Source organism: Lonchura striata, chromosome 3, assembly GCF_050655825.1.
Source record: "Lonchura striata isolate lonStrDom1 chromosome 3, ASM5065582v1, whole genome shotgun sequence".
Lineage (NCBI taxonomy): Eukaryota > Metazoa > Chordata > Aves > Passeriformes > Estrildidae > Lonchura > Lonchura striata.
In genome coordinates, this window is record NC_140705.1 from 107,289,968 (window position 1) to 107,414,198 (window position 124,231).

Here is a 124,231-nt window from a genome sequence, read left to right on the forward strand (position 1 = left end):
CCAGGGCAGATGTTGCTCAGGGCTCCTGCTGAGAGCAGTTCCTGGGTAGTTGATTTGCCTGTGTGCTTGAGACTCTGATTTGTGAAACAGAAATGCCTGATTGCTAAGACAACTTTGGAAGAAGTTCTTGGAGACATCAAGACTTAGAAATTATTTAAAATACGTATTGAATAATTTCTGTTGCCAAATAAATTCCACAGTATGACTGTGGAATTGTATTATTGTCATGGGGAAAACACAGACATTATGCCTCATCAAGACCAGTCTTTATCTTTGTATTCCCATCCCACATTCATCCACAAGGAAGTCTTCTCTCCATGGTCATGCAATTTGCTTGACCGGGCTGTAGCAGACCTTTTTGTTTCTCCAAGAGGCCTTGCAATTCCTTAATTGTTAGATACTGCTGTGTTAAAAACACTATTTTCTGAGAACTAGAGGGCAGATTTCTGGCCCATATCAGAGACTTGTGACTCACATTTTGGGAAGGGAAGATTTGAGTTGTGAGTCACCATGCTGGTCCCTTTCTGTAATTTTTTTCCTTTTTAGATGTGGAATTCATAGACAGCTGTATATTTTAAAAATGCTTAAGGCCACATCTACAGAAGAATAATCTTGACAATTTTGGAGGCTGTAAATCAGAAGCTGGTCGAGCTTTGAGATCGTCTGATTTGTCCCATCAAGATCTAATACTGTTTCTAAAAATTTCTCAAGAAGGGCTAAGATTTTGGAAAACAAAGATTATACTTCTTACTGCAGGATTAATCTATTCAAGATGTAGTAAAAATGCATTTTAAAGAAACCCAAAAATATCTGTGGAACTCCCTGGGTATCTTTCTATTGATGAAGCTGGGTCAGAAATTGGATTGCTTTAAATGTAAGAGGCCTATTTGGTTGTCTCTGCACTTTTTGTTCTCCTCTTGTTTTCCCTGTTTTTTAAGCCCTTTTGTTATTTTCTGACTCATGGTTGCTGGTTTTCTTTAGTAAGTTGTGTAAGACTTATGCTCCCCAGTTCCTCCAGCATGCAACCATCCACGTATTTCTTAGGTTCACATCTCAGATGAATCATGAAAGCCAAAACATCCATTAACCAGTCACCAAACTACAGACTGTGTTTATTTCTCATAAGTCTGGAAGAAAAAAACAGTCAAAGATATTTTTCCCATCCTCTTCAAAGTCAGTGGGTATCAGGCAGGTGGGCTGCAACCTTTATCCCCTACAATGACTTCTCAGTGGGTAGACTGAAACATGCAGAGCAGTCACAAAAGCCAAGTGGGAGCTGGGCAGGAGGGATTAGATCTTGAGGAATTTTATTTAATTAATCTTTCTGCTAAAGTAATCACATCTCACTTCTCAGACTCTTACCCTTCTAGGTCATGTTTTCTGTATCAAACTGTGAAGTAACACACAGAATTATATAGCCTTCTTGGTATCTTTGATTTAAAATAAAAACATAAATAATTCTGAAGTGACGTGAAAGTATAAATAGATGGGGTAAGAAAATATTTACTGCTGTGTAAACAGCTATCAGTCTGTCAGAGACTCATGCAGCTGCTGGATCTCGGTGGGAGGCAGCCCGAGCCTTGCACCTTGAGCCACTTGTGACAAAGGTTTGCATTGATCCCAGATGCTCCTTTGAAAACTGAGGCTCGATACATCTCCAGCCTTTGCAGGAAGTCAGACTGAACCAGCAGCTCCTGTCTGCAATCTGGGCTGGTTTTGCTGTGGAGGGTGTAGCAGCTCCAAGTGAAGATTCTGGCTCCAGACTCACATTCCACAGCAGAGCGATATTTTGCAATGCCCCATCTCAGTGACTTAGGCCCCCAACACATCCTGGGGTAGCTCATCAGGCATTGTCAATGCATGCATCCTGGAGCTCTGGAGGTGAGGTCTGGCCTCAGGTTCATGGGTTCAGGCAGGATGTGCTGCTTTGTCATGCCAATGAAACACAGTCAACAGGATATGGGGAGATCTCCAACCTCAGTAAGGGCTACCAAAGGGTCACTGGAAGAAAAGCTGCTTCTTCTCTATGTGAAGTATGAGTGAATCCCTTCAGAGTGTCTCCTGCTAAGCTTCTCCTTCAAACCAAGGTCAGGGAGCAGTGAGTTATTGATTTAAAAACTCTGGATTCTGAGGCTATCTGGGAAGTCTACAGCATGGCAGTAGGAGAGGTGAGGCTTTGCTGAGGAGAGCTGCTGTTGTGCTGCTCTTGATGCAGGTCTGTTCAGTGAATTTCATCACCCATTGCTGTGTCTCATGAATGTGAAGCAAGAGCCAGTTTCTGGATAAATGTCTTACTCCCATGGGAGAACTGACATCTGAGAAATACATTTCTCTGAAAATTCAGAAGGCAGAACAGCTCAGCCATAATGATTACTTGCAGCAACCTACTTTGTAAACTATTTTGTCTCCAGAAATTCCTGATGGTCCCTAATTTATAGTGTCAGACCTCTTTCCTAAGGGCTTGCAAATACTGAGTACATGCAAACCTGAGGTGAGTAATGGATCCTTCCTAAATCTTGGACCCTGCAAGGAGCCCATGGAGTGGCAGAAATGATTGTTTACTGGTAAGAGTGTCCCTGGTGCAGCTCTCTGAGGACAGTCAGTGGACAGATTAAAAAGGGTGCATGTTTGGTGCCACTGGCAGCTCCCAAGTATGTTGGAGCTCTGTAGAAAACTGCAGTTATTGTTTTTATTCCTCAGGCTTGATACAACTGGGCAGCCCTTTTATCTCCCAGTGATTTTAGAGACTGTAACATGTACGTCAGCCTAGTGGAGTTGTGCAGAGGAGGTGTCAGGCTTCACAGCTGTGTGCACCTATAGTGCTGTAACATGAACAAGAATAGTTTAGTTCTGTCCCTTCAGCTAACTCCAAACTGTGTTACAGCCCATCCTCAGGTAGGACAAACTTCCCTGTGTGCCCTTCCTCCTTGCAGGGCACAGATGTGTCCCCTGTGTGTGCACTGTGGTTGGCCACCTGCCTGCCTCTCTCCTTGGGGTCAGGCTCTTGGCTGACTGGGTCAGTCCTCCCCAAATCATTTACTACAGCCACTCTTAAGCATTTTATAGTCCTTCCTCTTTATTGCTCAGCTTGCAGGTAGCTTGTTGCTCTCTCTCGAGGCGTACGCTCCGTGTTCTGACAGCACACGTGGCCTGGTGTGGAAACAGTCACGGTGCCAAATCCTCTAAATATTGTAAAATTCCAAGACCCAGTCCAGGTCTCCTAAAATAGCATGTCTGTGCAAACTTCCTGGGGCTTTTTAAACGGCCTTATGATGTGTGTGCTGGGGTATGAATGGAACTGCGGATTTCTGAAGTGTCAAGGGGGCGAATGTGTGTGCACCCAAATGAGAATATTATGAATGAGTCTCTTCAGAGAAGAACACTGATGAAAAGGACACTGTTGGCAAAAAATGACCACAGAAGTATGAGCAAACACTCGAAAGGAAGAACACCCAGGGGGAGTGGGTTCCCACTTGCTAGTGAACTACATTATTTTCTTTTCAGAAGTCATGCTAAATAGGAAATATTTTCCAGTTTTAGCAAAAACACTGAAATAATGCCTGTCTTTAGTGTAAGTCCTCATGAGTGTGAAGACAAGTCCCAGTGTACTTCCATGCCCATAGGATAAGCCTATGGATTTGTCTCTTAGGAGGAGTTAAGTTAAAATAGGCTAAACTCTTACCTGTATCCTGTGTTTACATTGCTTCGTCAGCGTGCTGTTTAATTGTCTCTCAGTTTTAATATCTTTACAATTACAGCACCCTCACCATACAGTGTTTCTGCTGTCTTCTCACAAAAAAAGATGAAAAAGTGAGACATAAAGAAGGTGGTTTACATAGGGTTCTTTAAATGTTGAATTTGTCTCCATTATTTCAGGTTATTTGCCTCTCATACCATTCTTTGTCTTCCATTTGGACAGTGAGCTGACAGGGACAATGCCCTCTGTAGTAGTGCAGCTCCTCTTCACACTGAAAACTTCTGTGGGCTTCAAATATAATTTTCCTGCAGCTGTTGTTGGTAGTTCTGCTTCTCTGCATTCTTCAACTCTTTCAAATCAGACTAAAGATCTTTCCTAACCTGTCTTGAGTGATTTTTTTCTATGTCCTTCAAGGAGAATGACACAAAAATGGAAAACAGGGCAGAAAACTGCATGGGCTTTTCTAAAACATGTCTCAAGTTTAGGAACAAAAATTAAGATATTCCCCCTTTATTTAAACTAACCAAGCTCTGTCATTCCCAGCTCGGGTCTGTTCTCCATCAAGTCACATTCCAGAATTGTTCCTGATAAAGAATTCTAAAGACAGAACTGAATGAAATACCACTGGCTTTGTACTAACCAACAATTTTTCCTCTTGCTGGATGTGGCTCTGAAAGGTATCAAGGGATTTGCAAAGGTGGAGTGTGTTCTGGATTTCTCTTTGTTCCACACCAGCCTGTGTTTTCCCTCGTGCCATGAGGATTGTCAAGAGCACCACTGGCTGCTGCAGCTGAAAACTGAGCTGACATCTTTATAAAAGGTCCTGCCTCTGGCAAGAAGAGTGCAGCTCAGACTTCAGAGACATGAAGAAGGGCTGTGATTAATCTATGGCTTTTCTCTGAAGCCCTGGTAGAATATGGTGGAAATACGTGGGTAAATGGCTTGCAGATCTTTCCTAACTTGTATTGAATCACACAGACATTCATGGTATTTAGCTGCTCTCAGTCCTCCCTTGCAGCACAGGATGGGCTTTTCCCAGGTGGCTGCAAATCTATTTATGGCAAAAGATGGTGCAGGGATGTTTGATGGTGCAGAACAAGGGAGGTTACAAAAAGGAGTTGCAAAGCAGTTAAAGCTTGAAATTAAGGAAGCTGACACTGAAAATGGCAAGATTGCTTCCAACAGGCAGTTGGAATGCAGCTTGAAGGCTGTTCTCCCTAGGAAAAGAGTGAGAAATTCAAGGCCTGCATTTTGGGAGCGCTGAATGTTTATGTCAGGAGGGCTGCAGGTGCTAGCACTCTTATACAAACTAAGTGATTCACCCTGGCATTTCTCACCATCCCAGAGGGAAAACTGGGTGTATGGGCCTGCGGTTTTCCTTTCTGATGAGTTAAAGTGGACAAATTCCAGAACACCAGATCTTTGGATAAAAGGAGGTTATAGTTAGGATAGTTTTGTTCATTTCTCATGCTCTGTACAACTTATTGTTTCACCTTATTTTTTTCTTATTGACATTAATTTCTTAGGAGTCATTGTTTTGAAGCAACATATCCAAATGGCCCACTCCAAAGATTTTTCATGATTACTGATGAATTTTAGTATCTGAGAGTTCTCAAAATAGACTTCATGCATTTTTAATTATCTTGCCTTCTCCTTATTCTTCCTACTCCATTGATCACTTTCCCACGGGTCCATCTTCATGAGGACAATGTCCTTATTGGGGTAATATGTTTTTTGTGTTTTTTCCTATCATTCTTAATTTGCAAGCCCTCATCACAAATACCAGACCATGTGGGTACCTGAAAAGTGTCAGCACCTTCCAGTGAAATGCCCAGTGGATTCTGGCTCCCATCCTGAATAGGCTCAGATCAAGTTGGTGACATTGATTACTCTTCAGCCACCTTCTCCTCCCTGTAAAACCACTTTTTATCCACATGGGCAGACTGGTAGCAATTAAGTGCAGTCCTTACACTGTTAATTAGTTCTGCTGCTAAATAGAAGACTTGAGTTTAAAGGTAATAAAAATGCCCATTGTAAAACTCCTGCTACACTGAGCAAACAGACTTAAGAGCTTTGACAAAGCTGAGCTCTCTTCCTAGTGCTGCCCATGCCCAAAGGTACATAACTTGATCCTCTCTGCCTCAATTCCTCCATCTTTATAGAGGAGATAATACCATGCACTCATCTTTATAAAACACTTCCAGGTTTACTGCTACAAAGTCCCACATGTGCCAAATATGTTTTGATACTGCACCTGATATCAATGCTGAAATTACCTTGCCAATCCAATTTTTAGGAAGAGTGTCAACAGACCTCACGATTTGAAGTACTTGGCTTTAGGTAGCAGCATGAACAGCCTGGTAGGTATAATCCTGATTCAACACTCTCCCCCACATCTGCAATTTTGATATCTTAGACTGTTGTTTTGCATGAGGATTCCCCATTTGCTCCACTCCTGTCCATCACTGCCCTCCATGCAGGCTTGAGGCAGCCTGATTTTTTATACTGTGGAATCTTGTATATGATGATCAACCCAGTGCAATGACTGCTTATAAATGCAGTTTTTCAAGAGATTGGTGAACTGGTAAAAATACTCTAAACAGCATTTGGGACACACTAAATAAAGATTGAAGCCTTCTTTGATACTTACTGATGTTTACATACCATGTAATTATTATTATCATTGAAAATCCCAACTTCCTCTCTTTGAACATAATGTCTAAACAGGAAAAAAGCTAACCTTCCTGTTTGGAGGATTGTTAGTTTCAGAAGAAATATATTTTTTTCTCTTTTGCTTGCAGTCTCAAAGATTTTATTTTTAATACAAATGAAAAAGACAAACAATAGACTATCTAAAAGGAAGGAAAACCACATGTCTGAAACAAACAGAGTCTGCTATGAATAGATAATCTTTGCACTATGAAATAACTCATGTCATACCTACATTTTGACTTTTGCATATTGGGAAAGGAAATGCAGACTTATTTTTGGCACCCACTGCACTGTATATACATAATACAGAAAGCAAAGCTAAAGTTAGAGAGGGAAGAGAAGCCTCCTGTCAATCTGTACAGAGCAGGAATCATGTAGGCAGTTGGTCTGGCCCAATAGTAATTTCTAGATGTGATACAAGGCTGACTTTAAAACTTCAGGTACGTGCTTGGCATACAGTGTTCTCTGGTTCAAGTCAGTGCTGGCATGGCTTTTTGGGTAAATCTCACCTCCTAAACTCTGCTTTTGCAGCTTTTGTTTAGTTAAAGGAAATACTGGTGGAGCAGCACCTGCAGCTCTGTTCCAGGTGTGTGTGGAATTTCTGATGGCTGCCAGGAGCAGCACAGTGAGACTGAAGACCGAGACACTCCGCTCATCTTTGGGAGGCAGGAATTCAGAAAACAGGTAACTGAAAGCTGACTATGAAAAAGGCTTCCTACCAAAGGCAGAATGAGCTGTTTGGCATTCCAAAAATGTTTCATACCTTCCCAGAGTCTGACAGGCAGCCTAATGGAATAACCACCAGGAGAGGCCTTGTGAGGACTGCTGTTGTCAATTTGTCAGTATGGGAAGTGTTCATATTGTCACTTCTCCTTCATGTTATTTTCATCACAGGCAAGGCTGTAGTCTTGCTGATCCTATTTAACAGCAACTGCTGAAACATCTGGCATGAATGGAAGAGGATATATATAAGATCGCTGCCCACAGAGGGCTGGGAAGCTGGAAAGACCTGTCTTTTCTCCACCATCTTCCTAAAGTTCTGTATTCCAGGCCTGACTAATTTAGATGTTCTTAACAGCTAAGCAGAAGTCCCAAAATACTTGGGCAAATTCTTGGCTCTTGTATTTACAGACTGTATGAGTATCTACCATCTTTTGATCACGTAGAAAGTGTGAAAATGTGGTCTTACAGGGTCAAATACCAGACATTTTAAATTGCTTTCCATTCCTTGGGGTTTTTTTACACCAGCCTATGATTTTGGAAGCCTTATTTTAGAGAACTGCCAGCGTACTGTTGGCAGTACTTTGTAAGTTGAAAGAAACCCTGCCAATATTTTCTCGGGCTATTCCAGGTGGATCTTCTTAGTCCATTAGGGCATTATGCTTGCTCATGTCTGTAGAGTCAGACCCTAAAGACATATCTTGTTTCTCATCTATCTTTGCTTGTTTCATGTTTGCACTTCTCATGGAATCCAGTGCACCCTTCCCAACTTTGTGCTTTTCCAGAGATTCACAGGTGAAGCTTCAGCTCCATTTGCAGCCCCTCACTCTGCCACTCAGTTGTGTCCTGCTCTTCGCCTGTATCTTCCCAGGTATGGGATTTAACTGGACTGCAGCTCCAGCAGGAGGAGAACATGTTAAAGCCATTGTAAAATAATGGGCACCACATGAAAGCGAGAAGGTGGGGTCCAATGATCTGAACTGCAGATGGTCACTGGCAGGGGGAAGGAGAGCTGTCATGCTGAAAAGAAGAGCCAGAAGTCAGCAAATGAGCGAGTTAATGATGTGACACAAGAAAATTAAGGGCAGAGTGTATGTAGGATTGTCCCTCTTGAGACTGAGCTCTCTGGAGTTTTATCTGTGCTTGTGCAGGTATTGGGGTAGGAGCAGTGCTGGATACTAACTGTCAGTAGTTAGATCTATCACCTCATTAATTAACAAGGTGATACTCTACCAGCATGTGGAACAGTCTTTCTGACTGGGATTAAAAAGTTCAATTAGACTTCACTGAGAATACTATGTGTGTCAGATGGAAGTGGATGCCTGATTTCATGGTGTGGGAAATAGCAATGATAATGTCAAATGTGAAATAATATGTGGCCATACAATTGTTTCCTTGTGTTAGTCCCCATAGGGATGTCTATAGAATCTGGATTCTGGTCCTGAGTGCCTGGATTTCAAGGAGGAGCCCATCCAATCCTTGGACTCTGAGAGGATGGCTAGGTGTCACTGCTGAACAACAATGCCCATTTGATCAGTTATTGCTTATATGTATTGCAATGGCAGGACTGGGCTTTGCTATTGAATATCTGAGCTGATACCATGGGTCACTGAGTCACTGTCCTCCCCTGTGCTGCTACTGCAACTAAATTCACCAGCTTCCATCTTAATAGCTTGCTTTAGAGCCAGTGCCACTCTTCACACTCTATTCTGGACTCTCTCCAACAAATTAATGTTTTTTACTGAGGAAGGTGAGTAAAAATGATGAGAGTATCCTTAACTAAGGAGCCATAAAATTCTGATAGAGCAGTAATGTTCCCAGTGAGCCTGAAGGAAATCCGATCAATAGTTATGAGGCTGAGGCTCAATTTATGGCCTGAATTCATCAAGCATAGTCATTCTCCATTTTTGTACAGGATGCTTTTGTGGTTCCTGCTGAGCAGAGGAATATCAAGTCAGCACAAGCTCTTTCTCAACAATTCCCCAGGCTTTGTCATTTAAGATAGCTGACTCTACAGAGGTGATGACAGGGTCCTGTGATCTATTCAAAGGCAATTTTTCATCATATAGGACAGGCTGTACCAACTGTATGTGTTCTGAGAGTCTCAGGCTTGGAGTGGTTTCACAAAGAGTAAAAAATAAAGTTATTTTGGATCTCTTTAAAATTTGACACTGCAGTTATTAATTTGTCTGCAAACCACTCCACAGTCAGGAATGGTTCAGTAGCATGTTCTCCAAAAATCCTTTTACTGCTTTTTGTAGACCCCTTTCAATAGAATTTTCTAGATGAAGGCTGGACTAATTCTGCATTTCTAAGCTCCCTCTGTGGAAGTTTTCCCATCGGCTTCCAGCACAGGTGAGATCTCCTTAAGTTTTGAAATTGTTTTTTAAGGACAAAGGCAGACAATGAAATTTCATTCAAAGGCTTTATTAAAACCTCCATGTAAAAAGTCAGACCTTTCCAAAGTCTGAAGTAAATGCAATAGACAGAAGCTTTTCAGATGAAATGGAAAAGCCTTGGTTTAAGCCATCTCCTGCATCTACTTGTCATTCCTGCAGGTTAGCAGTGAAGTGACAGGAGTATATCTTGTAAATATACAGTTATGTCCTAAGTAGAGAGGGCTCTAAATTAACACTTGACCAAAAATATTTTGTGATACTCATTCAAATATCATTTCTTAAGGGTGCTTTTAAATCCCCAGCTCTTACACCATGCACAGAACCATAGGCTAAGCACCTAGACACGCAGATGATCTTCACTGTACAGGTTCCTTCTTGCTTTGGCTATCTGCCACTGGGTTTTATGTGAAATACTCCCTGGTATAGCCTCTGAATTGAAAGGATGCCTATAAATATCTACACTGGCTGATGGGACAAAAGGAGAAAGAGTTGTGTTTTTTTAGAGAAATGTAAGATGTACAGGGAACTGAAATGCCCGTGATGGCTTTTCTGACGGCTCCGGGGGGCTCTGGGAAGCCAGGGCTGCTGGTGCTTTCCCAGCCTCTCCCTGCAGCAGGATTTTCCCCTCCTGCCAGCAGCTGCAGGGGCAGGAGGGGCTCAGGAAAGCCGGGCTGTTACCTGAGCCAACAGCGACACCCAGAGCTCCAGCAGCACTGTCAGTCCTTACATCTGCAGCCCCGTGTCCATGCCGCCTGGAAAATATTCCAAGGTTTAGCCCTTTTTGCCTTCCTGAATGACTACACTTATTGAGAAGGAAGAGATATTTTGCTGTAGTAATTTTATCAATAGCAATCGTGTATAGTGCGCTGAGAGTAAATTAGATCAGCCACAGGCACATCTATATTCCAGCACCTGCATTCACACGAAGTGGATTATGCTCTTTCATCTCTATCAAAACAGTTAAGATGATGTTATTTATTTGCAGCTAAGGTTGAGGCAGACATCTTATAAAACCTCCCATTCCTGCTTCCTCACTACTGCAAGAAGTCTCACTGAGACCACACTGAAATTATTTTGGTAAGTTTTGGTTGAATGAATGCACAAACAGATGTGAACAGTACATGCAAGGACTATGTCAAATCTAAATAATAGGTGCAGGTCCCATAACAGTGAACACTGAGTTAGAATTTTATTAAACTGACCCTAAACAACCCCTTGAAGACATAGACAGAGCATACAGTGGTAAAATATAGAAGTTAGAGAGAGCTAGGCATTAATGTCTCTAGAAAAACATTTCAACAGAAGCAAGAAAACACCTTAGAATTAATCAGCACACCGGGTGTGCTGAGGACAGCCCAAATTAAACCAGACAATTACAAAGTGTACAAGTGAATTTCCCACTCCCAGAATGCAAAAGCCCTGCCACCAGGGTACAGCCTGCATAGCTGCTGAGGTAGTTTCTTGTTTCCTTTCCAAGCTCAGGCTTGCTTCAGTACTATTCCAAAGGGAATAGTGGCTCCTCTCTGCAGGGCAGGAGGCGGGTCGAGTGAAAAAGCACCAAAGCTGAGCAAGTAGCAAATGTTCTTGACCAACGATTGTAGTTTGACCACCAAGTGGAGAAGTTGGTGGAGGGGAAAGGCATGAATGGAGTCCAAAGTTTCTATGTTCCAGCTGAGCTAAGGTTAACTGAGAAGAAAACAAATTAAATCTGTGTTACACCAATATAAAGCATAAAGGTGCAAAACTATTTGAAACAGAGCATGAAAAGTTACCAGTGCAACAAGCAGAGAATTAAGTAGTCCAGGAATCACAACGATCAGCCTTGGCAGTGCCTGAGGGCACTTTTGGGTCACTCCTGGACAGTACCATGGGTTCTCTTTAAAAAAACAACCATGAGCATGCTTCTCTAGCTGAAACAGACCATTAAGTAGTACTCCAAAAATTAGGACTAAAGTGCCTGAAGATGCATCCAAAATGTGAAGCATCTGTGATTCATTCAATTCCTCTGAAAATGCATGTTGTAGTCTATTGGCACTTTCATAAATCTGCTGGTTGCTTTGTCTCTGTGTTCTGAAGGATTTATACTGAAACAGTTACCATTCTGCATGTCTTTTCAAGGAAAGATGAAGCCATCTTCTGTTTATTCCTGCTGCAACACAGTTGGAAATGGGATATTTGCCAGGAACTCACATAGTCAATGTGAGACAGTTGCTACAGGCTGCAGCTCTATACCACTGGTTTTCCTTTGCACTTTTTTTTCCTTTAGAATTTGGCAAGAAAGGTTATCTAAAAACCAGTCTACATCTTGATAATCTTCAGGCCACCGCAAATACTGACTCCTTTGTAAGAAGTTTCGAATTGGTTTGTGTTTCTTCAGTTGATACTGAGAAAGTGACCCAACCACTACCATAATGAGGACATCCTTCAGATCACAGAAGTACCTGCTCTGGGCAAAATTAAAGGCTTCCACACACCACCCATCTGTGAGAAAATGCCTGGTCACAATGCAAATTGTTTTCCTGCTGTTCCAAATGGCATCACGAATATTGTTGATATGTTCTTCCCCAGGCAAGAAATCTCTTTCCTCAAAACACAAGGTAAATCTGTTTTTATCAAAATACTGTGAATCCAAGTGCTTTAGCAAAGAATTCTGGACCCATTCAAAGTCATTTTTGCTGTAGCAGAGATAAGCATCATATTTGTATTCACTTTTATCTGCTGCTCGTGGTTGGTTGTCTATCAGTCTTTTTGTGGTGGTTTTATACCAGATGAAACAAATCCCCCGGCAGCGAGTAAAAATGATGACTGCCACCAGAAACACGAGAAGAATGACCGAGAAGAAGATAAATAGTGAGAATCTGAGTGTCTGCTGGAGTTCATCTTCATCACAGCCATCGTATATTATATGTGACAGGGGTATCCCTGCAAAGGCAGGGGGGTACACACAGTACCTGTCAGACTGGGAGCCAGCCAGGGTTACATTGGTTTCATTCAACCACACTAGCAGGCTCTTTAAAGCACAATCACAGACATAATTATTATGTGTTATATCCAGAATATTCAAAGTCATAAAGACTTCAGGCTCAGGGGAAAATAGCTGGTTTCCAGATAAGTTTAGGTTTGTTAGGCTTTGTGGGAAAAGCCCAGGAGAAAGATGAGACAACAGGTTGGAAGCCAGGTTAAGTTTTTTAAGAGATGTTAGACCTCTAAAAATCTTCTGTGGAAGAGCACTAAGGTAGTTGTTATTCAGATGTAGAACCTGAAGTTTGGGCAATGCCCCAAACACATCCAAACATAAATCTCTCTCCCACACCAACTGTAACATATTTTCACCTAGATCCAAATATACTAACTGATTGTTCTCTATAACATTAGCACTCTTCTCACAGTAAGAGAACCGGTTCTGTTTTAAGAAGATATATTGCAGATCTGGAATTTGGAAAAGAAAATACAGGTCACCTAGGTTTGCCAACCAATTTCTTTCTAATTCAAGGTGTGTTGCAACTATTGCTACGTTGTCTATAGACATTAGCTTATTGTCACCTAAAAAGGCAGAGGTCAGATGTGGAAAGGAAGGGAGTCTTTTAATGGCATTGTCTCGGAGATCAATTATTTTCAGATTTACTAAATTCCTGAATGAATTGCCACCAATCATCCCAATATGATTTTGCTGTAAATCAATATACATTACACTATGTAGACCCTCAAAAGTATAATCATACAATTCACCCAAAAGGTTACTTGAGAGATTGAGAATTTTTAGGTTGCCCAAGCCAAAAAATGCTTGCTTTTGGATTTGATTTATCTTGTTTTTGAAAAGGTTCAGTGATTCCAGATTGCCAAGACTTTGAAAGACTAAAGAATTGAGAGAAAAAACATAACCCTGTGAAATGTCAAAGAACCTAAGATTAGTTCTTCCTAGGCCTGCAAAAGTAGAATCATCTGGATTTTTAAAGTTATTAAAGCCAAATCCTGAACCCATTATAGTAGAACTAAGTATTAAAGAACTTATTTGAGTCCCTTCAATGGCTGTGCAGAAATACTGGACTGTCTCTGTGCTCCAGCCACTGTCACTAAGGTCTAGTGAGCTAAATGTAATATTTTTGAAAGGATTGGGGCACTTGGCCCAGGCCACGTCTTCTGTCTTGTACAGATGATTAGAACCGAGATTAAAAAATAAAAAGTGCTTTCCTTGGAAGCTAGTAAGATTGGTTTGACAGAAGTTGGATATCTTGTTGTGTTTCAGGTTCACACTTTTCAAGGCTGTTAGGTTATAAAATAAGGGATGGGGATGAAGTTTTGTGATTTCATTCGCTGAAAGATCCAATTCTTCCAATGACCTCAAATCTTGAAAGTAACATTCTTCCAGGATGGAATCTCCAAGGTAGTTGTGAAACAGACGGAGGACAGTCAGGTTTGGCAAGCCCACAAAAGCATCAAGATCCAGTTGAAGAATCTTATTGTCTCCCAGGTCTAAGATACGAAGGTTTGGCAGGTTCCTGAACGCTCCTTTTCCTATGGCAACAGGATGGACTAACTGGGTTCCGATTTCCAACAGCCACAAGTGCTCCAGCACTGGAAACCAAGTCACTTGTCTGATGTAGTTGTAAGTCAGGAAAAGCTTCATTGTGTCCTTTGGCACAGGTGGAACATCTGTGAGGCCACAGAAAAAATATATGGAGACCTGGGCTTCTGAGTAGCACTTTCTAGATGCACACACACCACTAGCTAGCGACAGCCCCAAGACAAGGAGGACCTGATGGCACAACATCATCAACCTATGTGAAAAAAAGTGACAACAGTGAGAATTAGATCTGCAGTTGGCTGTCTCTGCAGTGAGTTTCAGAGCACATTTTTAACAGCTGTGAAATAGAGGACTAATGTCACCCTAAAAATGACTTGAGATTTGGGGTTTATCCTTTCTCTGAAGTCTAACAAGCATCACCTGGATAGGCTGTTTGGTCAGAACATGCATCCCAAAAAGATGTGAGGACCTCCTATGACCTAAAGAGTAACTTTCCTTTATGTTCCTTAATACCCCACCAGGTAAGAGTAAAAATCTTGGCCTAGCTATTTAATCTGCACCGTGGAACTGGTAATGCTGGTGCATTAACTTAACTCCTTAATTAGTTTTTTCCAAAAAGGCAAAAACAGTTTGGATTGTACAAGTAAAGTGCAGCCACCCAGTCATCTCAACAGAGTAGGCAAATGCTGCTCTTTCCCTGAGTGCTCTCCTTGTCACCTGTTTGGAATTCAGATTGTTATCACACAGAGGTGCCTAAAAGCCATGAGTTCTTAAGAAGGGGAACCTCTCTTTGGGCTCCTCAAGCCTCAGATTAACCTGACAATGTGAGATTGTTCTAGAAATGGCTGTAAAATAGTTTAGAAAGTATAGGCAGGAGCAAGACTAACAGTAATGGAACAAAACAAAACAAAAAGCAGTAGCCTGAAATTGTGCTGAAAGATTTCATGTTTTATGAAAAACTACATTTCCCAAAATGTAAATTCATAAATTATACAAAAAGGTGCATAGCACAATTTATGCAGCTTACTGATGAATCCTTTTATTCCCACTCTCTGTTTTTCTTGCATTATGCCCTCTGTCTGCCTGTCACCCTTTTTATCCGAGACAAAAACATCTTCAGAGCAAGGAAGGTCTTTTTTTATTGAGCATGGTAAAAAACAGAGCAAATTATTGGCCCTAAAGTGGTTATTTGTGTAGTGTAGTTTAAAAAAAAACTCCTAACCTTCTAACTAAGATTGCAACCATCTGCTTCTGCTTTTAGCCAAGCATTTATTGAAATGAAATGACAACTCAATGGAGAATACAAGAGAGGACAACACTGGGGCTTTGAACGATTACTGTTCTGATTTGAGCATGCCTCCCTCTTTAAAGGACAAGTACAAAACTCTATCCAGAATACTGCACTATTAAATTAAATTAAAATATGCTTATTGTTGCCATACAATGGGATCCCTGGGAAATCAGAAAGTATGTCAGTGGAAGCCACTACGACATTCCCACCACAAAAAACAAAGGAAAGGTCCAGCCAATTTTTAGAGACTATCTGCTCCATAGAAAGTACAATCCAGTCCCATAACTGACATGACCCCACTGTATCAAACACTTTTGGGGATGTTCTCCAAGTCACCCGATTATATTAAAACCTTCCCTTGTAGCAGCTTTGATTGCTGGAATGAGACAGTGAATTTTCATCCTAGAGGCTCAAACACTAAGTGGAAAACCCACATAGCTCACAACTTAAAATAGTGATCTTGTAATTTTTAAGACAATCTCATGTGCTTGAGACAAGCTCTGATCCTTGAAAGTAAAAGAGATTAGGGATATATGATAAGAGTTGATGTCTGAAGTCCTGGCATTCAAACTTCATTCATGTTTTGTCTCACTAAGGAATTTAGAATGTGCCGCAAAGGAAATCAAATTGCAGGCAGTGAGCATCAAAATTCTCTTTTATTGAGCATAGTAAAGAACAGAGCAATTTATTAGCCCTAAAGGGGTTGTCTGTGTACTGCACTTTAAAATAACCATGAAGAAATTTTATCTTCTTCTATGGGGAATAATTCCAAGTACTAAAAAATAATTGTACCTACTAACCTCTTTTTTTGACCTAGCGTGCACTTTTAAAAAGGACTTTATAGGCAGTAAACTATATAATGTTTGTTGTGACTACAAAATATAGTAGGTTATTAAAAAAAGACACAGCTAAACATACAGCAGGTCATTCAAGATCTTGTTTACTTTTTTACTTTTCTCTTTGCTTGAACCATGAAAACAACAAAACACCAAGTTACCCTATTAATATTTGATAACTATTATATTGTTTCTTCTCGACACCTTGATATACGGTGTTTAGCACAAATAGTTTTAAATTACATTTATCTTTCAGACATTTACATTTTCATCCCAGCTTAGATGGATGCTTTTAAAGTTTGGGCAGAATCACAGCATCATCAAAAGCAGTGACAAAGAGAAAGTACTTTAAAAGTCAATATTTAACAGGTAAGTGTACAATAGACAGCTAGATAAAGCTCAGAATGTTTAGAGTGCAAGAACTAGAAAATTTTAGTTTTAAATTCTAAAATGTAGTTTAATTTTTATTATGAGAATACAAGAAAATGAGGAAATATTTTTAAAGATCTTTTCTTTTACATTGACCTACTTCTCCACATTTTTGTGAGCTAAAGAAACATCTAACAATCTTTTAGCTGTTGTTACACTCCAACTTTGCTCTGGTTTAGTGTCAAGCAAGATTTCACTTGTAAACTGTTTGCTCCCTTTCTGCCTAAGTTATTACTTTCTTCCCTGAATCCGTGAGCAGCAGAGGGATGCTGGCAGTAAGAAATGCCTCTTACTGCTCTCATGAAGACAACAAAGATTTGTAATTTATCAGAATCCCATCATTTAGCATTTATGCAACCCTTCACCACTGTTCATTAGCATATAAAACCTTTTGAGAAGAATATTTGAGAAGAATATTCTCCCAAAATAAGGATCACCCCATTCAATTACCTGTCGTTGCAGGGACATGGAGATGAAGGGATGTGTAAACGCTCAATTAATAGAATCATAGAGGCACAGAATCTTTAAGGCTGGAAAAGACCACCAAGATCACGAGTCCAACATTTGGCCAAACACCACCATGCCAAATAAACCATAGCAATAATTGCCAGGTCCTTTTGTTTCTTGAACACTTCCAGGGATGGTGACTCCCCCACCTCCCTGGGCTGCCTCTTCCAATGTTTAAACATCCTTTCAGTGAAAAGATTCTTACTGATGTCCAACCTGAACCTCCCTAGTGGAGCTTGAGTCTATATCCTCTTGTCCTGACAATTACTGAAAATTTCCATCATTGAAAACTGGAGTACTGAAGTTCAGAGAACCAGAGTCCTGCATGTGAGATTCTGTTTCCTTCTACTGCACTGATGTCAGAAAGGGTAAGTAGTAAAGGGAAGGGCAAAAGTGGGAAGGCTTTGAGTCACCTGGAACTGATCCTCCCTATTGTACTCAATGTTTTAAAACCTGATTTTGCTAACCTGGTTTCAAACCACAGTGAAGGAGGATGGGAATTGGCAGTACCTGAGAGTGGCTTCTGTAGCAGGGTCTGTCTATCTCAGCACAGCTGTGTTGGCCTGAGGACACCCAGAGGAACTGTCAGTAAGCAGGGCCTGGAGTAAAGCTAAAAAGGAGAGTTCAGACTGTCTCTTTTTGTCATTCATGGCAGAGCAGCAACTCTCTTATGGAAATTTAGAAAGCACTTATTGCTCCTCTTTCTACACCCCCAGCAAAAATGTGCTGGAAAAGTTGCTGTGCAATTGCTGTCTAAACCCCATGAAAATTCACCTGAATAGATAAAGATGTCTCAATCTCCTTCTTCAGATCTTGTGCACCTTCCAGCCCTCCAAAGGAGTCTCCCTTGTGCAGTCTTCTCTTTCTATTCCCAGGTCACAATTATGTAGGGAAATGAGAATCATTCCTATTTCTTGGAGAAAGCATAGAACAAAAGATCATTGCCTGATGCCTTAGTATCATTCATATTTTCCTCACTCATGGCAAAAATAATGATTATCTTTCCCAGAGGCTGGTGATGTTCACTGACTGTGAAGGACTATTTTTATTTGGTGGTTGGTAAAGTGTCTCAGAAAAAAACCCCACAAAGACCTTCAAAGAGCATCCTTTTTCTTTTAATCTAACAGAAAGCCTACTGACAATGAGTTTGCAATATTTATTTAGGTCATAAAAGGTATCTTGAAAGATATATTGCAAAACAAGAAGCCTTTGTTCTTAAACTGGTCAGATAAAGACCAACTGCTATTGTGTGAAAATTTGTATTGCTGCAGTTATCTGATTAGATAAAATCTACTTACTGAAACAAAAATAAAGCTTCAAGCTTTTGACTGGGCTTTAGGCCATCACAATATATGCATTTGTGCTCATAAAAAGTTGTGCAGTGTAAACACTTTTTGTCATGGGGCCCCTCTAGCCAATTAAGATCTAAAATAGAAACTATTTCATTCATCAGACGATGGATGGATGTGCCCCATTCCACCCCTTCAGTTTCTCCCTTAAGTTGCCAGGACGCTTAAATCAAATATAGCATATTTCCTTTTAAAATGAGGAAGCATCTTACAAGGTAATTGAGCACTGTGACAGCTCCTACCATTGATGGAGAAAAGCATAAGGCAGTAAGGCATTTAATGGCCTGGCAGAGCAGAAGGACCATAAAAGCAGTACTGGTTTGGGTGTAATGATCTACTTCCTATTTGTATTATTTGTTTGTTTTGATGTCCCATCAGATTATATGATGAGATGCAAACACACAGACAGATGTGATTCCACTAATTATAGTATTACAGTTCTTTACAGGGGAGCAGTCCCCAGGATAGGAAAATAAACTTGAAAACAGAGACTAAAACATGCTCTGGGCTATTCTGTGGAGGACAGGAATAAATTGGATATGCAGAGAAAGAGTCCTAGACCCAGACCTCAGCTTTTGGCCCTAGCTTAGCTGCTTTTAGCCTCTAGCACAGTTTTGAGTGTGTCCCTGGTGAGCAGGACCAGCCTGCTCGTTTCCCTGCCCAGCAGCCAGCTGGGCTGTTTGTCCCAGAATGGCCCCAGCACTGGGCACTGGTCCATGAGCCAGCCCCAGGCAGCCCAGCTCTGCCCTGTGTGCCACAGGACAGCATGAAGGCAGAAAGAGCCTCAGCTGGGCCTCAAAGAGGACCAGCAATCTGTCTTCCAGCCCCTAAGGAAATAGGGCTTCAGTGAGGATAGCAAAGATTCATTTCGATGTTTGGGGGTTTTTCGTTTGGTAGGGTTTTTTGTTTTTCCAAAGTTTTTACTACTGTTGTTTGCCATGAGTGACATCTCTGGAAGTCACAGTCACCACTCAGGGATTCTTACCTCACATCTCGAGCCCATGTTTTCCTTGTTCTTTGAAAGCTGTCATGTGAGAACTGCCTGGTCTACACCAGAAGCCACTCTGTGAGAAAAAAAGTCTCCTTCCTGTTAGTGTCCCTTCTCTCTTTGCTATAACTTTGTTTTTCAGAAACTGGATTTAGCCCAGGGACACAATGTTCCTTTTTTGTGCTTAGAGGATAATTAGAAGCAGCCAGGATTTAAGCTCTCACCTGGAAAAGATCAAAGTGATAATAGGAAAGGAGTCTTAGGAATGACAGTCAAGTTTTTAAGTTACAGGAAGCCAGCTTTCACAGATGAGAGAGAAATCCTTCACCAAGCAGTGAATTCTTGACAAAGTGGAGAAGCAGCATTCAGACTGTAACTCCTGGGGTCACAAGCAGACTTCTGTACAGTTCTGTACAGAGTTCTGTACAGTTCACCTTTTTATAAAGCTCATCAGTGCTGCTTTGTCTGTGAAACAGCTGTGAGGCATAAAACCAGTGGTAATGGTTTGGTAGCCTGAAGTCAGCAAAGATGAGTATCAGTGATCAGCTAGAGGGGTAATGGTTACCACTCCTGCACTTCTGGGACCAAACCTGGGCACATTTTTTATTAGAAAACTATTTAAAAAGTATGGAAACTGATTCCTGAATATGTGGAGCCAAATGGAACTAATTATAAAAGAGATGTTTGCTTTTGCAAGTATTCTTTTTGCACACGGACTTTAAAAAAAGCAATCAAAAGATACCAAGCTGCAAATGTCCAGTGACAAAAGGGCCATAAGTATAATATAAAGAGAGATGAAATCTGCCCAGCTTTTAGGTGAAATTAGAAACCTGCTCCAGACTTTCCTGAAATCGAGATGTTTGAAATTATTTTAAATGGGATTTAGATCTGAATGAATTTGGGTTTGCTCTTGGTGGTGGAGGGGAAAAGCATGAAAATTTCACTCATTACTATGGCTGACAAAACTGTACTGTTGAACCTGTGATGCAATGAAGATGTGTAACCTTCCTGAAACCATTCCTGTGGGAGGCTCTTGGTGAGGGAGCTGTTCCATCAATTCCCACCATGGCAGGAGCATCCTAGGGCTCACCTGCATATGTATCCCAGATCAATTGCTTATCCACTGATTATCCTTACACAAGCTAGTCCCAACACAACCAGGAAGAACAGCTGTCACACAGGCTAAGCAGATGAAAGGTGTGTAGAGTGGAAGCAGGAGATTGAATGACACACTCCATGCAGTGCATCTAGAAGAACATGCACCTGATTTCTGAATCCATAAAGACCTGCAGTCAGACACCAAGGGACTGCCAAAGCAGAAATCTCCATGCAGGTTATATTTTAAATTTTCTCCCTGTTCAGCTCTTTCCAGAGAGAAAGCCAGCTATGTCTTTATTTAACATATTAATTCAAGTAAAACGGCTACAAGTCAGCATTCTCTTCACAATGCAACACCAAGCCCTTTTCTCATACCCATACCCACTAACTGTGGAAGCATTGGTTATTTTGGACAGGAGGAACTCTCCTCTTCTGTTACAGTTCTTCCAACTAAGTGAATAATGTTCAAGATTCTCTAAATCAAATACATGTTTCAGACTAATGAGGGGTTGGGGATTCTTTCTATGGGGCCAAGGGAGGGAAGGGAGAAGATCTGCTCTGGGCTGCTTCCATGTTCTCATTGTGCATGTGTTCAACCCAGAAACCATCCTTAGAGAACACTGTGGGGGTCCTTCTAGCCCTGTCCTCTAGTTCCTGTCTTTCACCACTTTACTCAGCTTCCGAAAGTTCTTGCATAACGGCACAGCTTCACAAGGAAGCTGGAGACGGCCAAAATTAGCCTGTTGCCAATTAAGAGGAAGACACATGTCTCATTCACCCTCGGGCAGAGATCTGATGGGCTGAACTCTCCTATGACCCGGGTGAATGGTCCCAGCTGTAAGTCATGGAATTAAAGAAATACAGCAATAGCTCACTGCTCCATTTTACAAGGCTGCTGTGCTTTATGCTAGGTCGGAGCTAGGAGCCTGCCTGACAACACCTATGCCATGTGCTAGCCATGTTAGACCCTCGCCACTCAGCCCTGCCAGACTGGGGCACTGCTGCGTGTCTGCAAAAGCAAAACACTTCGTGCTCAAATTCCCAGGTACTAAAGTCCAGGGTAGAACTGCAGAAATCCCATAAACTGGACTCTTCAAAGGCCAGGCGCAGGTGCAGCGCTGTCTTATTAAGCAACACCTTCCTGCCTCGAGGCGGGAAAGCGAATGAGTGCTAAGTTAACATAATGCTCTGAAAAATGCAAATCGAAACCCTGCTGCCAAAACATTCTCCTAGGTGTGGAAAACCTTATTTCTTGGCGGCTTAAAGGGACAGTGGAAAGGGGCGGTGGAAAGCGCTGGCGGCGCCGGGCTGCGGGAGAGAGCGGAGCCCGGCGCCGGCAGCGCTGCGGGGCGGAGCGGCCGCGCTCGGAAAGCCGGCCGGGAAGAGCCGCCTCGTTCCCTGCCTCCTTCCCTGCCCTGTGCCCCGTTCCCCGCGCTGTTCCCGCATACACACCGGGCGGCTGGAGCGGGAGAGCCTCCTCCACATGCCGGGAATGCCGCCGCGGGGAGCGGGAAGGAGCGTGGCTGAGCTGCTCCCTCACGCAGGGCAGAGCCCGGGAGCCGCGGGGGTAGGGACTGGAGGGAAGTGGTGATTATGTGGATATGGAGCGGGAGAAAAAAAATCTTTTAAAAGGCAGAATCATCAGGAAGGTAAATTCCCCAGCAGAATGGAAATCCTGCCTGGCTTTCCAAGATCGGCCGCAGGATAGCGAACGCTAGGGCCGCAAGAAAAGAAGGAAGTGAAGTGTTGGAGCAGCTCCAGAGAGGGTCACAAAGGTTCTTAGAGGTGCGGAGCATCTCTCTTGTGCAGACAGCTGAGACAGCTGGGGTTGTTCAGCCTGGAGAAGAGAAGGCTGCAGGGAGACCTCAGAGTGCTTAAAGGGAGCCCACAAGACGGCGGGAGAAGGACTTTCCACAAAGGATGTAGCGATAGGACGAGGGTTATAATGGCTTTAAACGGACAGAATTTAGGTTAGGTTTGGATTAGATGTTGGGAAGAAATTCTTCACTGTGAGGGTGGTGAGGCAGTGGAGCAGGTTTCCCAGAGAAGCTGTGGATGCCTCTTCAAGGCCAGGATGGATGGGGCTTTAAACAGCCTGGTCTTGTGGAAGGTGTCTCTGCCCGTGGCAGAGGGGGTGAAACTGGATGATCTTTACAGTCCCTTGCAACCCAAACCATTCCGTGATTCCATCGGAGAGGGTCAGGCCAGGGAAAGCCAGACTGCGGGGTGCAGCCAGAGACAGGAGGCAGCTTTTAAGGCCTTTGCTGCATTTTAATCCATAGGAGATGATCAGACTGACTCGTCTCAGTCAAAGAAACACGAGCATTTCTGTTTGCTAGCTGCTTGGTACTTGAGCTGCTTCTTTTGCTCTTTTTTTTCAGGTGGAAAGAGTCAGCACATCTCTGTCTCTTACCTCCAGTACAGCTGGCTCTCTGATCTGCACTTAATCTGACCCAAGATAGCTGTAAGCAGGTGATCCTCCACTCATATTATTATCCTGTTTCTAATGGCCATTACATTTCATTTCCTACATTACCTTATACTAAGTGGAATACTTAGGCTTCCTAAAGAAGTTAGGACTGAATGATAGATCTGTAACTGAAGTGATTTATTTGCCTGTTACTGTAATTCTTAGAGAGCAATCCAGACATGAAAAGGAGAGGTAAAAGAGAGGACAGGGTAACTTTTATTAAAAAAAAAATATAGTAATTTAGGTTTTCATGTTACATTTAGATAAAATTTCTGGAAATTGATGCTATTTGAAAAAATGACCATCTATGAGCTAACTCTTGAGCTCACTTTTGCACAGTCATATCCACAGGAGAGAACTGGGGATTCAGAAACATTGTATGGGAGACATGGATAAAGTGCTGGATCTACACCTTGTTAACCAAAGCATCACCTAATCTGGACAGCTGGAAATGCAGCACTGAGGGCTATGTTTTAAGATTATTAAATAAAATGAGTCTCAAGTCTTTTGGGGTTGCATAAGTCTCAACCTGTTTTGGAATTAAGTGCCTAAGGCAGCTTTTGCTCACAAGTCACACCAAGTTGTGGATCCTTCTCCTATCCAGATTGCTTCTTCTGGAGCCCTCCTCTTTGTAAACTCTGCTTCTGTCCCTGATGTCCCCTGGTCTCCCACCAGAGAATGAAAATATCTAGACAGGAAATTCTTATTCTTTCTTGTTTAAGCTGTTCTGCTTTCTATGGAATAACTGGGCCAGAGATGACACCCAAGTACTTATTTTCATACTAATCTGTGTTATGTACCTTTAATTACTTATATTTATATCACTCCTCTAATAAGTACTTATACATGATTGCACACCATAAAGCCTAGGCCTCCAGGGACATTGCAACCACAAAAGGCATGCAAAGGGGAGCACTTCCTGTAATCTCATTGCATTGGATTACAATCACTTAGTTCAGTATTTGCTTTTATTTCTTGAAACTGAATTTCACTTCATTATAAGTTCACCCCAGTCTGTTTGTTTCACTTTGTTCTCTGGCTTGGAGATTGTATTTCCTTTCATATAAGGTAATCTTTCATTTCATGAAAGGAAATGAAATCTTGCTATTTCAGTGAGAATCCATTTGGCAACATTTGGTCCACTTTCCTGCACTTGAGATCTTGAAATGAGAGAAGAAAGTGTACCAAACACTTGGGAAAGGAGATAGGATGAAATAAAATGCAATTGAAAAAAAAAAAAAAGAAGAAAATTTGAAATCAGAGCGACTAAAACCAAATGGATTGCAGTGAAATGATGTGCAGTGAAAAGAACCAAAAATTGGCAGAATTATACTTACTGAAATCCTGAAATTAAATCAAACAAAAAGACAAAAGATTAAATAAATGAAATAAAACTTATAGCAAAGGAAAATATTGCAACAAAGCAAAAACAATAAAAGCCAATAGGATTATATGAGCAACAGACAGTGGCCCAAAGTGTGCTGCTGCCTTCTAAAATAATGAACATGGTAGGACTTCTCCCAGCTCAAAGCTGTCAATACCTAAATTCTGGCTGCCACTGAAGAATCAAACACCACATCTGAGCTGACCCTGAGACACTGGAGGAATGAGGTTTTTCCCCATGGAAAATGGCCACTGTTTGCATCTAGTCACACTGGCAGACAGTGGGGTGCTGCCTCCAAAATTCACAAATGACACAGCATTTCTACAGAAAGCTGCCACCAGCTAGGAATCTGGCTGCCCTTAGAGCCCCAAATGCCACCTTTGAGCTGACTCTGAGACACTGGGGGCTGAGTATTGTTTTCCTTTGAAAAGGGACCAGTTCCCATCCAGACATTGGAAATCCAGGGAGATGGACTGAACCTTGCCAAATTAATCCTCATTTAATTCTCAAATATTCATTTCCTCTCATTAAATGACTATTTTTTTTCAATTAAATGTAAAAATATCTTGAATTCAGAAAAGAAAGTGTAACAAACTCTGTTCAAAGGAGATATGTTATTACAAAATGCAGTTGAAAGAAGGAAAAATAAAATTTGTAAATGGAATGACTACAACCTAATGTATTGGGATGAAATAATGACCTGCAGTGAAAATGACTGAAACTGTTTAAAATTATACTTTATGTAATCCCGAAATCACAGAATGAAGTCAAATGAAGAGACAGGAGAAGAAATTGAGGAAATTAAATTTTTAAAAAAGAGAGAAAATTGTAAATCAACAATAGAATGGAATAGGATGATTGATAGCAAGTGTAGATAAGTGGACCAAACCTTGCCAGATTTATCCTGATTGAACTCACAAGATTGTGTTTCCTTTCATGAAATGAAATGTTTCCTTCCATGAAATTAAGAACTTTTAATGAATGGAAATGAAATTTTGAAATCATAAGAAAGTGTAACACTCTGGAACGATGACATGGTAAAATAAAATGCAATTGAAATTAAAAAAAGATGTATTTCAAAACAATACAATTTTGTTAATTCCCCAAGCAGGGACTCATTTGCCCTCCCTTTCATCTACTAAGTCTCTTCCTTCTGCCTGGTGGTAAGAGACATGGGAGTCCTCTGACTCCTGGGGGGCTTCTTGCAGGAATGAAAGGGTGAAAATCCACCAGTCTATTTCCCTTTAACTTTCCCTAGTACTCCTAAGTCTTTCTACTTTCTCCTTAAGCTTGGCCACCAGTCAGAGGAGATCATTCACCTGCTTGCACCACATGTGGGCATCTTTTGCATTGTCTCCTGGTTCTACTGACAGCCTCAAACACTCCTCACAGCCAGGGGTCTGGACAGACACATCCTTCTGGTTGGTACATTTTTACTAGCCATAACTTTTCATCATTTGGAGACCATTGCTGGAAAAAAAACCAAACAAAAACAAACAAACAAAATCCCAACACAAAATAAAAACCCCACAACCAGGAGAATGACTGCCACCCAACCTGCTTACCTTGCCCGTGTACACCACTGTGCCATGCCCCTGTTTGCCCACTCCTGGCTGCTGCCCTCCTTACAGCTTTCTTTAAAACACCTCCAATGGCTTGAGGAAACCCCTTCCTGAACCTGAGTGGCCATCAAGAAGGAAAAGGGACCACCGGGTCAGGTTCCTTTTGAAAGCACCTCAGATGACATGGATTGGAATGAAATGAGGTGCAGAGAAAAGGAAATAAGGAAATGAAGTAGATTGAAGAGACAGGAGCAGTAATTGATGAAATTGTATTACTGCACCTCTCTGGTTGCCTGGGGTATATTATACTTACATTAAAACAGGTGACAGATCTGGCACTGAAACAGTCCTAAGGCCACAGAAAATGGGACCTCAAAGAAAGGTAATTCTGCTAAATTTGGAATGATAAAACATAGGGAATTGAAGAAAGCCAAATACAGGAAAAGTCCTATACAATTCTTTGAGGACACATGGGATATTAGAGAAGTATCTGGAAGCAAATTGTTTTGTGCAAATTTATGGTGTGAGGAAACAGTTGTGATACTTATTCTCAAAAATATGACTTATTTTCGTTTTGGTCTTGCTTCTCCCTTTTATAATTGAATAGAAGACACTTTAAGTTCTGAATGTTTTCACAATTACCCTTAGCTGTAAAAATAGGAAAAGACAGTAAGCCTGTAGTAAATCTCTTTTCTACTGAGTCTACCACCATGGCACCTCTTTTTATGTGGTGACAGTACAAAGCAGCATCATGATTTAACCATGCTTGCCCCCAGTTCACAGGCCACAAACATCTGTCTGATGTAGATACTTCACTTATAATCCTGTTGTTGCAGGTGGGAAGCACGTCAGGTTTTGTAGATCCTGTCAGCTTGGACCTCCTACTGTTTGCACATATATCTAAAATGCTGAGATGTTTTATACTGACATTACTAAAACAAGATCTGAAATGCTGTGATAGTTCAGGTGCCAGCTAAGCCAGTCTCAGTTTGTGAAAACTTCAGAAGTGGCTGAAGCAGCAGGTAAGCAGGACTGTTATCCTTTTATGGCCATAGTTTTTGAGAATCTTTTTGTTTAATACATAATGTACATTTCAGTATAGAAGCAATGTATTAACTGCTGCATGTTGTACGGTCACCTGCTGCCAACAAATGGTCATGAATTTACACAAGTGTTTCTTTGCAAAAGTTCTTTCTAAGTTATGGTTGAAAATCCAACTTGGAACTTTTTTGGGGTGGGTGCATTGGCTGATTTGTCTCTGAACAAGGCTTGCACACCATTATTACAACTGAAGACTTGCTTCTGGATTAAATCCTTTTGGTCCACTTATTAAAAACCTCCAGGCCTCATGTGCATAAATCCCAGGACTCTATAATAAAGATGCCAAAATATTCAACTACTGTGTTTGTTCTCTCTCTCAGAGAGAAAAGAAACAGCCAAGTTGTTTGTTAATGCAGCTGTATTTTCTGTAGCATATGCTGACACCTTTCAGTGCCTTCTAGCACACAGGAAGAAATGCAATTCCAAATGATGCAGATGAGCATGTCCTGCATGTTATATTTTGATCACAAAAGGCACACCTACACAGCCCTCTCATGCTGTTTTGTCACTTGAAAGAAATGATGGAAACAAAAACAAAAGCTGTCTTCCTGCCAAGGTGTTTCTGTTAGGCACAGACACATTTCTTGCTCCTCCCTTGTCTTATGCAAGTCACATACACACAGTGAGCTAGACACCTAGCAGGCACCAAAAGGGATTAGGATGGGGGGGGGGGGGGGGGGTGTAAAAATTTCCTCTCTAATATGCATGGGAAAAAAACCCAAAAATCAGGAACAATTGCTTACAGAATTTTACTGTCTCCTATATTTATGTAGCTTCTTGAAATTAAGCGCTGAGAAACGTAATTTTAATCACATTACTAATTTCAAGAAAATACCATATATAAAGGTTCATTTATAAAAGATCAGTAAATGCTGTAACAGGTTTTATAGTTATTTGTCTCACATTTTGATAAAGACTGCAACAGGTTCATAGGTCGTTTATTGCCAGGGTTTATCACCGGCTGTGGTGTCTTCTGCTGATGTGCTCATAACATTTCCAGTGTATCCCACCCCATTTTAAACATGTTAATAAAATACATGAATAGCATGCAATCTTTATAAGCTCCCTTAAAATGCAGCCAGGATATAGTCTTTATTGAAATAAGACCCAAAGAGGTGCTCTCTCTTGTATTTAATGAAGTGGATTTAATACAGAAAAAAAATGTGCTTCCAGCCAAAACCAGCCCATTGTGTGTGTACTGGTTGTGCAAATGATATTTGCCAGTTGTAATGTACTCAGCCTATTAAATTCTAATAGCCACAGAAGGTTATCTATGGCAAGTGACTAATACCTTCTAAATTAAGGCCTGTAATTGCACTCCACTGATTAATGCATTAAATTGCCTGTTTCTTACCTGTAGGACACTTTCAAATGTGTATCTTATTGTACCTCTGAGCTCACCTATAATGTACAATAGGCAGGTGAAATACATGAGCATTTCCCCCAGGCTCCCTCTACACCAGACTTCCACCCACACAAGATCAACGCTGTAATAAGGTCATTATTTCTGGAGATGCACATTCTCAGATCTTGCATAGGTAATGACATTAAGTTCCTTTACCTTTTGAATCCCAGTTAAGATTATCATAATAAATGCCAAGAATGATTTGATTTTTTTCCCATATGGATTTCACAACTAACATTAGAAAAATCTATGATCTCTTTAATAAACCTCTAACTTAAAAAAAAAAAAAAAGGGACAGGGGAAAAAAGTGGTATTTTGGGAATAATTAAAGTCTTCTAGAAAGATTTTTATCAAGGCAGTGAATTCAACAGTTTGTCCACATAATGGAGAGAATAAGAAAAGATAAAATGCTACATGTACAAACTTAATGATTCTCTCTTTATGTATACAGAAGAATCCAAAATGAACTCCGGCAAATTATTTTTTCCTGGGCTAGGTAGCACTGATTTTGATCTCAATCTCCTTCTGTGAGCTTTTTTGCTTAGTGAGATTAAAGACTTTGGAGAGGCAGGTTTTTGCATTTATCTGCCTTTAGAGCCTTGGCTACCACTGACTTCAGTTACAAATATGACTGTGTTAATTTGAGCAAAGAAGAGAAAAGCAAGTTCAGTAAAGGCTAACTGAGCAAAGCTTGATCAATTGAATAAAGTGCTCTGTCTCAAGGATAATTCAATATATTACATTTTAGCTTGAAAATGATAATATTTTCGTACACACTGAAACCAAAGTTTCTCTGTTGAAATTAACATGGTCAGACCATGGCAAAAAGAAACCCTCAGAGCTGTGTTTACCCTGTTTTAGATTCTTGAACCCAAGGTAAAAATATGCAAAAGGATAGTGATGGAGGAACTGGTATAGCTTGCTCTGCTTCTCTCCCGGATCTGGGTAGGTTGTAGTAGAAAAATGTACTCCCACATTTTATTATGGGCAAAACAGAGCCCTGGATTGTCTGACCTCCACAGCTGTACAGGATAAATTCCTCTTTTGGATCCTGCTGTCAGACCAGCCAGACACAGCAGCAGCAGCAGCAGCTGCCCCTCGAGGCCACTCAGAGTAGAAGGAGACCTTTGTTCGTGCAACATCCACCAGCCAGCTGTTCTCTGCATCCTGAGAAAAAAGGCTGACTGGAGCTGAAATCTGGTTTTACTATAACCTAAATACCTTTCAAACACTGGGGCTGTAGCAAAATGACCTGTGACAACTTTTGTGTTACTCAGTTGTCTGGCATCGGGATGTGAGAGTCCATGTGAAGCACTTGTGTGAGCTCAGGTTCTGCCATGGAATCACACAGTGCATGTGGATTGAGAAAGACAGGAAAGAGCATCAAGACATGAGTTTCTGCTGTGTTAACAGAAAGAGGAAATGAAGGTAAAACAAAGTCCTCTGGTAACCCCAGAAGAAATGTCCCATGAAACTGAAAACTGTACATGCTGACAAGATGCCAGGGCTGTGCATGCAGCTGGGATTTAAAGGCCAGCACCTTGACAACAGCCTTGTATCCTTGTGACTCCTGTGGCACTCAAGACATGTGTCAGTTAACAGCAGCATACTCAGCTAGGATGGCTGGCCTGGTCCATGCTGGCCACTTCTCCAAGTGTAAAAACGACACATGAATTGTGACATGTCATATTGTGCCACTCAAAAACACAGCGGACAAGGAGAGCGTAAAACCCGAACATCACTTCTTACACTCCCAGAACATTATTCTTTTAAGGATCTCCAGAGTGGTTTAGTAGCAGAGCATGTGACATCCTAGAGAAAAAGTCCTTTTTTTCCCACATGGGAAGATTCCTGCAGGCATTAAAAGAATAACCTGAAGTCTCAATACTTGATCACACTTTTACCAAGAAGCAGGTGGAAATAATCTTCTCTTCAAGAGGGAGGACTGCTGGGTGGCCACATGAACTCCCAAGCTGGCTGGCAGCCTCTCTGCTGCTGCTGCTGCCTCTGGCTCCTATCCAGGGCAGGATAGGAGGCTCTGCTCTGCCTCTGGCTCCTATGTACAGGGCAGGAGGGGCCCCAGAGTGGTGCAGACAAGCAGGACCCACCCAACAGAGAGCTGTGCCAGAGGCTGTGCTTCCCAGTAGCCACCATAGCCCTCTCTGGAGAGATGCCAGTCCACTCCAGCTCCTGCCCCACAGCAGGGAATCACACTGATGGGGTGAGTACAGAATAGAAAAATGCAGCAATTGTTCTGCAGCTCCTTCCACCTTGCCCAGTGCTTGGTTTAGCCAAACTCCACTAAGTGGTGCTTTGCACTCCTGATCTTACGCCGCCAGCACCTGCCAGCCAGGAGTAACTGGAGAAAGTGCTTGGAGCGGGATGTCACTTCTGGCTTCATCCACACCTGAAAGTCCAACTTTCAGGCATTAAATGTATTTCACTTTTTTGTGGCCTCTTCCTGTATTTTTTCTGCCTGTTTTGATGTGACAGCAGTTTCTGCTCATTTTGTGCTATCAGCACAAGCCCTAAAACACTGCTCTTATCTACACCTGTTCCTGCCATGGAATGTCACTGCCTAAAGAGAGATGCAGCAGATTCCAAGAAGCTTCTCTGACTCACTGCTTGTGAAGCAACCATCACCTCAGAAATCATATTTGCCTGAAAAGATCATGCTTGGCATTTTCAGTAACCCCACCCATTGCTGATATTGTTTTCTTTGTACATTTGAGAGAATTTGGTGCCTGGTCACCTTTGCTCCTGCCTTTTGTGGCCAGTGCACCAGTACTGATGGAGCTGAAATAGCCTTCAGCAGTGAACAGCTGTTTTTAAGAGAGCAGAACCAATTCTCTATGACCATGCCAAGGGGTAAAGCAGTTACTCAAGTGGAACATTTGCCAGTTACTACAAAGCTGTGCTTTTGAGGGTTTCTTGCATTTCCTACCTTCTTCAAGTTGTATTGAAACAGTTGTGTTTGGCATCTGCACATGCGAGTCCATCTACATTTGGAATTTAAAATGTATCACAACCTGCTTGCCAGCAGTCTCCCTGTAAGCTTTCAGCATATACTTATGGCTCTCCACAATCATTCTTCATTTCTTTCTTTGTGGCTCTTCTAATCAAAGCCTCAGCTTACTTTCCTTTTAAGGTCCAAACACTCTTCACTCTGTAAAAGAGAAAAATACTCATCGAATGTCAAAGGTCTTTGAACTATTGTATTGGTGTAATCCTGATGATTACACAGGACTCTTTCTGACCCAGCCTGGGATTTGTGCCTTTCTCACTCAGTAAACAACTCCTTTCCACAGAGCTTAAATATGTAATTGCAGGGCAGAGGCTGTTGCTTCCTAGGAAAAGCACTTATGAACACGTCTTGCACTAAGTGTCGAGGTTTCAGTGTAATCATGGGCTAATATTTCTCTGGTTTGCAGGCTGCATTTCTTTCCAGGGTCCAAATTAGGAACATAAGATTTGGCTTCCCTACTGTGAAATTCCTGTTCAAGTGCATGACTAGTCTGAAGAGAAAAATTAATGCATGGGGACAACATAACAACGAGGCTACTCCTAAACTTGATTTATTTATTTATTTTAAAAACTATTTCTTATTGTATTCACTTTGGAGCTGATGGGAGTTGAAAATATTCACTGCCTCACAGAGCCAGGTCTGACAGACATCCTGATACAAAGATCTGACAGTGCTGAAGAACGCTGAGGCAAAAACCTAGGAGGATTTGCAATCATTTCTAATTGGGCTAGGCTTGACCAGTGCCATGTCCATCTTTGGAGTCACCAGAACTCAGTCTGCTAAACACAGAAGAAGCTTCAAGCAAATTCTCACAGAAACCACTCCTGTAGTCCCACCAGCTACCAAAACCAGGCAATGCTAAACCAATACAATTTCACTGCACTTAATTTCATTTAGTTCCGTTCCATTTCATTGTTTTCAATTTCTTTCAGAATTTTATATTTTATCAATTAAATCTAATTTAATTTAATTATATTTCCTTCCCTTTCTATTCATTGTGCTTCATTTGCTGATTTCTCATTTCATTTCCTTTAGTGAAATGAAAATTCTTCATTTCATGCAAGGAAATAAAATATCAAGATTTCAAGGAGTATCATTTCAATAAGGTTTGGTTCATTTCACTGCGCTTCATTCCATTCCATTTCATTGTTTTCATGTAATTTCACAATTTTATCTTTTTTTTGCATTTCATTACATTTCATTATTTTTCCTTCCCTATCTTTTCATGTCACTTCCTTCCTTGATTTCTCATTTCTTTTCATTTCCTTTCATGAAATTAAATCTCGAGATTTCAATGAGTATAATTTCAGCAAGATTCAGTTCATTCCCTTCCATTCCATTCTTTTTTACTTAATTTCAGAATATTTTTACAAATTCACTTTATTTCATTCTATTTCCTTGCCTGTCTTTTAATTTCACTTCATTCCCTGGTTTCTTATTTCATTTTCTTTAATTAAATAAAATTATTCATTTCCTTTCATGAGATGAAATATCAATATTTGAACAAGTATAATTTTGTTTTAAACCATTTCACTACACTTCAGTTCATTTCATTCCATTATCTCCCCTTCAATTCAGTATTTTCTTTTTTATATATATTCAGTTCTACTTCATTCTATTTCCTTTCCTGTCTTTTCATTTAACTTCATACCTTGATTCCTCATTTAATTTCTTTTCAAGATTCCAAGGAGCATAATTTCAGTAAGTTTCAGTTCATTTCACTGCACTGCAGTTAATACCAACAATTTAACTTCTCCTAATAATTTTTTAAAATTTCATTTCATTCCTTTTCATTTCTTGCCTTTTCATTTCACGTCATTCCTTGAACTCTCATTTCACTTCCTCTCTTTTTATATATTCTAGAGGAGGCAGATAGTTGATTTACATCTGCTGTCACCTAGTGACATAAAATACAGTTTAGTGACACTGCCTCAGTGAAGAGACCGAAGGTCAGGGGACAATTAATCACATTATTGCCCATAATTTAATATGAAGATATGTAGGCATATTTAGGACACTTAAGCATCCAAAGGTGAAGGCAGTGCTGTTCTGGATTTTCAAGTGCCTAAGAGGGAAACTGTCTTAGTTTCACGTGCTTGTCTTTGCCCAGGGCAGCCAAAGGCTGCTGATGATCTGTTGCCCAGCCCCCACGTGTTGTGAGGATTGTTCATTTGAGTGAAATCCACAGTACCAAAATGCACCCAGTCAGCCCGAGTCACTGCAAATGCTGGAATGCAGGTAAAATCAGAAGGCTGGGTAGATTTTCCAGAGTCCAGTTTTGCTCTAAAGGAGTGCAGTGATAAACTCCACCTTCCCCTGGAAGGCAGCACGTGGCCTTCTGCTACTAGGAATCAGATGGGCACTCTGACTACACAGTCAGAAAGAGCTTGTTGCTGAAAGGGGTCCTAGTTCTCATTCATTTCTGAGAGCAGTGTGTATATCCAGAGCCTTCTGTCTGTAACAGCTCCTAGATTCAGAAATTAAGGGAACAGGAGCCTCCCAGACTGGAGAAAACTGACTGAAGAGACATCATTATCTTTAATGATGCTTCTTCTTGGCAATTTTCCCTCCCACCTTTTCCATAAACCAAAGAGAACACTATCTTCTAAACCTTGTTGTAGGTATGCCTATCCCCAGTAAGATGTATCTGTGATAGATCAGCCCTAATTGAGAAGCTGGACACTTTACAGCTGTCATGATGTCTGTTTTAATGCCAGGCTTCAGCACTTCTGTAGCTCTGCCTACACTGCACACGCCTGCAATGTGAATAGATATGTAAAAAAACCTGCTAAATTATTGTGGCACTTCTCTTCACAAGTGGTTGCCCAAAATCTGATGGAAAACCAAGCAGGAGGTGTACAAGCAGACAGTTGGACTAACCCTCATTTTTGCTGCAGCACTTCAGTAAAAGCCAATTATACTGAACTCCAATAATGGCTCTATCAGTGATAGACTGCAGACATTTATAGTCTTCGTCAATGAACAGGCTAAGTGAAGCTAAATCGTTCTGCTAAACTTTTTAGTAAGTAATTAACCCTGAATTATTAACAACAGGCAGCTCTGGTAATGGTTATGAAAGAAATAACAACTGGTTGCACAGTAATTAGCATGAGAGCACTGAACAAGGCAGGCGAGCAGCATGCGCTGCCATGGAATTAATAGAAGGGACAAGGGTGGCAAATGTGATCCCCTGCAGGGCAGTGCAGCTCCAGGGGCTCACAGAGCTGCTGAAGACACTTGCTTTGGCAAGAGCAGCATGTACTCAGCAGTAGATGGATGGAAGTCAGAAGTGGATGGTAATAAGGAACGTTAAAAATAAATCCAGCCTCATTAGGTTAGAAAGAAAAAAAAAAAGAAAAAAGAAAATATGTGAACCTGACAGCTCAGCAACTCTTTAGTTCAAGCAGTTATCCAGGGGACAAGAAATTCATACTGGAGTACCAGGAAGCAGGCAGATGAAGTGACCTGCTGTGCACCCTGTGCTCCCTAACTGGACCGTATCAGTGCCAATTTTCTGAAAATGTGAGCTCACCAGATTCAGAAAGGAGGTGGTCTTTTAAAAGGTCTTACCTTAACAACACCCTAAAACATGAGCAGATCCCTAAAGCCTTTGGCTACCGCTGTTTTCATAGGAGCATTCACATGCACGTGTGAATATCACCAATGAAAGCTGGTGAGCTGACAGTGCTGGGACCAAGGCACAGACACAGCACTCATGAGGCAGTGTGGGCTCCCCTCAGTGCCCCTCTCTAACCATTTTCATGGACCATTTGCCAGCAGAGTGAGGAGCTCCATGTCCCTTCTTGTCCTCTCTGCTGAGAACTTAAATGAGCAAGGCAAATAAGAGCAACCTCTTATATGGAAGGGAAAGTGTCCTGCTGGGTTCTGCACTGCAATTAAGCAACTTGTTTTGCTTCCCAGCATGACTGGGGTGGCAGATGAAACTGGAACAACAGTATTAGTTAACAAAAAAAGCTGAGCGAATAGAAGGATAAGCAGAGGAGAAATAAACGCAAACACAGTAAAATAGAAAGAGTGATTCCAAACTTCATTGTAAGCAGAACCAGTCTGATGACAGAAATGCAGAGGTGAAGGAAAAGAGCTGCTGAAGCCTGAAAACTTGGAGGTTTGGGCTTGCCTCTTGACTTCCTTTTGAACCACTTGTATTAGACAAAAAGCTCCCTCTGTTCTTATTGGAGAACATGGGATATTTATACATGTCCCCTGGAATTTTTTAAATTTTAATGTCTTTTCTTGCTTCTCCAAGTTTCTGCTTAATATATTTTAGCAGGTGAATGCCATTTTCCTGGGTTATAAAATATCTTCACATAGCAGCTACCCCTGCCCTGCAGGGCAGCCCCTTTGCCTTGCTGAGGAAAGGTGCGAGTCCCAGTCAGCCTCATCCATCCAATTTCTGTATGGGGTCTTTGTGAATTATTAAAAGTCTGCTCTGACGCCTGGACAGAGGATAATTCAATCTCAGCTCTTTCTGTTGCTGTTAAATAACCTATCTTCCTGTCCTGGAAAATGTAGGGTTCGAAGAACAGTCTGTGGGCCACTATATAATAGTAGTGAGGAGAGAAAGCTGGATGTACAAAGTAAGTTATATACATTACATGGGGAGAGAAGGATTTGTTTGTCTATCTTGGCTGCACACTTTGGCCTGGGAGAGTGATAGGCAAAGCAGAGCCCATCTCCCCTCTGCCACAAGGCTTCCCCTCCTGTGTAGTACAATTCCTTTGGGAACTGTGTGAAGGGACTGGATATGTCCTTGACTATGGGAGATCCCCCTGGGTTTGGGGCAGATGTTTACTTGCTTTGTAACTCTTTCTGTCCCCAAGTCATGCCTGGGCATCCACAGGAGATCAGGAACAGGAGCTTGAGATGTGCTTCTCTCATCTGTGCTACTCCCCCTCTGTCAGCTGAGGTGCTAAGCTGTGCTACCATCCACAGCACAGAGCAGGAAGGAACAAACAGCCTTTGGGCACGGGAAGCAAGTTTTGCATAAGCATGACAATGTGCTCTGTGCTCCAGTTGCCTGAGCTGCTGTTTCTCATTGAGCTCAATAGGTGTCTTCAGATAATTGCCAAGAGAGGATTTACTTCACCTAGTGCACAGGGAGTATTAGCAGGGCTGCATTCATTTAGCTGCCTAAGATAGACATGAAGACTAGAAAATCCCAAGTTTGGATTTGTCACAGAATGAAATTCTGAAATCAATGTCACTTCAGTGCAACAGGGTTTAATTCACAGGATTTTATTGGAGTTCAGCCCACCCTACATAAAAGCTTCTGTTGGTGGAACTGGGAGTATTTCTGGCTGTGGTTTTGATGAGCACTGACCAGTGTGCCCAGTACCATCAGTTTGGAATTAGTCTATGGGCAAAACTGGGCATCAGCCAAGTTCAGTCCTCACAAGCTGGGAACCATGCAGAGACAGAATGAGAAGGGGTCCCAAAACTCACATTGTGCATCTCCCCCAATGTTTTCCTGATCTCCACTTATTTAAAACAGTCTTTAAAAATCCCTCAGAGGTTTTTACAGCTTCTTCAGACCATCTCTCTCTCCTAGTAACCATTCCTGTGACTAGAATGTTTTCCCTAATATCTAACCTAATTCTCTCAAACCTCAATTAAATCTATTATTCTTGTCCTACTTATATGGATAAATCCCATCTTCTTTGCAAAATATATTTCTTACAGAAAACTAAATTTCTGTGTTGTCTTTGGTCTTCTGTTGTTCACACTGAACACTACATAATCTGTGACCTGTGAGGATAGGACAGGTTCTTCCAATTCTCTTGCTTGATTCTCTCTGCTTGGCTGCCATCCAGCTGCACCACATTGCCCTTGAAGAGGAAAAAAATTGCTTAACATTTGACACACTGGCCTAGCTGAGGCCTTACTAGTGCTGAGTGCAGCTGAACAACTGCTTCATGCATTTTATAAGTTACAGTTCTGTGTAAACACTCCTGTGTTGACATTTAACATTTTCAGGACAGGCAGGTTCTGTTGACTCATGCTCAGGTTGTGATTCACTCCCTGCAGGGCTCCTGTGAGACCTTGGATCCCTACCCTTCACCCAGCATTCTGCAGGTCAAGCCCCCATTCGTAAGTCAGTGTTCAGGGCTGACACACTGCTTACTTCTGCTTCTCTTTTCTCATTTTTAGAAATATTGGCAGAGTGAAGCCAGTTCTTGTTTTCCTTTCCTGGAGTTCTCAGTTCACACCCTTTATCTCTCTGCTGAAGGCACATGGGTTGTCCATCTTCACTAATTCCTCACCACCAAGGGTTTTCTGGATCTGTTTTATTTCACATCCAGTTAGCTCAAGGGAAAACAGCTTATGATCTGCATAAGATATGCTAATCTTCCCATCTGGTCTCATTTACACAGTGACAATCCTGCTGTGGTCATGGCAGCCCTCTTATCTCTTGAGGCCATGAAAAAATCCTGAGGTTTTAGGCCAGGGAGCTGTGGAATTCTCCAGGGTGTCCAGAATTGCCAGGTTGCTGGACAGGCTGAGGGCACCTGGGGGCAGCCCCCAGCCCAGGGTGTCACCTTGTGGGTTGGGACACAGGTGTGGATCCAGAGGCAGGCAGTCCTCTCATGAGAATTCAAGCCCTATGGGGAAAAAAAAAAAAAAAAAAAAGCATCAGAAAAAATCCGCTCTTTCATCCCAGATATTCAAGCATGCAAAACCCCCAAACTCAACCATACAAATAATTCCTTCCAAAACAGCCTTTCAGGAAGTTTTATCCAACACAAGCAAAAAATGGTAAAACCCTCTTCCCTTTAAAAACTGTATTTAGCAGAGTCCCATCAAAAGGCTATCAAGCAAAATTAATACATCCATGTTTTCTGGTGAATTTGCAGTTCTGCACTTCTTAAAATAAAAATGGTCTAATAAGTCATAAATTTACATTTCTTCAGTTACCCTGTCTGGCTCCCTCAATAAAATGTCTGCAATACAATACACACAGCAGTGTAAATCTGTAAAACCTCAGAACTCCAAATATTAATCAAGAAGCTTTCATAACTGAAATTAATAATTGGAGGCAAAAAAAAAAATTAATAAGGGATGAAATTTCATGAGCCACTAAAGACCAGCAAAGATGGTTTTCATAATATTTTATAAGGCATTTTAAGCAAATCCAATACTTTTAAATGGTATTATGAAAGTGAAATCACATAACTGACTGGAGGCTTGGGGCATGCTTCAGTTCAGGGTTGGTTTTACAGCAGTCCTGTCTTGTTTGCTGGACTGGTAATTCTGAGCCTCAGTTGGTTGTGCAAACACCTCTGGAAAGCTTGAGATCTAAAAAGGAAAGGGTAGCCAAGAAAGTACAAACACCTGATAGATACATCTGTGGGATAACCTGAGCATACAGCTGCCACTGAGACAATTCAGGAGAAGAAAAATGCAAATATTGTCTAAGCAAGGATGGAGGATAATATGGAACATATCTAATTTTTCAGTACCAATGGCTGGGTTTTCATCAATCTTACAGTAAGATAATTGACAGAATTACTTCTGCTTGCCACAGCTTTTGGTCTGTTTTTGCTTCTTGCTGTCATGTACAGTTGTTGACAGGATGCTAATAAACTTGTCTTGAATACTTGCAGCACATCTATTATTCCACTAGCCTGGCTCATGAGAGGGGCCACTAAATGCTACCACAATACAAATAAATCATAAAACAATAATGAAAAAATAATAGAGCAGCCTGTAGTGATCCTCTATTCACAGCAATAGAGATATTATTAATTTACTTTGTACATAAAATCAGAACTCAGTCATGTTTTCCCCTTTGGGTTGGATTAGCCCACATGATGGGAATCTCTGTCATTAACACACAGTAAGTTATTCCTTCAAACACTGCCAGTTTAAGATGTTTCATCTGCACAATACCAAAAATAAGACAAGAAAATCTGTTTGGATTTCAGTAAGTATGTGAAACAGCCAGGAATTTTCCTGACAAAGAACAAATAGCCTGTACCACCACGCAGTGAACCCCTCACACAGGCTTTAGCACAATGCTCTGGCCCAGCCTGCAGAGCAGAGAAAACCCTCAGTGAGACCCACATTGCATCTGCAGATGCTGTGCCCCTGCTGCACTCATCCCCTATGCTCTTCTTAACCAAATTTCCAGCTGGATAATGGATGTAAAGCTGAAAATCCTACAGGACAGGTGTTCTGCTACCTCCTACCTTCAGGTAGGAGCTGGTGAAAGAAGTGAGGAAGGAAAAAAAAGGCCAACTACAGAAAAGTCAGATAAGTCAAAAGAACTGAAACTCAGCTTTATTATTTTTTTAAAAAAAGTATTCTACAATAATGGCTCAGAATACTACCACAATGTACAGGGACAAGGCAGTGCTCTGGGCTATGACTGTAGATTACTCGCATATATATATATATATATATTTAAGAGCTTAAGAAAGGTTGAAACACAGTAGTTCAACATTTTTTAAGCATGTATTTCATAATTTTAACATCATCTAGATCTCTCATATTACAGCAGGTTTTATCAAATGCAATGTAGTCACAGAAGTCTTGCATAAATACAAATATTTATATTTTACTTTGAATATTGTCTATGATATAAATTCTGCCTTACCTTAAAAAAAATCTCCAGATCATTATGTGACCTGGGAGTCTTTCCTTTTCTTTCTCTTTAAGAGTTTTTAAATATATATATATATATATTTATATATATATTTGCTATTGTACATCAAAGTATATATGAATCCCATCATTTCTGTTATATTTTCTGCAGACATGGTCTGAAGCAAAATCACCAACAACTAAATCAAAAACTTCCTGGTTATCATAGGAAAGCCAAAGAGGATCTTTCCTCTTTTTTTGTGTGTTTCAGTACTGATATTTTTAAACTTGAAAGGATTCTTCATAAACTAGAGATCCAAAGATAATTTAAAGCAGTCTTTATAAGCAAATTTACATATTTTGACATGCTTTTGTGAGGCAGTTAGTATCAAAATCCAATAGCATTTCTTACAGAGCCATATGACTTTCTGCGATGCAGATACACATTTCATTTCTAAAAAGCCACAGTTCTTTTTCTACATCTGCTCTCATCAAATCCCCAGGATTCATTCATAAAACTGCTGCTGTTCCAAATGCGGACGCTGTTATCCCCGCTGTGGATTGAGACATACATCCAACCTGGTGACATCATCGTGTGGAAGATTGGTAAGTAGGAAAACACCCTCCCCAAATCCACAGAGAGTCTTTTCTATCTCTGAATCCTCATGATTCATGTCACCCAACAGTGCAATGTGACGAGGACACGACTCAGTGCAGGCTAAGGGTCTTCTTCCATCAGAGGAATCTCTAGGAGAAACAAAGAAATAGCATTGACTGCTGATTGCAATTTCGCTTTTCGCTTTTGCAGAGTATTATTGTCATCAATTCTACAAAACCAAAACCAAAATCTGAACAAGACATGGGATATTGCCAACTATAGACCCACTCAGACTCTAACACCTCTATGAAAATTATAGAACTAAAACTACACAGATTTTCTCCAACAAGTTAGGATCACAAAAGCTTAAACACAAACATCCTTGCTACTACATTAATCACTGAAGCAGCAAAGGTGGAAGGGACTTTAACAGGCAGCCCCACAACTTATTCCTCTCCTTCTGGCTTTCCTGTTTCCCTTGCGATGCCAGTAAAACTATCCAAACCCCTCTGAAGCAGAAGACTTCCTCTACCCAGACCTTCACCCACACTGAATTTAGGACGTGGGGCTTCAGCTCAGTGACAATGGAGAGAGGGATATGAGCCTCTCTCTCTAAATGTCTCCAAGGAATGCCACCCAGTTTCCTTAACACGCTGAACAGCCCCAACCAGAACTCCATGAAATCACGTCAGTACAGCTCATGTTTGATTTAAAGGCCAGCAGTAATACATGGCAAGCTCCTTCCTGACACACAGACCAGTGGCACGTTCTTATGTTGTGACTTCCGTGTCCATGGCTGAAGGCTCACATGCCTCAGATGGAAGGAACATTTTGCTGGATGCACAGACATGATGAGTTTGCTAATAAAGGCTGCTAATTTTGGCCCAGTATGAAAATATGATTTATTTCCTCTTTCAAGGAGAAAATCTTGTTATTTGCTGCAAAAGCCAGGGTATGTGAGAGAGCTGTGAACGTAGGAGTTGAGGAGCAGATGAACAGACCAGCACAGGCAAGATGAGGGTTGGCTTTGCTGCTGTACACAGGTGTTTGCTGACATCTCTGTTGATGAGACTGGGGTCTGGACAGGAGCCTTCTGGCCTGGCATTCAAATCACATATACCAGAGCTAGCAAGGACATATCACAGACATGAAATTCTATAACCATGGAGTTTTATGATTTACAAAAAGTTTCGAATTAAGGTGTAGACAGAACCATGGAGAAAGTAGGAGCGAATCAGCTGGGTGAATTCCTGCTCTGCCTGTACAAACAAATGATGTCCCCTGTCCATGGACTCACCTATTGCACCTATGCAAGACTCACCATCTGTGATATCGATCCGGGGACTCGTGGATGCAGCGTCCCCGTCAGTGCTGTGGGATACGTCAGTTCGATCTGAGCCAGGAAGTGCTTCTGCTTGGCACGTCATGGATGGGTACAAACTTTGGAGCAGTTCAGAGGAACCCAACCTACTGTCACAGGCCTCATATTCACTGGGCTGTGTGTCTGGAATCCTGGGACCGGGGTAAGCAGGGGGATTCTGATCTTCTGACTGCAAAATATGCCCCTGGTCTGTGGCAGATGAGTATCCGGGTGCCAGGGCATTCAAGCCACTGCTGACAGCTTCATCGTAGGAAGGCAGCATGACAGGAACACCATCCACCACCACAAAGTCAGGGTCACCCATGGAGCCCTCCTGGTTGCCTCTACATCAAACACAGAAAGGTTATCACAGAGGGCAGGGGCATGTCAGCAGTACCTTGCAGCAGCTGCTGAACTCCAGTAAACACATCAATTTCCAGTCATGCTGAATGAAGCTACAGGGTCATCCACATTCACAGAAATGTTTGCCAAACTATGCTTGGGTTGACAGGTGGAATCTGTTACAACTGGAAAAAATGAAACCAGTAATGGGAAAAACAGTTCCAAGGAGGGAAGGTAAACAGGTATGTGGAAGAGATAGGGAGCACCATTTGCTATGCTGTGCACAGTAGGTATCATGGATATAAGATCAGAGATGTAGTTCACCAGGAAAAAGTGTCTGAACCCCTGGCAAAATGTACGCTAGAGCATAAAAGCGTTTACAGCCCAAGTAAGTGGGTGCTGAGATCACTACTGCTGGATGAAAAGGGTTTAGTGGCAAGACTTGTGGCCTCCTTCAGGCCTTGCTTTCAAATGATGGAGGCTTCCTTAACCAGTATAAATCTGGCTTCTTTTTTAAGGAAAACATTCCTATTAATTGGGAAAATCCATTAAACCCTAAAGTTTCTGCTTAGTAGCCTATTAAACACAGTATAGTCCAGGCAGGAGGGAATTGGTCCCAGGTACTTTTAAGATGTGAAAACATCTGAAAAGGAGAGGACTGAAAGCCATTTTAGTAAGCTAGACAAGTCTAGGCTATAGGCCTTCCTCATGGAGAGCACTATGTCAATCAATGACAAATGCTCCCAGCTCCATGATATTTTATGGAAACAAAGGAAGATACAGGAGATGTTCATAAATCATGATGAAAATAACACTAATGGAGGTAAAGAAAACCTTTAATATAAATTTGTCCATAGAGAAGAAAGAAATTCTTTCTTAAAACTTACATTACTAAGTCTACAGTAGTTAAAAAATTAATTCCCCCAGCACCTGAAAACGAGTACTTAAAAATATTGTCAGCTATTTTTACAGGCAGAAGCAGCAGCTCTCAATAGAAGAGTGGTAATTACTCCCAGAGTGAATCTGGCAAACCTTGCCTTTTATCTTAGCTTCATGAAGGATTACTGCAGGTTTTTGGGGGTGCCCTTCCACACCAGTGGTTCAGGGACTTCTGCTCAGAGCAGAACAAAGTATCTGCAAGGCTCATGAGCTGCTCCATCTCTCCAGCAAGGAGTGCTGAGTGTGAAAACTGAATCAAACCCCTCAACCCTCAAAATAAAAAAGAAACCAGTACAAACCGTGGAAGGAAATGTGTCTTAAATTTGGTCTGGAACATCCTGGCTAAAATAACCAGTAGCAGTACTAATAAAACACTGGTAGCAGTAAATGCCACTATTTTCCATGTAGTTAGGAGGGTCTCCTGTGTATTTGGCCAGGTTTGTTCTGTAACAGAAAGAAAATACAAGAGTTGTGCTTGTATATTCCCATTGTTATTTTATATTCAACACTACTCAGAAATGACAGTTGGGACTGGATATTTTTTATATGCAACTTGTAAAAACACACATAACCCCTTTGCCATGTACCAAAAGCAGTCTTAAAGCTGTCACAGAGGCTGGATCTTGCTTTTTCCCCTCGACTGGTCTTTTATACATGCAATCATGACCTTAGCTTGCATACATATAAAAATATCCAGATGTTAAAAAATACATTTGAAGAGGTAATGATCAAAAAGGTTTAGAACCATTCAGAATCTTGGAAATGCATTATGTTTAGCTTTTTTCAAAACCTGAGACTCTTGAAAAGGAGCTCGAAAATAGCAGCATCTTAAAATCAATGCTCATCACTTAACCATGAAACAGATGAAGTTCTCCAGGCATTGCTAACCTACAAAATTTGCTCCGAAATGAGGGGCTGTAAGACGAGAGGGCTGTTAGGATAGGACAGTCCTTTACCTGTTTTGACACAGTACACTTGGTAGGAGGGGAACCACTCTCCATACTGGCAGGTGATGTACTTGTAGTCATTGGTGAGGGTGTAACCGGGGTCGCAGTAGAACTCCACCACCGTCCCGTGGTTGTAGCGCTCGCAAGGCCGCGGGTGGCAGATGTAGTCCCCGTGACTCACCATTGGAGGTAGTGGACAAACTTGGGCAAACAAACAAAGGGAAAAGGAGAAGGACATTAATGCCAGCAACCCGCCACTGGGCCGCTTCAGAGTGTCAAAATGCAGCAGGCACACTTCAGGCTCCCTCTCGGCTCCCTGCGGTCATGGGTAGGTGATGGCCAGGTGGCCATCCACACCAGTGGAGGATGCACATGCCAGGGGGTCACTGAGGTGGGATCTGGGAAGCTTCCAACCCACTGTGGGAAGAGGAGGGTGAGAAGAAGGCAAAAAGGGACACATGCCCATCAGGTGGCTTCATGGGGATGGAGCAGGGCAGTCAAAATAAGGAGAATCATGCTCTTCATAAAGCATTTATAATTCAGCTGTAACATGCTATTTTTTGTTTCATTAACATAATTAAATGGTTATATGCATTAATTAAATCCTTTTAAAAAATAAGTTTGCCATCAGCAGTGCTGCAAGAGATGCAAAGCACCTAGTGTTGCTTAAGCATGTGAAGTCTGTATCACTGTAATTTTATTAAGTTGAGCTTAAAGTCTACTTGGTGGTATTTGTGTTTTGTTATTTCTGAGCAGCCTGACTGATCTCAGTGGGACCACTGGTGGAGTGAGGTCTTAAATATAGCAGAGGCTGAGCCTGTGTTAATTAAGTAGAGTGGATTATTTAGGGTTAGGTAAATAAGAGAGAATTGCAATATAAACATGTGGGACCTTTCCTGTAGGCCCTGGAATGACAGCCTAGGCAGATGAACTCCATGGAGAACTGAGGGAGCACTCTGGAAAACAGCAGTGGGGAAAGCAGCTCACAAGCAGTATTTTTACAAGAGGAAATTTTCCACGGTGTAAGTGTTGGTTGATTACTGCTTTCTTAAGTGCTTCTAGCACAGGGCAAAAAAAACCCTACAAAATGTAATGATGTTTCAAATGACTGCATACTGACCCAAAAGGGCTTCAGTTACTGGATGGCTGCTTTTATTTCCCTTCAGAGGCAGTTCCTGGCTGGCTCAGTGCCCCATCTACAGGCCCTTCCCTTCACTTCATGCCTCTCCCATGCAGGCAAGACCTGCTGCATTGATTTAAATAATGAAAATGACATCTCTTGGAAGAAGAATCTTCCCAGAAATTACAATTCAGCTGCTTCTCCCTGTGAATCTTGTTACATGAATAATGCATTTCATAAAAAAAATACACAAGATATTAAATGAATCTTCAAGAGAGGCTGATTACAATGTGCAGCAGTGTCTATTCCCCATTCTCTGGAGATATGGTTTTGTTTGCATTTTCACTGGCAAGGCTTAATAATAACTTGAAATCAGAGTAAGTAATTCACATAAAAATTCACATCCTCTACACGCTTTCCAAAGTCTCTGGGCCTACAAGAAAGAGGAATGCTTCACTGAGAAGTCAACTCAAGACTGAAAACAATTTTCTTAAGATTAGGGTAAGGTTGTCAGACTGAAATACCAAGAAAGCACCTATTAATAATTCTTGTATATAAAAAGAAAATGATCAGTGAAAGCCATGATCCTGGCCTATTATAAGGAAATCTGTTATATTTTTATTACCTATGCTTAGAGCGTGAGAACAAAGAGAACAATTTAAGCTCCTCTGCAACCGAATTTTGCCAAGCTCTGGCAGTGCACAAGAGATGTGTAGGTGTCCACAACCTTTCTGGCAATGAGCAAGTAGAGCACACCTTATCACAAATTAAAACACTCAGAAAAAACTAATTTTCCCCTCCAGCAATGTGGCTGCTACATCATCCCTAACCTCTTAATGTCATCGAGAGCCAAAGCAGCCTGCTGAATAGAAAAATCCCTCAAAGCTGGCATCCCAGCAATGTGGGTCAGCTCAGGAATGACACATTTCCAAGCAGATTTAAAGCTATACGCTGTGGGGACAACTCAGATATGGAGCTGTCAGTCTGTTTACAAATGGAGGTGTATTTTATAACACCCAAAAATGAGAGTATCACTCTTTGTGTAGGACATGTCCCCAGCACTAAAAAGGGTGCCACTCGTTCCAGGGACACATCCATATTTCAAGGGAAATGCTTGTGTATTGGTGCTGCCTGGAAACTCCTGCAAACAATTTTTTATTGCCTTGCCAAGTATTAGTCATGAATTAGTCAAGGTTTATGAAGTCATACCTGCCAACAGCTCCTGCAAGAAACACTGGGAACCAACAGATGCAATGGAACAGGTTTAAACTGAGGGCTTTTAGCTCAGTCGAAACAGTGCTTCATTCTTATGTCAACTGGACTGCAGGAGCCAGGGATTCTAACTTACCTGGAATGTCACTCACCACCTCCCTGAACTTCATATTCAACCAGTTTCAGGATCCCTTTAACACTTCCATGGGCAAACTGGCCCCCACGCATAGAATTCAGGTTCAAAGCCTCTCTTCATAAATCAAGTCAAAGGTACATCACAAACAACCCTAAATGAATTCACTTTGAGCTCTGGGCAGTTAGTTATATACTCAGTCCTTTTCTCCACTCACTTCATTCCCATGATCATCCTAATCCAAGATCCTTTAAAGGTGTCCTGTGGAAGAACAGCCAGCAAGTGGCCTTGGTTTTGATCATAGAAAAGAAAGATTATGAAAGTCTGCAGGGCAGCTGAACTCTCTTGGCTCTCTTGGACAGAAAATTTTTAGTGCAGAGCTGGTCACCTTATAGAGTCTGAACCCTTATTTGTGCCAGATGCCAGGGTATGATAGTGGATTAAAGGAATGTGTCAGATCAAATATGGAGAGAAACTCTGGTAACAAACTTAAGGTCACTGAAGTTTTTTAGGAAATTCAAAATTTTAGCATTCCCAGTGATGAACCCTAATCATGTACAGGCCATGGACTTCAGACAAATGCATCAAACTCACAGAATGAAAATAGCCATAAACTGATTGCCATAAAAGCATATCTGACAGGTTAATTTTCACTGCCAATGCACAATAGCAGTATGCACAATAATCATAGAAACAAGGGAATTCTACTGCAGAAAGTTCTCACAGATCAAAAAAAGCCTTAAGTGCTGTTCTTAAATATGATACTAAAGCTTTACTACCAATAGCTTTCAGCATCTTCACTTTATAAGGCTTTGGAGACTTTAATGCTCTAATTACAACATCCAGCATGGATAATCCAGTAGTATTTTCTGACGACCAGCATTAAAAGACCACATGCCTGTGTCCTTAACTTTGGAGCTTGGCAGAGGGACAGACATAATTTAAACAGTGTCTGCTGGCAGTCCTGCAGCAGGTGATCCCAGGTCTTTGCTGTCTTTGTACAGCAATCAGCCACAGACTGTAAGGGGACGTACAGGAACTTTATAGCTCAGCATTCACAGCTGAAAAGTTGAATCATTCATCAAAAAGAAAGAGCAGTTGTGTTTATATGGCAAACAAATCCCTTGCTGCATGCTCAAGGGTCCTGTTACTCAAGGAAGTTGAAGGGAAGAATTTCTCATTTGATTTGGTGGAGTTCCCTGCCTGCTCCTAGGAGCTGCTGGAGCTGAGGGCTCTCTTCTGAGATCAGCTTTATGCTCTGGATGATTTTAATGAAGGATAGCACTACCAAGAAGAGCTTAAAACCTGGGGAGCTGAGCTTTGTGTTACCAGCAGTGTGGCAGTGGCCTGGAGCAGAGGCAAGGGCTGGTCTGCCCCACGGAGTGTCCTCTCCATCACAGCCTCCACAGAGCCACATCCCTTGGAGCAGGGCCAGGGGAGGGTGGCACAGGCTCCATTCCTCTTTAATTGAGGAATTAATGAGGTTCACCCAGTGATTTTTTATCTACCCATTATGGTCAAGAAGCTTTTTAAACTCTGCCTGGAGGATGCTGCAGTAATTCTGCAGTGCTGACACTGGAACTGGAGGAGGGAGGGAAGATTTCTGGCATTAGCATATTCTCAATTAACATAGATAGCACAGAATAAAGACATTGCATGACTTTTTAAAAGCCACTGGTAGAGAGATAACAGTGGAGTTACAGATATTTACCCTGCTCAAAATCCGTTTTTTAGTCAATGTTCAAAGGCTAATCGTTTTAGTCTGTGGTCCAAGTAGACAGGTGGTAAATCACTCAGGTTTTGCCCAGTACTTTTTATGTAAGCCAAAAACTAAAAGCAAAAATGTCTTGAAGTATGGGACCCTTACTTATTAAAAAAAAAATAAGGGATAGGAACAAGTAAGCTTATTTTCCATCTGTGATTATTTGTCTCAAGCTACTAGTTCATCTTTTGTGTAGGACATTAATTTCTTGGTTAGCTGGGTTAGCAGAAAGCCCCAGTGTAAGGCCAGCCATTTCTGTTTGACACAGGGATGGAGAAGATTAGAGACATTTGCACCTTATAAAGAATAACACCTCTGCCAAACACATAGTGAATGCCTGCTCATTATGAAAAGAATGAGAACAGATTAAGATGAAATTTCCAGATGAGAAAGACACAGATAAAAACCTGCCAGTTCCACTGTGCAGGAAAATGCTGGTGTGTCTCAGAGAATCATCTGAGAAGGGGAGACACTCTCTGCTTTGCTCACAAACTGAAAGAGAACAAGAGTTTCTCCTGACCCTCACTTGTCATTTTTGTACACATCAGGACACTAATTATCACCAGGAATCTGGACAACTGCCACTGGCTATGGCATCCAAACCAATGTTAAATTCAAGCTGTCACTTACTCCATGAGAGCAGAGCTGTGTATGTCCCAGCAGGTCTGACTCTTCTCATTGAGAGTGGCCAGATCCCCACCTGAAGCTTTCCTGGCTGGCTTCTGGAGTCTAAGGAGGGATCCTTTTCCATATACTGCCCTCATATAAACACATGCTTAACCTGAAAATTGTATTTTTTCCAGGAATATAGACATTGAAGATTATGTTTGTTCCTTTTCCTGCTTCTTTATGAACACTGTGCTAATAAACGTGGTTTCTTGGTTCCCTCAGTGTCATCACCCTTCATACCTTCAGAATAAAACAAATCATCAACCAAGAAGTTTTTCTTTCATATTCAGAAGAATTCCTGTCCAGTTCACTTGCCAGACCTGTCCATTTTCACAGATATTACCAGCAAATGAATCACACCTGTACTGCACAGTACAGAGCCTGAGGAAATTAATTCTGCACTTTGAATACTAAAAAAAGGGATTTTTCTATTCTATACTTACATTTCAATTTACAGAAATGTACAAAACCCAGTGTATTTTATTTCTAATACAGAAAAAAAAAAACCCAAAAAACCCCCCAAAAAAACCATCCCATTAAAATGTCCAGTATTCTAAGTAGGATGGAAGAAAACTACTGGACTTGACCACTCATATCCAATCAAAAGCTTGAAGAAGAAATTTTGAGGTTTGTAAAAGGAAGGAAACAGCAAATCCAGTTGCTTTTAAATAAGCCCTGACAATACATCTCCTTCTAAGAACAGCTGCTTAATGATTTTTTTTTTTTTTAATGACACTCTTCAGGAATGTAAGCAGAACAGGAAGCATTACTGGAGTAAATTTTCATTGATTGTGAACATCAGCTTAACAATATCCTAATGAAACATTCCTACAACAAATTCTGCTGGCACTGTGAAGGGAAACTTGGTGCCTATTGCAGCTGTACTGGAACAAACTCAGAGGCCATTGAATTTATGTTCTGAAAGTGATGCCATGCTTTCAGGAATTTTTCTGATTTCTTGTTCCCACAGCAAAAAAAAAAGAGCACCAAGAGTAATAACAGAATAGAAGGTTTGGTGGAAACAACTGAGCAATCATACATAAATCCTATTTAGGCCTGACTGAACATGTAAAGTAATGAAGATGCAAGATGCTTACTTTGAACTCTCAAGTTGCCAGAGAATTTATTTCCTTAAAGCCTAGAGCAAGAATTATTATTTATATTGTATTCTTAGCCAACAGCATCCAAATTCTTTTCAATCTTAACCTTTCTTGATTACGTAACCTTCACAATTTTCACTTTCTACTGAAAAGACACCTGACAGGTAAGCAATTTCTTCTCAACCACTCAGCAAGCCAGGAACGTACCCCAGGTCTCCTGGCTCCAGACTGCTGGCTGTACCCCTAGAAAATCATCCCTGGGTAATTCTGAACCAGCTTTGACACTGAGGTAAGCCTTTCAATGTGCACACAGTGAGAACTTCTCACCTTCTACAGAGTGTGAAATGAATTGAATAATCAAGTTTTTTAAAGAAAAGCTGCTTCTCTGGTCTAGATTTGACAAACACCATCTTAATGAGAATTTCATGAAACATATTTTAATAATAATTTAATATTAGCTGATTCCAAAATGGAAACAGACAGTGTTTTACAATCACTTATGGTACATGCTTCCTTCCTGGAACTGCAAATTACACAGTAGGTTTTGCACTTCCAGTCAGTTGAGCTCCTACAGGAGCATCATTCCAAATTCACACTCAACCTCACCAACTCTGCCCTTCCCAGCACAGTACCCCATGAAACATTGATATCAATGCTGAAGTCTTAAGTTTCAAATGCATTTCACAACAAATACAGGATGAAGCACACTCTAAGTGATATTTTCCTATAAAGTCTAAGTTAAACAGTGAAAGTTTCATTTAAACTACAAAAAAACTGATGACAAGTTTTCAGCTAGAGTTCTAAGACTTCTTTTAGCAAATGGCCTGTGATTATATTTAAGGAAATATTTATATTCATTATTAACATGTGAGTGCTTAGAGCACTGTGGTCTCATTTACAGCAGATAATTTTGGCTTTCTTCATCACTTTCTTCCAATTTTGTTTCTTTCTTCCCTCATGCATGGATGGCTTTATGATCAACAATGGTCTTTTTAGGACTTTGAGAAGCAGATGCTGGGGACTACACAGACATTTTGCAGGAAGGACTTAGAAAACTCCAAAATAAATCAAGGCTTGGGTATTTGACAGGCATCCCAGGATAACCTGAAGACTAGAAAAGGTCAAAGTGCTGAGAAGTATGTTGGATGTAGAGGGAAGAGAGAGAGCAGTCAGGAAGCTGGCTAAGAAAACCAGAGAGACAAAGGCTCCTGTCAGGAATGTCTGAAAAAGGCAGTGCTCACTGAAAGCAGGATGTATCAGTGGGTTTTTATGTTACTTTAATCTCTCTCTTTTTTTTTTTTTTTAAATAGCTTTTTCTTCTCTGTTATAAGCCACAATCCCTTGAGTTTGTGTAGGGTTACCTACACCAGTCATCAGGGACTGATGGAGACAAGGAATGCTGGAATAGACAAGCTGTAATCCTGGATTTAGCTGAAGGCTGAGGACATCAAGCTATACCACATGAGGAAGGAAAAAGCACAAGATCCCATTCCCAATGGAGAGCTACAAGGAGAAAAAAAAAAAAAAAAAAAAAAGAGGGGTAAAAGAAAACCAGCAGATGATCTTAGCACTGTAATTCTGTAATTTCACAAATCATCTTACAAGACCAGGAAGGCATGGAGGAGTGTTGCTTTCTGTTATTTATGTTCAGTTCCCAAGTGCCTGCCTACACTGATTGGTGAAAGTACCATCCTTTAAATACTGGGTTTTATCTCTGGAAATGAACAAGGAGTAGAGTTCCTGATGCAGAGTCTGTAGCTACAGTTCCCTCTATTTGAGGAATATGTTCTGTGAGTGCACCATATCTGTAAAGCACAGAGATGTTTGATTTCAAGGTAGGCAATGTGTTATTTTCCCTTCTAAGCAGCCTTGTCAGATACAGTTAAAGATTAATATCATAACCCTCAGGAGGAATTTTTGTCTGCTTTGCCCCATCTAACTCACAGTATATTCAAAGCACTATGGATAAAACACTACATGGATCTGGCAGCTAATATGGAACTTCAGGGCAGAAATTATGGCTCCATGAACAAGTTGGATGTCTGGTTGATTTTGGAAATGCTAAGGAGTTTCTGAAAGGTACACAGGGGATAGAGCAGGGGTAAAACAATGATTTACTGTGGAAGTCCTGTGCAAAAAGCAATACCAAAGACATGAAAGAAACAGATTACAAGATGTTAGTCTATTGCTTTCTTGAAGAACTACAAACAGTGGAGAAGGCATCTATTTCAATCCCAGCCAAAATCAAAGAAGATTTCTGCAATGCAAAAAAGGAGCAGTTACTAAGAAATACAATGCAATTTCTGTTCTTCAGTGTCTTCAACTTGGAGCCTGTTCTCTAAACCCTCCATCCCTCACAAGAGAGGCAAAAAGCCCACTTTGTCGTGTATCCATTCTGTCTTGGGTTTGGACTATTTTTCTTCATGTTTCACTTTGTAATACAGCTGCTGGGGTTAAGAGATTGGATTACTATTTAGCAGAATAACTTCTGCTAGACTTCTCTGTCTAGCATTTCATGTCTCTGTGTTCCTTCTGAAATCAATTCTTTTCCACACCTCTTCTCTTCAACTGTGGGTAACAGATGAAGTTCAGCATTTTCCAACAGAACAAAACTCCAGATACTCCAAGTTAAAGTGCTCATCTTCCACACTCATACATGGATGCATATAGTTTCTGCACTCCTGGGTGATGAGTGAATCAATTGTCTACAGTGCAGAAACAAGAAGAATTATTGAATGACTTTTTCTAAAGAAAAATATACTCTTTAACTTCTTCATCACACTTGCTTTCCATGACAAACACCCCCAGGGTGAGACACTGTCAGCCTATTTAGTCCTTTGGGTATCAGGCTAGAGGTGTCACTGCCATAAAGGTGTTGCCCTAGTAAAGGTCCTTAGATATATGGTTGTCTGCTGCTATTTCAGCATTTACTGCTGGTTGTAGTTTCTGAGTCACACATTTTGCTGTAGGCAGTGAAATACCACTGTAGTCAGAGCTATTAAAAACCAGGCTATCAACGTGTCCTATGTTAACATTAACTCAGTTAACCTGGATGACCTCTTTGGCTGTTGAGCAATATTTAATTTATTCTCCCTCCTGCCTGCTGGATGAGTGGGTGCAAACCTAAACCAGAATCCTGGTATCTACCTCACTTAATTTCTCAATACCACAGTGTTTCATAACTTGCTTATATTGCTGCCCTCTGCTCCCTCTACAGGACTTCTGTCTGTTGGAGATGTGCTGCATCAACATTATCATCCCTGAGGATACACATCAGTCTGTCATGTTGAAATTTATCTAAAGCCTTCTCAAAGTCAGCAGAGAAATACAGAGAGAAATCCATTTGTACCAATGTATAACATCTCAGGCTTAGGATTGCTTACTTTGTCCTGTTTCCTGAACATAAATGATTACAGGCTGACTTCTATCCCCTTTTCCTCAGAGTGTTGCTCTATGTTCCTTCAAGAATTTAAAAGATTTTAGGTGCCTAGTTTATCAGATAGACACCTTGGTGTCAATCACTGTTCATGGCATTAGGAATTGTTATGGAATAATGTAGATCTGTAAAGCTTTCCTTCAAAGTGTCCTGCACATAGTTGGTAACAAAGTTTCAGCTATTTTGTTTTGAACTTCTATAGGCTATGGCACTTCATCTCTAATCTCACCGTCTTCTGTCATACCCTTTTCTTTCTAGGCTCTAAGTCAGATTTATCAGCCCTCCTCTATGAGTGTCTATCCCCAGGCTTGTGAGAAGAAAAATTTCTGTTCTGTTCTGTCTTTCCAGAGTAGTTTTTTCTCTGCAGCGTATATTGTTGGTTTTGATTTTCATCTGGCTAGCCCCTTTTTATTCTCCAGAAATCTCCTGGTGCTCAGGTAAAGGGGGTTGGATTCCCTAGCACTTCTGGCTTTGTTGTAAAAATTCTTAATTCCTTCCTTCTCCTACCTTTCTTCCATAGTTTCCATAATTTTCAGAATCCTATCAGTACTTTTATGGTTACTTAGCTTTGCATCTTTTCATCTACTCTCACAATTAGGTGGTTTTATATTCCAGAATTCAGAAGGAAATACCTTCAGGTTTTTTCTGGGTTTTTACTCTCTTCTGTTTATTGAATCTCCCCTTTGAAGTCCATTCCTAATGTTTGTTTCATTTTAATTTTGAATCTACCTACAAAAATTTGAAATTTTCTGTTTTACATTCTTTCAAGTTTAACCTCAGCTAGAGAATCTGCTGGTCCTACAAAGAGAATGAAGTTTTGATATTGAAATATATTTGATTTCTTGCAAGACCAGCTCTTCTGTTCAGCTGGGATGAAGGTAAAACAAGACATTCTAGATAACAGGATCATGTCTATTGTTTGCAAATTGAATCAACCTGTTTTCCCTTTTACTCTTAAATACAAAGCCGGGAATTCCCGATGACACTATCCATACAACTGCTTTATTTTCTGGCACTATAATCAAATTCTCCCAGCCCTTCTTCTCTTTATCAGCTTCCCTTGCCACTCCCCACCCTGTTCTTTATAAGAACTATTCCTTACATCTCCCTGGAAGATTTCCAGAGGGCATAAAAAATTAAAATACAGACTCCAGATGGCAAGGAATGTAATTGTATGCAGATCATGTTCCCAAAGTACTCATAGCCAAGGGGGGATTTTTCAGTTTGGTTTGAGGTTTCTTGGATTCAGGGCTTTTGGGGTTTTTTGTTAGGTTTTTTTCCCCCAAAACCCTGTATAATATCTTCATTTACTTAAAAGTACCATACCATAAACATTTCCTGGTTTAAAATGTTTCATTTCACAGAGTTCCATACAGGTATGTTTTCAAGTGTTTGTCTCCCTCTGATGTTTTTGGAAGCTGTTTGATTTGTTTTACAATTAATATTTATACCCTTTGTGGTATTCTTCACTCATTAATTCTGCACCCATATTTTGCATACTAGGTTTTACAGAAGGCAATCACTAACTTACATCAGTTTCTACAGATGGATAATTAACCCCAAATTTGTAATTTAAAAATCATATTAAAAAACCCAAAGCCCATTTTTCTTCAGTTTTCTTGGAAGGGTCTGTTGAGTTTGAGTAAAAAAGAAGGTTTAAAAAGTTTCTGCATAATTGTGGAATTCCTCTAGAAAATAAAGAAATTAAGAAAGTTAAAGAATAAGAAAATTCAGTGTGAAGATGATTCATCTTATCCTCTAAATGACTGCAAAATTTTCTAGAACTGGTAAAACAACACTGTTTCCTTTACTGTCCTTCCCTGATATCACTCAACCATTTCAGCTGAAGCCACCCATATGATTCAGCTTGAGGCTGACACTCAAAAGTCAATCCAAATGTTTTAAATCTGGTAAAGGTACAAGCATTTAAGAAGAGGATCTCATACCAGCAAACACTTGGAAATCTGAATTAGAGGCATCTTTTTTTTTTTCCAGAGCCATAACCACTGCCCTGGCCAGATGCAAGCAGCTGTTTCTGAGCAGTGGCTGCTCAGCTCTGCACTGCTGGCTGCTCTCCAGTGCCAGGTGACACAGTGTCTGTGCTCTGCTCTGACTAAAGCAGCACTGATTTCACTTACCAGAAAAAAAACCTCCTTCCCTAACAGCAAAAATGAGTCTCTCACCTGAGCTGGTGGAAGCTCCATGCTCACCAATATTGAGGGTAAAGCTGGGAATCATTAGAAAGCCTGATGTGCAATAGGAGCTGCGTAGTCCCTGGTGTGATCTTCTATTTAAATAGAGCTACAAACCCTTCTTTCAGAATTTATTTGCCCTAACAAAGAGGAAAAAAATCACCAGATTGATGTATAGTATTTTGTGACTACACAAAAGTTTAGGAAATCCCTTCTGTGGAGGCTTCAACAAGAACATACATCTAAATGAGGAAGCTGTAAGCAGCATTGTTTATAGGAGAATAAAAGCTCTCAAATGTTTTGCTATAGCTTCCTAGCAGTCATTTGCTTTTAATCATTACCATATTCAAATACTGAGTAGGAAATGTCATTACAATATATTTTTAATTGAACATGGAAAGAAATAAATGGAATTAATTTGTTGTTTGCAGATTTCCTCCATGAAAAATCCTGCTTGGTGAGATTACACTGCACACATAAAAGGAATGCTGAAAAATGAGCTTGACACTGGAATGCAAGGTGGAGAGTAAAAAAATATGCAGGGAAGGAATTTTGTCCACTAATTAATTAAGATTCCTGGAGACTGGCACTCCTTGCATAAATCACTTGAACAAACACTTTCAAACAAGGGCATCTCGAGTTGATTTACCCTATCTGGATTCATTTTGAAGACCACTGCACACCTGCTGAAGCAGCCCTACAGCACAGTTCACAAGGGGAGCTGTCAGGAGTGACCTTTCAGTGCTGCTGGAAGCTCTCTCTCCTCCCTAAAGCTGAGCAGAGCCAGCTCTTGCAAGTTTTGGTCTCCCGTGGTTCACTGAATGAATGCACTGATGGGATGCCCACGTGAAACCACCATGGCAAGTGCTGGCATTTAAAGAGAGCAGTAAGAAAGTGATACAAAGGGAGGCTGAATTGAAATCAGAACTCAGGAGACCTCTCTGATGGCCTTGGTCCACACACCAATCCCCTCATCACAGATCTTCATAGCTGAGTGGGGATGATAATTTTTGACATGTAATTTAAAATGTATATCTGTCAGGGCAGAAGCTCTTGCCTTATGTTTTAAATTGTCAAGAAAAAGAACCTCTCTATGACTTCATAACAGAAGCAAGAAACAATGAGTACATGAGTTTTCTCAGGTATTTTGATAGCAACTGGGATGCTCACCTGTGTTAAGTGACAGTAAGACATAACTTTTCCTACTTCACACGCTTGAGTTTCATGCTGTTATCTCCCTGTCATTTTTCTCAAATCAGTTATATTGTTTGGATTAAGCCTAACAGGGCCCTTCTGATTTTTTAATGTGTTTTCCATGCTATAAACAACAACAAACAAGCCTTCCAAAAATGGCTTACATAGAGCTGACTGAGGATTAATCTTTCATGGTGAGCTAAATAAACAAACAAAAATGTTTTGTCATTCCAAAATTGCAAAGGCATTTTTGAATTTTGGAACTCGAATTATCAGCTAAAAATAAGGATAATTTAATTATTTTTGTGCAGTTTGTCTCTTTGTTAATGCTTTTGGCAAATTCTTGCACTTCCAGAATGCTTAACATTTAGTTCAGTGACATAAGCAACACGTATGAATTCCTATAATTGCTTTTAGCTAATTTCTACATATAAAGAGCTTCCTTACAGGCTTGAAATAGAACAAAAATGTAGTTTTTTTAGGGGAATGAAATGCAGAGGATGTATTTGGATTCTCAAGACTCCCTAGGATGTTTCATTCAAGATGTGAAGATGGAGGAGGGTATTTTATGCAGTTTTGGTAATGTATGGAGCAATCCATGGGGTCTCACTGTTTTAAATGTCTGGGATGCAAATACAAATGCACTGCAACACCCTCCATCCCAAATCTAGTCACAGATTATTCCTTTTGGCTTGGTAGGATCTACTTGTTTCACACTGAATAGTTTTTAGTGGTTTTAGCTAATTAGCTCAGTGGTTTTTTAGTTGCCAATCCTTCTTTAAGGTTATCTGCTACGGGAGACAGTGAATACTCAGTGTGCAGCACCGTGTGGCCCTGAGGAATGACTGCAGCTGGCACAGCCCAAACCAAGAGTTTCTGTGGAGTGTTTTTTAGTTGAGCATGGAAATCTGCCCCACGTGTAGGAGCTCTGATCATCTGCACAGGAAGGTGAGTTATGTAACTTCCTCAGCGTTTTGATCAGAAAGGCAGCAGAGAGTTGGCATTTTAAAGGCAAAGCCATCATTAGGAGCTTTCCCTCTTGCACCGGGGCACTGCGAGAGCAAACACTGCTTTGGGAACAGCACGAGCTGAGGGTGCAGCAAAGCACAGCAGGAGCCCAGCAGAGCCCACACAGGCTCTGCACAGCCAGTGGCAGCATCCCTGAGAATGGAACCGTGGCCACAGCCCCCAGTTAAAACCACAGACAGCATGCAGGTCTTGCAAACCAGAAAGAGAAACAAACAGTAAGGCATTTACCTTCCACATCAAGGCACCTAGGTGGGCTATCTGACCAGATAAGGTTATACATGCACTCAAGGGTCTCTGTCCCTTCTAGTTTATATCCAGGAAAGCACTGATAATACACCACTGTTCCTACAGGGAAGGAGGCCCCGAACTCAGATATGTTAATGTAACTATGAGGAAGAACCAACGGCCTCAGGCAACCTGCAAATTAAGAAGAGGGAGGTTTCTTTTATTATCAAATGCTTATCTCAGTCATCTTCACACATCTCAGTTACAGTTTCTAAATTGAGGAGTGTGATATTTTTCATCCTCTCCACTATGAATGGCATGTCTGCATGATCTCCCTCAGATAGATCTGCCTTATTATCCTCTTTCAAACCCTTTTGTTGTTTAGCCCACACGCTTTGCTAGCGTGGGCTTCACTCCCAACAAATCCAGGAAAGGTTTTCCAAAACTGACAGGATTTTGTTTAACAAACATGCACCGTTTCAGCAGATGGCAATCTCTTTTTGAGGTAGAATTTTTAATAAATAAAGATTGTCATTTATAGAAATGGTGAGTTTTATTCCTCCTCCTAAAAAATGACAGTCATGTAAACCCTCTTAAATATTAAAACTGCTCCTGTGACAAAGAGCACGCAACTGTAAAAGATTTGCAGGCAGAATTAATGACTTTGAAATACTAGACTGAGAAAGTCTAAAGGGACATGACTTCCTAGGAGCAGTCCCATGATAAACATTGAGTGAGGTCTCAGACTAAGTTATCAAAAAAGTGAAGGTATATGTTATCATCAGAAATTGTAAATGTAGTCAGAATCATAGACTATACTGCAGTTCTACTACTGGAATGATTCCTGAGGGGTTTGTATCATGGCTGGGAATGAGCAGTGACAGTTAATTGTTCACCAACAAAATTTGGGGCAACAAAGAGCAGTGAATTTAACAGATGGCATGTCTTTGTAACATGTCATTCCTCATGGCCCTAGAAATCATCCTCTGGGTAATGTTTGATACTGTTTCATTTTTTAATTTGCAATAATGTGGAGAAAAGATGACTAGTTATCGTGGAATGAAAACTAATATTTTAGAATTATGTGACTAATGGAAGCTGCATTATGGCAGTCCATAAATAGGTCTCTTGCCACTACTAGGAATTTGTGAAGGATGGTCATAGAACTCCCATACTTTTAAGCTAGGGAGGAAACAAAAATCAACCTGAAAATTCTTTGTAAGGTACTGGAATGTAAAACAAAAAGCCTCAGCAGCATTTCAAGCAGCTATTTCCTTGCAATGGTCTTTCGAGGGAGAGGAACAAACCCAAAAGAAAATAAAAGAAAAAGCTTGAAGGCTTTTTGCAGCATGCTGTACCACCAGAGCAACGATTTCAATAGCTGTTGAAGCAGCTGGTTATGTCCCTGCTCAAATAAAGCTTCAAGCATCCTATCTGCTGGCTGCTGCTTCTACCCTGATCAAGAATGCCCCACACACAACACACTAATTCCTGCAAACTGAGCAGCCCATCGAGCAGGACAACATAAGCAGCCCCCACTGGGACAGAAACAGCACAGATTGCCCAAGGAAGACCAAGCTTACTCTCCTCTAAACTGTGTCAGGGAAAATTTGGTCCTGCTGGCTCAGAATTTTAATGCTCATTATGTCCCTGATCATGCAGGACAGATATTTATTTGAATTTGTATGACAGCCAAGCATTTGTGAAAATTCCTAGGTCCCCAGACAAGTCAAGCTGCTTGAAAAACTTCATTTTGACTTTTTTTTTGCTAAGTAAAATCATTCCAGACAAGTAATTAATATTATTATCTCATGGCAAAAAATAGAGATTAGATTCTTATATATTCTACAATCCTTCCCCACTGCTCTGGCAGGGAAAAAAGGCATCTTAGTGTCATAAGATTCCCCTGCCTTTTATAATGAAAGGGCCATAGGAATTTAACTGACAGCCTACCTAGAGCAACTAGACCCAAGTGGCTTTGATATTACCAGTGCCTGACATGATAAAAAGAAAATTCTGGAATTCTGTGATATGGAATTTGGCAAAATATGGCAGGGTCTTGAATCTAAATTGACTATTTTCTGCCTGCCTGGTAATCACAGCACATGGGTCTTTTGCAATTGATTTCTTAAGTTTTATTAGCACTGCTTTTATTTTGAAAAGCAGTTAATACTGACTTCTGAGTAGGAATAATTGATTGTGTTTCACAGCATAAACACAGCAACAGAAGTAACAAGACAAGGGGTATTTGGGGTACTTCTGCTTACTCGGTAAATATTGCCTGTGAAAAAGTTTACCCCTGGATCTTTGGAAAATACAACATCTGCAAATCAGTCTTTTAAACATTCATCTCCCCCTACTGCAAAAGTTTTAATCTACCTAAATTAGATGTGAGGTGCACCCCCACAGAAAGGGGCTGTACACTTCATACCGCCTTACATTATGCCATTGCTGATGAGATACCCCAAAACTGGTGCCTGCTTTGTTGTAGTTTTGCAAAACCTCCCCTTTGCTGTTTGGCCTGTTCAGATACAATGTGTGCATCTAAAATGCTGAGCTAGCCTGCTAATATGTCTAAGTTTTTGCCACAGTTGAAGATCTTGGGGGCCAGTCTGGTGTGCTACTGCTCCTGAGAAGTGTCCCAGCTCCCCTGACTCTGCAAATTGGTGTGGCAGTGTAATTAAGTGTCTACAGAGAAGTGTTAGCTCTACAAGGGGACAGATGGCTTTGGGGAAAATTTGGACTAACCCAGTCTGCTCCTCAGTTAAAATCTCTCAGTGGTCAGTGGGCCAAGCTTGTTACCAGGATGTGACTTGGTTAAAACAGCCAGTGGTACTCAGATGTGCTTATTAGAAATGTGAAGAGAAAGGGAGCCCAAGATTATTGAATTTCCATTCACTAAATCTGGCTTACCCCCAGCCATTTCTCACAGTCTAAGCTGAACTGGGATCCCATGCTGTTGATATTTCTAGTTCTACGGCTAATGGCTTTTCTGGCCAAAATCATCCCTGTGCACACCCTGAATTTTCAGTCAATATATAAAGGTTTAATGGACTGTGAATTTAATCAACACCTCTGCTGCTGAGGAACAGGTTCCAGTTTCTCCCTTCTACCCCTACCTTCTGCACAAAGTAAAGGAAAATAAAGTGCAATTAGAAGCTTACATTTTTCCACAAGTTAATTGGTGAAAAAATGCAAGATGCCCATCAGAACTTCTGACTGATTATCTTGGTTGTTTTTTACTTTTTGATGCAGTGTATCTGTGTCAGATTTGAACTTTGCAAACAAAAAAGCAGTATTTATAGTAGTATTATAAGCATGGGAATGTACAGGAAGCAACATCTTTCCTGCAGTGAGCAAAGGGGAAGAGAAATCAAAAAAATCTTAGCAGCAGCACTACTCAAACACTGCACTGTGGAGCTTATCAGATCACTGACATTCTTACAACTGTAGGAAAAATTGGCAAACTCTCACAAGATGCACGAGCTATAAAACAGGACGTGTTGGAGTACTAAACCTTGACATATGGGTAGATTATCCCATGTTCCATCGTCTTGGCATATGGAAACCATGTTGTCTAAGTCAGGGTAACGGATCTGGAATCCTTCATGACAGCTGATTATTAACTTATCGCCAGTCCTGTATGTCTTGTTATGAACCTCTGCATCTTCAACATGTGGAACAAGGCAATCTGTGACTTCATGAGAAAAAGAAATAGTAGCTTAATTAAAAAAACATGGCTAGCCGTTCAGTAATCAAGCTCTTAAACAGAAGTTAGCATTCAGTATAAGTGCTCTGCTTAAACTGTTTGGAAAATGCATTCATTGCAGTAAAAGTGCCCTTTTTACCAAGTCTATAGCATGGTAGGAGAAGCTGAGGTGCTACAATAATGAATCACTCCCCCAACCTTTTTAAAACCAACAAAATTAGGAGCCTTTAGGAAGACTGTAGTTAATTTTGGCCCTCCATATGTGCAATTACACCCCAAAGTCTGACTATCCCAAGGTTCCACATGAAGGCAGACTCTGACAGCACTAAGGACAGGACGAAAGAAAAGATAAAATACAGATATGGCACAAGGAACACAGAAAAGCTGCAGTTTTAGCAGAGAGACAGATGAAAATCGGGTACATTTACAAGGATTTATCAAGCTCCATTCCACAGAGTTCATTATGAGAATGCCTTCACTTTAATTCCTTGATTATGTTTTAAACCAGGTATTTTTGTGTGTCTGCACTTGTATGTCTTCAGAGGACATGATTTTTAGGGTCCTGAGCAGCACCTTGAGTGCTTGTAGAAGATTCTCAAGAAAAGACTGCAAACCTGAAGTGATACAGGGATGGGCTCCAGTGCCTGTCTGTGCCACATGCATCAGGTACTCACTCTAGGTACCAGTGCCTAAAATACAGAATGAAGCTCAGAACACCAAAAGATGTACAAAGTGGAAAGGGGAAGCAGGGGAAAAATCCCCTAGTAATACTGAATAATTGAGAAACAAGCCAAGAGGGTATGAGGGAATAGTCTGGGTAACTCAAAGCTCATCCTCATCACAAAGGCAAAATGAGATGAAACAGAAGACAAGGAAAGATTAAATATTGTGAGAAAAATTTTGTTTGTCTGCCAGTAGTCAATCCATGACAGAGATGGTAATAAAAGTTTCCAGGCATCAAAACCCAAGAAATATTTCAAACACAAGAAAGGCAGAAAAAATATTATAAGCCTGTGTTATGATGTTTTATTCCCCTAACACCTCTACCATGAGAGACACTTATATTCATTTAGGAAAACTGTACATATTAAGGAAAAAAAACCAAAAAAACACAAAAACAAAACAAAAAAAAACCAAAACAAAACAAAAAAAAAAAAAAACAAAACAAAAAAAAAAACAAACCCAGAAATCTCTCGAGACTTGCATAGAAGAGAAAGTTTCTGCCATTTTCATTAGTAATTCTTACTAAAGAGGAAGTGGCAAAGCTAAATTTGTATTTAGCAATTAATTGTTAGTATGCACTAAGCAAAGTGACGGTGACAGCTTGTTTGTTTTGAAGCACAAGTTGAAGGAAGATAAACTCATTTAGCACAGCACTCACAAACTACTAACAGCAAATGTATTACATAATGTTTTTATTTAGTTAGGCAAACTGAGACTCAGTCACTAAATTTTACTAACCTGAAGTCGGACAGTGTTCCTCCCCCAGTTAAAACATCACTGGGATGTTTCTAAAATACATTGTACTTAGTTGACTTTTTAGTATGGGGCCTGAGCATATTATTAGTTAAAAATTCTTCTATTTCTCTTGTTACTTTTTAGCTTCTTGGCAGCTGCTGCAGGTGCCTCTTGCTGCTGGTAGCAGGAAAGGCTGGCAGCCTGCCAGGTGGGCTGAGAAACTGCAGCAAGAAGTTTTCTTGGAATTTATTAATTTATAAATTCACAAGTCTGGGAGGATCCATGCCTTAACTGGAGGTTGTAAAATACACTGGTAAGGGTGCAGACATTGCTTTCAAAGATGGAACAGTTTTCTCTCTCTCTGTAAAGTTAATCAGCAGAGAAGACAGCAGAGGATGCCCCAGAAGAAATGCTTTACACTAAGCCATAAATGCTGTCATGAAGAGGCTGTCCTGGGTACCCCACGAGGATGGGATGAGATAGATGGAGAACCTGCCTGGCAGCCACGCAGCAGGAGATGGATACCAGAAGATAACGTCAGTGAACAAACAGCTCCCTCTCTTGCTACAATGCCTTTCTGTTGCTATACAAATAAAGGAGGTGTGTGTACTGTACAGCACAGTAACACATGAGGTTTCCCTTTCAAAGTGGGGGAAATTGATTCTGTAACAATGATCTATCACAGTGACTCCATCCCTATTATTCCAAGAACAGCTGTAGATGGGATCACTTTAATCGGGTAGATGTTGGCAGAGAACAGCGATAAGTTGCTCACTGCACCGTCCTCTGCCTGCCACATCCTGGCTGACTTTGATAACAGGCTTATTACAAGCCCCAGCTAAACACCAGACAAATGGACCACAATATTACAGCTCTTTTTCCTGATGCCTTGCAAGCAAATGCTTTCCCACTGGCTGAATTCATATTGTTTAGCACTTAGGCATACACTGCAGTAGCCACCTCTCCACAAACAACTGGATTAGCTGGCACCAATTCTGCTTGGAAAAGCTAGAAGGAAGTGACTGAATTTTAAAATGTCCTGTCCTAGAAAATAAACTACTTTATTCTAAGTCCTTCTCAGCAAATCTGTGGAAGCTGCTAAACCATTTAAGTGAATATATGGTCTTTAACCGGCACCGAACAGCAAAGGCTATGACTTACACTCCTTTCTGGCAGTTTTACATGATCTGCTTATATCTACTGAGTAAGTATGAAAATGGGCCAGCCAAAAGGACACATTTCTTATCTTGCAGGGGCAGAGAGAGGTGGGGCAGAGCCAGCAGGCTCAACAGCCTGACAGACACAAGGGCTCACCTTGCCCTAACTTTCATGAAGATTTGTACATTAGGAACTCTTGGCTTTAGCAAACCAAGAGCCTCCCTCATCACAAAAGATTGGTCTGAAGCACAAAATTTGTTAAACAATATAGTTAGAGTGTTTTGCTTAGGTGCAAACAATGCAGAACCTCTCAGAACTGTTCCTTCCACCCCATAGGGAAGGAAGATCACCCTACCTCCTCCCAGGAGCACTTGGACCACAACAGCACCTAAGAAGGAAGGCATGACCTAGACACCATGGAGATAGCCACACTATCCATGGGTACCAGCTGACCTGGGGTGGCTTGTATCAATTGCAGGTGAGCCCTTACCATCCAAAAATTATCCCTGGTCCATGCTAATCCAAGAAAGTGCTTGTAGGATTTACTGGGAGTACTGCTGGATGTTGGCCAAAATCATGTCAAGGACCTTTCCAACACTGTAAGAGTGTGTACAATTGAAGAACTGTACCCCAGTCCCTGCTCTGGCACTGTTTTGTTTGCTATCTGTATATAAATTCAAATGCAGAGGTCTGGTGCTCCTGTGTAACGCACTGTGGACAAGTCTCTGAATTAGCCTTAACTACATCCAGTCACACCACTGGCAAGCTGGAACAGAGAGAAACAGGGAGGAAGGATGAAAGGAATATCATGAAGAATTGGTTTGATGCAAAGACAGCTCACCTAGACCCTGTTCTCTTAAAAGGAAGAATTAAAGAGCAATATTGTCCCTTGTTTTTTTTACTAGTGTTTAATCCGCAGTACTGTGTTATTAGGATTGTTCTGTGGATGGCAAACATGGTATTTTAGTGCATATTAAATAACCTTTTTTTTTTTATTGTCTTCGTTTGTGTTGCAACAGTGCAGAGAGATTTCACCTAAGATCTATGGCCATTGAACTGTGGCCTGGTTACAAATATCAGAGTGCTCATAACCAAGCTTAAGAATCAGCAAACACTGGGAAAGACAGATAAGAGATGGAAAAATACAAATACTTCAGTCAACTCATAGATTCAGGGACAAAGGCCAAGCAAATGGAGGGCTAAATGTCCTACAGGACAGCTGTAGCCAAATCATGTATTAGTCCAATACTTTCACTGCAGCTTTATCATCCCTTGGAGAATGAGGCACTGAGAACATCTCCAAGGTGTCTGCCTGCAGAAGCACAGGGAGAGGAGGGCACAGCTCTTTGCTTCGTTGCCATCTCCAAGCAGACTGTAAATTTAGATTCAATCTCATAGGAAAGAGCAAGCATTTGTTCCAAGTAGGGCAACAGCCTCAGCAGCCACATTATCACAGTGGGAGAAGATGAGATTAAAGTGTGAACAACATGACATACTGTTCTTAAACAGTAAATACAAAATTCCTACCTCAGAGGTTTGGTATTTATGTGCATAACCATATTAGAGCTGATGATAGGTACAGTCACAATATGCTGTAGATCAACATAAGAACATAACTCTAAGCATACAGATTTTTGACAGGGCATTTATTGGGCACCAAGTCATGCAGCTTCATTCTTGTCCTGACACTTAAAATCTCCTGCCTCTTAACAAGAAATGACAGACCTATAAAATCAAATAAATTGGGTGAAGAGCTCCAGGCAAACGTATTAGATCTAAAATCAATTACATTCTGAAACAGGTTGCTTTGCTTCCTTTGGTAAATAGCATCCGTTTGTGATTAAGAGACTGTGCTAGTAAACACATAATGACAATTAAATGTACATAACATATAGACATAAAATTACCCTTCTCTGAATCCAAACTCCTGAGAATAAATGAACTCCAAAGTACAGAGTGTTTTTACTGTTCAAGCTCAGCTGGCACTGCCTGACATTTAAATATGCTGGGATGAGAGGCGTGTAGTGCATACCATAGCCCATGGAGCAGCCAGCCCCCACCGTAAATGGTAAATGCAGCATAAAGTTTATTTCACCTTGTGATAGGTAATGATGAATGGGGAAACATTAACTTCTCCCTTCTCCAGCAGTTGCTAGAAATTTCAAATTTCTTTCTATATATCATTACAGAATTTCTGCAATGAAGACTTTTATGTATGTCATTAGACAGCTGAGATTCACAAACCCTGTTGTAATTCTCTCTTAACTCATCTCCAGATGTGCCACGTCCCTACACTGTCCACCTCCCTACCACGGCCCTCTCTCAATATTCTGCTCCCAGTGTGCAAAAGGATCAGTTTAAAAATCACTTAAGCCAATGCTTAGACCTCATGGACTGCTGCTGAGCCTTTGCTTAGTATTTCTTCTGAATCTGTGGTGCTGTTGTGCATTGGAAAGAAGAATTAATGCTGTAATCTAATACCTGAGGTATTATTATAATGTTAATCAGGGAATTACTTAAGCACTTGCTTCACTAAATCCTAAATCAGGGTCCTACTCTTTGGTCCAAGTAATAAGAAGCATTTTTGCATCTGCCTAATTTTGAGCACAGAACTTTAACAAGACTAATCACATAATTACAGTTATGCTCCAGCTTAAGTGCTTTTCTTGATCAGAGCATTGGCTAGCAATCTTTTTTAAGCGTTCTATGCTGGAAAGTAATTATTATCTCTAAAGCAACTGTTGTCACATCATCCATCACATTCTCATCTTCCAATTTCTTTCTTTTTTGAAAACACCTGGCTCGAGTGTTAATCACACTGACATTAGTGGCAGTTTTGTTGCTGATGGCATTGTGATCAGAAACTTCCTCCACAGATTTCCACTGTGCTGGAGGGTCTGGGAAGAGGTTTGAATATTTAATAAACCACATTAATGCTTATTTTTAACAACTGCAGTGGGTGATACAGACAATATTTCAAAGATGCACATCAACATTCCTAGCTCCCCGTTGTGCTTAAGGAAACAGAATTTCCAAGCATTAAAGCTTTTTCTTTATAGTTTCTTCTAAAACAGCCAGTTTAGACACAGGCTGCTGTCACTCTATATGTATTTTTTCTTAAATAACCATGAGATGAGAGACAAGGTCATTTATGAAAAGTGGCTGTCACAGAAGAGGGCAGAATTTTCATACATAGTAATTTTTAAAGGCATCAGGTTATTTCTTTGAAGCTGACCCATGTGGCCATATGATGAGGTGCTGTTGGCACCCCTTTGCCTTTATTTCTAGACACCAGCTGTCACCTCATGGGACAGCTCACAACTGTGCCCCTCCTGGCTCTGCAGCCCATGGCCTCACACCTGTCCAGGAGAACATATTTTACCAGAATTTCTCCTGCCAACAGGCCAGCTACCTGAAAGCCCATGCACTCTTTACCAGCTGCCTCTGGCTACTCTCTCCAATATCTCATGCACCACTTTCACACTGGCCACTGTTTAGGGCTGCTCCCTTCACGTGCACTTCCTGAGTGTGATCTTCCCTGTCCTGGCACATCCCTGTCCTGGCACAGGATGCTCACACCCACCCCCCAGGATCACAAACAAGTACCTGCACTTTTTTTAAAGGCAAAGTGATGCATGATCCTATGCAGGAAGTGTGTTTGTGAGCCACATAAGTCTTTAACTGCCTCTGAATAAAATCCATGTATTTATTTGACTTTAAGTGTTGAAAGGTAACCCGAAGTAGAATTTATCTGGCTCCACCATGAAGACAATGAGGTGATGGCTAATGTCTTCAGTGGAGAGGTCACAACACTAAAATGTAAACACTTTATTTAACCAACACTTTTCATGTTAGTTGACTTTAATAGCTCTGTTGACCAAAAATAAATCAACAACAAGGACTGGTTATATGTTTAATATACTTGGTGAAATAAATAATTTGTGCTGCTTGGGTGTACTTTGGCCAAAATTTACAGTTATGAAATTCAAATTAATCTGGCCTCTAAGACCTAGAAGAAGAAAGCAATGTAACATCCTAAGTATTTTAAACCAAATACAATTTCAAATATACAATAAAAATAAATTTGTTTATGCCATAACAGTCTGAATTATCTCAGAGTAAACTTTTATCCTGGCTTTAAACTTTTGCAGGCTCTGTGTATTTGATTTTTCTACTTGACTCATGCATACATCACCAAATACTATTGTTTAAAATTCCTGATTAGCAGGAGCAGTAGCATTGGAAATTGACTGTATTTTCCTAGTAAAATATTGCAGAAAGGAATATTAAGTGGGCAGCTTTAATAAATAGTTACAGTTAACTAACAAGGGAGGTTGTTTTTCCTCTCTGAATCGATTTGTAGCTAGTTAAAAGGGAAGGTTAAATTCTGTTTTCACGTTTCTTTATGTCCCTTTCAACACACACAGCCTCTCATGGTAAAATTTATCTGACAAAGGAGGATTATGGATGGAAAATTAAAGTGTGTATCCAATAAGACACAGTGAAATGGACTCCAGCCTGTTGTGCTTTGTCGAGAGACACACAGACGTGGTACATGGACAAATGAGAAGAACTGATGTGGTGAACAGCTTGAAGAAAACTGACTTACCTTCTTGTAGGCACACAGGTTTATCACTGGGTTTCCAGCTCAGGGAGCCATTAAAGTGTCTCACGCAAAGTTTTTTGGAAGTACCATTGAGCCTGTATCCTTCTTGGCAATGGAACCGGACCACCACGCTTTCAAAGAAAACACCAGCACTGGGTGTCTTGTAGCCATGCTCAGGAGCTCCAGGGTCAGCACACGCTTGCAGGTCATCAAACCCTGTGTCAGACAAAGGTACAATCCAACTGTGCTCATTTACTCCTCATGCTTTTTCTGTCTTTATCCATTATCTTCATGAGGACCTTGTACCTTCCATATTGACTGCTAGCAGCCCTGCTTGGGTACCAGGTACTCCAGGAGAAAACCCACCCCCAGCTGAAATGCTCAGGTGACAGAAGTACTCCTGTCTTTTCATGCAGCTACTGGGGAAGCAAAAGTCAACCACACTCCTCAGTAGCTGCCCTGGATAAAAATAAAGCACTTGACCCAGCCTACCAGAGGGGATTGCTCAGTAATGTGTCTGTAATTACTTGTGGGGACTGTGGGATTTTGGAGGTCTCGTGCAGTCACTGGTAAGAATAATAATGTGTCAGAAGCAGAGAGGAAGAGGAAATAAAGGGGCATGAAACTTAACTGCCATCCAAAGACACAGTAATTGAAATAGGAGAACTGCTAAGTGCAGGGAGATTTCAAGATGGGAGGGAGATCTGCCACAGGGGAAAGGGACACTGTGATGTTGGATGAATGTCACCCCCTTATCACTTTGGTGTGGTGGCCCTACCACGCTTTCCAAACACTGTTATGGGAGTGCTGTATTACTTCAGTGTCACCAGAGGGGAATTTCTGAAGTCCTTTACCTCTACAAAATTAACTGTAAAATAACAAACCAAACCCCAACAGTTGCAATCAATAAATGTGACTGTTTATCACTTTATCAAACTCATTTCAATGCCATTTGCATAAGTGGAAGCTTTTTTTTACTGCAAAGCAGCAAAGGTTTAGTGCAGCAGTGAACAAGGGCTGCATACAGAAAGAGCAAATAGCTTTGGAACAGGAACAGCAGGGGGGACAATTAATGCTGGCAGGAGGGATGCCTGGAAAATGTGAAAATCATTGCATGATAGTTTTAATGTTTTGATTTTAAAAGAATAGTATCAGAGAGCCTCAGCTACTTCCTGCATGATAAGAATGAAATGCCTCCACGGTGCAGTCAGAGAGAAGGAAGATATTACAGTAAAGGACTTTTTGAAATAAATCTCCATTTCCTGAGGCTAAATCATTCCCTCTGCCAAGGGCTCATTGTGACGCTGTGGCAGCCAAATGGAGAGCACTGAAGGTGATGAAGGGCTCTTGCATTTGAGCACTGAATGTCTCTGCTCAGTCCCCTGGCTGACAGATGCTAGTAGAGAGGCAGGAGGCCCACACCAAGCCCCTTGTGTCCTATGTCCCATTACCTGCTCCTGTGAGCAGAGGCAGGGCACACTGTGGGGTCACCAGGTTGGATTGCACATTCCTGATTTCCAGGTCCTGTGCTGAGCTCCCCAACCAGGCTACAAATCCCAGGAGATGATGTGATGGACAGAGCCCAGCCTGAATTCCATGACCAACAGCCAGGCTGTGCCTCTCTGCTGTGCTCCAACACCCATGGACCTCCCTCTCTGCGGGGAAGCTGGACTCCAGGATGGTTTGGATGGATGGAGACAAGAGATCTCTGAAGGCTGCTCTTAGAATATCAGGTTTATTAGAGAGGGTGAAAGGCCCTGCTTGGAGTCACCAGAACACGACACGTGGCAAGCCCTAGGGAGTGGGGGAAGGGAGAGGCAAGGGGTAGAGGGAGGTAAGAGGATGTTCCAGGAGAGGGTGGAAGTTCCAAGAGGGTGGAAGTTCCAAGAGGGCATCTGGCCCCTCAGAGACCCCTTATCAGGGGGCTTCAAGGTGAGCTGGAACAAGACTTGGGCCAATGGTGTTACAGACACTTGATGTTTCAGGGTAGGGTTACAGGTGTGGGATGAACCATACATTTTGGGGGTTGAGAGGCAACAGTCCATTTGACTTTTGGACCTATCTGTAGGTAAGGGCATTGTTCAGCCAGTAGGGGGGATTGTTTTCATCCTCGCTGTACTATTGTGTTCTACTTGCGCAGTAACTAAGGATTGGTATCTCAAAACTTGTTACCATCTCATCTCTGTATTTTCTAAATCTTTTGCTAAGCAATCATATTTATATTTATATAAGGATTCCTTGTTTCATCTTCCCCAACACCTCTCCACTTCCCCAGCATCCCCTCTCCCAGCTGAAACAGCACAAGAGCAGCAGAGCAGCTTCTCCTGTGCAGCTTCCCTCCTCCATCCAGTGCAGTTCATCCTGGGAACTGAAGGGTCAGTGCAGCGACCAAGTCAAACACATCCCTGAATTCCACCCACGCCTGCTCATCTGCCACAGCTCAAACCCTCCAGTGCAAATCACCCCAGACTTTCTGTCATTTGCCAATGGGATGAACAAGGAGAAGCACAGTCATGATCATGGGATTACACGCTGCAGGCAATACTTATTAGCAGAGAAAGGCTGTCCATTTTTACTGGAGATTAAAAAGAAGCTTCTTATGCTTCAGACAGCAAGCCCACGTCCTTTAATAATGTCAGCGAAGATCTTAATTATTTCTCATTAAACCAAGGGATAACATGACATTTAGATCAATTTTGTTACTTCAGTAATCTTGGAATTTGCAGTCAGGGGAGGAATATTGTAACCCACCTTGAGATATGTGTCCTTTCTCACTATCTGCATTAGGGAAAAGTACACTGCTACCTACTACTTTGCCTCTGCAACAAGATAGAAAAAGGAAAGGTGCTGGGGTCACACATAATTTGCCTGGTAAAAAAAATGAGCCAAGCTCATTTCTTGGTTTTCATTAAGTCAGATATGCAAAGTTAGAGATTTTGTGCTTGTCAGCACAAAACCAGACATGGAAGGCAAGAATGGTTCCTTCCCTGGTGCAGGCTAATTCTGTGACCCTACTGCCACTTTTCTGGTGACCCTTCACAAGCAAAGATTTCCATTCCTCCTAGGGATCCCTTTTCAGTGTCTTGGTCTCTCAGGTTCTTTTTCCTGAGTACTGTTAGCAAGAAATCTATCCCCAAGGGGACTTCCCAAGTGGAAACTGGAACACAAATGGGAAAACTGAATTATGCACCCTCTGGTTTCTACAGAGCCAGTGGCCAGCAGTTATTCAGCTACTGCATAAGAGATGACACATGGACTCAGCACAAGATCACCACTTCCTGGCCTGCTCCTGAAGCAAGGAAGAAGGAAAAAGCCTCAGGGAAGAGCCAGTTAGGCAGACGGCACACACAGTACAGGAACACCTCATGGGAAAGCCATAGAGGCAAAGCAAACAAATCCCTGACCCCATCTTAGCTCCACAGACAGCAACAGTAAACTCAGCCCAAATCAAAGTCCTGCTGGAAACAGTGGAAGGCACCTGTATGTCAAGCTTCTTTATCAAAGTGTAGATGATCCAGGCACAAAGCAGAGAAGCCAGGGCTGTGCTGGGGCTGGGAAGGAGGAAGGACACATATGAGGAAGGTGTGGGGAGCCTGCTCCTGTGCTGAGGATCTCCAGTGCACAATAGGCACTGCAGGTGTTCCAAAGGGGCAATTTCCACCATCCAGAGAAGCCAGGAACTGCTCTGATTTTCACCAGGGCTGCTCCTATCTTGCACAAGGTCTGTGGTGAAGTTTCAATAGCTTATTTAGCTGACAGCTAAGTCCATCAGTCTTTTCCAATTTAAGTATGAACTTTCTGGTACAATATTCAAGTACAATAATGCTCAAACACCCTGGAGAATTGCCATCTTCCAGTTCTTCTTAATAACAACAGAATTAGACCCTTTACATAATAATCCTTTCCATATAATCTTACCTAGTTAAGCTCCACCCTATCAAAATTTTTTGAATACACGCCTTCAATGAGATATGGCTTGGTAATTTTTTTTTTCCTCACAATCTTTGTTTTCTTTTCTTTTTCAAAACTATGTATTTAAGAGCAGCTACTCTAAATTGTGACACAGTAACTTTCTTATGGTAGGAGTAATCCTATATCACAGATAAGATGCTATAGACATTTTATGCTCCAATCTCTTTAGAACCTGATGAAAAAAGCCAAAAATCTTCTCAGCCAGAGCTACCATATAAGTCTTTGGAAGAGAAAGTCAATCTTTTGGCTATAATAAAAAGCTGTCATCCTTCAGGAAAAAGGTATATCAAATAAGATAGAAAGTAAATTAGAACTACAATGGATTCTGTTTCTTAACAAACCCTTCAATAAGTCTTTGGGGAAAAGAAGCTTACTGGACTTTTTCTCATGGTTGAAATGAGGGAAGGGGTAATCATCATCACTACCTACTAGTAAACATTATACAACACACTTGTTAAATAGAGTAGTAAACTTTCATGTTGCCTATATAGTAAAAATTAGTAAAGCCAGCAGCATCATAATCAATACCACATCATTGGCAGCAACTTTATGGGATGCTATTGCATGGCTTTAAATCCCTAAAGTAAAGACTATACAATTATTGCTGGAACTGATTATCAAAATAGGTTAATATTTGGTCCAAGTTGCAGACTTTCTGTATCACAGCACCTTTAAGGGATACTGTGTAAAATATCATGGACAATAATATCTTCTTGGCAAGGTTAATGAGCACATAAGGTCATCATCACCAGCAAAGTGTGCAGTTGATATAGAATATATTTTGGGTCTGGTATTTACCAATTTACCACATTTCTACTGTTGGACCAACCAGAAAATAGCAATGCTTTTGATTTGGATAACCCTCAAGATTATATGGGTGGTTACTTTACCTAAATTTCTTGGTAATGTCAGTCAGGCAAAATAATGTAAAATTAATGAGAATATTAAAAATTAGCAGTGGCCTACTTGGGGTATAAAATGAACCATTGTAAATAACTTGATCAGATTGCTCCTAGAATTCTGTATTGTGCATTCTCAAACATAAAATTATTCATCTCATCCCCAGTGAAAAACCTCAAATGTTGGAATCCAGGGGAACATTACATACATGTGATGACAAGAAATCATAACAGCCACAACTGAGCTTCAGACATGCCTAAAAAATGGCAGGAGGAAGAACCCCTCAGTTCATCCCATAAATTGGTTTTTCTCTGTTTCTTTTTCTCAGTTTCATGTTCTGTTTTTCTTGTTTCCCTCTTCTTTCACCCCCATATCTTACAGCTCCTTGTAAATTCATAATGCTGGCAAGGTGATTTCTAATCTAGATTTGATGTACTTCTTTGCCTCTAAAGCTGCTATAAAACATTTCACTGACACACTGATGATGCATGTGAGCTCAGAACTGACTGCAGTCATTCTTAAACAGAGGCATCACTCTCATTTCATTTTGTTACACACACCCAGTGAATGAAAAGTGGCATATAATGTGCAATAATATTCAAGATAGAGAGTATTTTCAGTGTTTGTCTTCAGTAGGATGGAGAATGAGCTTCTTGCACATCAACACCTGCATTGGGGTTCACTAAATGTGTCTCAGCCAGAAGCAGGGAGAGGCAGAGGCTTCACAGAGTGTGGCAGGACCAGACTGCCTGCATGCACATTTTAGAAGGAGTCTGCAAACACTGCAGGAGCAGGTAATCTTAGGCCAGCTCTCAGTAAAAAGCCATTCTGGGACTAAAACAGAAGGGCCACAAGTGTAAACATGCCAAGGGCTTGCTTGTCTTGTACAAAGGAAAAGTCTTTTTCATCCCTTCAGGAGTTTCTGCCCTTCTTCTGTGAAAGCCATGCAGGCACAGCACTGTGTGCCTCTGGCTGTTTATGCTTCCTTGCTGCTGCTGATGTTAATTGAACTATCCATGTACCCCAGAACAAAAAAAGGAAGGATGTGCTTCGATTAGCATCTAGACTTGGAAGTGAAATTTAATTATAAAGCTATGATTTCATTAGTGAAATGCCTGCTAAAATCTAAACTCTCCTTAAAACCTGAAAGGTCAGTAATGCTTAAGCTTCCCTGGGACTTCAGCAGCTTTGTAAAGCTCTGCCCTGTTTAGGATGTGAATCACAGCCTCCCTTGCTATCCTTGCAGAACACGCTCCCAGCACACTGCATATCCCTCCTCACTTGGCTAAGCCCTACCCAGGGCAGCCTAGCAAGCCAGTGGAAGAAACAGAGAAGCTCAAATTACTTTGTAGGAAAAACAGAACAGCAAAAAAGACCTCCAAGGGCAGCTATTTTGCTTAAGTCACAAGCTGATCTATCAAATCAAGAACACCATTAAGCTACTTTATCCTTCTTATGACACAAGAGCATCATCATAGCAGAAAAAAGAAAATCAGTGTGTAATGCAGCTCATGAGCACCAGACTGACCCATCTGCAGTAAAAAATGAACATGCAAGCCCTGCATGAAGGGCAGCAGGCTCCAAGAGAGGCAATTGGTCATTCGTATGGCTGAAAGTTTGACTCATTTGCAATTCCCCATTTTTCTGATCTTTCATCTTCTCCCACCTGTGTTCTCCATCCCCCTTCTCCACAACCCCCCACCTGCCCTTGCACTCTCCTCTAAGACCACCGTGATCCCAAATCTTGCTCACACCTCCCTTTCTCCTCCTCTCAATGGGCCCTTGGAAAGTCACTCAGAGATGCTCCTAAGGGCGACCATCAGCTCAACCTTAAAATCCCTACTCAGGCATGACAAGTCCCTGGGATTTCTGTGCTACAACAAACTGACATCTCCCTGGAAAGCCCAAAAATTTCTCCTCCCTCCAGAGAGGGGACAGGGGATGGAATGTGAGGAGCTGCAAGCAGGATAAAGTGTCCTCAGAGGACAAAATGGGTCTTTGAGGAGCCACCCAGGAGCTGCTTGTGCCTGGGAACACCAGCAGGGAGGAAGGAGCAGAGCTGCAGTGTCAGCACAGCAGGTTCCTGGGCCCTGCATGGATGTCTGCAGATGTGATAACAGCATCTTTATTTCAGGGGTCACGCCTCCAATTAGTTACTCCAATTGCCATTCCACACTCACAGCTGACAGCACACCCCAGCTGGTGCCTGACCAGTGTCATACAGCAGGGAACAAGCTGAATTTCCTGCCCATGGAAACCAGCACCAGCTTGAATTTTGAATGAGAGCCTTGGTGCAGGATTCTTTTATTGCCTTGATATTAGGCAAACCCACAGCAAACGAAAAAGATGCATTTGTTTCTTCTGGAAAAAGAGTTTCTTCTAATTAACATCTTAAACAGCACAGGCTTATCCCTTTAATCACAACTTCTCACAATTAATGTAGCTATGTCATCTTTGTAAATAAGCCATTTCATTTATAATGCAAGAAGCACTTGTTACTCCCAGGCTTTTGTAATCCAACAAGTCTGACTGCATAATTTATGAACTCTTATGAAATGTCATATGCTGCTCTGTGATCCTCTGAACTTGCCATCACTTAAATGAAAAACAAAAGGCAGAAAGCAAATTTGCTGCTGGTTGTGCCGACAGAGCTCACATCTTCTGTGTTCTTGTTACAGAAAGTTACCATGGCTATCCTGGGATATGATTCAGGGTGAATAAAAGCCAATTTACCACACAATAAATCCCACAACCTCCTCCCAGCTCCTAAACTTTTAAACTGGTTATTTATTTTTCCAACAAAGCCTTTGCAAATGATTAAATTGGTACTCTGAGGCCTAGACTGGGGTGAACTCAAATCAAGTATAAGGCAGAAATAATTAAAAACCTGAAGACAAAGTTTGGTCAGCTTTCGGCAAATATAGAATGAATATTTTCTGAATCTCCATTTATTCAGTTAGTTCAGTTTAATGACTAGTTCTATTCAAGCTGCAAATTACACCAGAAATTTAAAAAAGTATAAAACCAGAGAGGTTTTTCCTATTCTTGAAAAAGAAGAATGTGAGAATAAATGACTTCTTCAATTTCCAATAATATTTCGTGTTTCTAAGTTAATTTAAAATACAAAATGTGCTTAAATAAGCTTATCTGTATGCATATTTATTATCCCAAAGCTAATTTAAACTACTTTTAAATGGTGGTTCTTGGAAATGGTAGTTCCACATTTTTATTAGAACCTTGAACATTTATGAATTCTAATTTCTTTATATTTTATTTATTCCAGTTTCTATTTAATTTACTTATTCTGATTTCTATCTATAAAAAAATTCTAAACATGGTTTGACAAGGATGACTAATTTTTGAAACAATCCAATTTTAAAAAATAATCAAACACCACCTTTTACCATAATAAAAACAAGAATGCAGTAAAAGCTCTCTCAGCAAATGGGCAAATACCTAACACATCCTCCTATTCATTTTGCTGATAAGGCACTGTAATAAAGATGATATTTGCCAATGTGTGCTTGTGGACTGGTGACCCATAAGCATCATCATAAGGAATTAAGTATGTACAAATCCAGACTATAAAATATTAATACATCACTTATGCCAAGATTTTCTTTTTACTGATTTAAATGAATAAGTGAGCTCATTACTTGGATTTAAACCAACAAACCCCATTTCTGTTTTCATCCTCAGATGTAACATTTTATATATTAGGTGTCTAAGGATTTCATTAGAGTTGCAATACTGTCAATGTGGGAAACCAGCCTTAGGTCGCTAAACTGGATTAATAACAGCATAGAAAACTACTAATAAAACTGTGACAAATAAAACAATATTCCCATAATTTCAAGTATGTTATGGGTCTGCGGTGTTTTTCAAAAAGCAGTATCTAAGTATTGTTGTTTATCTGTCTCAACTCTGGAAAAAATTAATTACCATGAGTTAGTTTAAACAATTTTAGTCTAGACAGGCAACCCTGAGGAAATATAGCAAAAAAAAAACCATAAAAGATGAATCATGAGCTAGTTACTATAGTAATACTTCTTCTAGACCAATAGCATATAATATTATTCATCACAGCAAATCCAAACTGATGAAATGTCACACTGTTCAGCTGAGATCCTTGTTTCTGTAAGATGCAGGAATCAAACACTCAGGGTATGAGTTGGGGGGGTTGATATTTATGCTCTCATCAGCTACAGGCTTCCCTAGATAACACTATATTTTTATTGTATACCACACTATGGTAATCCAACAATTTTTTGCTTTTCAGCTGTGCTGTATAAATTGATTTTATGCTTTCCCAAGACCAGGCAGAACTGGATATGGGGACAATCAGGATTAATGTGTGAATATTGTAATATTAAACTTTTAAATGAAGTGCACACTAGAGAAGACTGAGAGACAGGGGATTTAAAAAGCTGGCACATACTAAAACAGGAGAGCTGACACACACTGTTTCCAGCTTTTGCACTGATTCCTTATCACAGCGCTCTGATGCTTCTGGGCACTCTGACAGCTCTTTTGCCCTACAGTGATTTTTCCCTATATGCACCTACCCATGAAACCACGGCCTTTGCTCTTAAATGGGGACCTCATCACAACCATCCAGCTTTTATTCAACTTTTCCTCTGTATGTTTTACTTGCTGATACTTATTTGCTTAGCCTTGCACAGTTGGGATATTATTTACCTCCAGGTCTAGGAGATGTAAAGGAAGATGAGGTGGCTTGGTAGGTTCACCAGGTACTTCCCACAAGACAACTGGCATTGCACCTCCAACATTTGGTTCAGATCACCCTGCAAAGCATTTCTATTTTATTCTAAATAAAGCTTTTAGAAAGCAAGCAGATAATATCCATTGGTAAGAAATAATACCCTTATTGATTTTGGTCCTAATCTGGACTCAAGGAGAACTGATTTTCTTCTATATTGAAAAGTTCCTATATACTTTCTGTGTTCTGCTAGTACTGTTAGCATAAAACACAGCTTTTACGCTGTTTCTCTTCATGAGAATACATTTTCTGAAGAAAACTGGAACATAATCATGCTTTTTTCCGAGTATGTGATAAACCCCAAAACTATATAGAAAGTCAGCAGGAGTCTGGCTGGGCACTAATAATGAAATATTGTCATCATATCCAAACACTTTTAGCTTAAATTACTCATTTAAAGTGCTCTGTCCTGTGAGTAATTCTGTCCATACTGAGAAGACTGGAAAAATCTGTGTGAGGTTAAGATAATGCAGACACATTTTTCTTCCCTTTGTTTTTGATTCACAATTGTGTTACACTTAATCCTGGTGTGCCCACTTTCCTCAAAAAGTCCTTCCAAGGAACTCCCAGCTGATAGAAGGTGATGGGAGGCTGCTCACAGCACCAGAACAAGCAACTCAGAGCCAAGTCACAGAAGAGCCAGTGAGCAAGATGGAAACATTTATAATTAAAATGCTATGCAACTCCACAGTCACCATGTTTAACCCCCTAAAAAAAAGTCCAGAAAAATGTCAATGACAAATTCCGTTGGCAGACTCAATTTTCGTGGCATCACCAAAAAAATCATTGGTTTACAAAGTCCCCTCTGGTCCAGTATTTCTCCTTTATGCTATCTCTTTATCCTCTAGTCAGTTTTCTATCAATTCTCCAATTCTTCCATGAACCCAAATCTTCACAAATACTTTCCCTAGTGGCAGTTTACAAAAGTCAAGGTGGACAATATCTGCTATATTTTCCATCCTTGGGAAAACAGTTATTTTCTCAGTAGATGAACAGATTATTCTGACACAACCTTTCTTTTAAAAAAGCTATGTTTTCTTTTATATCATACCTTCAATATTTTTAATCTCACCACCTTACAACAACTCTAAAATCTCAAATTTTTGAAGTAAGAGAACCAAGTCCCTGACTGCCAGATGCAGTGGTTTTCTTTCTTTTATTTTTTTTTCTCCTTTAATCTGTGAATATTACAGACAGTGTCCTAGGGAAATACTGGAAGTTGCTCCATTTCAGTTCAGTGGCAGTGAAGTTAGGCAGAAGAGGAGGAAGCTGAGGAATGGAAGAGAAACCAAAGGAACTGGAGCAGGAACAGCAGGAGAGACTTGGCAAAGGTACAGAACTGGGATGTAGGGACACACAAAAAGATGTTAGCCTGGAAGTTGACTGACAGCTGTTTGGATGCTGATACCACTAGCAGGTCAGAGAGGAGGAGATGGGAACACAAGAAGAAGCCCAAAAGGGTTCCTAGGAGGCCAAAATGTGGGACTGGAAAGGGACAAGAGAGAAGAGAGGGAAGTGACCCTCAGTCACAGGCAACAGAGATGGACAGTGCCTCACAGGACAACTCTGGAGGCCTTTAAGACACTGAGAGCCTTTTCAAAGGTTAATGGCCTATCCTTTTGGATCAGAAAAACATTATTTTTTTTTCCTGATGACACCTCTAAAAACTACAGACTCCATAATGTACTCAGAGTTGACAACACTGAAGTCGAGACTGTCAGATCAAGTCTTGTACAATTTATATAATGTATACACATCATCATTTGTCAGTTGAAAGATTGAGAGTTAGGGTATTCTTGTGCACAGATAATAGGTATTGCTGAGCTACCTGATGCTTAAAATATTTTCATAAAAGCCAATCTGAAAATCATATATGCTAGTTAAATGTAAAGATTATGGGCTTTGTTCTTCAGAAAGCATTATCATCCCTGCCTTTCATGAAAATAGGTTCTCATCATTTTGAAGAAACAGAAGAAGAAGAAGCTGTTATTAAATTGTTATGGTACTGTAAGTTGATTAACTGTGAACTAGGAAAAGTCTAGAGCTAGGAAAGTGATAGTTCTTTGCTCTTATTCAATGGACAGGAGTTTTAACCATATACACAAGCAATTTATTTGGAACTTATTTTTCTTAATAGATATTCATTTGAGGATTTCTCCAGCCTCTCTTTCCCCAGAGTGTTAGATGGTTCTTTTCAGAGCAACAGCTGCAGCAAACCTAGTTAGAATAAAGAGCAGGCAGCACACGGATCCATACATCTGCTTTGCAAGAAACAGGCAGCATATCCAGATTTATATGTGTGCCAGTCCCCTAGGATATCGTAATTGTGTTTGTTCTTTTAATAACTTTAGGCTCCAGTGATCAGAATAAAAATTCTATGCTGAAGCTAATGCTTCATGCTTAGTTCACCTCACTATCCTGAATTATATAGTAAGCAGACTCAAATAAATGCAGGAGTCTGGCTCCTTCCTTACACCAGACTCCAGCCACACACATAATAGGCTGCCTGATTTAATTCAGGGTCTCTCTCTTCAAATCTTACTTTGTTTTTACAAAATATTTGGCTCGGTCATTTTTTCCATGCACAGCTTTCTGAGCCCTCCTTCCAGCATCTGGGGAATTTAGTCCCCATGACAGGAGCAGCACATCAAGCTTCCTGACTTGACAGAGCAGTTGCAAGTTATTTAGACAATCTTGTTCTTCCTAATTATTATATCTACACTTTACATTTACAACCTCTTTCTACAGCCACGACACATACTCCAAATAACTGAGTTAGTTGAGCAGTTTATTAAGTAGGCATGGGCTTCCAGCAGCTGTTTTGACTACAGTATGCCAGTCCTAATCTAATGATTACATATGATTTTTTAATTCCTATAACCAGGCTGCAGATTACCTTGTAATGAAGACAGACTTATAGATTATCAGCATCTATGAGGGGCATTGAGACAGAGGTCATAAGCAGCATGGGCTAATGGGACAGTGGTGGGCAGAAAGCCAAACCCCAGTCAGTCAGTGCCTAGCCCAGTGTGTCATAGAGCATAATGGCTGAAAATGAGCTGAACATGCCTAAATATACTCCCACTTTCAATTTCTGACCACCTTGAAAGATTTTTATTTTTTTTTACATGATCTGACACTATCTTGAACCTTGTTTAAAACCAGAGATAACTGCTTGAGGAAGGTCATAAATTATAGAATCATAAAATAATTTGAGTTGGAAGGAATTTTAAAAATAATCTAGTTCCAGCCCCTGTACTATGAGGAGGGACACACTTCTATGAGTGAAGGTTGTTTAGAACCCCCTCCAACCAGACCTTGAACACTTCCAGGGATGGAAGAGTTCCACAGCTTCTCTGGGCAACCTGTGCCAGTGCCTCACCACCCAGTCCTTCCAAAATTCTTGGAGGCCTTGCTGGATTAGGCAAGACTACTTGTCTTTGGAGCACATGAAATGCATGGGTATTTTTTGCCTCCAATAACTCAAAACCAGTTTCACAATAAAACTCTGAGCTTGGTTGTTGATAATGCTGGTGGAAAAAGAATTGTTTCCTATGTCATATATACAGTTTTACACACAGTACACCACGTACACAAGTCTAACTGGAAACTGAGTGAAGACTGAGGCAAAAAAACTGTATCCCATGGAAAAATAGAGGAAACTGCCACTTCTCAAAGTTTCTGTGTGCAATCCTGGCTGAAACATCTCATCATTCTCTCAGGAGGCAAGGGATGCTCTCTCAGTGTTATCAGCTGTTCTACATGGTATGGAAAAAATACATGAACAGATACTCCAAATTGGGATGAGTTCAGCAATCTTTTTTTACAATTCATTTAGTCAGTAATCAGGTAAACTTAATCTAGTGCCAAAAACCCACACAATTACACGTACTTTTGAAACCCGGTGTACCCAAATGAGGGAGGAAATTGCTTTTGTGTGATTTACAATGGCAGTGAAGAGTTATATTCTTTTTGGTAATGACATTTTGTGATACATTTTCTCTCTGGGGAGAAAGGCTGTGAAGTGTTTTAAGCTGTCTCATCTACTAACAAACTCCAGCAAAACTGAAATCCTCACAAGAATGACGACTGTATAAAAATCCAGTTATAACCCACAAGCTTCTCTGCACTTTGGTTGTGTTTTGCTGCTGTAGATCTCTTATGGAAAATTTGCCAGTTTTATAACCCATTGGGCCATTTAAAGGGCTTTAGCTGTGCATTATGGCTGCTATGTTTGTGGGCAGCTTTTAGAGTGAAAGGGGAGAGGCAGAACAGCACGAGGAGGGAGCGCAGCTTGCCCATGACCTGCAGGGAATGAATGAACAGCACAAACTCCCAGTGTACAAGTGGGAAGGGCACTACTAAAACCTTGCTCTGGCAGCTGGGAGGGTCAGTGCCACTTGTGGGACTGGCAGAGGCTGCCTGGAGCTGGTGTCTGTCCCATCCCCTTGGCACAGGGAGCGTGGGGCAGCCGAGCTGCAGCAGCAGCCGCTGAACTCTCTTTACCCATGAGACCAAATGCTGCAGCTTCAGCTTCCTGCAGCCACACTGTTTACCAGATGGATTCCTCACAGACAGCACAACCCAACTGCTGAATTATTTTACATATGCTTGAAAGGCCTAGGAGAAAAATAAACACAAAATGAATTACTAATGGGAAATGAGTGATGCGTTTTTGAGTGCAACAGACCCCATCATTATTAAAAAAAAAACCTCTGTGCATTACGATTCTGTTTAAAAAAGTAAAAAAAATCTAAGTAGTTTCCCACTCTAAGTGAGATAATGGGTCTAATTTTCACTCAGTAGAAATATGAATCCTGTTCCCATCTGAGCACCTGTTCATTAGCAATGGTGTACAAATGTGTTAAAGCTCATATTGTGCTGCGAATATGCTTCAGCTTTGCCTGCAAGAAATTCCCTTTTCCCTCTTCATTAAGGATCTACATTGCTGCTTCTGTACAACAGCTATTATTATTATTTCTACTACTTTTCCTTTTGGTTTGGGCTTTCACTATGAGGAGATGTGCTGCTTTTTTCAGTTAAAAAAAAAATCAAAATTCAAATGCAATCAACGCAGCCACGAGAGGGAGCCTCTGATGTCTTTGTAGAGAAGAAAAAACTATTGACAGTGACAGAGAAATTAATGAAAATAATTATAGTTGAGAAATTGAATTCCAAGAAGCAGTGACTTTGCCTTAAGACCAAATTCTATTTCAGTGTAAGGTTTTGTGAAAATATGTAATTTATGACATAACTGCCTCCTTTCAATATGCAAAATATTAAGAGGAAGGACAAAAATCTGACTGGGATGAGAACAACCTTGATTAACAGTTGCTTAATCTAAAAATGCAGGAACTGTTCAGCCATGCTGAGTAGCAGAAGCAATTCAGGCTACTCGAGAGAGCCAGCCCTTTGCAAGCAGATATTAATATATAATTAATAGGGTAGTAGGGTAGTAGAATAGTATCAATTTTTTTTTTTTTTTTTTTTTTTTTTTTTTTTTTTTTTTTTTGCAAAAGAAAACATGCAGCTTCTTTCCTCTGTGTGAAGTCTGTGTGAACACAGGTTTTACATATGCCACGGCTGCCTTGGCAGGAATGGGGATGAAACCAGAGATCTCCAGAAAAGACAGCAGAGCTTTCTCAGACCTCTCAACATCTTACATAACCCTATCATGTTCCCTAGACAGCTGACCTTCAAAATGTCATAAAAATAGGTAATATTAAAAGTTCACTTCTAGAGAGTAGCATCTGGGATTTATATCCTATTCCTGCCATGGCTCCTCAGAAGAAATCTGCCTTAAAGCATATTTTGCTTAAAGGATAAAAAAAGGATACAGTATATTTGCAACCACTATCTTCAACAGTACATTTAGTGAAATATTCATCACTTGTTCTAGTCCCTGAGCTACTTATGAATTGCTTATGTCATTTTTTAGAAGATACCACATAAAGACTTTTTATGTTGGTATTTCTTAACTATCATCCTTCTAACCAAGAAATTTTGCCAGAGGGGCTTTACTTCACAATTACAAAAACTCACGTTTTAGTTTACTTGGTCTGGAACTGTGACACTTTTCTCTTCCTACTAATGGAGAAAAATTCTGCCAGGGAAATACCAGACTGATTTCTCTGATGTGTGGTATTTACCATACTCCCTCGAGATGCTTCTCGTGCATGCTGGGGGACTCAGTTCTGGGCTTTTCTTTCCCATAACTGACACAAATATGCTACTGGAACCCACACCAGGAACACTGGTCAGTTGAAACTTTCAGTCTCACATCCAAAATAACTCTGCACAGGCAACCCAAGGAGGAACACATTGGGCACAATTAGGTATTTAAAAAATCTTGCCTAATAGTTCCCAAAATCCGAAGCTCTTAAGCCAGAGATAAAACAAGAATGGAATATTTCATTTAAATGCTTCAGTATCTAGTTACAAGGCACTGAAAACAAGGATTATGACTGAAGCAGCTTTAGCTATAAGCCTCTCTGCCAACTCCACCTTCCCCAACACAGCACAACCCCTCTCGACTACACATCTGTTCATCACACCTAATATAATCTCAGTTATATAAGCAGCTCCAGCACAAGGCACTTGATATAAATGTTGATGTCATGGTGATTTTTAAAAACAACATTTCTATTAAGATTCTGTCTTCAGCCTTCCCAGCTGGCTGACTGAAGACCATTTCCCAAGATGTTCCAGTTCTTCCCTGCAGAGCTTTCTCATGTATCTTAATAATAATTCATAACATTTCTATTGCACCTTTTACTTTGATTCCCGCTGACATATTCAGCTGTGACTTTCAGAGCAGCAGTAATACTGTTGTAGCTGTGATTGCCTCCAGGATACATCAAGGCAACATTTGTCAGGAAAAGAAATATATTTTACTAGTCCAATTAAGAGAATTATAAAAAACAGAGATCTCACAGCCACATAAGGCCTTCCTCACAAAGTCTGCTGTATTGTCTCTTCTGCAGTTATGAACTAGAAAATGCTTGCTTAATGGTGTGCTGGCCAGAATATTGAATTGATTGGGAATATAACCTAACCTCATTACAAGAGTTATAAGTTTTCAAAGATTTTATAGTTTGAACCAGGGCAGAATCTAATCAAACTAGAAACATATTTTCAAAAGCACTTTTCCTCTCCCTCTCATCATTACACTCTTCACTGACCTCTTTCACCTTTTCATATACGTGTGGATCAGTGAGTAACTATTTACATTTTATGCTGAAAATTAAAAGGCCAAGAAATGCATGCCAGAACAAAGAAGAGAATGTAGATCAATCTAATGCTAAAGCAATCAAGGAGAAAATGAGGTAAAATCACTTTGCAGATCTGTTCCTAGCATTTTCCCTCCCCAGTTTCAGGAACAAGTACAACAAGAAATCACATGCCACCATAAATTAGCCTACCTCTAATAGCATGCACACAAGGCCAAAAAACAATGAGCAAACATCTCTGAATATAATCTAAAAAGCATAAAAATTATTTTCCTTTTGGCATGGATGTAAGATGCTATGAAGTAAAATAACAGAACCCTTAGTAGAGGGTGATTACAGATTTCTCCCATTGCCCAAAGCAGCACTCTCTGATCCCAAGGAGTTAAATTCTACAGCCAAGCATGGCTCAACTTCTACAATCTCATGCAAAACTGGCACCTCTGATGAAACTGTGAAAGGTCATGAGGAGACCATGTGGGACACAGACATCTGAGCAACCCGAAAATCCATTTTACATGTGTGAGTTGATTTAATTATCTACTTAGATGGTAGGAATCTCTTGTCACTGTTGAACTAAGGTCACTGAATCATGAGCTTAAAATATTCTTCATCCCTTTGTCCAGATTTAAGGTTTCAAGGCCATTGTGGCTTTTATGTAACCAACTACGAGATGCTGCCAACAGAGCAGTCATTTCATTGCTACACAACAAAAACATTCAGAATCAGATATGGGAAGAAATGCCTCGAAATGCACGTATGGCTGTGAAATCAGTCACTTTGCAACTTCTGAAAATATTTATTTCTGTGAGCTATGTACTTGCCATATTTGGGAGATGTTAGATATAATCTGTGCAATGAAGAATTACATCTAGATGACACCTAACTGTAATAGCCAGCATATTCCAATGAGAGCCAGTTCATTTGACCTTCTGCATCTTGTTTTACCCAAGCTGGGAACACTCCTGCTATGCCATCTGTTCCTACCACGGAAGCAGCAACACAAGGACACTGAAGAAGATGAGCTGTGCCTTAGCAGTTTGGTCCTACTTGAGCCAAGGCAGCATACGGTCATGTTGTGTGTTCATCAAGACACCAGTGCAATGAACTTCCTAATTTCAGCTGAGGATGGTAGCCAGGCTATGCTAAAAACAACTATGTCACTCATAACTGCAATAACAAGGATGGTAACAGTAACAGCAAACCACAATAGCACTGCCGAGCCTAATGTCTTTATAGTTTTAATTTTCTGTCATTCCCTTCACTTACATTGCACTACAGATCTTTAACTCTGTATTGAAAGGGTTGTTAAATTGTTATACCCTGAGCAAGTGCTCCATTTATCTGGACTAAAGATAGAAGAGATATGAAAGGGGAAAAAAGGGTAATTACAAGTGGCCAAAATTAAGTATTTCTTAGGCCATATTTCCAGGCTGGAATTAGCCAGGTTCTGGAACACGAGCAAAAATGTCCTCATGTCTGTACACAAATCTTGCTGGATACACTTAAAATTTCAAATTGCAAGTCTGAGATCCTCATCTGCTTCTTTATGTGGTGAGTGCACCACAGCCTCACACCCAACTTGCCACATAAATCCATGTACTTTGGACACAGCCTGCACATCACATTCAGCCATTCCATGGCTTTACAATGTCTGCATAATGGAGTATATCTCCCACACTTCCCATTTCCCTGACAGGGCTGATGGACAAGTCTGACAGGGAGGCTTCCTCTGATGTGTGTTGATATGCGGTATATCACAGAACAGCAGAACTGCTGAGGCTCTAAGGGACCTTCTGATCATCTAGCCCACAGTCCCAGCTCAACCAGGGGCAGCTGGCATGGGCTGCCCAGGACTGGGTCCAGTAAGGCTTTGAAAATCTCCTCAGATGGAGACTCCACCACCTCTCTGGGAAACCAGTGCTTGGTCACCCTCACAATGAAAAACTGTTTCCAGATGTTCCGAGGAAATCTCCATTTCAATTTGTGCCTTTTACCTGCTGTGCTGCCACTGGGCACCATTGAAAGCCTGGCTCTGTCTTCTTTGTCCTCCCCACTCAGGTTATTTTTACACATCAGTAAGAGCTTCACTGAGCTTTCTCTCCTCCAGGCTGGACAGTCTCAGCTCTTCTGGCCTCTACTCACAGGAAACAAGCTCCAGTGCTTCTCTCTTCCCAGTGCAGCCCAGGATGCTGTTGGCTGCCTTTCTGCAAGGACACGCTGCTGGCTCATGGTCACCTTCTTGTCCACCAAGACCCCAAGCTCCCTCTCTCCCTTTCTGCTTTCTATCTGCTCAGCCCCAGACTGACTAATAAGATTAAAATGTGTGCCTGCATAACACCAGACTTGGATGTTGATGCACAAATGGCAAAGCAAAAAGAGATCCTTTAGACTAGATAAGGCAGTGGAATTTGTTACAGCCAACTGTGAAGTGTTGATGAGTCAAACATGAGACTTAGAGTGCTCAGCTTGCAGCCACCCTGACTTAAATCATTCCTCTCAGACATTCACATAGGACCAGAACAGACAGTTGCAGTTTTCTGCTTTGAAAACATCACCCTGGTGCAGTTTGATAAGATTCCACTCTCTCCTGCACAACAAAAGAAGATAAATACCCGTGAACACCAGTTTTATGCCTCCTATGAAAAACAACTCATCTTCAACCTTCTACACCCATAATTTCAAACACAGAAATGAAACTTTTACCGGGCTATCTCAACTCCTAGGTCTTTCCAAGGGAAAGAGAATCCTTGAAAAGGAAAATATTCTACAGAATTTGTTACATAGTGAAGATTGCTTCCAATCAAAGGCAAGTGGTCAGTAGCCTGTTGCAGTCTGAAGCATCTTCTGGATTCTTAATTCAATATCCACATGGTAACTATAAAATCTCCTTCCACAGTTAAAGGCTTATTCCATGACTTGAAGACATGGCCAAAGCACACTACGTCTTTCTCTGGATCTTCTGGATCAACTATCCTATCCCACTGTACATGGCAGCAGACGGAAGCTACGGAGCTCATAACTAAGGGAAGGAAGAACACATTCCCAATGACCAAATATGCCAGGAGCCAAAATCAAATTGATCCTCCAAATCATGCAGTAAGAAGGTTGCACCCTCTCCTGAAATTGCCCCTTCATGGCCACAGCAGTGTTCTTAGGACTGAGATTCCAAAGACAAAACCTGCAATACAACAGATGCAGTCACAAAAGGTGGCAGAATTCCACCTCTTCTGCTGAGATCTTACCTATGGAATATGGTTCTGATTTCAAAACTTACTATTACCAGAATGAAACAAAAAGCTCAGGTCACAACAGCTCACGATTCTATAAGAATTTTCTCAATGAAAATAAATGGAAAAGGAATCAATAAAAATCTTAATATGTTGCACTCGTGCTTAATGCACTGCAGAGGAAAGACAGACTATATATGGTCAGTGTTTCCTTTTCTGACTTTTTTTTCACAGAAAGCTCTAGTCTTAGACCTCTGAACACATTAGACAGATGCACAAGGGTTAAAAGGTTAAAAATGTGAAAGTCTAAGTGCATGGTTCACAATATTTCTGCAGTTCTCTCTCAATGCAAAATTCAACTGAATATCAGTCAGATTAATTCTTTTGTTGAAAAATGAATGCAGGATCGATTACCTATGGCCTCTGCATCTCAAAGGATTGTACCTCATACAAGGACAGACTGTAAGCTACAAGTCATCACACCTTCCTTCCAGGAAATTGAGAAATCAGGGATTTAGAAAGTCTTCAAGAAGCATTCAAAACAAGTATCTTGAGTCTTCAGTTTTGAGGATGATTCTAAAGAAATATACTATTTATTTAACATATTTCACAACTTAAATCTTTATTACTCTAGACCCATTATACAAGTCAGAACCTTCCAGAGTCTGAAACAGAGAAATCAGAAAGCACGTGTGCATGATTGCTTATAAAACTAAAATGTTGTATAAAACACATACAGGGCATTCAGGAAACTGAGGTGGGAGATCAGCTCCACTAATTTCTTCAGCCTACACAGACATATGCCCAAAGGATAAAACTATCATCTTCTAGATATTATATCTTTTCTGCACCATTTTAATTTCTAAGTAGTCAGATCTTTTGCCCAAGGAGTCTTCTCACTTGGCACTGCTAACACGTTCCTGAAAAAAATAATCTATCCATTTCAAAATTGAACGGAAGCACAATTTACTAACAATGACTTCAGCTACTTATTCCTCCAGATTTCAAATATGAAGCCACAACTTTGCAGCCCTGAAACAAACTCACTCTGGGGGCAGGATATGGGTTGGATTCTCACCAGGGTGCACAGGGACATCTCAGCTGCTCCTGCATGACAAGTGCCACACGCAATGGGCTCACAGTGGATCAGCACATCTGGGGCAGAGATGGGCATTGCTGTCTTTTCACAAAGCAGCTGTTTGGCATGGCCATACAAATTTAAAAGCAAGATAAATCCAGCACTATGGCAACTGCTTCCAAGGGTACCTGGAGAATCTACATGGTGAGGTCAAAGCAGTGGCAGCATCACTGAGCAGAAGTGGTGACCACTTCAGAATGGAATGAGTACCCTCCTGCACATGCAGAAGACATATTCATGAATAAGGAGAGATGTTCATCCTAAATAATCAGTCTTAGGAGCTGTCACCTGCTCGGGTAGAGTGGATAGAAGATTCACACTTAAATAAATAAAACCTGTTTGATTTAAAAAAATCACTGCCTCCAGCAAACACTTGAGTATATATTTACATGAAGAACAGAAGAATGAGTAGGCAGAGTACAATATTCCACTCCATACCAGAAGCACGTTGCATAAAAATCCCACAAATACAAGCCTGGAGCAACGTCAAGATTATTTTACTGCCTACTAAAAACCTGCAATTTTGCTGTTAAGTTTGATGTTTGGATCAAGGTTTATTAATGGTCTAACAAGAAGTGAAACCAGTCGTAGAACACAATCAGTTTTGGTAGCAAGGGACACATGACCTCACCCAAAGGCCATGGGAGAGGATCTCAACACAGAGTCAGAAGCTGGATTTAAAAGCAGGGAAACAACACTAAGATGTTAACAGTGCTGTTAAAAGGGCAGGATGATGCAGACACTGCCCTTGTTAACAGGCCCCAGGTCTGTGAGCAGTTTTGCAGACAGAGCAAAGCAGAACTGAACAGCATGGCTGAAGAGGAGTCCTGTCATGGGCTTGGCTAAGGGGATCAGACTGTGCAGTTCCAGTTCTTAACTTTTATCCATTTAGAAACCCTTTTGGCTTAGGTCCTTCAACTCATAGCGTGCACAGCATTATCTATTGACAAATAACCTTTATAACATTTAAGCACAGGAGCACGTCTACTAAAAAAGTCAGGTTTAATATTTTCCTGCTTGCAGCTGACTCATAATGTGACTTGAAATTTATATTTAAATCCAGTGTGTGTGTGCACAGTGTGTCTCTTGGTATTTGCTTTGGTTTTTCAAATATGTTGTTAAGTGAAAAATGTTCTGCTGCACAAGCCAAAGATGCTGTACACAGTAAGCTACTGTCAGTCTTAAAATACATACTAACTTTTCAACTGCTACATTGCATAAATAGGTATTTAGAGGCTGTTTAAAAGCAGATAATTTATGTAACAGTTCATAATAAATCCTGTAGCAACAGTACCATTTTCATGCAAATTTGAACTGAATGCCTTTAAAAAATATACTCTTTTTGTCTAATATACCTATTACAAAGGTAAAGCAGTTCAGAAAACAGAGTATTACTGAGCTGTGAAATTTTCAATATACATCATCTTCTATTTTGTGAACATATTGGGTCAGATTCAGCTGTGTCACAAGTCCAGAGATGTCAGAACATTCTGTAATTAGTATTTCCTGCCTTTGTAGAACACTGGACAGATGGTCACATTTTGAAGAGATTTCAGTAGAGTGGCCAGAAGTCTTTCCTTCCTAACAGTGCCATATGATTGAGGTGTCTTAGGTCAGGATCTGCTTTCAAAAAATGATATAAAATCACAATTTCCATGGACTTTTACTAGAAATATGGGATAAATCACATTTGAAAATAAGTCCTTAAATTAAGTCAGTGGTCTCCAGTGGTTTTTTTTTTACATTAATAACATTTGATCTTGAAATGCCACCTCATGTGTCAGGGCTCAGCCCCAGGCAAAGATTTTTCATTAAATGGGCAAATAAATGCTTAGAGGACAAACTCTGGAACCTAAAAGAAATTCAAGCCATCAGTTGTGCAAATAAACTGGAGTCATAATCTAACCTTCAGAGAGACCCAGGGTTTCCCCTACTCAGTTTTATAAATTACAGACAGGATCAAGCAGGGCACAAAATTTCTGCTGTGTAGGCATTAGCCTGCTACAACTGAAGTCTAATTAACAGAAATATAAATTTATAAATTGACACTAAGCTAAAGAAAATTGAAAAGTGAGGTAAATTTTGTATTTTTAAATGCTTTCAAATGCTTAGTGTATCTCTGAAAGTATGATCCTAAATGGATTATCCATGGGACAATCTGTGCAGAGCCAGGAGTTGGATTTCCATGATCCTTGTGGGCCCCTTCCAACTCAGAATATTCTACGATAAGAAATTGTTCCATGAAAATTTGGAAACTGAATTTCTCCACTTAATGGTGACATTTTACTTCTGATGCAGAATTCCTGTGGTCTTCACTGAACCAGGCAACATCAGAAAACACACAGGGAGGCCACAGCATCCCTGTGTGACAACTGGTGCTAAATGCAAAATTTCCAGGCATGGCAGAACAATTCCTGCTCTTCGCTGACTCTGTACCAGCTTCTCCTTCAACACTGACAGCAATTACTGGGAATTAGTGTCAAATGGCCTAGGGCTGTGGGACAGACAGGTATCCCACAAAAATATGGTAAGAGAAGGCTTCCAGGTGAAAGGAGCTTCAGATTTGGAGCCAACAAGTGCTGACCTCCTGAAGGAAGAAGGATCGATGATGATGAAGTACAAATCCCTGTCATGCTCAGCCCTCTTGAATATACAATATGAATTTTCCTTTTTTTTTTTTTTTTTTTAACAAGCTGACATTTCAACCCCCTGCTCCTATTTCTGGCTGCATAACTTTGCATCCTGCATTCCCCATGTATAAAGAACAGGATTCTTGTGTACAAGTATATTTTTTCCTCCAGCAATGCATAAAGGAGTGGGTGTTCACATATGTGTAAGGCATATGTGTTAGCATTCACTCACATTAACATTTTTGGGTTGTCAGTGGCTAGGTCTGTGTGCAAGTAATCATAAGGCAGGTTGAGACAAAACAAGGAAATCTGTCCCATCTGCAAAATTGAATCAATCATGTGCTGTCAGCAGAGATTTAGCTCACAAAGAGCTTGAGTCTTACAACATTTTATTGACTTAAAGGATGTGCTGGTAAAGCAAATGGTATAAATTAATCCATTTCTCACCACAGCATTATCCTTTAAATGTCTAACAGAGGAGCAAGCAAACAAAAAACACGGCTGTCCAAAAATGTCAGGTCTGTAATTCAGTGACCACTGCTAAACCAAGGGGACTGGGATTCTTTTGGCAGCTCCCCTTACACACTTCAGGGATACTATCTGGGTTTTTTGCCTGCCAATTCACGGTTTTTTTACATCCAAAAAGTGTATTGCAGTTGACACAATTTCTTCTCTCTGAAGAGCAGAGAGAAAAGAAGTCTTCTGAGTTGTGCTTCTCTGTCCGCTCAGGGGATCTGAGGAAGCAGGGAGAACAGATGGGCAAAGTAGCATGTGCAAAAGCATCTCTGAACCCAGCAAGTCACTCAGCAGAAGATCCAGAAGGGACCCTTCAGCTGTCAGCTTCCCAGGGGTATCGCATAACATTTTTGGGCCCAGGTTTTTATTTTTTGGTGGCTTTTTTATCACAAGCACTTTCATATATTAAGCTGAAAATGAGAACATCTGTGGGACTTTTGGCATTGACAGCATTCAGTCAGCCCAAGAAACCAATAAGTGGTCCACTGGGCCACAAATCCAGGAGAGGGCTATGACTCCAGAACTGCCCATTCTGCTCTACAGAAACCACTACAACGAGCACGGGGAGGGTACAGCTGAGTTCTGTTCCCACCATGGCATTTTATTTCCTGAGTCTGGGTAGCTCCTCACAAGAAACAGGAATTACATCCTAGCAGCATTTACCACCCACAGGCCCTGACAGATTTAGCAAGAGGTACGGTGATTCAGTACACAGAGGGTGGATTAAAAATAGTGACGTTGTGGCTAAGTTGCCTCCACTGTGTCTCTACACACTTGACAGCCTCAAAGCAGCCACTTACAACACTTGAAAACCAGCTGTGCTACTGGGATTGTGTGTTCACACACCAAGGTCATGAAACATCTCCTGGACATGAAGGCAACGAGGCCAGAAAAAAGACAATCTGGCCAAAAATCCTGCTTGCACAGATAGTTACTGAACAAAACCACTACTTCCTACTCCATGCATTTCAGCTTTAAAAACAGATGAGTCAGGAAGGCGAGTGGAGAGAGCAGCACAAACTCAATAGCATCACCATGCCCCAGGATATATTAAAATGGAGAGAGAAGAGCTCAAATATACAGAGAGACTGTTCTACTTCCACTGCCTGCAATCAGTATGTTCTGGGATAAAACAAACACCCATAATTATGAATGAAGTAATGCTGGACTGTGTCTTTTATACTTGAGCAACTGATCAAGAAATAATTTATCCCTGTGCGAGTCTTGCCCTTGTAAGTGTGCCAAGGTCAGTGTCACTTTAGGTTATCAGCTGTTGGAAGTGCTGGCTAAGTTAAACTGCCTAGAGCAAGCTTTAAACTTACATATTCGACTTCTTTGACAAAATGTCCGTGTCTTACTTTATCTGAATTTGCAATCCCCTGATAGTGCAAGGCACATTCTTCCCCTGTGCTCCTTATTCTCTGTCCTTATTTCCCTTTTTGGCTCAGATAAGTCTTCTATATGTAGCAGACCAAGACTTGACTACAGAGAACATACAAGCATCACTCAGTTGACATTCACCATTATATGTCTGTCTTAAGAGATAATACAAATTAGATTTAAATCCTGGTAAAGTGGGGTTTTTTCCATTAAAAGGTTGCTGTATGTGCAGTTTCTTAAAGTGATTTAATTTTTTTCTTCTTCAACTTGCCATAAAACCAGCAATCTCCTTATCAAATATGCTGCATCCCCACTACGAGCCACAGACTAGGACCTAAATGCCATTATTGAGTAATCTGAATGCAGGTTTTTGCTTTGGTCACAGTCTTAGCAAGTGTCCCAAAGGCAGGAGTACCTCTGGTCTGCCCTGTACCTTCACAGCAGCTCAGGCCCTTTGTTTCAGTGAAAGTTAAGGGACTTTAAGTTTTTTTCAGTGCTTAAGCTAATTCTAAAGCAGTTCTTAAACTCCAAAGTCACTTCACTGTTTTTTTAAGGTGTAAACATGTTTTTTCATTCAAATCTGTCAGTATCAGCACTCACTTTTACTTAGAAATTCAATGTTAGAAAAAGGAACTGCTTGGATGCAAGAGGATTTTAACAACCAGGTATTCCCCAGGTAAACCTGGCAGGAGCAGAGCCCAGGCAGCCTGATAGGCTTTGCAGCACTCCATGAGATTAGGAGCAAAAGCTTTCAGAAATCCCTTTTCCAAACTGAATCTGGATCAGTTATTCCATGGGCAAATGTGATTTTTCCTTTATTATACCAGTACTACCAAATGTCTAACCTCCGAAAATCATTCTTTAAATATAAAATAAGTAGCATGCTGAAGGAAAAGGGAGAAAATATTTATACTTTAAATAGCACAAACCAAATTCACAGACTTCTGTGTTGCTGTTTCAGTTAAATCAGTCCCATTTTCTGCTTTGGCTGTTTCCAGCAACAATTCAAGTTGCAAAGTCTCTGTCCTGTGCAAGGGCCCATACAGTACCAGAAGAGCAGAGAGCCATTTTCTCAAGGAATGAGCCTATTATGAATAGAAGCCAAACAGATGCATGGCATCTTGCAGAAACCTGGTTAAAAACAGAAAGATGAACATTAAACCTCTCAGCAGGATCAGATTGTTCAACAAAAGGCACAGTTGGTATGGAAAGATGAACCTTTGCTCCACTGTCTCCTCTTCAGAGCTAAAAATAATAGTGAGTCATGCCAGTAGCGGTTTTGCTATTTAGCTTTACAAATTCAGGTCATTAGGCTTGGATGTACAGAATCACTCCCTTCCTACCACAGATCATCTGAACTGATAGTAAGGAACACTCAGGACTGGACACTGACCAGGTCTTGCTTTCAAAACTCACTAAGATGGCCCAGAACAAACCAAAAGAACACAGTCAAGTTCAATAGGAGAGGCAAGAGTCAAACTACCATTACAACCAGGAAAAGAAAGGAAGTTTTAGATAAAGCTCTGAATAATATATCCCTTGACATTTTTCCCCATCTAGCACATCCCTGTCTTGTTTTTCTGACTCTTATTTGTATTTCTGATCAAGGCAAACAGTTAAAAAGTGTGCGTGAAGACATTTTTTAAAAGACAGTTGATCTAGACAGCAGAGAGACCAGATGATCCGGAGAAGGCTGAATGGGAGCCAAATTACAAAAAGAGACATATTAAACATTTTTTTAATTGCCTAGTAGCTTCCCAGAGAATCTGTTAGAAAAGGCACTAGTCCACCTGTTTGTTTTATTTTCAGGTAGGTACTTTTAAAAATAAGTCAGAGGAAGAGATAAGTAGAGATGGACAAGGATGCAAGGGAGAAAGAATGAGTGGTCTTCAGACACTGAAACCAGAGGGACCAGCATCATCTTGTGTTGTAGAAAAAAAGCAGATTTTCCTCATCCCCGCATGTACATTGAGTGGGGCACCATTTTAGAACTGTTTCATGAGATTAAATCTCTTCATCTCACACAAACTCCTCCCACCCCGACCTCCTCCATTCCCAAGGTCAAGTGTAGGAGGTAATACAGAGGATCCAGATTTGCTCTTGTAGGGAATTTGGCTGTGGCACTGGCCACCAGAGTCCCCACAGCCTGAATGCCTGCCTCGGAGCAAGATGGAAATTCACAGGAGAAATGGAAAGCTGATGAATAGGAAAATCCCTACATCATCCTATTTCCAAACACGTTCAGATCAGGGGAAAAAACTAGCAAATGGATTTCCAAGCTAACAAACAGCAGACTCGTGTTAACATTCACAGTAAGCTGCCAGTCCCACTGGCTCCTGAAACCCTGCTGCAGCTCCCTGCACTGCCTGGGGTTTGTGCTTCTGAGGAGATTTTATGATAACAGAATCACTTGACTGCAAGGACAGAAAACATCAGCATTTGGAAAACATTTCTTCTAACACTACAGGTATATATGCACTACCAAAGGACTTTTCCCTCTCCAATAAAACAACCAAAGAATTAAACTGAGATTAAGTAAGGCAAAAGGGGATCATAAATGCAAAGATGACAACAGAGCTGGTACATTGTTCCTCTGGAAAAAAATAATTATCAGATCGGATTTATAAAACATATTAAAAATCAGATCAGATTTATAACTGTTTGGCCTGGAAGTCTGCATTTTTTAAATCACAGCTTCAGACAGGTCAGGATGGCAAATGTCATGAATCATTTACCTGTGATACTAATGCACTGCAGCAAAACCTCCAGTTGCCATAATTCTGAGCTATTTTAAATGAGTGCCCCCTTACATTTATTAATATTCTAATAACATTAGCATTTAAAAAAAAAAAGTTCAAAATACTCTTTTTTTCAGTCCTGTAACCTTGGCCTGGCTGACATACTGACTTCCTGAGCAGCATAGATCTGCCTGCTCCAAGTACAAGGTTCCTCAGACAGCCTTTTGGAAGAACCAAGAAAACTCTTCCACATGCAGAACCCAGGGTTAAAAAATACACCTATTCGTAGCATCCAGGAAACACACCTCCTAGTACATCAAGGCTACTGCAGCAAGGCATCTTTCATCTTGGTTTTGACAAAATTCCTCTCCCCGCAGTGAACACAATTTATCTGATGGATTTCTCTTTGAAATGAGGAATGAAGTCCGTCTCTGTAACATTACTGAATATGAAATAAAAATGAAATAGAATCTAAATATACCCAACACTTTCCCGCTCTCCATCCCTCACATGAATCCAGTATCACTCTTGTGCCTAAAGAGAAGCATTAGAGGCAGTGCTCATCCATTTTTCAGTGTAAAAAGCAACCTTGTAAATGCTAAGAACCAGCATAAGAACCTTGGAAAGACTGTCAGTGAGTGTAGTGTATTTTTTGCCATTTCATTCCTGGGTTGTGGCTCTTTTTTTGGTTTCTCACTCTTATTCAGCATATACACATACATCTCTCTATTTATCTTCCTCACTACCCATCCACCTCTCCATAAGATTAATAAGGGGCACTCTCAAGTGCATTAGTGCATGGCTGCATGCAAAGACAGATATATACCCCTCTTTTATAACCAAATGCCTCTTCCTGCAATTTCTTCCACTGGCATCTGTTACAGCCACTGTGCAGAGGTGTGTCCCATCATGACCTAATTTCCAAGAGATCTTAGGCATAATGGAGTTGGGCTTCATCTACACACATTGTGCAGTCATTCATGTATTTTATCTGGTGAATATTTTCACTAGTGTTTTCCCTTTGAACTAAAATATCCTAGCCTCTACAGAACAGCCTAGTCATGAGAAAATCAGTCCTAGACTGGACCTTTCTTGTGTTGGTCTCTGAGACAGACACACTGGATCAGAGCAGCACTGACAGATGATGCACAGGCTACCAGCAGGGAAGGACTCTGCTAGACTTGAAAGCTGGATTCTTTCATCTGGGCAAGCATTTCTGAGTGTCAAAAGAAAAGGGAGCAAGGCCTGAAACAGCAGCCTCTCTTGTTGGGACATGAATCCCACAGGGCAGAGTGAGGGGGAGTTTTAAAAGGTGGGTACTGTGCTGTCACCATCATGTCACACCCTCCAGCTCACCCATGTAAATGCAGATGGTATTAACCTGGAATTGTGTCTAAAGAAAAGAGACTGTTTCCTCCATACTTCCTCTCTGGCCCCACAGAAGAACCTAAGGCCTTGGAGAAGAGAAGAAGGAGTGCGGAATAAAGAGCATGTGATGTTTTATGAGTCAGCAATGGAAAGAAGTGCCCGGGATGATTAGCTCTGAACCCAAGGAGGGATAGAGCAGGAGCAAGGATTGTGGTTGCAGCAGCTTGGTGCTCCCCCAGAATGGTTATGACTGTACTTTTGGGGAAGTCATGGTCCCCGTTTAGAGGAGAGAAGAATGTTCTACACTTTTACAAGATCAAGAGAAATGTCTGTGCATTTTCATTTTTTACTATTGCTCGTGATAACACCATTTTATCTTAATTCCTTCAAGATTACTGCAAAGCTGGTAATTGCAATCAAGCTATTTTATAAGTCCAATTTACAGGAGACCAAATTATTTATTATTTATTTTCTGTTCTAAGTGGATCATTTGTGTTTTCTCTGAGTAAGACGATGTGTACAAAATATCCCTAAAAATGTCAACGAAGTGGAGAGATACAGAAAAATGCCTCTCATAAGTACCCATTGCTTCCAGAATACAAATAATTCTTACACAAACACAGCAATAGTGTGGTAGGCTTTCACAGAGTATTAGAAATATATAAGAAAACCCCACTGTATGCCATGAAGTTTTTACAGCTAAAAGATTTACCCCATCCCCACACTATTGCAGATCCCCTCTTGCTAATTCACCTTAGTGCTGCTCTAAATCTAACTTCCATTTTAGCCTAACCAAGCAACTCCTCCCCATGCACTCTCCAATATCCCCCACCTCTCCCCCTGCCATTCCTGAATGAATGACACAATCTTGCTGGATATTCACAATTACCAACTATTTCACTCAAAATGGGAATGCAGGGACTAGGGGTGACAGCTGTCAAGCAGCTGCTTATCAAAATTACAGTTAAAATGGTTTATTTGCAAACACACATGGAAGTTGTAAGCTATTGACTGGCTTTTGTGTGGATCTAATCTAGTACCACAGGGCTGTTCAGTATATACAACTTCACTCAGTCTGCAGAAGTAAAATACAAATTCACTTGGGTGCAATTTACTGTGGCAATAACCATACTGTTTACATCATGATCAAGTACAAAGAGTTGGTCTAATATCCCCAAGGAGAACGAACTGTGTAAATAAGCATATTTTATGGGAGGGTTCTGAGATTTATTCCTGATGCTTTCCATTTGTGACTTTGGAAAAGCCTTGCAAGCCCTTCAGAATGAGCAAGGTAAAGCTGACCCTTTTGATAGCTGCTGGTAAAACATCTGATCTTGTGTTAAGCACAAACTTAGCTGTGACCTTCACTAAACCAGAAAAATGGAAGTTCCACCATTGAGAATCACAACAGCTCCTTCTGTGCTGGCAGCGACACATGAACATTGGAGCAGCTCCAGCTGAACTTCAGCTCCCAGGCTGTTAATTAATCCATAACTTTTGTAAAACTCTTTGCTGGGGCAGTGTGCATCCTTCCAGCCTGACCCAGGAAAGTGACAGCAGCAGTCAGGATGGCCCAAGACACAGCACTGATGGATTTGTACTGACAACAGCACAGTGGAGGAAGTTACACTTGGGAATCCCACACTAGAGATGGAAATCCTCAGAGCCCTGTGTTACAGCAATGATGATTTGAGTTAGACTCGACAAAAAGATTTATAAAGGTTTGAGAATGAAGCATTTGGATAGAGGGTAGGGTTTCCAACCTGAAGTCTCAAATGGTAACATGCCTGAGGTAAATGTGTGACTCCTGTGTTCTGGGCAGGAGGGTAAACTACAGGCACTCCTGAGCTCTTTTCCAGTCCTGTTTCTGTGACTGCTCTGAAGTGTGTTGTCCCATGGCTTGAAAGATGGAAATGAAATTTCTGTTCCATAGTTTTTTACTGTACACACTTGCTGGTGCTAATGACAGAAGTGAGAACAGGACCCCATGTTTACAGGCTTCTTTTTCTGAGCATCTTCTCCTCCCTCCCAGCATGCATGACAGCTTTTCTCTTGAATCTGTATGGCATTCTCCAGCCTCCTGACAGATAAATAGATACGAGTTCTGCTGCCTTTCTGCAGTACCAAAAAAGATCTGAAGGCTTTGCATTTTCAAAGACAACCTCTTCTTTTTAGCGTGTTCTCTTGGTCTCTGGAATGGGAGTCCAGTGATATAATGATTCCTCTGATTCATGTGCATGCCATATCCCATTTTTTCTTTAGCAGTGTACAAGAGAGTGTATTTTTAGGATATTATCTCATGATACCCTTGATAACCCAACTTCTACATAATCTAACCCTTAGTAACATAAACTATTTTCTTCCTCAGGCTATTGTAAGCTATTTACTCTTTTCAGTTTCCATATTTTGTACATTATTCTTTTTGAAGAATTTGGCTTTACGCCGAAACTCTGCTGCACCCTTAGCAGAAAGGATCAAGGGACCAGACCTGTTTCATCCTTCTGTGTCCTCTGCATTACATCTTAAGTTTTCATGAGCAAACGTTTGTAAGCTGAAACCATATTTTTATGGGAACACATTACACATCCACTGATTTCTAAAGAGGGACGGGCAGTATAAGGCAATGACACTCAAGCCACAGCCTGCATGGAGCTGCCTGTCATGCAATGATCTTCTCTCTAACCGTTCAAGCATGTTAGAATTCATTTAAAACACATGCAATATTTCTCTAATGTTGTCCTTTTGTGTAAATTGTGATCATGAACCACATGGCTGAGCAAGGCAGAAATACCTTTCCTCTTAATATGAACTTTACACCATGAGAAACCTGCATAACACCATTTTTCAGGGCTCTACCCTAACTCATGATACTTTTTTTTGGTTGTTATTCTGAAGATGTTTTTGCTGTCTGGAAAAATGCCATGTGCTATCTCAGACATAAAGGAGTCACACAAATAAACCACACTGGAAAAACTCTCTGTGATTTGCTTAAGTAGCAATTTAAGTGAATAGGAAATCAGCTGCTCATCTCAATTAGAAGACAGTCACAGCCAAAAAATCCTATTATAGAGACCATGTTATAAAAATGTGGATTAGGAATTTCCCTAAGTTCTATTTACAGAAGAAAGTGCCGGATGAAGATCCAAAGGATCTCTTCCCTCTATATGGCAACATCTGTTTCTTATGTGAAATGTGTCTTCAAGACATTTAATCTTTCTACAGCCATTTCTCCATCTACAAAGGAGCATAATAAAACTTATGTTCCTTTATAAAGTACTTTCAACTCCATGGATGAGAAGAGCTATATTTTTTTAAAAAGTCACATTTTTAGTACTGTTGTTACTATTAAGCTACCACAAGCAAGAATATTTGTCAAATTATGAGTTTAATGAGATAGGTCTATCAAAAGTAAGTAGGGGTGCTGGCAGAAAAGCCCCTATTCCCCTTTCTGAAGTTGGTCATCAGTGAAAAAAATCAATTAATACAGAAATGCTCCTGATAAATTTTAGACCCTCCTTTAGACCTTTTAGCTAAAGAAAGCTTGGTACAATCCCTTAACAACAAACAGAAGAGCAACCCAGGATAGACACTACTCGATTTAAAAGGTCCCAAATGTGGAAACACATTTACCCCACAGGATCTCAGTGAGCACAGATGGCACCACCAACCACTTCCTCTGTTTACAGTAAGAGGAGAAAGAAACATCCCGACTTGGATAAATCCCATCAGCAGCCCAGCTGTTCAGGAAAAGCCATTGGGAGCCTCCTCTGAGAAGCAGGAGGCCAAACTTGGTGCAAACAGAAGCAATTGTGCAGTCAGGTCGAGGGTGAGCGTGGACACCAAAAACTGTTGCTATAAACCACTGTGAGAATTAATAGATGTACAGCCCATAATTGGTTCATAATGCCCTGCTTGTGCCACCCCGAAAGAAGGAGCTGAAGAGATGTAAAACCAAGTGAGGAGATCCCAGTTTCACAGTTAAATTGCTGAATTTGGTAGGATCCTTGTATCTTCAGTCCCTTAATATGTTAGCAAAGCAAATTTTTCCACTTAGTGAATCAAATTGTGCACACTACACCACTTTATCCCTCGAGCTCATTTTCTGACTAAGCAATACCCACCAGTAAGTGTAGCCCAGCCTTCAATCACATTTGCACTGGCACACATCAACTATGAATTCAGGCCATACTTTGTCCTTTTCCTGCCTAAAACCTCATGAAAACCCATAGCTCAAGTGCAAGGTTTCCTGCTTCTAATAATGTGTATTTTGTTATAAAACTAAATTAATTGTAATCAGACTTAGACCATATTTGAAAAAAAAAAAAAAGCTGAGTACATGATCAATCCTGCAGAAAAAAAATCTGTAAGCATCTGTAAAAGTTAAAAAAGATAGCATTTTCCTAATTCTGGTATGACTATTTAATTATTAAACCCCACAAATAGCAACAACAAAAATCACGAATAGTAGATAACCTTCTACTTCGATAAAGCTCAGTTTATACTTTGCTAAAATTCCTATTTCTTATTCCAGTAACATTTTCTTTGGGAGGTTCTCAAACTCCCTCCTAACACACCCACAAAATACATCGCTTATCTACTTTACAGATGAGAAAATAAAGCAAAGCATAATTAATTGATTCTCCTAAAGTTGTAATCATCCCTAATGCAGAGATCAAAGATACTCTATTGCAATCCTGGGAGTAAGGGAGCAAAGCAGAGAAGGAAAAGTTAACCTCAGTCTCCAAATGACACAGCACATCAGTGATAAAGCTCCTTCTTGCACAGTGCTAAGAAACTGATTGGAGATTAATCTATCAAATATGCCCACCTCTCTCAAGGCTGTAGGCAGATGGATGTGCCACTAAGACAAATGATGAACTGCCATCCTCTAATGTCACCAGCCTTGCCACTTGCAATCAGAGCAGCACCGGAATGGTGCTGAGAACAGAGGTTGCATGAGGTACACCTGGGACTGAGATTCTGTCACTGTGGGAAAACAAACTTCCCTTCCAAAACACTGAGCTTCTCCAATAAGCTGGAGGTTAAAAAAATCCTGCAAAATAACTGATGATTTCATCAAATGTACAAGGAACTCGAGGCTGAAATGTCTATTTTGCTTGACAAAAAACACGGACGCACAGAGAGGGAGACAATAAAATACATTAACTGCAGACTTAGTGAGATGGTATCAGAAAACATTCAGAGTTTTCAGAAAACCTTCTTTATAATCCCAAAATCACATGTAAGGCACTTATGGCAAATCTCTGTCTGGCTTTTCTTGCCAGAAACAACTGCAGGCTACCAAAATGTCAGCCCTATCATAGGCCTGCATCAGCAGCACACATCAAAAACTTGTGTTACCTCAGGGAAACAAATCCACCATCTTCAGAAACCCAAGGGATGTGGTTTGATGGCCACTACATCCAAAGTCATTGGTTAGTTACCATAACCACGGAATAACCAAAATTTCATTCAAATGCAATACAATCACAGAGCAATAACAATTCAGCCTTAGTCTACAGAAAGAAGCTCACTGCTGTTTTTCATGGAATCACTAAAATTCAGTATATTTGAAGGTTTCACAACCTGCCAGATTTCTTTGCAATCATGCATGACGTACTTCCTAGCTTAAAAGCACTACTGATGTGCAGGGATGTTGCCTGCAAAACATGCAACCAGGGAAACACCACAAATTGATTACAATGCCAAAAAAAGGCATTTTTTTGCCCTGGGAGCTACAGGGAACCAGAAGCTGAATATAACCCAGCATCATCCTATAATGACAACAAAGGAATCTGGGATGTCTGAGCAGGAGGAGAGCTCCAAGGCACAGGATATTCCTCAGCTCTGCTCAATGCCAGTGAGGCATATTCCACAGGGAAGTGGTTCCATGACAGCAAGCTCACAGTCTAAATGACCAGCAATCCAGAAAGTACAACAAAAACTTAGGAAAAGTTCAGAGAAACTGGAGCCACCCAGGCTTTGGAGGAACTGGAGTGTGCATTTCTGCAGCAGAACATCAAAGAGATGAAACAGACCATGAAATACAGCCAGAATGCTGACCCTGCTTGAGGCCAGGAGGCAAGACAAGGTCATGGCTCTCTCCAAGCCTATGGTGATGTGTGCTGCAGCCCTAGACTCCCCACTGGGCCCTGCAGAAGAACAGAGTTCACCCAACTGACCCATGACAACAAAGCAGGCACATGCCCAAGTCACATCTGGGTACAAGACCACATAACAAATCTCAAAAACAGAAGATTATTAAACTTTTTTTTTCTCTCTCTCTCCTTTGAGATTTCGTCATCATCCACTATTGCAATACAGTGGAAGGAATTTGAAATATATTTAAAAATTCACTGTTACAGCTATTATCTCCATACTACAGTTTTCACAGCGAACTCTGTACAATACCTTCAGACTCTGGGGCAAGTTGTCATCAGCTCCAGCCACTACACATTTCATTTTTCCTCATACCAGCCTTCCCAGCTTTGTCTCTTTTTTGGTTCCTCCTGATGAGGAGCAGCTGAGGGAGCTGGGGAGGCTCAGCCTGGAGGCTGGGGGGGACCTTATCACTCTCTACAACCACCTGAAAGGAGGGTGCAGCCAGGAGGGGGATGGCCTCCTCTCCCAGGTACGAGCAGCAGGACAGGAGGAAATGGCCTCGAGTTGCACCAGAGGAGATTTAGATTGGATGTTAGAAACAATTTCTTCACCAAAAGGGTGATCAAGCATTGGAACAGGCTGCCCAGGGAGGTGGTTGAGTCAACCACCCCTGGGTATTTAAAAGATGTGTAGATGTGGCACTTGGGGTCACGGTTTAGTGGTGGCCTCAGCAGTGCTGCGTTAACACTTGGGCTCGATGATCTTAAAGGTCTTTTCCAGCCTAAATGATTTTGCAAACAAAAATGATTAGATGAAAGCCACAGGCTGAAGTATGAGAGATACACTTTATCCTCGGTATCAGCAGAGTTTTAAATACATCAGGGATGAATGAGGGATATTGATAGCTGGAACGTTTGCTCATTTGAGTTCACTTCTACAGCAAATCTTTTCGCTAGATTCACTTTTGCGAAAGTCAAAGTGTAATAAACAAAGTTATTCTCTGTAGGGTTATTGGCAAGAAAAAAAGAGTTATAAGTAGTATTGATTTGGGGTGAAATGGTAGAACGTGACAATCAATAGAGCTTAGTCAGATATAAAATAGAAGGAGTCACACAAGTCATGACAGGATTATTACAGGAGACAAATCCTGGTATCAGCCAAGGAAGGGAAGAAGCTGTAAATGGGATCCAAAATATAAGCTGTGGATTGCTTTCTAGAAAAAATAACCCTAAATTATTCATTTAAATGTTTTAATATGTGAGGTAGTTTTTATTTCAGCATATTGTCAGTGCTGTTTTTCTAAAGCTTTTGAAACAAATCTTTCCACCTCCATAGTATTTTCATTAAATGTCATCAAAGCTCTTTTGAAATCTCTGAGATAAGTATGATTATCCTTATTTAACAGATAATGAGAAGATAGAAGGAGACTGGAGCTACATTTTCCAAACCAGTCAGTAATGCCGCGTGCCTCATGTCTAAATACACAAATCCATAAAATGATTTTACGAAATCTCCTTCTACAAAAATGAAATTTTCAAAGGTCCTGGGAAATCACAACTTTGGCCAACAGCTGCTTACAGAGATCCCAAACTCTGTGTCACAGGTTGGGTAGCCAAAAGCTGAGCCCTCAAAGCAAAGACAGCAATCTATGTAAGCACAGTGAGCTTGTTCACAGATACAACAGAGCCTTAAAATAGGAGGGATGCTAATTCACAGTCCTCTGTTCTAATTACAAAGCTCATTATTTTTACCACTCGAATGACTCAGGGTGAAAGAAACCCAACAACTGTATATTCTACCACATGAAAGGACTGTACATTTGCTGGGATTTATACAGTGCCTACCTTCTGAGCACAACCATACTGGAAAATAATAGCAATAATCAGAACAGCAATTAATGTTTTTCACTGGTGATTGTGCCCATGCACAATTTTTCAGTGCATTGCCTTTTCCTAGACTCTGGTCTAAAAAAACACCCCAAATGATTGAAATATACTAAAATGATTTACAAATGAAATTTGATACAGAATTAGTTATACTACTGAGGTGAAAGGCAGAGGCGTTAGTAACGATCAGCATTGCACAGTGATTTATTGCAGGCTGTGATGAAAACTATTCCATTCGAGGGGGATATAAACCATACTTTGAAGAACCTCTTGCACTAATCGTTTAATAAGTGCTGACAATCAAACTGTGGGATATGCAGAGCCTCAGGGAGGAGGGGGCCTTGGAGCAGCTTCAATTTTATGAATGGAGCCATAAGAAGGAGGTTAGAGAAGGACAGGAGCATGCACAGCTCCAATCCGGAGAAAGGCACAGGACAAACTGCATAGCACCACCACACTGAAACATGAGCTGCCCAGGAAATCAAGGGTTACACAGTTGCAATAAAATATTTTTTTTTTTTTAAAGCCATTGATTTCTAAAGAGGGCTATGTAGTGACTGCAACAGTTTAAAAGCTTTTTTAGCTGGAATCACATTTGCAGTCACGGGATTTCTATTGGAAAATGGCATTATCGTCTCCAGAGAGAAAACTAGGACTGAATCAGGGGGAGGATGGAGAAGATGACCTTTTGAAGTCTTCTTCAGCCGTATTCCTGTAAGTCCATATTCAGTGACAGAAAATACATCTGGACTGGAGCTGTTGTGGCTTATGCATTCAAGTTAGAAAATTTTGGCATAAGTCTTTGGCATGAGAAGAAGCCCAAGCAATTTTTATATCGGGCTCTGTCTGCCATTAGTGATGCAGTTCAACCATAAAATGGCTTATTCCCCCAACACAAATATATAATACCATGCCAGAGTAGGAATGTGAAGCTGCTCTCATTATCACAGTTAAGTTCATTTTTTGCAGCAAAGCAGTTTACTTTAAGACTTTTCCAGTAATCCAAGTCTAATTATGGAATCAATTTAAAACAATTTTGTAATTAAAAGTACCTGCTGAAATATCTCACAGGCTCAATAATTTAAATGATAGTGTTAAAAAGGTAATTAAAATTAAAAAGGCCAAATGAGGCTGGGTCGCTCTTCCACTAGGAGAGTGCTGAAGGACGTTGCAAACCCGAATCGCCAGCTTCCTCCCCAAATTCCTGCTTTCCCCAGCTGCGGGAGGATTTCTCACTAAGAGTCATCCAAGAGATGTCTGAGCGGACCGCGGTGGGGCAAGGCTTTTTAAATTATTTTTTGTTTTCTTTTAAATTCAGAAAATTACGCTGTTTCAAACCGAAGCTGTACTTAGAGAGAGCCAGCGCTCTCTAGCCGGGGGTCCGCACGCAGGGCGCCCAAAGCTGCGCGGCCCCGCGGCGGGCAGGGAAGGGGTGGGGGGCGCAGGGGGGGAACTTTCCCCGCTGCCCCCGGGTCGGGGCGGCGGGGCCGGCTGGGGCTGGGGCGGTGGAGGGGACCGGGGCCGGGGCCGGGGCGCCTCACTCACTCACCGCCCGCCGCCAGCCCCGGGCCGAGGCTCAGCGCCAGCTGCAGCCACAGCGCCGCGGCCAGCGCCCGCCGCCGCGCCGCCGGGAGGGCACCGCCGCCGCTCGCCTGCTTCCCATGACACATCTTCTGCCCGCCAAAGGCATCCGGTTCGCCGCCACCTGCAACGAGAGAGCCGCTCCGCCTCGCCGCTGCCCGGGGGCTCCGCGCCGCCCCCGCCGCCGCCGCCGCTCCCCCCGCCAGCCCCGGAGCGCTCCCGCCCGCCCCGGCCCCGGCCGTGCCCCCGCCGCCCCTACCTGCGGGGGCCCCCCCGGCGGAGCCGGCGGTACCTCCGCGGCCGCTGCCGCCGCCTCCGCCGCTGCGGCTCGGCAGCCTGCCGGCGCCGGGCGGAGCGCACACGCACGCACTGGCTCACTCGCGGCGCTCACACAGGCGCACAGGCACCCCTGCGCTCCCCGCGGCCGGCCGGCCCCACCTGGCAGCGGGGCAGCGGCAGCCGCAGCGCGCACCTGCCGGGCGCGGAGCGGAGCGGCGGCGCGGGGGGCCCCGGCGCGCCGGGCACGCATGGCAGCCGCGGGCACGGCCGCTGCCCCGTCCCGCCCGGGCTGCCCGGCCTCAGCGCACCCCTGCCCCGCGCCGGGGGCGCCCCGACACTGCCGAGGGTAGGGGGAGGGCGAAGTTAAAGGCTTCGCTCCCGGTAGTTTCTGCTCGTTTTCACCTCAAACGGGGTTTCGCGGTGCGCAGCGCTGACGGAGCATCTTTGGAGTGCCCTGTGCTTCGTCACGTAGGCAGAGCGCTAGATACGAGACGCGCTTTAGCAGCGCCGGTGGCAGCGCCGCATCTCTCACGGTTTTCGGGAGGGGGAAGGTGTGCTCCTGAGCACTCTCACCCATCAGCTTCCACTGGGGAAAGGCAGGACGCCTGGGCCTGCCGGCTGGAGCAATTTACTGTTAGGAATCAGCATCCAGCTATATTTAGTGAATCTGTGAAATTCACAGCCACGAATCACTGAATCAGAGACTCGGTCTCGTGGCTCCAGCAGCTGTGGTAGCTCTGTATTTCCTGGTGTCATTCCCAGTGTGCTGTTAGGGGCATTGCCCCTTTGCCCACAGCTGGGCATTGCTTCTCTTCCCTTGCTCAGAGGTAGCAGAGGGTGTCCTCTAGCTGAAGAGAACTCTGCTAAGTAGATTAAGGTGTTTGGCACAGTCCCGGGACGCAGCCAGGGGGACAAAACCAGGGACAAGGGAATGCACATTTGTAAGGAAACATACATATGCTCAGTACCACAGACCCAAAGGTACATGGGGTAATATTAACAGCATGTGGACATAGCACATCCTGATGCTTCGAAGTTAATAGTAAATAATGGCAAGGTTGAAGTTCTTTTCAAGCATCTCAGCTATCTGCTGCTGCCTCCTCAAGTTAAAACTTAAAGCTCTTCAGGAGAGATTTTAGTTCAAATCATGAATCAGTTCAAAGGCCTGCGTAAGAAGCATAGTTCTTTATGTGCCCTGGAGAAAATGGGCATCTCACAGTGAAATGTAGGTATTCTGCTAAGAATGGGGAAGTATTGGCCAATTTTCAGGTAAGAGAATGTATTATCTCTGAAATACCTTTTCAGCTCCTTTTAAACAGGAAAATTTGGAAACTATAGAGCATTTCCACCAAGCATCCTTTCTTGACCGGGTCAGTTTTCATGTCCCCAGCCAGCTCAAAGAGGTAGTTCAGGGCAGTAATAGATCTTGTAAGCCATGCAAGCACAGCACAGGCAGTTACATGATAGAGATGTTCTTCAGAGGCAATAAGCCATTGACTACTACAAGTGGCAGGACAGAGCAATAATGCAGCAATTCCTGTTGTCTGTAATAAGAGGATCTTTATGTTACTGGTTTGGTAGCTTTCATTTTTGAAATCAAAATAGCAAAACATAACGCTCTGAGCAATCTGACACTATTTGTGTTCTCCATCAACTGAAATGCAAAGTGCTGGATGCAATGTCTGCCTTCAGTGTGGATGGAGCACCCGGAGACATCTGAGGAGGAAGAGGAAAATTAATTGATGTCTGTCAGTGCTGACAGGTACTACTTAACCCTTGTTTTTGCCATTTATTCCTATCCCCACTAGTGCTGCTGCACCTCTGACACCATTCAGCCTGAGGAAGGACAACTGAGTGCTCCAGGCACCTGTCAGCCATCCCATGTGAGTGGGAGCACCACTGCTCCAAACAGCACCAAGAAATCAAGGTTTTCTTGTGCAGCAGCTCTTCTTCAAAACCTTAATGAACTGTAAAAATTCATTGCTGTGAAGTGTGAACCAGGTGGTGGCAGTGGCTGAAGGGGCTGGGGGGGGGGGTGCTGGCCCCCCAGTTGAAGGAGTTTAGCAGGAATCCGTGTCAGCCAGGAGGAGGGAAGGGCTCCTGCAGCCCGGGAAAGCCTAAACTGAGTGAGGAGCAGCAAAAGGTGGAGGAGGATGAAGCCTGAGGCAACCCCAAGCACAGAGAAGCAGAGGGGATGGAGCTGCTTTGCTTTGGCTTGAACTTTGTTTCTGGAAGGGATGGATGGATTGCCTGAAGGGCTACAACCGCTCTGTGACCAAATCTGACATCTGTAATCAATTTTACTGCATCCTCCTGAGCTGAAGTGGGGCCAGAGCAGTGATCAGTGGGCTGGACCTGAAGCTCTGAGCTGCTGTTGCCTAGAACTGACTGAAAAATACAGGATTTGTCCCCTGGTTATCCCACCCGGATCTCATGATTTCTGTGCCTTCCTACACTTGGCTGCCCCTGCACTCTTTTTTAAAAGCAAGTTACAGATGGGCCTCAAACCTGTGGGGACTAACCCTGAATTGTTTCTGCTGGGGATAAACCCTCCCTGGAGCTGGTGCAGATGGGCTGCAAACAAGTCAGGGAAATTATGTGACCTTTTTTTTTTTTGCTTCGTTATGTACTCACAAAGCTGCTTCCATCTCCCTGCACTGCTTCTGCAGCTAAAAATGCCACTGCTTAGAATGTAGATGAAAAGTGCCAGTGCTCACCTGCACCCTCCAGACCCAGATCCCTGTTGTTTGGACCCAGGAGCATCAAGGTGGTGGTGGGAGCAGGGGGAGATAATTTCTTCCTCGTAGCAGGTTGTGGGTGCTGCCATGTGGTGAGAGGTGTTCCTGGCCAGCTTCACTCTGCTTTCAGGGAGAGGCTTCAGCTCTGCTCCAGCTGGTGCACACAGTCAGCTCCTGGCTGCTTTTAGCAAGTGCAGGGTGAGCATCCCAGCCAGATTCTGGCTGGCTGTGGGCTTGCAGCTCATCTTCCCCTGGGGTTTTGTAATCACCTTGATGAATAAACAATTGTGTGTATAACTCCTGTAGTTGCAGGATTTTAGTTCTGCCTTGCCATACACATTCATCTGCTTCATTCTCTTATTTTTATCTTCTCATGTGCCCTCTTTAAGTTGATTATCTTATTCTGAGGTCTGTACCAGATAAAAAGCTAGATTGGAAAATTCAGTTAAATGCATTCAACCCAAAAAGTGTCCCCTCACTCCAAGCCTAGTGACAGCAGCCTTGACTCTGCCCAGGACTAGGAATATGAAGGCATGCCTGCCCACCCTACACAGCATTCAACCCTGAGTCCTGGATACAATTTTCTCTCTGTGTCAAGAAGTAGGGACTATCTTTCAAAGCATCCATGGCAATGTGAGAGTCTGTGGCATCACCAGTCCAAGTGGTGCCATTGCAAGGTGAACCTGTGTTGCACAGCTGCTGCCATGGCACATCGAAGTGCTCGAGAATGTTCAAAAACCAGGACAAAGTGGGACAGGAGCAGCCAAATCTGCTGTAGTCTCATTCACACTGCTCACTGGGAAGGTGTCTGGACTAAATTGTTTCCAGAACTGGTGACAGGTATTGTTTCAAAGGGAACAAATTTATTCACTCAAAAGAAAAAAAAACCAACTAGGGAATGAATGTGCTCATCCAGTCCTCCACCATCCTGACAGGAAGGAGAGGAGAATTGAGGAAAAAAGAGAAGAAACTCATGTGTTGAGAAGAGAACATGAGTTCCGAGTTTAATAATTGAGATAAGAACAGTTTAATAATTGAAACAAAGTAAAATATAGTAAGGATACTAATGATAGCAATGGACAAAGAGAGAGAGAGAGAGAGAATAGTAAGCCCTGAGAGAAACAAGTGATGCACAGCACAGTTGCTCACCACACTCTGACTGATGCCCAGCAATGATTGGTCCCTCCTGGCCAATTCTCTCCAGTTTATGTCCTGAGCATGACACTTTATGGTGTGGAATATCCCTCTGGCCACTTCAGGTCAGCTGTCCTGGCTGAGCTCCCTCGTGGCTTCTCCCACAGCTCCTCACTCGCAGAGTATAGGAAACAGAAAAGTCTTAATTTAGAGTAAGCACTGCTCAGCAACAACTAAAACATCAGTGTGTTGTCAACACTGATCTGTCTCATGCTGAACCCAAAACACAGCACTCACCACCCACTAAGAAGAAAATCAGCTCCATCCCAGCCAAAAGCAGGACACTGTGGTAAGAGTCATCTGGAAAGGAAGCTTTGAGGTCCAAATTCTTGGGTACCTAACACTCTGCTTGGCCTCATTGCATGCATGAGTGGTCATAGGCATCTTTAATTTGCTAGCAAAATGTAACCCAAAATATTGGGTACTGGATTAAGTGTTTGGGGATTTTAATTATCATGTTTTACCTGCTGAAAAGCAAGGCCAGAAGGAATTGTCCTGGTGATCTGGCTGTTGGGTAGGCAAGTTTCATCCTTAAACTGGACTCCAGAAAGGGTGAAAAGGAAGTGGTGAGGGTTGTAGTTGAGGGTAAAGAGATAATTAATATTTGACAGTGTGAGGCTGTAAAAAAATAGCCCCCAGGGCATGTTAGTGGCAGTTGAATGAGTAAAGGCGTGGTCAGACCATGGGGAAAAGAACAGCTTAACACAGAAGTCTGCAATTAATTATTTTAAAATATAAGATGGCAATGACTGGCACTGAGATTTGGCTGCAGAACATCAATCCAGACTGTAAGTACATATTGTTGCAAAACATCCTCCAGACCTCCTGGCCACAGACCAGCTTCCAATTTTATTGGCCACAAGGAAGAGTTGTTGCCTCGAGCTCACAGGTATTTATTGGTGTAAATACAATTCTGCACACAAAATTAAGAAAAAGAGCTCACGCATCATCTAACAAAATGCAGGGAGTTGCTAAAAGAGTTCTGAATGCCTTGGAAGGCACAAAACTATTCAGGGCTAGGATTCATAATGACCATGTTTTGTCCTTATGAAAGATAACAGCCTTAGATATGCTGTATTACTTGTACTCTTAACAGGCTTTCAAGCATTTTCAAGTAAAAACTCATTTGTTGAACTCCCTTATATATCAGATAAGGCATTCAGCCACTTCCTTCATACCTGGAGTACACTGTATTTCCCTCTGAACTTAGAAATATTGATGAGCTGATATTTCACAAAAATAAGATTTGCACGGGTAATCCTAGGGAGGTGCCCATTATTAAACCATGTAAGAATAAATAGATGCTTTGCCAAGAAAGGTTTTATCTTCTTAGATGTTAATGGTGATGACTTACTGTTAATATTCAGGAATTTAAGAGTGTCTGAGTGCTTTCCAATCTATTCCCAAGTGTGCCCAGAAGGGTACTCCTGGACATTCTCCTCTTCATCATGACATTACCTTTGCTTGATTCTGCAGGAGACTGACCCCCTACACATCTCTGGGTAGATTTGCACTGGAAACCTTGATTTCCTCATTTCCCTCCATTAAGGTCTGAAAAGGCCAGCTCTCTCACCTACCTCAGCCTGAAGAGGGTGATTGCTGGACACACAGTAATTGCAGGGATTGAAAGAAAGCAATTATTCTAAACAGAATACTTTAAGGTGACTGCTTATAAGAGAGGCTTCCCTCATAAATGTGCTTTCAAAAACAGGTAAGCCATTAGGAGGATAATTATTTTGATGAATTCTGAACCACTAACAGTTATGATGGCTCAAGGAAAGCAGCCCTAAAATTGCAGAGTCCTGATTCTGCAGATGCTAAATAGTGCTGGCTCCTTTCAACTCCTACCAAATTGAAAGGAAAGCTGAAGGCATTCATTTTCCCACAAAGTCAGGATTTAAAAAGAACATTTCTCCCTAAATATAATCACTTTTGTTTTAAGGGAGCAGGGGACACCCTGAAGAAAATGGCAGGAATATGAAAGGATTCTTTTTCCTTCATTGAGCCATTTGTACTGACAGCCATAAACTCACATCTGGGACCAATACACAAACATTAATAACCAGCCATCAGTGTAGTTTTACCAATTAGTGCTAATTACATTTCATTAGAAAAACTGGCAGTATAGGGAGGATGGAGTTTGAACTACTTTTGTGTTTCCTACTGACCTACATAACTAATGAAAAGTTTTATTTAACAGAAAACCATACTTTATTTTTATTTCCATCAACATCACAGAAATAAATGATACCTAGCTAATTGGAGAACCAGACCAAATCCCACTTATTAGGAAGCCAATTCTTTGGCTGAACACAAGAGATTTTTGTACTCTGATTACAGCCAAATTGAACTTGCCACTAGTCCTGTGACTACATTTGGCCCTTGCTTTCCAGTGAACAGTAACTCCCAGCAGAAGAATGTAAAATGAAACAACACCAGGAGCTGAAACAATTTAAATTGGTTATGAGTGCTTTTCATTTCGTCCCCTCAGACCAGAAGAGACTCGAAAATGCAAAATACAATATGTAGTGTTTGATTTGCAACACCATTCTAAGCCCTGAATGGTATTCATCACCCTTAAGTATAAACTCATGATGAATTTCCCTATGCCCACAGCACACTTGGCACTGTCCATTTCCTTTGCATTATGATACCTGAAGTTCTGCATAAGAGGACCCCAGTGTCTTTCATCTCCAGCTTACAAGTTCATTACTCACTGGTCTGTTTAAATTAAGGTACTCAGCCCCATCCATTTACTTCCTGGAAAAGTTCCCAAATCCCACTTTCTGACCTTTTCATCAGTCTGGCAGAATCAGACCTGAGTGCCAGGGTGCCTTTGGGCTGGGCAGTGACAAATTCCTTCCCACCTCTGCCTGAACTTACAGCTACAAGAAAGTCTCTCAGATTCAGCTCCCCCACAAGGTGCCTACATCCAAAATTGCAGCCTCCAGACCCCAGTTCAGCTGCAGTTTAAGTCAAAGGCACTTCACTGTCTCTTAGCAAAAATTCCCAGGAGTTTGCAGTTGTGTTTTATGCTGTGGGCTCAGCCCTGGCAGCAGGGATTTTGTGGCTTGGTTGGTAGGGTTGTACCTTTGGATGCTGGATTCACAGAAGGTTTCACAATATTTCTGATAAACAAAATGTCTTTCAAACCAGAAGAGATGTGCCTTCTTTTGCCCAAAGAGAGAAGTTGAGCTTTCCACTCAGGTGATGAAGAAATTGGCCTCCATGGCCCTTGGATTCTGGCCCTTGCATCTCATGTCTCTGCAGAGTTGATGCAGACAGAGAGTGTTTGCCTATAAGCATTTAACTAAGCCACGTAGAAAAGTAAAAAATTGTGCACTACCTTTTTCCTTGCATGGAGAGCAGCTCTTTATATTCCTTGAGGACACAAGGAAAGAAGAATAAGGAAATGCAACAGAGTCCCCATGAGAGAGGAGAATCAGAGAGCTGAAGCAGATGTGTTCAAACACATTCTTTGAAAAGCTGTGACAAAAAAAGAGCAGCTGGTTGAGAACCCTTCCTGTGCAAATATCTGTACCTTTACAATCCTAAAGGCATAGTAACAGAAAAAATTAAAATGTCACAATTTTATAGTGCTGCATAATGACTTCCTAAGATATTGAGATTTTTTTATATTGAGTCCTAACTAAATGCCATGCAAAACCTTAGCTTCATAACATATGGTCAAATATGAATTCAGAGAATTAGAATCAATTTACATGCATCTTAGGTATTCCATGTCTACACATTTTTTTATGTTTCTTGGTAGGCATAGAGCAATTTGCATTAACTTCATTTCTTTGCAAAACCATGGAAAAGTTGCAAGAGCATCGTTCTGTCAGTGTTACACTAGAATTTTTGTAACTTCCTCTGGCATCTGTTCTGATGCACATACTAAAAACCACAGTATTAGGCTCCAAAACTGTTCCAAGAGTCCACAATGTGAAGCAACAGCCATATAGTGGGAATTAGTGCAGACAGAAGAAAGGGAACAGAAAGATCCTAGACAGAATTTGATGTGAGCAAACCTTGAATATGCAGAGATTTGGATTTGAGCTGTTCTCATCTTTAATTTCCATGTTTATTTTCTACCTTTTTCACACAGACACAAAAATAACTCTCTTCTGCTTGTAGCCACATTACCACTGAGTTGTGCCAATTGCATCAGCTGTTCATCTGGCTCTCAGTACAGGCAACAGTTCAGGTTCGCTCGAGTTTCTCCCTGCATGTGATCCTTTTCTTCCTTTTTGCTGATGCATTTTTGTAGTTTTATATCTGTCAGCTCTTATCAGGTGAGATAATAACAAATCTAAAGCTGTCAGGAAAATACATGATCACCATTCCTGCTTGCTGTTGCCACCCTGAAATTCATAGCAACAAGAGGATTAGCTTGAATTGAAGACTAAACTAGATTAGGTTCGATTAGCTATTCTCCTTTAGCAAAAGAAACTCTAAACAAAACAAAACCCCAAACAAACAAACAAAACCAAATTTTTTGTCCAGACAAAAATTATTCCAGCAGTTCCTTAAAGGAGAGGTGCAAGAAGGTCAGGACAAGTCCAGCCAGCCCTGAAGGTTATGGATTAAGTTGTGACTTGGGGGCTGTCCCTGCTCTCTCTGGTCCACAGAGGCAAAGCTGTGGGTGGAGAGCAACAGAAGGTGGGAGAAGAGGGTGAGGAAAAAGGAAATTGTTGGAACTGGTGTGAGCTACCCTGTGATAATCTGTTTGGGAACAGAAAACATGGGAGTGAGAGCAAACCCTCCACAGTCTGGAGAAGGCAGCACCCTGCCAGGGACACTTTGGTGCAAGTGGCACCAGCATGGTTTGGAAAGATCTCTGAAATTATGCTGCTATCCTCTTTTCCTCGTGTCCCTGCCTTTTCTGCACAAGGTCTACTGCATCCTCCAGGGACAGCAGCTCCCCAGAGCAATGGCTGAAACCCAGCGTAGCTCTGCAGAGAAAGGAATTCTGCCTTTTTTTATAATGAATAAGATGACTTTCAGATATTTAAATCCCCAGGGGAGTCATCTGATTCTTCATGCTCGCTAATGAAAAGCAAATCCAGCCAGGTTTAGTCTTCCTCGACAGATTAATTGTCATAATATTAATTATTCCTTTTTTTGAAGCTTAGAGCCATTTAAAGCTTTGCCCTTCTTTGTCCTTAGGTGTTCAGGCTGTATTATTTATATGTGATTGTTTTGTTTAAAGTGTAAAACACAAACTGAAGCATAAACTAACTTTTTTTGGTATAGCAATGCCAATACACTTTTGGTGCAATAAAGCATCAGGTATTAAATACATGGATGGGACAATGTGTGGTGGTGAGATGGCAAGAACTTCACATGACAGGCTTTCAAAATCCAATGATAATTACATCTTCTTCAGCTCAGAACTTCCATGTGCCCCTGATCTCTCTGTTTCTCTCAGTTGCTCCATTATATTTTATATGCTGAACCTCATTAGTGTCTGGTTAAAGTGGAGTTTCCAGGACATTCAATTTACTTATGTTAGTTTGTTCAAACACTTGGTTACTTTCCATGTGAAAATAAGATTTCCAACTCTCCAAATTTAATTTGTCAACTTCAGCTGACAAACAATGATTTCTCAGAGGCTTTTTTCACTTGGATTTCCCCTTACCCTCATTTGGAGTCCCTTCATAATTGTACTTATTCTCATGAAAACACCTCAATAGCACATTTGAAGCACTTCGCAAGATTCTTTAAGGTAATAGCAAGGTCTTAAAAAATTTCTCACACTGAGAGTATTAAAAAGGAGCTTGTTTGAGCAGCTCCAGGGCCACCTGGCATGGAGAAGACTGAACAGGGGCAGGACCCCTAGATGGGCTAGATGACCATTTTATGATTCTATGATTCTGTGATTCTATTCTATGACAGGGGCATGCCTGAGCTGGTGGGCCCTGTGAACTGGACCTGCTCAACCACCTCTGTGTCCAGCACTGCTGTGGCACTGAAGGGAAAGCATTGCTGGGCAGAGAAGGCCTTGGCTGAAGTTGCTCCTGCATCAGGAGCAGCAAGGAGAGGAGCGTTTTGAGCTCCCACCTTTGGCAGCCACTGCCCTGTGCAGGGAGGGAGAAGCCTGGGCCAGGGTGGAAAAGGCTTTGCTCAGTCCTGACAAGAAAGGGCAGGAAGAAACTCTCTTAAGAGGTGGTCTCTTCTCTTCTTTGGAGCTGCAAACTTCAGGCTTGGCTTCACTGTTGAGAAGTTCATAGTCAAATAGTCCCTTTTACAAAGGGATTTCTCCATGCTGATGAGGGCAGCCACCAGCCCCAACACTGGGCTGTCCTGCCCCTAAAGAAAAGCCTAAACTCCTTTTTGCACAGCCTGAAAGGAATGAAAGATTTCACTGTCACTTCTTTTTGTCCCTCCTCCATTCTCCACACTTCATAAATTCTCATCTATAATTGATCGTTATATGTTGCCCATATTTATTGATTGTATATCACTGCTTATTCCTAATTACTGCTTTCACTTTTTTTTTCTCCCTCCAGAATTTGGCTTTCAGGCAGTGCTGTCATCTTTCTTGGCACTGGAATCACAGCTTTTTGGCTGTTTAATGAGCTCTTCTTGAAAGAGCTCAATATTCTCCATCACATTTGCTCCTTCTGGGTTTTTTTTTCTCACTATCACTCTCTTCATCTGGGAAACAAGTCCTTCTGAAACACTAAAAATGTATAAAAGCCTGTTTTCTTTTTGCCCATTGTAAATACTGGCAAGCAGTGATTACCATTCCATGGCTGATGACTTAGCTTTACCTGTAACAGAAGGGTCCAGACTGGATTTGTTTGAGATGGGTGTTCAAGATTAGAAAGTTACTCTTGTAACTTCTAGAAAAAAAAAAAAAAAAAGCCTTCAAAATAGTCTTGAAGGATATTGCTGCTCTTTCCTTACATAAAGTTTATGAAAAAAAGGGGGACTGTGAAATGTTCTTGTAACTGATTTGAATCCAGGAGTTCTTGTTCAGTCCATCATAGTCAAGTCAGAAATTATTTTCTAACACTTGAGACTGTTTGGGTAGCAGGTTGTATTTCAGCTGATGATTTATTTATAAATCTGAGGAAAAGGATTATTTATGACTGCAAATGCAGGATAAATTGTGAAATTTTACCTATAACCAGAGTTACAAAATTTCAGCATATATTTTATTCACAAGCTTCCTTCCTTTTACATTATTTAGCAAACATAACATTATCTCGTTATATGTGGTCTTTGCCCCAAAGAGTTTGCAGTCTCATTCAGGCACCAAAGATTTTTTTTTTAGCAGAGGAAAGCATAATGAAGTAATTAGTTTTGAAATAAACAGACATCATTGCATATCAGAGAGGATGCACATTCATTAAGGCATCATCCAGAGCCCTTCTCCTGCAAGGCACATGTTCTGCACCAGGCATGGCTGAAGATGCTACAGAAAGGACTTCACTGAAAGCACAGACATTTCCCTTTGGATTATGACCATGAAGTGATTTTATCCATGCCAAGATCTGAAGTCCATCAATAAAACTGAAAGGAGAGTGATTTCAAAAGCCATACATTATGTTTAACCCTCCTTACAATGCACTCAGAGCACTTCCCCGTGGTTTGATTTTGCTGGGAGCTGAAACCACTGAGGTGCTCAGTCCTCAGGCAGAGTTACAGCACTGGGAATTATTCCACCACAGTTCAGTGCCATTTACCACGCCTCATCCTACAGACAGCCCCTGAATGCAAATGGGAAGAATAATTTCATTAAATCATTTCTGGAACTGCATAATTTTAGTAATTAAAACCTTTACTTATACCTATTCAGGAAGGAGCAGAATATTATATTAATGCACTGCACTTATTAAATTTTTAAGGTTGAGTGGTAAATTTAGGGGTGATGCAAGACATAGTTAAATACCTTTCAGGAAAAAAAATGGTCAAACAGTGTTCTGATTAGTGCAAATATGTGGGAATTGTCTCCTCAAATTTAGTTTGGTGGGAACAGATGGGCTTTTCCATGTACCTGATTCTATGGCTATTTTGCTGTGCCTCAGATGCTTCTGAGGCACAGGTGTTTCTAGGCAACATTTACAGAATTCTCAGAGGAAAAATATCTGCATAGGAAAAGCAAAACTAAAAGCTGCCCAACCCAGCCCCTGTACTGAGTTAGCATGTTGTCTACTTCTTCAGTCATTCAAGGCCAAAGAAATATGCTTATTTATTTATTTGGGCTTTCTGTCAAGCTTTTAGGTTATTATTTGCAAAAACAGTGGGAAACCCAAACAGAGCAAAGCCCAGGAGATATGTAAGGGAGCACTGAAATGAAGACATTCATCAAAAACTGATAATCATTCCATTATCTACATAAGCATGGACAGGACACAGAAAGCGAATGCAACAAAGCACATGCAGTACATTAACATCCTGATTTTATATATATTTTACCCTGCCAAAAAACCTGGATATCTCTCACACACACACACACACAAATACATATACAAAACCACACACAATGCGAAAAAAAAAAAAAAAAAAGGAGCAATCACAATATCTGATCCCAGGTTGGTTTAAAGGAAAATGAGAGAAATCATCTCACCTTTCATCATTCATTAGAAATGTAAGTTAGACACTACAATTGATTCAGATGAGTACATGACACCTTTTTCATTGCCTCTTCTCTATTTCTCTGCCAGAAAGCTCTTATATCTCAGCTTCTTACAAGATTGTTAAATTACTAGTCAGAAGAACAAACCTTTCAAAAGATTTAGAGGTTCTACCTTCTGGATTATATACCATGGTAATTTAATGCTAACAAGCTGCAGTGCTGACTAAGGCAATTTGATTCATAAGAATTTATGGGCTATTCAGAATATATCCCAAAGCATGATTACAATTATCTGACAAATTGTTCTGTGAGGAGAGGGACTGATGTTGCATCTGTGTCCTCTTCCCACCCCAGGCATCCCAACTCTCTGCTTCCTTCAGCAGCCCTTGGCTGTGGCTGGGGCAGAGCTGCAAACATCCCAGCCATTGCTTCTGGGGCCAGATAAAACCTGCAGAGTGTTGATTCTACACCTAAAACCAGCGTGCACAATAGAAGGAAGAACTGTTTAATAATCCTGGTAGAAAGAGGCTTTCTTTTCCTGGTCCCTTCACAAATCTGTTTATTCTCACTGCTACCCAAGCAGAGACAGGATTGCCATAACAGCTTTAGGCACCTGCTGGAAACCGAGATCACAAGTCCTTTGCAATTCATGGGGATTTGCCTTTGGCCCCAGCAGTTAGAGGATCATTATTGAAATCTTTCAGCACTCTGCTCCTGTTTGTACTAGCACGGGTTATCTCAACTGTACCTCCTGCTTGATCACATTCCAGCTTTACAAACAGAAAAGTCCTTGGGAATGCACAATTCTGAAAATATACAATTTACAGTTTCACCTTATCTGCCGTGACTACAAGGTAAAAGATCATAAAGAAAAATACACAACAACAAAAGAGTATAGTGGGGTGAAATTCTGTTTTCTCACCCTGGAATCACTCCCAGGTGCTATGCAGCTGAAGTAAGTGGATTTACACTCAAGTAGATTAGAGCAGATTTAGTTCCTACACTGACATCCATATCTTCCTCTTATCACTGTCATGCTTGCACTGTACTGTTAAAACTATTGAGGAACGATACCTTCATTTAAATTTGCCCACAGATCTGTAATTCCAACTGTATGACTATGAGGTTTTAGCTGCTGCTGAACTGGGCTTCGACTTCGGTTCTTTTAGGAATAGATGTTCAACACCCTAACATTTTCCCTGACAAGCATCCAAAATGCTTCTAACTCATATCAGCACTACTTTCACTTCAACTCTGACCAAACAACATCTTGGATGGCTTTAGAAAAGGAAAAATGCAAAGTGGCTTCTGTTCTTTCTAGCAGCAGAGCAAACGAGCATCCCAGGACTTTGGGATGTAAGCCACTTCCTTTTCAGCCTCTGCAATGTCTTTATCACCTCTGGCTATTCCATTACATATCCATCTGTGATAATCAGTCTGGAGTCATTTCAAGCTCTTATTACTTGGCGTTCAGGTGCAATTGTCAATAATTCTAAAATAGAAGAGTTCCTGCACTCTGAGAAGCTAAACTGCTTAATGCCCTGCGACTGAGTCTCCCCTGGCTGAATTCTCTTAGTGCTTAGACTGGCCCTGCCAGCTCCCCAAAAGTTCACTGTTTATCAGAGACTGCAATAATTAATTTCCTATTACTTTTCTGTGAGGATGGATTAACCTTGTCAAGGATCTGAGGGAAGACTCCAGCTGTGAAAAGCACAACCACGGTGGGCATTGCCACTGCAGGCACCAAGGAAGTCTGAGAGTCTGCTCAGAGAATCCCAGAGTGAGCATTTCCATGAAAAGTGCTTCACACCATGCTCAATTGCTTAGAATTACACATTGGGAATTTAAAGGCTGTTCATTGACACTAGTAAAATAAAAGGCTTTTATGCACAACAGAAGAAATACTTGACCAATCTACATTCTTTGTAGGAGAAATCATCTTCAAACCCATTCTCACTGCAAAAGAAGGATATCTGTTGAAACCAAATCACATTATAGTGTTTATGCTTATGTCTTGCATAAATTTCTTGCTTTCTATAAAGTTTGACTCTGATGAGAAGGAAAGCTGTGTTAGGAATGATTATGTGCTTATTTTCATAGAAATGATCCCCCAGTTTCTGAAGAAAACAACAGAGAAACATGCTTGAAAGATACCAGCTCAGGCATCACATTGCCACACTCATTTTCTTCTACAAATACCAAAGTCTTGAGATAAATCTGAAAGTTCTTTAGCCTTTTAGACAAAAATGAACATAATTTTGTGTTGCCTTGATTCTTAAGATTTTCTAAAGCTTTCTGAGTTTACATTCTGTTAGAAAACTTTCTCACACAATTTTCTATAAACAACATATTGTTTTGCATTCCTTCGTAGAGGTGGAGAAAATGTACTAGTGGTTTGTCCAATGTCTTTGGAGAGGTGGCACCTTCACTCTCCAATCCACTGTCACCTTTGGAAAAGTATAAAAGTTAGAATCAGAGAATAAGCCTTTTTCTTCTTTACCTTGCAAATAGCAGTGGCTCACATTATACTTTCACATGTCCTATAACAACAATTGTGAAATGGTGAGTTTCAAACTGAAATCTTAAAAGCTATGGAAAAAAATGTCATTTTGTGGCAATATTTGGGTTTATGTTTTGTTTAGGGTGCAGTAGCTGAAGAATCTGATCTATGACAGCAAAGTGGATATGTCACCACCTA

The 124,231-nt window shown here is 41.2% G+C and overlaps 2 protein-coding genes across 2 annotated transcripts; both read right to left on the bottom strand.

Moving 5' to 3' along the window:
- Positions 1 to 213: 213 nt before the first annotated feature.
- On the bottom strand, positions 214 to 39,630 carry TLR5 (toll like receptor 5). The gene is made up of 2 exons (XM_085577188.1): positions 38,695 to 39,630; positions 214 to 38,118 (listed from the first exon to the last, which is right to left on the bottom strand). Exon 2 carries the CDS (start codon positions 14,300 to 14,302, stop codon positions 11,723 to 11,725), a length of 2,580 nt encoding a protein of 859 aa, XP_085433314.1. The 5' UTR covers positions 14,303 to 38,118; positions 38,695 to 39,630; the 3' UTR covers positions 214 to 11,722.
- A 135-nt stretch (positions 39,631 to 39,765) lies between these two features.
- SUSD4 (sushi domain containing 4) lies at positions 39,766 to 109,043 on the bottom strand. The gene is given in 13 exon segments (XM_077781863.2): positions 39,766 to 40,468; positions 40,471 to 40,509; positions 40,512 to 40,559; positions 40,562 to 40,661; positions 40,663 to 40,844; positions 42,019 to 42,401; positions 43,638 to 43,782; positions 44,295 to 44,486; positions 58,361 to 58,549; positions 61,875 to 62,054; positions 69,292 to 69,504; positions 108,704 to 108,859; positions 109,028 to 109,043. Coding segments are annotated over 12 exon segments (1,860 nt in total). The 5' UTR covers positions 108,825 to 108,859; positions 109,028 to 109,043; the 3' UTR covers positions 39,766 to 40,400.
- Between the last annotated feature and the right edge of the window lie 15,188 nt (positions 109,044 to 124,231).

Bases quoted from the DNA above. Each gene is read 5' to 3' on its own strand.
- TLR5 (XM_085577188.1), bottom strand. From the start codon at position 14,302: ATGATGTTGTGCCATCAGGTCCTCCTTGTCTTGGGGCTGTCGCTAGCT.